This window comes from Cyprinodon tularosa, unplaced genomic scaffold, assembly GCF_016077235.1.
Source record: "Cyprinodon tularosa strain WSP-4 unplaced genomic scaffold, ASM1607723v1 ctg94, whole genome shotgun sequence".
NCBI lineage: Eukaryota > Metazoa > Chordata > Actinopteri > Cyprinodontiformes > Cyprinodontidae > Cyprinodon > Cyprinodon tularosa.
Genome location: NW_024039718.1, coordinates 2277924 through 2391368, shown reverse-complemented (window position 1 = coordinate 2391368; position 113445 = coordinate 2277924). Strand labels below are relative to the sequence as shown.

The 113445-nt window shown below is 40.5% G+C and overlaps 1 protein-coding gene across 7 annotated transcripts; it reads right to left on the bottom strand.

Annotated features, from left to right (window-relative positions):
* Window positions 1-35796: 35796 nt before the first annotated feature.
* LOC119776527 (probable E3 ubiquitin-protein ligase HERC1) lies at window positions 35797-111117 on the bottom strand. 7 transcript variants are annotated; one of them, XM_038274961.1, is made up of 80 exons: window positions 111010-111117; window positions 104235-105243; window positions 101050-101145; window positions 100768-100950; window positions 98314-98526; window positions 97848-97946; window positions 97650-97746; window positions 97432-97575; window positions 91953-92080; window positions 91262-91406; window positions 91012-91183; window positions 90740-90874; window positions 80880-81045; window positions 80360-80485; window positions 77899-78123; window positions 77516-77668; window positions 76160-76292; window positions 75845-76048; window positions 75523-75750; window positions 74229-74402; window positions 73992-74106; window positions 72263-72380; window positions 71970-72165; window positions 71538-71838; window positions 71405-71453; window positions 71269-71314; window positions 70029-70279; window positions 69567-69764; window positions 69347-69467; window positions 67529-67769; window positions 67280-67443; window positions 67019-67168; window positions 66837-66934; window positions 66630-66725; window positions 65821-65988; window positions 65485-65724; window positions 65311-65394; window positions 64771-64999; window positions 63515-63809; window positions 62446-63218; window positions 61529-61742; window positions 61343-61389; window positions 59241-59324; window positions 58792-58978; window positions 57507-57634; window positions 56689-56888; window positions 56294-56553; window positions 56160-56221; window positions 55871-56065; window positions 55428-55593; window positions 55099-55348; window positions 54683-54899; window positions 54328-54599; window positions 54012-54139; window positions 53607-53734; window positions 51819-52046; window positions 51057-51184; window positions 48670-48869; window positions 48424-48538; window positions 48120-48251; window positions 47874-47972; window positions 47208-47381; window positions 46834-47118; window positions 46687-46752; window positions 46465-46590; window positions 46243-46381; window positions 45948-46129; window positions 43932-44087; window positions 43716-43838; window positions 43448-43550; window positions 42695-42864; window positions 42458-42596; window positions 42210-42379; window positions 39563-39732; window positions 39204-39369; window positions 39041-39117; window positions 38704-38956; window positions 38449-38601; window positions 36420-36725; window positions 35797-36323 (listed from the first exon to the last, which is right to left on the bottom strand). In XM_038274961.1, exons 2-80 carry the CDS (start codon window positions 105210-105212, stop codon window positions 36138-36140), a joined length of 14316 nt encoding a protein of 4771 aa, XP_038130889.1. In that variant the 5' UTR covers window positions 105213-105243; window positions 111010-111117; the 3' UTR covers window positions 35797-36137. The 7 variants fall into 7 exon arrangements, with proteins under 7 accessions (XP_038130889.1, XP_038130883.1, XP_038130884.1 ...); XM_038274955.1 differs by lacking the exon at window positions 61343-61389 and adding an exon at window positions 60738-60907; XM_038274956.1 differs by lacking the exon at window positions 61343-61389 and adding an exon at window positions 60738-60907 and having other exon boundaries at window positions 55428-55590.
* Between the last annotated feature and the right edge of the window lie 2328 nt (window positions 111118-113445).

Sequence of the window (113445 nt, the reverse complement as noted above, 5' to 3'; positions counted from 1 at the left end):
TGTCCTGTGGCTCTCTGGATGCCCTAACAAACACAAACACAGAGAATCAATGAAAATCATGTTACTTAAAGGAATCAGATCCAAAACGTAGCCCTGTGACTGTCCTCTCTCCAACACTGAAACAGTTCATAATCAAAAGCAAGCTATCTCAAATCACTGAAACATAAGGAAAAAAGAGGGAAATTTAATGTTTAATCAACAAAGGATATTCTTCAAAGCCTAAATCTTAAAGGTCAGTTAAACATTAAAGCATCCTGATTGGATGGATATGGCAAGGAGGTTCTTATCACACTTTGTGAAGGACAGAGGACACAATAAATGTAATGGTTAAGATAGCTGCCTTAGTTCAGGACAGTGCACCATTACCTGATTATTTAGATTAGATGGTAATTATTTTACAAATTTATGTGGACACAATTGCAACTCTGTAAGCATTTGCACATCTGCAGACATTGGTAATAATTAAAAAGTTCAGTTTCATGTGTGGTTCTTTTAAAAGGGCTGTCAATAAGTACATTCTAATCTGTTTTTGTGAAACACTATTACATTGATTGAGTGGAGAAATAGTCACTTCCCTGTTTTTGCATCAGATTTCTGTTCTTGCTCTGAAAAACAGGTAGGGGAAAAGCCAGGTACGTAAGATAACCATAATAAAACATGAGGCTACATATCAAGAACTTCCTCTGACATTGGGACTAGACAGTTGGGAGGCAAGTTTAATAATCTCTCCACTTTCCTTTTGTCTATGTGGCTCTGCAGTCTCATATAAAAGTAAGTTGTTGATATACACGCTTTGTTGTACTAAAAATAGATATACACACTACTTTAGGACTTGTGCATGAATGCATTCAAATGAGCATGTTGAATTCACAAAACTAAAATGAAACAGAGTGATTTAGAAGGGAGCTTCTTTAAAATAATGCAAACATTTAAAAGATTACAAATAAGAAATTGAGAAGTGACATGCACATGTTTTCATTGCTTTTTACTCGTCTTCGCCAAAATAAATCAGTAATCACTAATCGGGGAGGCGAGAAGGACCCTAGAGGCCATTGCCATCTCGGGAAGGGTTAAGTACGCTGCAAAGATTGACAGCTCAGGTGGGAGAATCTGTTGACAAGACAGCTACCAGCTGGTCCCTCCACAAATCTGGCCTTTGCAGAAAAGTGGGAAGAGTGAGGCAATCTTTAAATGAATGCCACAGAAAATAATGCTAACAGGATTTGACATAACTATAGCTAAAGTGTAACTTTCATTCCTGGGGATGAGTAGATTCAAGGGAAATTGTGTTTCAGAACCAGGTTAACTTTTCCAAGCTCCAGGAGCTGCCCCCGCATGGGCCTACACTGCGACACAGCCCCAAATCCCCCAATAGATTAATCTGTGATTACCACATCACATTAAGTGAAAACCTCACCAAAAGGGATCCCATGATGCCAGTTTGTAGTGGCAGAGAACAGCCGTGTATGTGGTTGTGACCTGCACCCTGACCGGTCGGTGTAACAGGGGGGGCATGTCGGGGACTTTGAGTCAGCACTGTAGGGGGCAGAAATAAAAATGCTAAATTTGAGTATCAAGGCCGAAGCCACCAGCAGCATTCACAGCATTCTTAGCCACTTCTTGACACAGAGCGCTCTGCATGGATGAGAAAAAATTGCAGCAGTTTCTAACTCCAAATGATTCCCTCTGTGGTAGGCCTCGCCAGCATGGCCACTGAATCTATTGCAATTACTATATTAAAACGTTTGACCAATCTGGCTGTATGATCTGGTTGAATTCTCTGTAAAGTGTCTTGAGATGACATGTTTTGTGAATTGAAGCTATATACAAAAATAAAACAAAATTGAATTGAACTATGAAGGCTGTTTGCGGTGTGGTTGACGAAGGACCCTTCTGCTTATTTATTTAGTGTCAGACCCAGTGCCTTTATGTGTACAAGGATCCTGGACAGCACGCCTTCCAGCATGACTGCATGCAGATGAGTACTGATACAGGGGGGACCTTCAAACCCTGGCCAACATACAGTGGCTACAGCCACCTTCATGCAAATGGTAAAAACACAACTTCTAAGAGACCAAACACAGCTCCCCAGGTGTTATTTGTTGACATAATATTTAGGTCAGCTTTGTCATGTACGTGAGTTTAACACTAGAATCTCAACCAGGGTGCAGCGCAAGGAGACTTGTCCACTTTGTTTAATGCAAATGGCAGGAGGAAGGAACAAAAGAGAAACAATATTAGACAAAGAAATTTATCAGATTTGCATAGCTGGCTTCTGTCTTTTGGGACTGAAAATATATTTAGTTTTCATCTTAACATGATAAATGGACATTTCTCCTTATTTTATTTTAAGTAATAGACAAGCAGTAACAATCCTTTGTGCACATTTGGTGTATGCTGATATATATCTGCTTGATGGTTATCACTTTTATGGTAAATCATCTTTTATGTTGACAGAAAGACAATGAAACTAGAGACCTCTGCACTAAAATGTTCTCTGAAGTGAAGCATTTAAACCCTAGTAAATTCACAAGAAACTGTTGGACACACTGATATATTTTCCAGTTGTATTACAGTTTGTGCCCAGCCCTCTGCTTCTTCTTCCTTTTTCACTTTGTTTAGTCCTTTTATCTAATGGGCCTGTTTTAAACACATCATTAACCCTGAATAGACTTAAAGAGTTGATAACGAGCTTATAGTACCACTTAAGGATGATCTTTAATTCTGAAGTTGGTTAGCTGTATCTCTCAAAGAAACCAGAGATTTGTTAAAACTGCATTACAAAAAAGCCTTAACGATGGGGGCCATAAACAGTAAATGATACTGAAAAAAAGGTTCTCTTTTTTCTACTCTCAAGTTGGAGAGAAGCCATTTTATTCAATACACCTTTTAATGCTGTATTCGACTGCTTTTTCTTTACATTTAAATTTTTTGAATATTTTATAATTGCTCTTTATAAATGAATTTGTTTTCTCTGTTTTCACAGAGATGTGTCACCAAACAGCCCTACCTAACAAAAACCTGACTCTGTCTTTCTGCACAATATTTGACATATCTCATATAATCCATCAGTGTCAGGTTTCTGTTTCTGTTATGTTTTTCTTTTGAGTATTCAGTCTTACTTTACTCCTGGTTTTCTAGTGTTTAGTTTTCTTTTCTCCATGTTTTATAGTCCTAGTTATTTATTTATCATTTTGTTGTTATTTCCAGTCTTCCAGGTTTCTATTTGTTGCTCTCTGCTGCCCTCTTATGTTCTCCTTCTTCCCTAGCTCTTTCCCTCTCTTGTTCTTTGCACACCTGCTCCCAGTTTCCTCATTAGCCCCCTCTTTGTCTCAGTCTCCTTTAAAAAGCCCTCTCTCTTCAGTTCCCCTTTGCTGGGTCCTCGTCAAACACCATCTAACTTGCTCCAACTCCTTCTCTCTGTGCCTTCCTCGTTATGATTGTGATTCCCCTGATGTCTCCATGGTTTCTGGTACACTTAGACTAGTTTTCATGTTTTTAATTTTTTTTTATTTTTTTATTTTTGGACTTCTGGTTTCATGTTTGTTTGGACTTTGTTTTCCTTTTGCATTTTTGGATAACCAGCCTCTGTTTTCTGTTAAGTCATTATTAAATCCACAAGAGATTCACCTCTGCTTCCCTGCCTCTGCTTTTGGGTCAACTAACCATAGCCAAATCGTGACAATCAGATGCTGGAAAATCCTATCTGAAACCTTAAAGTTGACAAATGCAATTTCCCAGAGGCCACAGGCCTGCTAAGATCCAATCAGACTGTACAACCAGTTGTTTATACAGTAGAGGGAATTTCTAATGAAAATATAAGTTCTGCAGTTATATAAATCCTTCACTAAACAGTTACAAACCCTTAGGGACAGCTGGGTAATAGAAAATCTGGTCTGTTGCTGCTTATATTTGCAATGTATAAAAATAGAAGAAACAAACTATTATTTTAAAAAATAGAATGAAAAGCTTACAGTAGTTACAGTAGAAGGACTATGGGAGGAAAACAGAGGAACAACTGGCACAAAACAACGTCAGAGATATGTGGAGGGGTCTAAAGAACATGTCCGGCTTTGGGCAGAGGAACACCACAAGCAGGGCTGCAGACAGTGACACAAAGTTTGCAAACAAGTTAAACAAGTTTTTCACACGTTTTGACCCCCCTCACACCAGCACCTTCCCTGTTCTCAACTCTCAGCATGTCTCCAACCCCCACGCCACAAGAGACCTACCCTCCCCCTCATCACCATGCTCACCATGTCCTGCCTTATTCCCCCCTCACAGTCACTTCGATGCAGGTGAGAAGCAACCCAGTCTCATGGGAAAATGTACCCCCACTGAAGAGACTGAAACAGAGGAAAGCCTCTGGACCGGACTGGATTCTCCCAAGGCTGCTGAGGAACTGTGCTGATGAGATCTGCAAGGTCCCAAGCTACATCTACAACCTGAGTGATACCGGATTCAAGTACAGTATGCCAAGGAACTGGTCCACTTACACCAGTCACCCGGAATCTCCCACCTGATGAGGACCATGAAGTGCCTCATCCTAGCCCACCTACGTACTGTGGTGAGCCCCACCCTGGAACTGCTGCAGTATGCATTCCGACCTGACATCGGAGTGTAGGATGCCATCATCTACCTGCTGGAGCGGGTGCTCACCAACATCCAGACCACCAAGATTTCAATTAGAGTCATGTTCTTTGACGTTCGCTTTCAACACCTTCAGACCAGAGCTGCATAGGGGGAAGCTGGAGGATGCTGGAAGTGTACAGACATCTTGCTCCCTGGACCATCTACCTTATCAAACACCCTCAGTATACTCGGCTACATGGCAGTCAGTCAGAGGAGGCAGTCTGCTGTACAGGTGCCCCGTTCTGTCTCCGTTCCTCTTCACCCTTTACAGCTCAGACTTCACCTACAACACGGGCAGCAGCCATTTACATAAGTTCTCTGATGACTTGGCCAATGTAGGCTGCATTTCTGAGGGGAATGAGCTGGAGTATCGATTGGTCATTATAAATTTTGTGGACTGTTATGAGAAGAACCACCTGTGTCTTAACACTAGTAAGCATCCGCCTGTGCCATTAAGCAGCACGACTGTTGAGTTAGAATAGCATTAATAATGAATGATTGCCTTCAATGATTTTATAATAGAAATGTGTATTAATTGCTATTTATTAATTGCTAAAATGAGTTTGGTTTAAGGCAGCCACTCTTTATTGGTTGCAAGCAGTAACTGTAGGTGTGAATCTTTTCTTTTTCAAGAACCACCTGTGTCTTAAACACGTGCAAGAGCATGCACAAGCCCATTTCTCCTAATGCACGCTCTGTTTACAAGTTCTAAAAGCCTACTTTCTGAAAGAAGATTTGCAATTTTTCCATTATGTCAGACTCACCACCGGTAAGTAAAAATGGGGACGAGCATGTAGGATGATATTACGTAAACATATCAGCAGAATGATTGACAATTGGGAGGACCACTTATTTTGAAGATCCATCCGGAAAAAGAACATCCTCCACCATACCTTTAACAAAAGACGGATAAGTCAAAAAATGGCAACCTACTCCCTGCACCTTTGCAAGTTAAATGTGTTCAGATTTTTACAACCCCTATGATTAAAATGATCAAAGTCACAGAGCAGTAAGCTTAAAAGTCAGAAAGATAAGCATGTATTAACCCATATAAGTTATCTCAAAATGTTCAGCTCGATTTGCAAAATACCGAGACAAATCTGAGATCAACAAACTAAGCAAGAAAGAATGACAACTGCATTTGGACACATACAGGTGCTGGTCATAAAATTAGAATATCATGAAAAAGTAGATTGATTTCAGTAATTCCATTTAAAAAGTGAAACTTGTATATTATATTCATACATTACATTCAAACTCATATATTTCAGATGTTTATTTTGTTTAATTTTGATGATTACAAATGACAACAAATGAAAATCTCAAATTCATCATATCAGAAAATTAGAATATTACTGAAGACCAATAAAAACAAAGGATTTATAGAAATGTTGGCCAACTGAAAAGTATGAACATGAAAAGTATGAGCATGTACAGCACTCAGTATTTAGTTGGGCCTCCTTTGGCCTGTATTACTGCAGCAATGCGGCGTGGCATGGAGTCGATCAGTCTGTGGCACTGCTCAGGTGTTATGATAGCCCAGGTTGCTCTAATAGTGGCTTTTAGCTCTTCTGAATTGTTGGGTCTGGTGTATTGCATCTTCTTCTTCACAATACCCCATAGATTTTCTATGGGGTTAAGGTCAGGAGAGTTTGCTGGCCAATTAAGAACAGGGATACCATGGTCCTTCAACCAGGTACTGGTAGCTTTGGCACTGTGTGCAGGTGCCAAGTCCTGTTGGAAAATGAAATCTGCATCTCCAAAAAGTTGGTCAGCTGCAGGAAGCATGAAGTGCTCTAAAACTTCCTGGTATGTGGCTGCGTTGACCCTGGACCTCAGAAAACACAATGGACCAACACCAGCAGATGACATGGCACCCCAAACCATCACTGACTGTGGAAACTTTACACTGGACTTCAAGCAACGTGGATGAAGTGCCTCTCTTCTTTTCCTCCAGACTCTGGGACTTTGATTTCCAAAGGAAATGCAAAATTTACTTTCATCAGAGAACATGACTTTGGACCACTCAGCAGCAGTCCAGTCCTGTTTCTCTTTAGCCCAGGCAAGACGCTTCTGACGCTGTCTGTGGTTCAAGAGTGGCTTGACACAAGGAATGCGACAGCAGAAACCCATGTCTTTCATACGTCTGTGTGTGGTGGTTCTTGAAGCACTCACTCCAGCTGCAGTCCACTCTTTGTGAATCTCCCCCACATTTTTGAATGGGTTTTGTTTCACAATCCTCTCCAGGGTGCGGTTATCTCTCTTGCTTGTACACTTTTTTCGACCACATCTTTTCCTTCCCTTCGCCTCTCTATTAATGTGCTTGGACACTGAGCTCTGTGAACAGCCAGCCTCTTTAGCGATGACCTTTTGTGTCTTGCCCTCCTTGTGCAAGGTGTCGATGGTCGTCTTTTGGACAACTGTCAAGTCAGCAGTCTTCCCCATGATTGTGTAGCCTATAGAACTAGACTGAAAGACCATTTAAAGGCTTTTGCAGGTGGTTTGAGTTAATTAGCTGATTAGAGTGTGGCACCAGGGGCCATCAATTTTGAACCTTTTCACAATATTCTAATTTTCTGATATGATGAATTTGAGATTTTCATTTGTTGTCATTTGTAATCATCAAAATTAAACAAAATAAACATCTGAAATATATGAGTTTGTATGTAATGTATGAATATAATATACAAGTTTCACTTTTTAAATGGAATTACTGAAATCAATCTACTTTTTCATGATATTCTAATTTTATGACCAGCACCTGTAATCATTATGTCACATAATGTTGATTTTTAATACACATCTCAAGACTTTTTAATATACACCTGCAAAAATGAACATCACACTAATGACTTTTGCTACATTTGTATGTTCTGTACAAAATTGATTGACTGACTGTATTAATCTCACAGTGGAGAAATGTACTTGTTACATCAGCTCAAATAGTCAAAAAGAAGATACCAAAGGAAGTAAAAGGTGCATGGGATATATACAGTACATGTATACGGTGCGTCCACATATGACAGGGTTTTCCTTTTTTTAATAGCAGGATTATTATATATATATATATATATATATATATATATATATATATATATATATATATATATATATATATAGATGGATATTTATATTTATATATATAGTTATTTCGCCAGGTGTCAAATATAGAGAAACAAGTTATTTCACAGGGTATCAAATAGTAATTGCTCATTATACATCGCATAAGTTATTGCTGTAGTGTCTCACTGTAGAGTCTTGTTGCAGCAAGGATGAATCATCTACGGTAGCCCTACTTTTTACAAACAGGGTGTAAAAATCTTTCACAAAAGGAGCTGTTCAGCTCCTCTACAGTCTGCTGCAGAGGGTAGAAGGTAAAGAGTGCAGCCTAGGAGGGAAGTGGCCTTTGTTATTAGTTTGTTAAGTCTCTGCACTGCCAAGTGCGCAGCAGACAACAGCGTAGAGGAGGCTGCTACCACCGCAGAGTCATAGAAGGTTTTAAGCGGGGGCCTGCTCACTCCAAAGGATCTCAGCCTCCTTAGGAGGTGGAGGTGGCTGACCAAGGTATTTGAAACTCTCCACAGTTTTTATGTCCTGCCCCTGGAAGTTCACAGCCTTAATAGGCTTTCCCTCTCAGGAGCGGGTACAATTCAGTTTAATGCAGTTTATTTATGTATCGCCAATTCACAACACATGTTATCTCAAGGCATTTTACAGATACAATTCAACCAGATCATACACTCAAACTGATTCAAAGTTTTCTATCTAAGGAAAACCGAGTGATTGAATCGAATCATTGACTTGAAGGCAATCCGTCACCCAAAGCAAGCTTGTTGCGATGGAGGTGAGGAAAAAAAACCCTTTTAACAGGAAGAAACCTCCAGCAGAACCTGGCTCAGTGTGAGCGGCCATCTACTGAGGCTGACTGGGGTTCAAGGAGACAGAAGCAGACATACAGAAATAAGTAGAGATTCAAAAGGACCCTGTGAACAAGCTGCACAGGTGGCCCTGTCTAGGAAATAAACAGCCAGGCAGACAACCTCTGAGCAAGCCCCCACATCATAGGATGAAAAGAGCGCATCCAGTTAGTCACAGTTGCAGAAATACGACTACACTGAAAAATAGGCTGAGCTTAAACATCTATAAACAAAAGGGTTGATGGCAGCAGCACAGCTGATATTTCTCTTCAGGATGGTGTCACAGCCAAACAGCAACAGACCAGATGAATCTACTATGAGAAAAAGCAGAGAGAGCATAATGTTAGAGATTGAACAAACAAATTCTGCAGAGAATAGAGATAGAATGAAGCAGAATGATGTAAAAGGGTTCACTATGTCCACCAGCAGTCTAAGCCTATAGCAGCATAACTATAGAGATAGCACTTGATAATTTGAGCCACTCTAACAATAAGCTTTGTCAAAAAGGAAAGTTTTAAGCTTACTCTTAAAAGAACTGATCCTTTTTGATTGTTGTTATTGTTCCATTTGGTTCCTGCTCAATAAAAAAGAGAAATAATAAAACGACACACCAATATTTTAAAGCAGATTTATTATGTTACTTAGGACGATGTTTGTGTCTTCCATTTCTATTATGTGAGCAAATTATTGTATTCCTTTTCCTGAAAGTCAGTGTCTCTGCTGGTTTCCCCATAGTTTATGAGCCAGGTAATGATACTGTGTTCATCTGTATAATTAACTCCTCAGTCATAGATGATTTCACACATGGTGCTGCATCTAATTAGCATTAAAACTTCTGTGATTTCTCAGCTGAGCTTTTAATGCTTGTCTATTTCTTTATGCAAAAGATAATCCCAGATCCTATGACTTGACAAGAAATTGCTTTCAAGTCCCAATTAGATATAAGATTATTTTTGTTGCTTTAACTCACAAAATGACTCCTTAGTTTGTTTGTTTTTTAAATAGTTGCACTGATTTGGGCAAGATGGTTTGATATTATAGGCTTTTCTATGTAGAGTTTACTGTAGGTGTATGTGTTCATGTCACTTGTCTCTCCATGATAGACTTGTGATGAACTGGCACCTGTCAAGGATGCATCTGACCTTTTTCTTGGTGATAGACAAGTTTCGGACTCTGTGATCTGAAAAGAACCTAGAAATAATGTAAACATTTCAGAGAAGCACTTCCATTAATAGAATGAGAATGAAAAATAAAAAAAAAAGCATTCTTTACAGGTGTGTTTCTTAATGGTGTAGACATTTCATCTCATATAAAGAACTAATATTATTCTGGGAATTTGAAGCTTGAATATATTTTTGTACCAGACCTTTACATAGACAGTAAAGAAATCAACACATTTTTCATTCACAGTCTGACAACAAATCAAGAAAAAATTCCTTCAGGACAGCTAGACTTGTCAAAACACTTTCTGTTTTCTAAATGCCAAAATGTTTTTAACCTTTATTTTGCCAGGAGGGTCTCCTTCAGATTGAAATCTCTTTTAGAGTTTTCTGATAAAGACAGCGGCAGAACAAACAAGTTTCAAACAAACATCCAAACAAACAAGATGTTTAAAATATGAAAATAAATAAATAAATAAAGAATGATTATAGGAACCACATTTTGATATTTTTTTCAACTCAAACATTTGCCTATATTTCCTTGAATATACTTACTGAACCATTGACCCATTCATTTTAACAGAACTGGTATAATTTGAAGCTTCACTCAGGCACCTGTTCATCTCTAAAAATTTAAAAGGAAAGAGTTTTCCAATGGCTGGTACAAATGATTGATTTTGCTCTTCATGCAATCAAATTAAATCCCTGAAAAAAATGTGACCATTTGGTAGACTGATCTGTACCTTAGGATAATTTTCCTTGCTCATGTATTTTAACTTGTCCTCACTATTTATCCATTTCTATTTTATAATGTGCACCAGTTCCTCCTGCGGAAAACTCTCTATAAATCTTTCTGCCACCACTGTTCACAGTTGGAAGGGGAATTTTAGTTTTTCAACCTTCCTTCTTTTTTTTTTTTAATGTTTCAATTATCCAAATAACAATTCAGTTTTAGTTTAACCAGACAACAGGGTATATAAATTAAGGCCTTCTTGCCTGATCCTACAAGCAAATAACCTGCTTCTGTCTTGAAATATTTTCCAACTTCAACAGAATCATGCCATTTTTCAGCTCATCCAGATGGAATTGCATGAAGCTTTAAACTTCAAAGCTTAGTTCAATTTAAAAATTGGTTAATTTCTTGAAGCTTCATGTGCACCCTGTCCCCCTTCTGGTTGAAAATTTCAGGACAGCTAGCTGTGTTTGTTAAGAAAGACATTTTTATTATGTCGTTTTGTCTGTAGAGCACATTTTCAAAGACCGACTCAAATCAGACATTTGGCTTTGACTTTTCCTGGCTTTTACATTTCAGTCTAAGTTCATTTGTAAATGTCATGAACAAGCCTCCTCAATGATCTAACTCATTCATTTCACATTAAAGCACTCAGACAGTATGTCTCATCGACACCTGCGTTCTTTTGTTGCATTTCCCTGTACTCAGTCCTCCCTTCTATTATTAGGATATGATCTCATCTCAGCAACATTTTCACTCAAGTGTAAATGTTCAAATATGTCTCTATTAGTCGACGTAGTAAAAGTTTCAGTTAGGCATCAGAACTATGAGGACATCACTTCATGATCATGCTCCCCAACATGTCATAGAGGGATGAGTGCATTTCTGCACCATTGACCACCATCAGTAGGTGGGGTGAGGGTTTTGACATCAAAACCCATGGGGTGTACTGGGCTGGGAGTACAGGGAGACAAAATGTAGCACACAAATGGCTGAGACCACCTATTCTTTTTAAGGAATGCCTGATATATTAGACAGAGTCTTTGACAGATTATTATAATTGAAGCAGCACGACTGTTAAGTTAGAAGAACATTAATAATTAATGATTGCCTTCAATGATTTTATAGTAAAAATATGTATTAATTGCTATTTTGAAACATTTACACAGCTGGTAAATTATTGATTAAAACAGCCAAACTGCTTCTGAAAATTAGCTTGATTCCCAATAATGTTGTGCTGATGCCACTCGATACCTGGCTGTGCAGTATTGGCCGATACCAATACCTTACTGGTACCATCTGTTTAAAATTGATGAGTGTGTGTATATATGAAGAAGTGCATACTACTTGGAAGTAAAATAATTGCCATCATGGCTTTGTCAAGCTGCTGCCTCCCTTTGTAAAGCAGAAAAAAAGACAAATACAAAGTGAAACCAGTGGCAGTAAGTTTTTTTTTTTTTTTTTGCCTACCTGGAGTGGGAGACAATAGCTGAATAAACTTTTGGCTCTCAAAATGGTATTGCTGCCCTATTTGTTGGTACTCGCCGATACCACCATTTTAGTGGTTGATCGGGGCCCCGCCAGATACTGGAGTGGCTACAGCAGATTCCAGGTAAAACATCAGAGGTCTCTGTCCAGAAGAGTGCAGTCCTAGGAACTGCTAAGATACTGCGCAGAACCCTCAAACTCCCAGGCCTCTGGTAGAGGACCCGAACTTGAGGATGACACATACTACCCCACGAGGGGTGAGAAAATAGGTTTATATACATATATATATATATATATATATATATATATATATATATATATATATATATATATATATATATATATATATATATATATATATATATATATATATTTGGGGATTTTTCAGCAGTCTAATGACGTATTCATATTTTTTTTTATACATTTTCCTGCATAAATATTTGCTGAACAGTAAAAGGTTGCTGTCAATGCAGACATCTTTCTGGCTTTTTTGAAACTGCATCGAAATGTAGACTATTTCAGTTTGACAGCTCACTAACCTTCAACAAGGTCTTCAATATTTACACCAACATTTCTAAATGCATTTTTTGTCCAGCTTGCTGGAAAATCAGAAAACTTTACAAAATATGTTCACCCTGAGCTAACTAACCTCAAATAAAAAAAAATGCTGATATAACAACAAACTCTTTTATTGGAACGTTTATGATCTCTCTTCAAAGCTTCCCGCAGCGGTGAAGACAAAGCAGCTAGTCCATGTTTACAGCACTGGATGCTTTATGGAAATTGCTTTAATCTGTTCATTGGTAAAAACGAATTGCTATTTTGATAATTAATCTGCCTGGCTTTGGAGGGGGGAGTCAAGGCCCAAAATCACTGATAATGAGGTCCTGTTATGTGAAGGGACAGGCCTGTGCAGATGGCTGATTTACTGTGATGTTTTCTAAGGTCATGCTGAATGATTGGGCCAAAACTTGTGACTTAATGAATTGAAAAGAATGACTGCAGTGCAGTTTAGAAATATATTAAGTAAGAATTAAGCTTTTAAACAATCACATCTCCCTTTTATCTACTGTGTCTTCCACAGACACATTTTTTTTATACATTTCCCATAAATCCATTTAATTTAGAAACATTTTGTGAATATGTGATTTAACTTTTGAAAAATGCTGCAAGACCTGAAAGCAAATAGGCCCATGGTAGACCTACACAAGTTGCAGATATCCACAGCTCATGTGGATAAATACGGAGAAGCTAATAACGATCCTTTCTAAATGTATTGTTTAAAGAAATAATAATGTTGCATTATGTTGCATAATGTTTGTCCTCAGACACAGCAAAAGTGTTAAAGATGGTTCTCTTATCAGATAAAACCAGAATTAGATGATAAACATTGCAGACAGCTCTAATGCTATGCTTTAGCAGTTCAGTCTATTTGAAGATTAATGTTTATAAATACACAATATCTCTGTAAAAAAGATCCTGTTAGAGTCAGTAAAAACGTAGGACTGTGGTTGAATTTAATCTCCAGTATGCTAACTAGTCTGAAGACGCAGCCATAACTACACGGGGATGGTTACGGTAACATAGGAGTTTCCATTTGATAGAATACCACAAGGAAAGGCATTTAGATATGATAATATGTGGTAGTGAAGTCCCTGTCTCACCATGACGATCTAGCCCGCGTATGCCTGACGTCCTAGAATCTCATAAAACACTGGCTTACGCTGGACTTTCTATGTGTTTTTTCAATTTTGGGCGTATACATAGAGTATTCATAACGAGTGTATGTCCAACGACGGCCGAACTTATGCATAAAAGAGCAGCATAATGCCCATGAAATGTCACAAGCCAGTGTCCTAAGGGGCCAGTGCGCCTGGAGGCATCCGGCCTGAATAAAAGGATGTATTTGTTTGCGGCATTAACCTAGCTGCTGTTTCCTGGCCGCCAAAAAAAAAAAGGAATAAATAGATTTTAAAAAAAGAAAAAGCAAGAAAGAAGGTTTGCAGACACAGCAGATTTAGTGTCATTTCTAGGAAGTTTGTTGATCATGGGCGTTGGCATGAACGCAGGGAGGATCCTTCAGACTCACCTTTTCGCTCACCCTATGATGGGGATGAAGTCTGGAAGAGTATAGATGCTTTTCCTCCTGTGAACACCCTTTTATACCAAAACGCTGCCAATAGGCCATTTCACAGTAGCTATAAGTTAGGAACACATTCAGTGGTGGTCTGGAACCCTTCAGATAAGTTGATATGCATTGGAGATAAGTTCATGATAAGTTATGCACAAGTTATTCATAGGTTTTGGATCAGTTAGACGCCATGACTTATGAGTAACTCACACTTAACGTATGTCAACGATCAAATACTGTAATTTACATGTAACTCATGCCCTATGTATTAGTATATGCTTGCATACGGAGGGAAATTTTGAGCATGTTCAGATTTTCTTGATGTACTTGCCGTATGTCAACATGTGCCAGTGTATTTTAGCATGCTTCAGTGTGCTCATAACTTATCTAACGTATGCCAGTGTTTTTGCCAGGTTTTTCGTATGTCAGGCATACACTGTCTAAATCGTCAAGGTGTAATTGATACTCGGTGGATATGGAGAGTATTGACTCATGCAGGCCAGATACAAATACGCTCCAAACATTCTAGTTTTTCATTGTATGAAACTTAAAAAAATTTGATTTTGTGATTGTCAGAGAAAAGCCTATTTTGTTTGCTTAGGTGTATAATGATCCTAAGATTCCTTCTTTTCACTCAGTCAGCCTTTGCACTTAGTGGAGGTCCACAATCTTATTTCAAGAAGTCACGCATAGCATGTGAAGATCCTTGGCTCTGCAGCTAAAACACAATTCACAGAACACAATCAATTTACAGACTACAGCTCCAGTTGACGCAAACTGTCTCTGTCCATTAGAGTCAGTGTGTGCAGCTTCCAGACACTGACTGATGTTATAATGGTGATGGGGCTTTCAAGAAAATGAACTTCATAAACTGATGGATTGCTCTTAACTTTTTTTTTCTAATTAAGGGTGCTGCTACTAAATATAGAAGAAAGGTCTTTTGAAACAAAGAGGGAAACCATACTTCTTATAAATTGAAATGGCATTATGTTCCCTTTAGGTTCTGCCATACTTTCTTGGTAGAATCTATAGTTTATCCTTTCAAAAAGCTTTGACTAAAAGTAATGAAGAGAACTCACTTTGCAATCACCACACTGTCCTGCAAAGTTCAACAAAACAGCAGGGGAAGAAAATAACAGCTGGAAGGCACATATGACTGAGCGTCCGCCACAGGGAGTGAGCTATCATGACTGATAAGCCCATACATCGTCCTAATTGATGGTACTATTCCAGGCAGACCTATCATTTTGACACAAACTCCCATGCACACATTGGCATAAACTGAATGCATGAATAAACATAATTTGCACAAAAAATAAAAACACAGAAACACTTTTCTGAAATGAATTATACATCGGCTGTATCTGCTCACTGCATTTTGTATTCCTTTATCTGTTATTTCTTACACAACTATGGAGGGTGCCTGTCATGCTATTTTGTTTGACCTCATCATCGTCCTAAAAAACACAGGCTCATGTAACACATGGTGAACATCTGGTCCAGCTAACAGTCCATCCTCTCCATTTCTGCCCGGACCTTTTCCCCGGAAGGTCAGTTGCGTACCATTTGCCTTATTTCATCTGGTTATGCAACAAAGCTTTTATAATTTTGCCTTTTTTTTTTGGCACAAAAACATTTTTCCTATAAACAAATTCAAGGAGATTCTAGATGTTTCTGAGAAGAAGACCATTTGTACAGTGTATTTATTTATTTATATATTGAGTGTATTATATTGATATTTGAGGTAAACTTCTTAATGTGATATTCAACTAACAAAAGGAGGGCACAGTGCCGAGTATGCTCCTTGAACGTTTTCGTAGTTTGTCTTGTAACAATATTAAATGTTTTTCAGGGATTTTAGGATACATATCAATGATGCTTTATAATTGAATAATGGGTGACAGAGGATGCATAATTTTTTTAAGTTTTTGACAAATAATCTGAAAATTCAACCATACAATGATGCATTTTCATATATTCCTTTCAAAGCCACCGTAAGGAGTAGCTTCTGTTAGCTTTATTAATCTAGAAACTGTTTTTTAGCCCAATCTTTGAAAGTATCTCAAGCTTTTCCTTTGCAGCCTTTGTCAATGTTCCACAAGAATCTCCCTTCATTCAGCTCAATCCATCTTCCCATTATCCGAGCATGCTAATGACAAGGCGTGTTTTTGTAGCTTAGGTAGTGTTACAGTGTGCAACTGAAATAAAAGCAGCAGGTACACAGAAAAGAAAAAAAAAGCAAGAATCATGCAAAATCATTAAACCCTAAGATAAGATAATAGAAAAAGAAAAAAAAAACGACTAACTGCAGGGAAATAGGAGGCTAAGACATAATGAGCTTTGGCTGATTTATAGCTGCTTTCCTTAGGTTGAGTTGGACAGAAAGAGTAGAGAGACAAAATCTACCTTACCTTTAAATACAGTACTTATCCATTACCAACTGAAATATCCAAGGAGTCCAGATGCTTTTTTTTTTTTTTTTTTTTTTTACAGTGTCTGGCAATGTCGCAATAAGAATAATTGTGTTGATGCCAAAAGAGCCCAACAGATTTTACTTTCACAAGTGGAGCAGTATGGCAATTGCCATATTGTTCCACTTGTTTCAAATGCATATAAATTGCTTTAATATAATTATGCAGAGAGTTTTATAGATTATATGGACACTGCAATGTAAATAGAATACAAGAGAATACAATCTAAATAGAATACAAGAGAAAAACAGAAAAAAAGGAGAAAAGATGAAAGAAAGAGGAGAGTGAAAGGAGAAAAGATGACAAAACATTTTCAGTCTGCTTCATCACCTGCAACGAGATGTAAAAAGAACAGCACAACCAACAGACATAGTACGAGAAATAAAGTAACACCTAGATACTATCGCTGAGGTAGTATTATTTAATCTGACATGTACTCTGTGTTACCTGAAGATAAGAGATAAGAGTAACAGATGCTATAAAAGAGAATCACCATTTGTCTATCTGGAGATAATTAATTGTGATTTGCAATGTGAAGGTTTTCCATGAATGTCATGTCCAAACAGAAAGGCTTCTTCCACAAAAAGACTTTTTAAAGCACTAGTTGCCTTTATTTTTAAAAGTAGACAGAAAAAAATCATGTGAGCATGACTAAGGTCTTGACTCTGGCCACAGCCTAACCCCACCACCACCCTACCCCCCAAACTCTACCATACTAGCCAGATTTGTGGCATACACACCAAAATTCTGCTTTTAATTGATCATCCCACCGTGGTGGATTTCCAGCAGTGCCATACTTTTTCCTTTGTTGTTTTACATGATAAACTGAGCAGAACACTATGAGATGTTCTGCACTTTATATCATAGTTTATAACCTGACCTAGATTTTAACTTCTCCACAGCTTTATCCCTGAACTATCTTCTGTGTTCCTAGTTATCATAATGGTGTTTTCCAACTTGTGCCTCATATAATCCTCTGAGGCTTTCTCAGAAAAATTATTTCTCTCCATAGATCAATTTTCACACAGGTGGGCTAAAGACAAATTCACAATACAATTTTCAGAAATTGGTTTATTGAAAAATTTTAATCCTTTATTATTTTCCCCCATTTCAAAACTCTTTTCCAGTCTGTTGATTCAGTTATAATACATTACAGTTTGAGAGGAGATTGATTTTTAAGAAGAATAAATACTGTGCATCATATTTTTTGTAACAATTTATTTGAAAAAAAAATTGTAAATCCCTTTATTGTCTCTTTATTGGGGAAATTCACTCTGCATGTAACCCATCGCTTTGTGGAGCAGTGGGCTGCCATTGTGTGGCGCCCCGGAGCAGTGTGGGATTAAGGGTCTTTGCTCAGGAACTGAGAGCGGAGGCTGTGTGGATCAAACTTGGTACTTGCAACCTTCTCAGAGCACAAGCGCACTGCTCTAGTCAACACTCCTCTATTATTTCTATCAGATAACTTTTCCTACTTAAAGGATGAACAGAGGTTAAAAAACTATAACCATAACATGAAATCATCATCTTAGTGATAACAAGGTTGAATGTCAAGGTCACGCTTTCTATTTTTAGTGATTGAGAGAAGGCCCTTTGTACACCATCAGGCCTTTAGAAGGTCAGCTTGAGGCTAAGATCTTTATAAAGCACAGGGCACAGTTCCTTATCCGATCAAAGATTTATATTCATTAGTGAGGTGTCCTTCTTTGTGAGAGATTGTCTCCTAGCGGGAGAGTAAAAATAACACCGTATGAAGTACATACAATATCCAGAACATTTGAACAAAAGATAATTAATTAACTGAATATTTACATCATCAAACCAGTTGACACCCTAAATATCTTTCCCAACCACAGCAGAATGCAAATATCAGAGACTGTGCCAACTTTCTTTCCGGCCAGAACCAACACAATAATAAATGAAGTTGGTTGGCTTACCACACACCCCTATAAGGTGAAAACTGTAAAATACCAGTTCACTCTAAAATACTGAAAAAAAACCTAAATCCTAAGAATACATTTAAGAACTAAACTTCAAAACAGATTGGAAGCGAATGTGACATGGAGAGCTTAGAGAGCCACTAAAAAAAGAAAACCGGCATTTTAAAATTAACATTTAATTCAGGCTATTTGAAATCCTATTCAAAAGGGCTTTTCAAATTGCACAGTTTAAATTGAATAATTCAAGAGGAATTGTAAATTGCATTTATTAACCTGTTATTATATATATTAATAATTTAATATTTAAAAACACCATTCATAAATCTCATTATAAATACCTTTCCTAATCACATATTCAAGAAAGGTTATTCCTTATTCCATTTTTTAATCCACCCATTTTCTTCCACTTATTCCTCTGAGAGGCAAGGTAGCTTTAACCTATCAGTCATGTTTTTAGACTGGGGGAGGAAGCCGGAGTACCCAGAGAAGAGCCACACATGCACATGGAGAAAATGCAAACTGCATGCAGAAAGTCCCCCTGGCCGGGAATCGTGCTCAGGAACCAGAAGGGTCACAGAAAAGGGAAATGGAGAGGGGAGAGTAAAAAGAAAATGCAATTTCAAAAAGGTTTTGGAAATGGATGTTGAAAAAGAAAAAGGAATTGGAACAAGGGATTATCTTTTCAAATATGTGACAAGGAAAGGTTATTATATATCAGAATTAAATATATATCAAAATTATACATTTTAATTAGAAATAGGATATGAAATTACATTTTGAAAATTCACCATTTAATAATTAAATGATAATTTATGATAATTCCTCTTTAATAATTCAATTTAAAATGTGCAATTAGAACATTCTTTTCAAAAAGGATTTCAAATTACATGATTTAAAATATCGTTATTAAATATTTATCTGAAAACCTATTCCCAGTCTTGAAATATAAAACTGTAAATTCCATTGTTTTTCTATTTGTCTATGAAGTATTTTTAGTTTCACCACATAAAAAACAATTCTTCTGTTGCTAACTGCCTCCTTGTATGTAAATTTGTTTTCTTTTCTTTTTTTTCCCCTAAGCCGTGGGTAGGCTGGAATCATTTCCACTTCTCCTGGAAAGCTACAAAGAATCTTTTGAGATCCTCAGCTTCACTAATGAACGTTTGCCAGCCAGGTACATCAACAAGTACACCGAGTACATCTGACACTCGTCTGTAAACCTAGAAGATTGCCGACTGTGCTGTGAGGGGTGAGATTTGATCACAGACACGACAAGCTCAAAGAAAAGACAATCCGTTTGAGCTGAGACTAAATCTGTGGGATAATGATTCAACCACTGACCAACAAATGCTGACATATTTTAAAGCTTACTGTGCTTATTTATTTCTTTGCACATTGGAAAGGTGCGCTTGTCCTTCTTTAATGTACTTCATTTTTCGGGACAGAGACAAGAACATCAGAACCATTTGACAATATATTTCTGCTAGGAGTGGATATTCTTGTACTTTCTAAGACTTTTAAGAATGTAATAAATTACATTTGTTGTCATATATCAGTTTTGAGTGTAGGAGAAAGAGAATAAATCCTGCAGTTTGTTTGTGTACGTTTTATTCTCGTATTTGAACTATCAAAAGCATCTATTTGATAGTTTAACAAATGTCCATAAATAATGAAAAACAATTATTTAGTGTGATTAGCCTATAGAGTGCTTGATGGCTGATTGGGTGCATATTGAAATTCTAATTTGTGTTTCATACTGTTTGTTGGTCGGGACTATATGTGCAACACCCCAGGTGTCTGGTTCATGTACTGTAGGTATCAGGCTCACTATGTTATTTTCAGCCACAGGAAGCTAAACTAGGTCTCTTTTTCCTGTATCATCATCTCTCTGTTTCAGTGTTTATGGTGGAGATTTATGAGGTTATGTTTTCCGAGAAAATATATGTTTGAGGTCCTCAAAGGTAACGCGAGATAATACAGTAAGACACATTGAGGTACCGACCGGAATATTTAAAAAATAAATAGTACGGCTTCAGTTATTTTAATCATTATCATATTTAAACTGGATTCTTTTTCTCTCTCTGTTTTTGTGTTTTTCAGATTTTTTTATCAACTTAGCATCAGCAAAAACCTCTGAAATAAAATGCAAATTTTTAAACATTGTGTCTCTTTTTGATCAGTCATCGTGGTCAATCCTAAATAATAACAAACTGGGCAGATGGTATAAAACAGATTTTCATGTTTGCTGGAACCACACAAAATGTTTTCTTACTTTCAGCCTCATTAGAAATAAAAAAGGACAAAGAGAGAATGAGGTATAAGAGCAAAATAAATTCCTATCCATATAAAAGATCTTTAGAGCCACATGTCTTTAAATCATTTTTTTCTGTTTTAAACACATCTTGATCTAAAACTCTGAAACCTGGAACCCTAGATTTGAGTAAATAACATCCCATGTTGAGAGAAAGAGACAAAACACATTGATGGAAATACTGCTGCAAAGATAGCTCTAATGGAGTCAGACGATCAAGTTGTCAAAAAGTTTGGAAGAAAACTTATAACATTTTTTTTTGTTTTGTTTTTATCAACATAAATTAACTGTTGATATCCCAATTTTGGTAAATGCATTCAATAAGTGATTCTCTCCAAATGTTCCTTTGCATAGTTTCCTAATCGCAAGAAGCAGTGGCAACTTTTTTGTTTTTGTTTTTAAGAAGTAATTGTGAATTAAAATTTTGCATTAATATTGAAAAACACGTCTGAAATTAATGGATGTAGAATTACACAAAATTATGAAAGAAAACCAATTATGCATTGTATGGAATTGTAGGTTGTATGATGTTCACTAAAGAGGCACTGAGTTTCATTGCTGTTTTTAAAAATCACACAAGTGACTGAATCACATTCAAGCCTTGAGATTTACTTTTGTCCTTTGTAACGTGTTTCATGCACTAAATCTTTAAGTGTTCCAGACAAAGCATCATTCTTTTGAACCATTTCAATTGTGTACTTAGGTGTTTGTGAATTTTCTTGATATATGTTTCTTGGACTTAAAATTAAACAATTTTTTCTTCCAGTTCCATTTCCAGTGTGTTTATTTTCACTTTATATTGGTAATATCAAATATTGTCATCTGCACACTAAGAGAAAACTAAATTACAAGCAGGATACCGTCCAGGAAAGCAACTTAACCAAGACTGGAACAAAGTTTCCACCAAGGGTTCAGTCTGCTTTGTGAAAGCAGCTTTACTCAGTGAATTATTAATTTTTTTTTAAACTCTACCTATCTAACATTTTTTTAGAACTCAATCTAAAAGAATTTGAAAATTTTAGTGCAAGATCGAAAGTAAGATTTACTCAAAACAGTTGGAATTATTGTAAACGACCAATATTACAAATGATTTACATAAAAAAAAAAAAAAGCTGCTAATGTATTACAGTCAGGTGTAAAGCACTCAGTAGCAAGACTCACAGAAGTTGAGCCAAACTGAATCAAATGTCAAAGCAATGAACAAGTTGATGAATTAAACAGGTTCACCTGATAGTGACTGAAGTGTTAAAGCGATTGCTCCAGTCAATCCAGGGAGCTTGCTCCTCCTCCTCAGACACTGTGGTATTATTTATCAGAACAGTCTAGTTTGCACCTTTGTCCTCTGTAAGCAACACCTCAGGTTTTAAAAACATTTAAAATAATGATTAAACTAACCCAAACGTGCTATCATGGCAGCCCTGTCCACTCAATCTAAGGCAGATAAACTTTTCCAGAAATTAAGAATATAGTTAGAGCACCACTTTAGGCATTTTAAATGTATTAGATTGCCAGTAATTTTCACAAAAACTGATCAGTAGAATTTAAGGAAAAACAACTCAATAAACTATTTAAGGAACAGAAACTTCTTGGTAGAATTACCTAACGGAGCATATACCTTCCTGAAACTTATCAGGCTCTTCTTGCAACTTTCCTGGAACCGACTGTGGAGATTTTGAGAAATGACCAGATACCTTTCAGAAACATTGTAATGGAACTTAACAAGGTATTTTTTTGCGAAATTTGCCTAAATCTACCAATACCAGCAATCCATTCAATTGATCAGATACTTTACAGAACTTATAAGGTTCCATGTAATGCCAATATGTCAATATGTAGAGCTTTTAAGTTTAGATATTTGTAGTTTTACAGCAGATGTGCATCTAGACTAAACAGCTAGTTTTTTTTTGTTTTTTTTCTCAGCTTGGACTGGCCTGGCCAGTCACACTGATTGGCCAGTCTATGCTTAGATATCTTGGATATATTGAATACAATTCTTTCCAATTTCTGCCTTATATCTGCTCTGTTCAAAATTAGGAAATATGCAGGCTGCATTTAATGAATAAATACAACAGATTTTTTAAAGATATACAACTTTTCCCATATTGATATGATTTCATCCTTTAATTTTCTTTTATTGTGTATAATTAGAACTTAATTGAAATGCAAGCTAATTGAACCTGAAACTGAAAGACTGAATTGGAATGAAATGTATTAGTTTTATCTGAAACCAGTATAAACTGTATTTAGTTTTATATAATCTGATTTGAGCTAGACCTGTTATTCCAGCGAAGTGCCTTGAAATTATATATTGTATATTTGGATTTGGTGCAAGATAATAAATCAATATTGTAAATTAGGGACAACTTTGCCACAGTTTTCAGCATTTCAAATGACTAAACATTTATTATGTATACATTAGGGGCTTGCAAATTGAGAAAAAAACAACACAAAAAAAGCAAAAGTTGAAAAATTTGACAGATCAGGTTGCTGTACATTATATGAAAACTCTCTGTGCCAAACTGAAAGTCTTACTTTAGGAATTTGACTTAGTTTATATTAATAGTTTAAAAGATGAAAAACAATAATATTGATATTTCTGAATGACCAATATGACCATAAATGCAAAATGTATAAAAAAAATTCAAATATTACAAGTCAATTGCAGTCTATTTTTTTTTATAAAACTTGAACAAATTGATACCAATATTAGCAAAACATTTTACTGAGTTTTGCAAAAAGTTTTAAGTACTTTTCTAAAACTCAAAAACTTTTAAAACACTAATCAAAAGTCTTCAATGCAGTCCTGTTTGCTGACTGGCACACATCAATGCAGCCATCAGTCCCTTTGGCAAGAAGTCAACAACACCTACATGACATCACTGCCTGAAACAGGAGTCTTAAGTGTCTCTAGTTCACACAGGTCAAACATTGGCTGTCCTGTCCTGTAATCAGAGACTGGGAAGATGCCAACAAGTCAGTTTGGTCAAACGATCCCGTCACAGCGAAGGCACACAACGCATCACTATTCACTGATCCGCAGCCAGGTGCCCTTGTTTTTACAGCAGCACTCATCCATTCAGCACTGAGATGAAATGAGCTCCTCTGATTGTGGAGGGGAAAGGGAGGCAGCAGAGGAAGCTTGTGTGCTTGAGGAGGGGATCAGGTGACCAGTCACATTTCTGTTTAGTCTTAATGAGGTCACACCCTCCTTTGACTAATTGAAACCTCTGGAAGGACTGACTTGAGATGTTATGATATAAACAACAAAACATTTTCAATGGAAAGCACAATGGTTTCTAGATGTCAGGTTGTTATTTTATTTGTTACTGCTTGATATAATCTTTGTTTTTTTTTTCTTTTCCTGCAAAATGATTTTTAAGAAATGTTTTTGCATACTTTTATACAGTATACTTTTAAAGTGTGCATAGACTTTTCAACATATTTCAACATGCTTAAACCAGTCCTTACTTTTCTGACAGACACTGAAAATAAATAGTGCTTTGGTTGTAAAAAGGAACAAACTGTCATAAAACAACTTTGTTTCAAGACTTTGAAACGGCAGAGACACATTGATGTGAAAATATATTTATAAACAAAACCATTTAAAATATAAATAAAGCCTACCATTAAAAATATCGACTTAATTGAACTTAATTACTATTTCATCTAAACAGATAACAAAAGTGTTATATTTTTTTTTTATAATTGTACTATATTAGTCCTGTTGGTATATAATTTACGCGCCTGGGGATGAAATAAACTCTTTACTAAACACTATGCAAAGGTTAAGTATTTTACTGGTACAAAAGTTAAAATTATAATTGTACATTTAGACATAATGAGTTTTTATAGAGTGCAAAAAAATGCATATGAAATCAAGTTTTCCATTTTTCTCAATTTAAGAAAAGCAGAATTCGTATAACCTCTGAATAAAGTCCAGAAAAAGAAACCGTTATCCATCATAATTCAGTTCAAAGTGAAAACAAATAAAAAAACCTAAGTAAAATAGGTGGGAGAACACCTTTCTGCTACTGATTTGATTTTTCAGCAATATGAAGAACAAAATGTTCATGAGAACCATGAAGTCTGAAACCACAAAATTGCATGAATCAGTCCAGCTGAGCTTTGTGCTGGTCTGCATGTGGAGTAATTTGACCACATGCTGTTGAACATCCAGCATGTTGTCATCCATTTGTCCCAATCAAATGAGCTGAGTGAAGGAAGCAGAGACAGAGATTAGCTGACAGTGATATGCATCATCAGCTGTATGCTGTTTGCGTGTAAATGATGATGCCTGCTCGTTCTCAGTGCTCTCCTATAACACCTGTAACAAACACACTGCCCTCGTGTGGGATTAAAACATTACCATAGCTAGATTGCCTAACAAGAAAATTGTTTTAAAACTCAAGCAAAATTAAGTCCTGATTTGAGCTCTTTCTTTTTAAAATATTCTACAGTTTGAATTCTATATAGATATTTGTTCACTAGATATTTTCTGTGCTGTGTTTCCCCCCTAAGTAAATACCATTTGTTTAGCAGATAAAGACCCCAGATGGAAAATAAGAGCTTCTTTCCTGCAAAATACCTGCAAGTCCAGATAATCCCTTTTTGGCAAAGAGATCCGAATCAGATTAAAAACATTGTTCCGGCATGTAATTCCATTCCCAGATATTGTTGCTTTTGGCTGCATTTGTTTGCACTGATCTAAATGATGTTTACTGTAAGTATGTGCATCTGTCTTTGCATGTTTTTACCGGAATTCCAGCTACATTATGTCTACAAGCAGGATAATTACAACCAAAACAAAGTTAACACCTGCTTCACATCCTGTATATTCAAAGCAAGTCCCAGGAAGCTGCACCAGGTATTTGAAACAAATTCCCAACATGTTTTTTTTTCTGCCATGGCCTTCCCTGAGTTGTGTACCTGTTCCGTTGATAGATGGATGTTATATTTATACCAGGCAAGCGAGGCTCCTTATGAAAAAGCCTCCACCCTCCCCTCTCAGCTGCAAGGCTGCTGACGGCAAGCTGAATTCTGCCTTACTGGCCACACAGCTCACAGTGGAACAGATGGGTAATAAGGTCACAGCAGACGTCTCACCAGCGCAGACAAATTGCAGACACACCAGCTGTGCTGACTCAGGACAACATTAAACTCAGGGGAATTCAATTAAGTTCTTTTTTGGATGAATAAAAAAAATGGGGAAGTTGTTGCTCTCCGCTTTATTTCCCTCTCATCTGGAAACGTCCTAATGGAAACACTGTACAACAAAAATGGCTTCACAGGTCATTAATTACCATCTTTAAAGCAGTAGCACAAAATATTTCCACTGTGCTATTTTCATTTGGTTGGTTCTTTAAGAAGACCAGCTTAACATTACCTTCCAAGCATACAGGCTGATCTGCAAAGACATACGGTGAGGAAAGTAAGTATTTGGACACCATGCCATTTTGCAAGTTCTCCCACTTAGAAATCATGGAGGGGTCTGAAATTGTCATCGTAGGTGTCCACTGTGAGAGACATGATCTAAAAAAAAAAAGAAAATCCAGAAACCACATTGCATGATTTTTAAGCTATTCATTTCTATGATACAGCTGAAAATAAGTATTTGAACACATGAGAAAATCAATGTTAATATTTGGTACAGTAGCCTTTGTTTGCAATTAAAGATGTCAAACATTTCCTGTACTTTTCAGCACGTTTGCACACACTGCAGGAGGGATTTTGCCCACTTCTCCACACAGACTCTAAATCAATCAGTTCTCTGGGCTGTCACTGAGAAACCTTATTGGGTTTAGGTCTGGCTAGGCCACACCAGAACCTTGCTATGCTTCTTCCAGAGCCACTCCTTGGTTATCCTGGCTGTTTGCTTCGGGTCATTGTCACGTTGGAAGACCCAGCCTCATCCCTTCTTCAATGCTCTAACGAGGTAAGGAGGTTATTCCCAAGAATCTTGCTATACATTGCTCCGGTCATCCTCTCCTTCATACAGTGCAGTCGCCCTGTCCAATGTGCAGAAAAACTCCTCCAAAACATGATGTTTCCACTACCATGCTTTACAGTACAGATCATTCTCTTCCTTAAAGCACGGTTAGTGGAATTATGACCAAAAAGTTCTTACAAGTTTTACTATAAAGCAAAACCCTCTTAATTATATTTCACTTTTGTAATGATGATTTTAAATAAATATGAGTTTAAATCTCTCATGGAAATAAAGGATGCAGGTTTAATTGTATTTAAGTTAATGTTACCAGGCCTAATTGGATACAACTTTCATGAAAGCTTTCATCAAGTTGATGCTCATTGAGTCTTAACCCTAAACATGAACATTTTCAGGATTCTACAGGATATCTTCAGTGTATGTGGTAAATACTAGGGTCTTACAGAAAATGTATTAAATTCAGTTGTGGGATTCAACTATTCATTCCAGTTAAATAAACGGAGATCGATGGATTTCACTCAGTCGGCATTTTGTTTCATCTTAGAAAAGAGAAAACAAGACATCATACAACCCTTATGGGTATTCTGCCCTGTTCCGACTAGCCAAAGTTTGTCTCTGCCTAATTAACCCTGCAGAAAAGCTTTGAAGGTCTCCACAGCTCTCTACCCTAAGCAAAAAACAGACTGTTATGAGAAAGAGTCTAAATGTTTTTAGAACTATTTCATATTATGGCCAAACACTCCCTAATTGGGATAAACAGCCCCCTCTCTTAGACATGTTGCGGCCTTGGAGCTCTGAGAATGAATAGAATGACTAATAAGACTCAGCACTCATAAATCTGTGTGTATATATATATATATATATATATATATATATATATATATATATATATATATATACCTAGAGGAATATATGTAAAAGGGAATTATTAGGTTGTATTTCCCACCACAACACCCAGTATGTCACAGATAGGGATACTTGCATATTTAATAGTTACACACATGGACACATTACTGAGTCCATGTGTGTACAAAGTATTCTGAAATTCCTGTGACTTTATTGTACTTGGGTTTGCAGTGTCTTGCAAAAAAATTGACAGTGCCTGAACCTTTTCATGTTTTGGTCCCATTATAAACTCCAGACTTTGACCAGGTCATTCCAATACATGATATGCTTTAATGGAAACCTTATTTCAGATTTATTCAACATGAAGAATTCTCATTTTAGAACAGCTATAAGCTCATTTCTGGTCTTTTTTGCTCATATAATTGTTTGTTCTGCCTCCCAGGCAGTTGAGTTTTAGGCATTTTAGCGCCCCCCTGTTTGGTAATGTGGTCAAATGTGGTATTGCAGTAGCACATGTTCCTGTCAGTTAATGGAGACCTCAGCAGATTATGGAGCTGTCTTTTCATCTGTCACCATCTGTTTGCTTTGAGCCATAGAAAGCATCGTCTGTAAGTAATATGTATCATTTACATGGATATCTTTTAGTTTTAATATATATTGATGGAAATTTTCATGTTGCTAGATTAATATCTAGGTATTCATTCATCACCATCGTTCCGCATAGGATATGCTCATTATATCATACATCCAGGATTTTTAAGATACCTGTACTGTATTTGCTACTATAGTTCATGTCATTTTGGTTTAATATTCATGCATTAGTGTTTGTATTAGAAATTCATTCGACCTTATTTCTGTATTATTTCAGTTTTACACCTTGTCTGACAACAAGAGTCTGCAGTAAACTTGGAGCTTGAGACGCTACATCCTGACTCTCGCGTTATCATTCAGGGAGTTTGGCTGGCTGTCTAATTTTGGTTATGCACACCATTAGGAGGGCAGTACAGTAAAAAGACGAGTGAGCAGCCGTTCAACGCCAACTACAGTGACAGATCAAGACAGACGGAAAAACACACATCATGGCAACAAGTAAGGATTATGACAACATCTCTCATGTCAGCAGCAGATCCAGCGTGCGCTCAAACGCATCTTCAGCCAGTGCAGCAGCCAAGGCCCGTACAAAGGCGGAAGCAGCACATGTACGCGCATCATTTGCAGAGAAGGAAGCTAAATTAAAAGTTGAATTAGCCGAGAGAGAGGCGAAGGCAGCTTTTGAAAAAGCAAAACTTGACGCTGAACTGGAGACTTTGGCCCACCAGCGAGAAGCGGCTGCTGCTAGCAGGCAGGCGGACATCTTGGAGGCCGCTGAAGAACAGGTTAGAGTTTCAGATAATGCCCATGGCAGTGCAAGGTCATTAAAGACAGAGGTCGAGGAGCGCACAACTGCATATGTAACAGAGCAGAATCAGTTACATGTATCGTCACACCACGATGATCCTGCACCTCCGGCCAGTCATGCTAATGAAACCTTAGTCTCATGGGGTACTCCAACCGGATCTCCTGCAGTGGACCCCTCTCCTTATAATGCTGCTATCTCACACGAGCCTCCCAATGAGAAACCCTCTATGCCACCCCTTCCTGCTAGAAGGACAGATCGAAATGAAAGTGAGTTACGGTCTAAACCACAGCAACATATGGCCCATTCAGCTCAAGCCTACACCCCTCTTCGCCATACTCGCCACAACATAACCCGTTCAGCCGGATTCTACTCATCTCATCCACTTACTGGCCGCAATATAACCCCTTCAGCTCAACAATATACCTATCCTCACCATACTTACCACAAGATGAACCCTACAGCTCAACCCTACATCCCTCATCAACAAAGCAACCCCGCTGATCAGCACAATGGACCTGGAATGACAGACTTTGTTAAGTATTTGGCACGTCGCGAGCTAGTGACTACCGGTCTCACCCAGTTTGATGATCGCCCTGAGAGTTTTAGGGCGTGGCAATCGTCCTTTGACAACGCTATCAGAGGTCTCTGCCTTTCAGCCAGCGAAGAATTGGACCTCTTGACTAAATGGCTGGGCAAGGAGTCATCCCGCCACGTCCGCACAATTCGTCAGGTGCACGTCAACGATCCAGATGTAGCACTGAGCAATGTGTGGAGAAGGCTGATAAAGTTATATGCAGCGCCTGAGGTACTGGAAAAAGCACTTTTTAAGAAACTGGACGAATTCCCTAAGATTGCCAGCAAGGACCACTTCAGACTAAGGGAGCTCGGAGACCTCCTTATGGAGTTCCTATCGGCAAAAAACGACGGATACCTACCTGGGTTGGCCTTCCTGGATACCTCTCGGGGCATCAGCCCTATAGTAGAGAAACTTCCACATGCCCTACAGGAGAAATGGATAACACGAGGCTCTAGGTTCAAAGATGAATACGACGGGTGCTTTCCCCCATTCTCCTTCTTTGCGGAATTTGTCTACTATGAAGCAGAAATCAGGAATGACCCAAGCTTTGCTATTCCCAACAGTAGCAATCTTCCTGTGAAAGATAAGACAGGCTATCGGAGTGGAAAAGTGCCGGTATCAGTTCACAAAACCGATGTTGCTGCAGAGACTGAGTCTGACGTCCCCTCAAAGCAGGCTGAGAAGCCTGGCACAAACTGTCCAATCCATCATAAGCCGCACCCACTGAAGAAATGCCGTGGATTCAGAAGTAAGACACTTGAAGAAAGGAAGTTGTTCCTCCGCGAAAATGGGATATGCTACAGATGCTGCGCATCCACTTCCCATCTAGCCAAAGACTGTAAAGTCCCCCTCAAATGCAGTGAGTGTGAAAGTGACCGCCATATTGCAGCCATGCACCCTGGTCCAGTACCCGAGACACCCAAGGTTCAAGCTTCTACAGCAGAGAAAAAAGAAGGAGAAGAACTTGGGTGTGTACCTACAGTCATGTCACACTGCACTGAGATTTGCAGTGAAGGAAAACCACCAATGTCCTGTTCGAAGATATGCTTGGTCCGAGTATTTCCTAAGGGGCAGCGCGACAAGGCCATCAACATGTATGCCATACATGACGACCAGAGCAACCGCTCCTTAGTAAGGCCCGAATTCTTCGACCTATTCAATGTCAAAAGCAACTCCTCTCTTTATTCACTGAAAACATGCGCTGGCATCATGGAAATGTCTGGCCGGAAGGCAGAAGGCTTCGAGATAGAGTCTGTGAATGGGGGAGTTACACTCACTTTGCCGCCACTCATAGAATGCGACCCACCAATAGGTCAGAAATTCCGACCCCAAAGGTGGCTCTGTTCCATCCCCACCTAAAGTCCGTGGCAAAGCACATCCCTGAGCTTGATCCAAACGCACAAATCCTTCTCTTGCTAGGGAGAGACATCATAAGAGCACACAAGGTGCGCCAGCAGATAAATGGACCCCATGATTCCCCCTTCGCTCAGAGGCTGGATTTAGGCTGGACGGTGGTTGGGGAAGTGTGCCTTGGACACGCCCATAAGCCCAGGGTGAGCGCCTTCAAGACCCACGTCTTGGAGAAGGGACGTCCCTCCTTCTTGTCACCTTGCAATAACTTCATTGATCTGAAAGAGAAGATGTGCCACGGCGGGGAGCAACCAAGCAGTCTCATCAACACCCCCCAGTCCAGTCTAGAAAGAGTTACTGAGCATCGCTTGGGTCAGAACCTGTTTCAAACAACAGAAAATGACAATAAGGTTGCTCAATCCATCGAAGACATTGCATTTCTAAAGATCATGGACTCTGAGGTGTACAGAGATGACAAGAACAACTGGGTCGCCCCATTACCCTTCAAGGTCCCACGAAGGAGGCTCCCAAACAATCGAAAGCAGGCACTCAATCGTCTTTCCTCACTTTGTCAGACCCTGAACAGGAAACCTGTGATGAAACAACAGTTCCTCGACTTCATGAGAAAGGTGTTTGAGGACGATCATGCCGAACCAGCCCCTTCCCTGATGCAGGACGAGGAGTGCTGGTACCTCCCAACATTTGGAGTTTATCACCCTCGGAAGCCTGGTCAAATTCGAGTGGTTTTCGACTCCAGTGCTCAGGAACGTGGTGTCTCCCTCAACAACGTGCTGTTGACAGGCCCAGACCTTAACAACAGCCTGCTGGGAGTCCTAATCCGTTTCAGAAAGGAGAAAGTGGCAATCATGGCGGACATCCAGAAAATGTTTCACTGCTTTCTGGTCAGAGAGGACCACCGCAACTTTTTGAGGTTCTTGTGGTTCAGGGATAATGACCCGACGAAAGACATAATCGAGTACCGGATGAAGGTGCACGTTTTCGGCAATAGCCCTTCACCCTCCATTGCCATCTATGGGCTGAGGCTTGCTGCCAAAGAAGGGGAACGTGAACATGGCGCAGACACACGAAGGTTCATAGAGAGACACTTCTACGTCGACGACGGGCTCATGTCCTTGCCCAGTGACACAGAGGCCATCAGCCTCCTCAAGCGGACGCAAGCATCTCTTGCTGAGTCAAACCTTCGACTCCACAAAATCGTCTCCAACAGCCCAGCTGTGATGAAGGCCTTCCCACCAGAGGATCATGCTGTAGGTATACAGGATCTAGACCTGAGTGAGGAGAGCACGGTTTTACAACGAAGTCTTGGGTTGTGCTGGGAGATAGCTAGTGATGCATTTACCTTCCAAGTAACTGTGGGTGACAAGCCGTTCACCCGGCGTGGTGTCCTGTCCACCATCAACAGTGTCTTTGATCCACTTGGTCTAGCCTCTCCGGTCACAGTGCAAGGAAGGGTTCTACTTCGGGAACTTACCTGTGACACTTCTGATTGGGATGCTCCACTCCCAGAGGAGAAACGAAGTGAATGGGTAACCTGGCGAGACTCACTCCTAGAGCTGAAGGAGCTGCACATCCCTCGTACCTACACATCAGATTCCCTTACTAAGGCACGACGACTGGAACTATGTGTGTTTTCTGACGCCTCCACCAAGGCTATTGGAGCTGTTGCTTACCTAAGAGCCATTGATGAAGATGGGAAAAGCAATGTCGGCTTCGTCCTAGGGAAAGCCAAATTAGCCCCTCAGTGTAAGCCTACCATCCCTCGCCTTGAACTTTGTGGCGCTGTGCTAGCAGTAGAAATGGCAGAGCTCATCCTTGAGGAAATAGATCTCAAGATGGATGCAGTCAAGTTTTACTGTGATAGCAAAGTGGTCTTGGGGTACATACATAACGAGGTGAAGCGATTTTACGTGTATGTACACAACAGAGTGCAACGGATACGCCAGTCGACCAAGCCAGAGCAGTGGCTCTATGTACCAACAGAGCACAATCCAGCTGATCACGCATCCAGGGCTGTCTCTGCATCAAACCTTGCAAGAACTACATGGTTCAGCAGACCAGCTTTCCTTCAAAGACCGTATGATGGTCTACAGGAGAAGTCCGAGTCCTTCGAACTCATTAGACCCGAACTTGATGTTGATGTGCGACCCGAAGTATCAAGCTTCCAAACACAGGTCCAAGTACAATCTCTCACAACAGATAGGTTCAAGCGCTTTTCTACTTGGGACTCACTAGTGAGAGCTGTCACCTTGCTCATCCACATAGTCCAGTGTCACAAGTCTAAGGACGACGCAAAGGGATGTAAAGGCTGGCATTGGTGCAAACAACCACGCACACCTGATGAGCGTTCACAAGCCATGAACGTCATCATACAGGCCGTCCAAAGAGAAGCTTTCCCAGCTGAGTTCTCTGCTCTGATAAATGGTGAGGCTCTACCAAGCAGCAGCCCACTCTGTAGGCTCACTCCAGTAGTAGAAAAAGGCCTCATGAGAATAGGAGGAAGGCTCACACATGCACCATTGAAACACACTGAAAAGAACCCCCTAGTTCTACCTAAGCGAAACCATGTTTCTTCCCTGTTAGTGTCCTACCACCACAAGCAGGTGAAACATCAGGGGCGCCATTTCACTGAAGGTGCCATAAGGTCTTCAGGCCTGTGGATCATTGGATGCAAACGGCTCGTCAGCTCCATCATACATGGGTGTGTCACCTGTCGGAAGCTACGAGGCAAGATGGAAGAGCAAACCATGGCAGCTCTGCCCCCTGAGCGTCTCAGTACATCTCCACCCTTCAGTTACGTTGGGCTGGACGTTTTTGGGCCATGGAAAGTCACTGCAAGGCGTACTAGAGGCGGGCAAGCCGAAAGTAAACGTTGGGCGATATTGTTTACCTGCATGAGCACTAGAGCTGTGCACATAGAGATAGTCGAGTCCATGGATACCTCTAGTTGCATCAATGCCCTGAGGCGACTCTTTGCAATCCGTGGACCTGCAAAGCAATTAAGGTCTGATTGTGGGACGAATTTCATTGCTGCTAGCAAGGAACTCGGACTGTCAAAACAGCAACAAGGGTCAAGTATCCAGAGATACCTGAGTGACCAAGGTTGCTCTTGGGAGTTCAATCCCCCATACTCATCGCATATGGGAGGCTCTTGGGAGAGGTTGATTGGAGTAGCCCGACGGATCTTCGACTCCATACTGCTACAGGAGCATGTCCATCTCTCCCATGAGGTCCTATGCACTTTCATGTGTGAAGTGTCCGCGATGATTAATGCGAGACCCCTTACTCCAGTGTCTACCGACCCAGATGCACCTTTTCTGTTGACTCCCGCAATGCTGCTCACACAAAAGGGTGCTGTGCCTCCTCCACCTGGGGACTTCTCAGATAAGGACCTCCACCAGAGCCAGTGGAGACAGGTGCAAGCTCTTGCGAGCACATTCTGGACCCGATGGAGACGGGAGTACCTCCCTACACTACAGAGCCGTCGCAAGTGGGTTGGGGCACACCGCAACCTGCAACAAGGCGATATAGTCCTGTTAAAAGACAGCCAAGCTGCAAGAAACGATTGGCCGCTGGCACTGGTGACCGCGACTCACCCAAGCCAGGATGGAAAGGTGCGGAAGGTTGAAGTGAAGACTACAGCGCAAGGGGTTCCAAAGACATTTCTGAGACCAGTCTCAGCTGTTGTTCTTCTTGTTCCCAAAGAGGACTAAGTTGATATTTAGATAGTTTAATAGTTAAGTGACATTACAGATGCCAGGCGGGGAGTGTTCTGCCTCCCAGGCAGTTGAGTTTTAGGCATTTTAGCGCCCCCCTGTTTGGTAATGTGGTCAAATGTGGTATTGCAGTAGCACATGTTCCTGTCAGTTAATGGAGACCTCAGCAGATTATGGAGCTGTCTTTTCATCTGTCACCATCTGTTTGCTTTGAGCCATAGAAAGCATCGTCTGTAAGTAATATGTATCATTTACATGGATATCTTTTAGTTTTAATATATATTGATGGAAATTTTCATGTTGCTAGATTAATATCTAGGTATTCATTCATCACCATCGTTCCGCATAGGATATGCTCATTATATCATACATCCAGGATTTTTAAGATACCTGTACTGTATTTGCTACTATAGTTCATGTCATTTTGGTTTAATATTCATGCATTAGTGTTTGTATTAGAAATTCATTCGACCTTATTTCTGTATTATTTCAGTTTTACACCTTGTCTGACAACAAGAGTCTGCAGTAAACTTGGAGCTTGAGACGCTACATCCTGACTCTCGCGTTATCATTCAGGGAGTTTGGCTGGCTGTCTAATTTTGGTTATGCACACCATTAGGAGGGCAGTACATTGTTAATGTATCCTTAGGGAACATGCTGTATAAATGCAGCTGCATATTTATTTTTTTCACTAATGTTAGATCGCTCTAATACCCGAGAAAAAAGGTATTTAAGTTCATTTATGATATATAAAGATCACCTTTTATTCAGCTTCATCCACCTTTTCCTCATCTCTGATGGGATAACCTGTGCCTACATATAAAAGCAGCTCCACAGCATGATCCTGCCTGCACCATGTTTCGCAGATGAAGTTGTGTGTTCAGGGAAAATGTATTAGTAGTTTTGTTCCACATATAGTGTTGTGCGTAGTGGTAGTGACCATGCTGACCTGTATTATGCTTAAATCCCTCTAAATGAAGTGCAACTGAAGGACCATAACATAATATTCCGGTATTTCTTTCAAAAAGATGATAAAATATATAAAAAGTCCATACTGTAGGATACTTTTACCTGGCTCTGTATAATAAAGGAGACAAATCAACACAAAAACAAAGCTACAATAAATGTTCCAGATGTATTGAAATAATAAATTACAAAATAGGCCTTATTTAATCACTCTTTATTTCAACAAATAATAAGGACTGCAGTCATTGTGATAAATCATTACATTATAACATACTCCCAAACAGGCACATTATACATACTTCTCTTATTGTGGCTAAGTTGCCTATAATAAAAGTCTGACTTTTTCCTGCAGTAGCACTGCTATAATTATAACACAACTTTGCACAGTTAGAAAATTCAAAACAATAATTTATCTTCTTAAATAAACTAACATATAAATAGTACGCTACCATAAAGGTTTGGCAAATAAAAGTCTGTGTTCAGTGCATAATGTGCATGGCAATTTAGAAGATACATTCATGACCCCATGGTGGTCAGTTTACTCCTCCGTGTCTGAGCTCTCTACTGGCTCTGTGTTGTGGGTCAGCATGTAATTGTCCATATCGATGGAAGTGCAGTTGTGGATCGAGTAGCGCAGACGCTCAGTGAGGATGGCCTGGCTAGTATAAGGGGGCAGGCGGAGCAGGAAGAAGCAAGTCTGAGCAGTAGGGAGTCCATTTATGGGCTGAAGGTGAAGAGATGAGGAAAAAACAAACAAATGTTGAAGATCATTGTTGCAAATTTTGTTTCGGATAAACAAGTCCTCAGAATGATGCCTTACCCTGTCGACTTTTATGATTTGGAACTTCTGTGAGATGTCGGCTGGGTTAGAGGGCAGCCTGGATCTGCCGGAAACAAACCGCAGGAAAAGCACCCGCTCCTCATTGGTGAACTCCTCCAAGCTCTCCCAGAACCAGCGGATCAGCTGGTGGTTCTCTGTGATGTCCCGGTAGCGCACAAGCTTCTTTAGCATCTCAACAGATACCTCTGGCAGGCCACATACCAGCTGTTCAAGCTGCTGCGCTGTCAGCAACGACAGGAGGGGGACTGGGATGATGGTGGCCATGCCCTCTCTGACAGCATCCACCTGGTCAGGGAAGAACAAGCTCAGTTTTGAGTTTTCTGAAGACAAGACAACAACATGGGGTTGTTTAGTGAGTGCTAAGACAAACAGGTGGACAGTTAGGGGCGGCTACAACATAATTCATGGTATCTTACAACAGGTCTGGCAACATGAGGATATGGATCCAAACATTTTCTCAAAATATATTAAATTAATTTTCTTACATCTAAAGGAGTTGGTTTATTTGCTTAAAGCGAAAATAATTACATGTTTGGTTGATTAAAATAAAGTAGGACTGAAACAGTCGGATTATTGTGATTAATCGATTATCAAAATAATTCCTTTGATTATCGATCGTTAACTAGACTATAGAAACTTTATAACATGCCTTTAGCTGAAAGAGCAACCCACTTAGAGAAATAATTATACCAAAATTGTAAATTGTAATTGCAGCCCTAAAATAAAGGTTGCCCTACCCAACAAAATCAGGGCTAACGTGCTTTCAGCTGCTACTCAGACGATATTTAACAAACAGCAAATGTTTTCTGGCAGGAATCTCCAAGCTAAGCAGGTTTAGTCAGATGTCCAGGTTCTCAGGGAAAAAAATAGCTTCAGATTCTGGCTGGATCACTAGTGGCACCAATTTGATAACTTATTTAGCCTTTTGGCGTAAACATGCCTGGATAATGGTCTTAAACGATCTGGTGACAGATGGCAACCCTCACTTCTTACTACAATGATTGCTATGGTGTAGTCATTTTTATAGACAAACTGACCTTGTTTTATGTTTTAATTATTACAATAAACGTGTCCGACAGCTTCTTATAATAGTTACACAAATAAATGAAAAAAAAGTCCAAGATATCAACTTGATATTAGCTCTGCAGGATGATTAAAACTAAGGTATCCATTTAGCAGATTTTAAGGTTTTTAGAGATCTTTTAACTTTACCTTAAGGCTTCTTTTGTCTGGTATTAATATTTATGTTTTGAAGGGGCTCAAGCTGAAAGGTTAAGGAGGGGACAAAAAAATTTGGGTTATGGCAGGGAGGCCTTTAAAACTCAGAGACATGGAACTCATCACCACAAATAGAATATAATCAGCAAAAAATTTCCAATAGCCTAATCAGCCTTTATAAAAGAGATTTCATTTCTACTGATTATTGAGAGTTTATAAATTCCTTTACATGTTATCTTATAATTAAATATAATTATAAGTCGGGATCTGTGGGGTATGCTGCTTGGGGTCTGGGCTGGTGTATGCCCGGCTGTAATAAGTATTTTAATTCATACAACTTAAATGTTCAAGAACTTTTGAGAGATGATTTTCTCATTTCTTATTAAAGAAAAAAAAGTATTAAATTAAAATGATTTTAAATCTGTCTTGGGTTTTCCTCTACATGTTTAATGTGGTTTTACATTAGACACAGACTATAAAGAAAACGTATGCTTCTCCATTTTTCTGCTGTTTTAATTTACCCAGTATCCGGTAAAATCTAGACTGCTTTGTGTAAGATAACATTTCTATAAAGTGCTCAGTTGGTAAATTTATTGATTGTTTTGCAAGTTCAAGGACTATTTATTTTATTTAAATTGTGAACAATCTTCCAATCAATTCCAGGGGTTTTAAAAGATAGCAATGATAGTAGTTCCTTGGGAAAGATATAAAACTGTATTTGAGGTGTTTTCACATACTGACCCCAAACTATCTCAAAACCAAACTGAAACTGAAACATAGACCTCCGAACCTGTGAATCCATTTCATGCAGTCTGTAGTCCAGAGCTCTCTCTACATATTCGGTGCGGTTGGAAAATGTCAGGGAGATGCTCTGACCTCGAGGGACCACCGGTACCAGTCTTCCATCTGCACTGTGGGCCATGAATGAATCCAGAGGGATCATCTGTGGTGGGAGGTATGATACAGAAAAAGGAAAACAGATGATGAACTCTTCTTACTAAGAATAATCCCTGAAAGCATTTGATTTTTTTTCCTGGCTTCTCACCACATGGAAATTATCTGCGGTGATTCCACTGTTTTCCAAGTGAAGGATGCCTTGGAGGGTTCGATAGGTGAGGAGGTCGACCTCCTCCAGGTCAGCTTCTGCCAGCGGCATACAACAAAGCTGCTTCCACACCCATGGGGCCAGATGCAAGTCCAGAGGCTTCTTGGTTCGTATGGCTACAGCCATGAGGATACCCAAGAAGCGGAACTGTACCATGTGATCCTCAGAATGAGCCCCGGGGTTTAGCAAGAACCTAAAAGCATTTGGAGCCATTACCAATGGTGGCATTGTTGCAGACAATCAGATATTCTGCTTTACTAACAAAAACAATGTGCACCTGTCAGTGTTGCATCCAACATCTGCAAAGCTGTTGGGAGTGTGGATCAGGAGATCCACTGCACCAGACTGCAGCTCCTAGTACAAAAACATTAAGTTGGGTCATTTTAAGGCAGGTTTAATTTTGTCCGTGATGTTTCCCGACTTGTGTAACAAACACCTACCAGGCACATCTCAGTAATGGTGTCATCAAACACTCCGCCGGCATCGTCGGCTCCCTCTCCAACCAGCTTCACCTTCCAAGCTCGGGACGGCAGCCGCAGCTCCATAGGGTTGAGGTTCACAACCTGCTTTGCGATCTGCACAAAAATGGGCTTGCTTGAACGCCCTCTGTGGGAGAGAAAGAGAATGGGTTTGCAAGAAAACAAATAAATAAAACAATCAACATTCTAAATAAAAGCCCTAAGGCTCCTGGTTGGTCAGCTGAAAACCAAGCATTAGGGCAGCCAAGCACCTGTATTATCGCCAAACCCGGAAGAGCTTCCGGTTTAGCCACAGGACTGTATAACACAGTAAGTCTCACCTTGTAGAAATCCGTTTCACTGTGATTTGTGGCCCATATGTTTTGCCCTGGGTCATCGTCCGGCCGATTGAGCGCACAAGAGGCAGAGTGTTGACCTTGGGTGAAAGCAGACCTCTGAGCTCACCCCTGATGATGGCCGTTGCCCCTGAAGTATAGCGTGAAGGGGAGATCTGGACAAGAGAAAGGCACAGCATGTAAAATAAGACAGACAACTGCAGATCTGAGAGGATATATGAAATGAAACATGAGGGTGTAGACAAATATGTTAAAGTGGTGAAGATGGTTACGAATTAATTCATTTTTCAGTGCAATAGCAAGATTTTTGATTAAAAAATAACTTTTTTTCTTATTTAGTCAGAGTATGTTTTTAACAACTGTATTACAGCTGCTGGTTTCCCTAATAATTATGCTGAAATAAATATATTAAAACTATTCATTAACTTACTGACCGCAGATCATTGTGATTACAGTAGATTTACTCAACTTTCTGATTGCATAAAAGCTGTCAAACAGCTTCTTTTCTCTTAGCCATTTTTAAAAATGAACATCCAATGCAACCAAAAAAAGACATGTTTTTTATCTGCATAGGCAAGACGATACTTATAAAAGGATTCACCTCAACTTGCTGTTTTTACAGCATGAAGGAAAAATGTAAAGCTAAATTTGCAGCAAGATTGGAAAAGTAAATGACTTCTACTTCATGCAGAAAATATAATTTTTAAAGGTCTGCAGCAAAGAGGGACAACTGGATGACACCAATGGCCTGATCTAGTAAGATCTCTAAATTACATCTGCAACCCTTCAAAACTGCTTAATAGGTGTGATTTCATTTATTTTTTACCACCTACTTCATTGAGCAGTGACCAACTCTGAGCATGCATTGTGACTCGTCCACTGTATTTAAATCTCACACAAGCTTTCTCAACTCCGTTTTATTAACTGTGTTCTATGGATGTAGATCTCCACCATTAAGGTAGTTTCGATATACACATTTGGATATACTACTATGATACGTTATAACTGCGATGCACTAAACCCCACTTTGTTGATACAATGCAATTAAAATCACTCCTGTTCACGATTCAATGTGATTCAAACATAACCTGATGTACATTAACTCTACCTGTGCATTTGCATCTAATGCATGTGTGTCGGACCACTGAAGTGAATCGGTGAATCTCCTCATCTCTACTGTGTTCCCACTCCACCCCTTTTCTGCATGTGCTCAGCGCAGAGACAAAGCTGAGTGAACATATAAAGATAAAATTGAAAACAGAGAAACTATGAGCGAGAAATAGTCAAAGAAGGCCTATGTGCCATTTCATCTGGGTTTATATCCAAACATTTCCGCTATAGATGCTGTGTGTTTATGCATTGGGTGTCTTTGGTTGCTTTCATACATCTAAATGCTGAAAAGGAAGAGAAGGAGGATAGCAAGACCACAGCTGGTTGAGTAGATATCATCAGAGTTGAGTATGTGCCCGACAGGTATTATATGATTTGAACCCAATGCATCAGTGTCCCTGTGCATTGACTGATAACTGCACACACAAGTTGTTGGCACAAAAAATCCACTACAGTGTTGCAGAGAAGCTACTAATATCCCATGCATGATTGATTAACGGTTTATCCAATTAGTAGATTAGCTTTGCTCGTACCGTCGGTTCGCATGTGTTTTTATTAATGTCAAACATAAGTAAACAAACATGTACTGTAGGGTCATTACACACCATCTAGATGCAAACAGGTCCTTTATGAACAATTTCAGAGAAAGAAGAAAAATCGTTGTTTGAAATGATGTGATTTAGAGTTTGTTAAACTTTTATTGGTCTCCTAACTAAAACCCTGAGCTTTAGCTGCGATGGACTTGCGCCTCCTGACTCTCGCCAGGAGATAGCTGGAGATAGGCACCAGCACCCTTTGTGACTCTGCTTGGGATAAGCATGACAGCAAATGGAACATTTAAAACACCAAAATGGTTACTCAAACATAAAATAAACCATTTGCTTTACTGCTTAAATCCTATAAAAAGCCACAAATCTACAAACACAAGAAATGATCGTAAAACCTTGGGATATCTAGAGTTATTGTGCAATGTGAAATTTTTCTGAAAACTCAAATCCAGTGAAACATTAGAAAGATGATGAAACACTGTGCTTCAGGTAAAAGGAAATTTCACAAAGCGGTAAAGCCGAGCATACACTGCGTGATATTTTCAATCATTGCACACAGCTACAATTCAAACTATAAGCCAAAACCGCAGGATTTAAAAGTTCACAGCTCACAATGCATGTTCTCACAATCTTATGACGGCCGACTGAATTTCAGACATGTTTGATTTTCTCCTGACCTTACGACTCCTGATCGGAAAGTGGTCATGAGAGGCTGATTGCCCCTTAATACACCCTGTATATTACACGACGCAAAAAATTCTTGCATGACTAGAAAATCAGCCCAAAAAAGGCAATAAAATCATACAGTGTATGGCCTGCTTAACAGGTTTGCAAATGTTTTTTATTACAAGGCTGTATTTCAATTTTTTTTGCAATTTTAAGTGCTAAATGATGCTCACACTAAAGGAATAGCTAACTTTTTTTTACATATACATGCCTCCTTTTGAGAAGTACATTTAAAATATTTAATGTACCTGGTTCTTGGTGTCTAGATTGAGCAGCCTCCAGGACTTGTACATGAGATCAGAGAAGTGGTATAGAACCCTGAGGCGCATGCTGAGGACATCGGGGCTGCAGTCCTTCAGAGTGTTGTACTGTGGAGGGACAGACTGGGGAAGACCTAGCTGCACGTGTCCAGAGCCACCTGCCAGTGAAAATAACACATGGGGCTTCCAGTTCTTTCACTTTTGATGGTTCATAAAGCGACACAGTCAGACTATACCTGAGTTTTTCATAAAGACAGAAGGAGTTGTCCAAGCCGCACTGTGGCATCGGCCAGCAGAGATCTGCTTGATGCGTTTACCCTGTAGAGCAGTTATGAGTGCTGGCTCCTTAACTTGATTGGAGTGTCCAAGACCAAGCTGGTAATAAAACAAATTAAAATGGAATGTTTTCTGAAAAGTCCTATAGTAAAATTCCTTGCTGTCTTAGTGGTTCTGTAACAGAACATGGCGGGTACCTGTCCTTCACTATTACAGCCCCATGCATACACGTCTCCAGTGGAGGCCAGAGCCAGAACATGTTCACAGCCCACAGCAATGTCATCAATAAAGAGCCCCTCCAGGGACGGCACCACCTGCGGCGTGGATTTATTTTTCAGCATGTTGTCGGGAAGACCAATCAAACGCTCTGAGGGATCAAGAGAAAATGGAAAAAATAAAAACATTGTTTTTACTGAACATATGTAAATTCTTTTAGGATAGTAAAATGGCTGCACAAAAATAAAGATATCATGATTTTAGCTATAGCTGCAGAATGAGAACAGTGATTTAAATTCCACGCAAAAGTATTAGCATCCATTCAACTGGTTTTAACAACTGCAATATTCACTGCACTGGGAAGTTATAAGAGTGCAAGAAAAAAGTAGCAGCAAGGGGGAAATAAATGTATTGATGTGAAAAATATGGCCTGTATTTGTATTTAGCAACCTTTACTCTATTACCTCCAAATGAAGTCTATGAAAACAAATAAGTACCATACGTTCCACCTTTGCATATTTTACAGCCAAAACATCAGCCTCCTCTGTGGCAAACATAAACAATAAGGAGGAGGGAAAACACCTGAAAGAGTCAGGGATTAATTATAAACAGTATCCTAAGCTTCGATCATCTGATGGAGCCGTGCTCAGTCCACCATCCAATAATGGAAATGGCCCAAATAAGAACCCACCAGCCTACGAAATAATATAACTGACTCCAACAGTAAGATGTACCTTGTCCGAATGTGTAGACATGTCCATCACTGCTTAGTGCCACAGAGAACTGAGTTCCACAGCAGACTTTCTTAATTCCCTTGTTGCACAATTGCTCCACTTTCTAAACAGAAATAAAAAGACATCATTTCAACCCTGGCCATATTAATAAGAAGCATAAAACATGAAGCTTTAAAACCTTCTACTACGTCTAATTTCTTTTCAGAAAAACAATAAACTTGGCTTAAATGCTTCCTGCAGGTTATATGGTTTGATGGCATTAACATACCTGAGGGTAGTATTTTGCTGTGGAGGAACCTGTTCCAAGTTTGCCATAATCCCCATCGCCAAAGGCCCACACAACAGTTCCATCCAAAGACACCACTAAGGTGTGGTTAAGACCACACGACACCTGAGAAATTCAGACGAACTTTTTATTTTTTTTGTTCTCCTTTGTAATGACATCAAAGCAATAATTCCATTTTAAGCATTTTTGAATCCTTACCTGTCCTACATGATAGCCCTCAAGCGCAGCGACCCTTTCAGGTAGCATCTTATTGGATGTGGACCTTAGACCCAGACGCCCAGATTCCCCACTGCCAAAGGTGAAGAGTTTCCCATCTGCTGTGACCACAGCGGAGTGCCTGAAGCCACAAGCAAGCTGGCCAAACAAAGCAAAACATTTTCAAAGCTGACTAATACCACAAACTCTGTTCTATTCTGTAAAGAAGGGTGTAAAACACTGATTCAAACACAGTCAAACTTCCAGAATATTTTAACCTGTTCCTAAATAGTGTATTTTTGCAGGTTTCAAACTTTAAACATATTATAAAAAATTAGGTAAGGCAAGGCAAGGCAGAGCAAATGTATTTGTATAGCACAATTCAGTACAAAGACAATGCAAAGTGCTTTACAGAATCAAAGCAAGTAGGAAAAAATAAATAAAATGAAAGATGCAGAAACAAAAAAGAATATCAAAAACAGTTGGACTAAAGAAAATAAAAAAGTTGAACTAATGATGTTTTGGTTGAACTGTTTAACTAGAACAGTCGAAGGCAATCCTAAACAAATGTGTTTTTAGTCTTGATTTAAAGGAACTCAGGCTTTCAGCACTTTTACAGTTTTCTGGAAGTTTGTTTGTTAGTCCTTTAATCCTGGAAATGTTCTTTAGGTGATCGAACACCGACCTTGTAATTGTCTTTAAATGCTTTTGGAGGTTCAGGTAAGAATCCAGCACTACACCTAGATTTCAGGCCTGATCAGTTGTTACTAGCTGAAGCGACTAAATCTGTGTGCTAAGTTTAGATCTCTCCTTTATTTTTCCAAAGGTTATTACTTCAGTTTTGTTTTTATTCAGTTGAAGAAAATTACGGCACATCCAGGCATTGATTTCTTCTAAGCATTTCCTCAGGTAAGCTACATTTTGTATCCAAGTGCAAATAAAACCGAAAATTTCTACCCAAACTAAAGAACAACCAATTATAACTGCAGATGAAATAACTGGGATGAAAAGAAAAATCAAATGACAAAAAAAAAAAAAAAAAGCACTGGATTGTTTCATGAGTTGGATTTTCTTTTCTTTTTTTTCATCAGTTCCTGATGAAATGCTAAAAATCAGTCAGTGGAGAAAAAAAAATACTTTTATAAAACGGAGATGCGTTCTGAATTTTGCATCAATGCATTGCTGCTTTTGGAAAGTTGGGTCAATTACTGTAAGATCAATAAGATGTAGAGGGCAAAACCTATTTTTTGATATACCGCTATGTGGATCTGGACAAGTCTGAATCTCCTTAGTGATGTCTAAACCTGCCTGAATATCTTGATATGTATCGATAAACTAACTGGGAATACAAAATGAGAAACTGTGAAGCATTTACAGTAAGTGGGGCATCTGGACAGTTCACACTGACTGCATGGCAGAGGCTCAAAAAGATTAGCTGAGCAGGAACCAATTAAAGCTGCACTAAACATCCATGCAGTCATCAGTTAAAATGAAATATTATAAAATCACAACAAATCTAAAAAACATAATATGTGATCCCAACTGCAGTGGAAAGAAAAACCTTCCATATACTGACACACAGTTGTTGGGGCTGTTTAGTGACACGTTTAAAGATCTCTACATTTAGTATCTTTTATTATCTAAAAACAAAATCCAGTGTTTAACTTATATATATATATATATATATATATATATATATATACACCCCCCCCCCCCCCCAAAAAAAAAAAAAAATATATATATATATATATATATATATATATATATATATATTTGGCTATAAAACCCTTACTGCATTTAACCAAAGCCCTGAGAAATAAAATATCTTTCTCCAAATATAAAAACATTTTTGTATTAAAAGGCTCCTTTCATGTTACATTTAGTGCAACTTTAAAAATAAATAAATAATATATAAAAAATTTAATTCGACAACTCAAGTTTGGTTGTAGGAATGAGCTGTAGCAAAACATAATTCAAATTCAACAATAAATGACAGCTCAGAGCACCAGTAGTGTTTACCTGGATGACCTCCTCCCCCTGCAGAGCCTCGATCTGTTTGGGTCTCCTTTGCCTCTCACTGTTGCCATGGCCCAGTTTTCCAAAATCTCCATCTCCCCAACTGAACACCTCCCCGGTTTCAGTCAGGGCCATCGAGTGTCCATCTGAGCCACAGGAGGTCACCAGCTGGGTCACAACATACCCTGTATAAAGAAACACCAGTCAGGTCCTGTTTAATATGAACTAAATACTTCCAGCACTGGTACGCAGGAAAATACTGAAGCAGGTTAAGAGCGAGTTAAGGTAAATGTCGTACCTTGAAATGCAGAGATAATAGTGGGAACATAGAGATCGTCAGAATTCCCCTGGCCAAGGCGACCGTATTGTCCTTCACCGACAGCGAGGACAGACCCATTGGTCTGGACCAGAAAAGTGCAATTTTGCCCACAAACAACCTGATAACACAGAAATAAGACAGATACATGAGTAAACAGCAGTAAATAGAAACAGAGGCGATAACCTGAGGGACAGGGGATACCTGCTGCGTCTGCAACAGGGAGGGAGCTACTGTAGGCATGGTGAGGTTGGTTCCCATTCCTGCTAACTGGCCGTAGCGTCCGTTACCCCAGAGGTACACCTCTGTCTTTCCTCCTTCCTGCCAATCCTGAATAACATAGAATGTCAGGTGGAAATAATTTGGTGTTTATTGTCTAAAAACCTTTTTTTAAGGTAAGTAAAAAAAAAGGAGAGAAAAGAAAACCTCAGGTCTGCTGGTGGCCCACGACATCAGCTGTTCATCCATCTTGAAGCTCCACATGCTGTTGTCCTATAGGTCATAAAACAGGATATCAGCAATGGACAGTTAATGAAAGAAAAAAAACATAACACCACCAAAATCATAACTCACCAAAGCCTTGGTGGTATTTATGTCCTGGACATCTAGAAGACCAGAAACAACAAAGGATTCAGGGAAGGCAGTTCCACTAGCGATGGCCTCTGCACTCTGGACAGTGGTGGCATACGTGAGCAGCCAGCTCCACTCCGAAAGGCAGGACGGAACATCAGCATAGGTGTGATGTGGAGGCCGTGGATACGAGCACAGATGTTTTTCTAAGGACAAACCAACAGCCAGGGAGGCCAGGTTCTGCAGGAAGGCACTGTGGACAAGTTGATCTCCAGCTGCCACGTGACTCTGCATTAACAAGATGCACTAAAGCTTAGCTCAACGGTTACATACTGGAGAATAATCATAAATCCACTTAAAAAAATTTCAGTAATGACCCTTTCATAGCTGTACTGCTCCTTCAGCAACAGTGGCAGCCTCTCGAGGAAGACGGCCAAACATGGCGCCCGATTCAGGCCCAAGATGTTCTGGCTTCTCAAGACCATTCGACAGGATGCCAGCACGTGGTTCTCACTGATCCAGTTGGGGGTGCAGCAGATCAACAAAACATCCTAGAAATGCAATGAGGGCCAGTTAAACAAATCTAGTGCCTTCCCGATACAATTGCTAATTTTGAAGTTTGACACATTTTTCACATTAAAAATCACAAAACTTAACGAGTTTAATGACAAAGCAGATTTTGTTATTTGGAACTAGAAGACTAAATAACAAAGACCATACATTGTTTCTACCTCTAATAAGATTCATAAACATGAGATCTGTGGACAGTTAGTCAGAGTTGACAAATGACACTATTATCTGTTAAATAAAGAAAAGAGCTAGAAGAAAACCTCTTTTAAGCTACAAGAGGATTTCACATCACATTGGACATAGAAAGGTAGAACATAATAAGAAACAACAGAATTTAGTAATCATTTGATAACACAAAAGATTCAACATTAGGGTCTGTGGTTATAGCACAACACAATGTTAAACTTGAATGAGTTAAAGCACTATGACAGAAGCAAGTAAGACTAATTTCTGCAGATATGAAAAAAAGATACCTTGGATCTCCCAAAGCAAGCAGCTACACCCAAGTTTGGTATCCATGTAGTGCTGACGACAGAGCCGAGCCCTGTAACAGTCTGTAACACTGAACCATCCTGGAAGAGACAGAACAATACAGGTTTTAAGAGCAGGTATATTTGTATTTCCACAGAGGACAAAGTTTCACATTGCTGATTAATGTTTGCGATTTGTAAAGCTTGGTTTTATTTTAAGGAATCACAGCTGCTGCAGAACTCATTTACCTGCAGAGACCAGATGTTTAGCAACCCCCCTATCCCTCCAGAAACCAATGCCAGGCCACTGGAACAAAATGAAAGGGACTTCACCGCTGTGATGTGCCCCTTCAGTACAAAAATACACTTTGCACTATCTTGCTGTAAATAGAAAAGCAAAAATAAAATGACTGAGTGTATTATCAAAAGTCATTTGAGCAGCTTTCACTTCTAGTCTGATAGCAGATAAGTTAGAAATCATTGCAGCAACAATGGATGAGATTTATAGCATAAAAACATGCAGGAAAATGTCCCTCAGAGGACCCAAACTGACCTTCACCTCGAAGCTTTTATCCTGGCTCGGTGGGCTGTTCAATATGTTTGGCAAAGATACAGTTGTACCTCCTTGCGGTAGAGTCCAAACATAAACCAACCCGTTCTGACAACCTCTATAAACATGTGAAAAGAAATAACCAAATATTTTATCTATATTCCATGTAGGCAAATTTTTACCATCTCTTTTTTGCTAAAGAGGAAATATGTATTTTCATAAAAAATGCTAAGTATCAAATCAACTCACACAGCCATCATGAGTCTTGGGCTGGGCGCTCTGCCAGCGAGTGGGCACCACTCTGCGGTGTTAACAATGCTGGTGTGATAAAGAGAGTGCAGGGTCACCCAGGTTCCCCCAGAGCGTCCTAGTACCTTCACCACCTCTGACCTCCCCAAAGACAGGAGCAGGTGTCCAGTGGGGTCCCATTTGAGGTAGCTGACAGTATCCTAAAAGGACAGAGATGGAGAGGAGAACTGGAATGTAAAAAGCAAAGAATTTAAAGAAAATCAACAGATTTTGGGCTGATAAAAATAAAGTGAGGAAAATAAGTATTTGAAAAACCTGCTATTTTCCCAGTTCTCCAACTTAAAAATCATAAGAAGTCTGAAATCTTCATCTGTGAGAGACATAATCGTTTCCTGTAGTTTTCCTGTACTTTTTCATCGAGTTTGCACACTGCAGGAGGGATTTTGGATCAGATGAGTCAGGTTTCTGGGCTGTCGCTGAGAAACAGAGTTTGAGCTCCCTTTAAAGATTTTCTATGTGGTTTAGGAGCATGTCTTCCAACATAACATTGTTATGTTGGAAGACCCAGCATCGACCCATCTTCAATTGAGGGAAGGAGGTTGTTCCCAAAAATCTGGCAATATATGGCCCTGGTTATCCTGTCCTTAATACAGTGCAGTCACCCTGTCCCAAGTGCAGATAAACACCCCCAAAGCATGACGCTACCACCCCCATGCTTCACAGTAGGGATGGTTTTGTTGGGATGGTACTCATCATTGTTCTTTCTCCAAACATGGTTAGTGGAATTATGACTGAAAAGTTCTATTTTGGTAGCAGAGTAAACGAGCCCCAAAATCATTTTTGCCTGCGAGTGGTCTAGCCTCGATCAATACCCCAGGCCCTAGAACTGCAGGGATGTGTTTTGAATTTCTGGATGCAAAGCGGGCGGGGTTTGGAGGGCATGACAAAGCTGCGCAACACTGGAGAAAGCACAACAAGGAAGATGGCAACAACTATTGAACAGTTGGAAGGATTAGACTGGGGGTTTTCATTGAAACGTGAGCAGGAAGAGGCTCTACGCTCATTCTTTTTTAAGAAGGATGTATTCACTGTTTCATCGACAGGCTGTTCATTTACACTTCGCCACCAGCTTTCTGTCGCGCTTTCTACGTCACAGTCAGTTGCGCTCATTGGTCAGAGCGTTGGCCAGGAGGCAAAGACATGGTTTGAAAAACAACTGGTTGTTCTCGTCAACAATCTTCCGATATCTCATTTATCTAAATTACACAATTAATCTCACATTTAGTCTGGTTTAACAGGCTACTATTTTGGTCTCATCTGACCACATATCTTTCCCCCATCACTCTTCTGGATTATCCAAATGGTCATTGGCTAACTTAAGATGGGCCTTGACATACGCTGGTTTAAGCAGGGGAAAGTTCGGTGCCACGCATGATTTCAAACGATGAGGTCTTGGTGTATTACCAAACGTAACCTAGGAAACGGTGGTCCCAGCTCTTTTCAGGTCATTGACCAGCTCCTCCCGTCTAGTTCTGGGCTAATTTCTCACCTTCCTTAGGATCATTGAGACCAGACCAGGTGAGATCTTGCATGGAGCCCCAGTTGGACGGTTTGGCGTATTCAAGTTTCTAATGAAATCTTTGCTCCAGCAGTGGAACTTTTTTCACTTAGCAGTTTGGAAATTTCCCCATAGCCCTTTCCAGCCATGCGGAGGTGTAAAAAATTGTCTCTAGTGTCTTTGGACAGCTCTTTGGTCTTGGCCATGTTAGTAGTTGGATTCTTACTGATTGTATGGGGTGGACAGGTTTCTTTATGTAATTAAAGACCTCAAACAGGTGCATCTAATTTAGGATAATAAATGGCATGCAGGTGGACATTTTGAAGGCAGACTAACAGGTCTTTGAAGGTCAGAGTTCTAGGTGATAGACAGGTGTTCAAATACTTACTTGCAGCTTTATCAAACAAATAACTACTTAAAAAATTTTATCTTTTTTAGATTATGTCTCTCACAGTGGATATGCACCAATGAGAGGGAGAACTTGGAAAATAGCAGGGTGTTTCCTCACTGTATATCACAGAGCAGAGTTGACTGGGGAGGAAAAGTTACTAGTGTAACACTTTGAAATTTGTTATATCTTCTACAGATAAAATAAAATGACACCATCTAAACCAGCTCCCTTAGAATTTAGACTTGTGTTTTACTGGTCCATCTCAGAGCAAATTGCCAGTTGATCTAATCTTTCCATGGAGAAACCTCCCAATCTTTACATTTTTTGCCAAGTATATAACATATGCTATGTAACTGAAAGTATTCAGACACATATCAAGTACAAATACTTTTTTTCTATTAACCTACATTTAAAATGTATGTACAGTGTATGACTAACCTGGAAGAGAGACAAAACAACAGGCTGTGTGTTCTCATAGCTCTCTGTTGTGCCCAGCAGGATCTTCCCGCTGGGATAGCCCACAGCAAAAGGCTTGTCTTCAGAGTGCCAGGCCACACAGTTAGGGGCTGTATGAAATAAAAAAACAACACATTAGGTGGAAAATTTTGAGACATAGCAGAAAAACTAAAAAGATATTTATGTTCTTAAGGGGCGCGGGGAAATCAAAGTCTTAATTTAACAATAAAATGTGTCAGCAGGTGAAACAGACTAAATAGTTTCTCTTTTATAATTCATGTAAATCTTTTGACACAGGTCAGAGAAGAATATCGTAGATAAGAGAGTGTTTCGCGGAAACTGGATTTTGCAAATGTTCAGACATCGAGGCATTTATTTTTTATTTTTTATTATTTATTGCAGGTAACCGAAAGAGAAAGAAACGAGAAGGTTGGATGTTTTACAGAATTCTTTCTGTTTCATCCTTTTAAACTTTCAACCTCTTCATGCTGGGGAATATCCACAATATTTAAGTTTCCAGTTGTTTAAAAACCTCAGTTAAAATCGGAATCATCTTAGTACCGCCTCTATAAGATGCTAAAGATTGTTAAAATTACCAAATAATTTTATTTTTGCTTGAAAATGAAGTAAACTTATGTGAAAAGCCATTTGTATTCACAATATAGAACAAAGAAAATATAATCTCATCTTTAAGCCTGTTTTTCTGATTGTGTTTTTAATCTGTGCACACAGCCTTCCCCTCACCTTCTTGTCTGTGGCAGTGAGTCAGATCAGTTCTCTTCACCAGCAGATCCTGATCTTGCATAGTGACTTGCAGCCAACAGAGGGAGCCATCCAGCCGTCCCACCAGCAGGCTCTCAGTAGGCCTGTTCTTGCAGGCTGCAGACTGATCCAGCAACCACAGATTGAAGCTCTGAGCCCAGCAAAGAGCTGTGACCCGAGAGCTCTGATCCTCTACATGGCAGAGAGATCCTGGAATGTGAGAGAATTCAGCATCAAAATTATATTTTTTATATATATTCCACTGGTTTCTGATATGATCTTTTTTTGCAACATTCAATTATTTCAGTGCAAAGTAATTACCGAAATTTAATTCAAATCCATTAAAATAGGAGATTTAGGTCCATTATGTTACTGTGCATTAGGTGTTAATATTTTGATGATATATTGAACATATTTGATATGGTAAAGGGGCCTCAATCAGAAAAAAGGTGGACTTGAGGTTCATTCCTGCTCTTAAAGCTACAGTGTGTAATTTTCAGCGACATCTAACGTCCAGACTGCAGACCGCAGCAACATGAACATCTCCCCCCCACCGCTTCTCCCCCCCAACAGTACGGCGAGCGTTACGGGACAAAATGTCTTCCACGACGTCCGCATCACCTACCTTCTCAAGTGATGAGGTTTGTTTACATAGATAATTTTACAGATAGTATTTCATTAGTCTGTGTGTTCAGTACCGTCTCAGTTCATCCCTCTCAACTTGCCTTAGTTACTTTCGAGCGTAATGGGCGATCTCGCAATCGCTAGTTTGTTGGCTCTGCGCTGCCGTAGCGCAAAGATGTCTGCCTCCATGGCTGCTAGACCCGCTCCTATGTAATTATAAATAACGAATTCTAAGGCAACGCAAATATTAAGGTTAAGAGGCTGAGCTCGTAGATGATAATAAATAACATAGTTATGTATAATATATTACATTTCTAACTGTATATCCCTGTAATTATTACACACTGTACACTGCAAAAACAATCCAGAAATAAGTAAAAAATGGCTTAAATTAAGTATATTTAGCCTTAATTTGAGCTGGTAAATAAGATGATTTGCCAATGGAATGAGTATTTTCACTCTTAAAATAAGATAGTTAGATAATATTTACTTGAAATAAGACGATAAAATAGTTTTTTCTTATTTTAAAAGGAAATTGTCTTGTTCCATTGGCAAAGTGTCTTACTTACCTCCTCAAATCAAGGAAAAAGACACTTATTTTAAGAAAAAATAACTTATTGAGATTTATATTTTTTGCAGTGTAGCTTTAAACAGAGATGTTGAATTATCTAAGCTCCTTGTCCAATGGTAGAATGAAAACTAGATGGGCAGAGTGATTGAAGCTTTGTCTGTTGTGGTGAATAGAGGGCAGAGCAAAAAAGGAAAGCTCCATCTGTCCATGCTCTGACTCTCATCTATGGTTGCAACATGACCAAAAGGAAAAGACCCAGGACAGAACGTCCTCTGCAGGATGGCTGTACTCAGCCTCAGAGATGGGAGAATGTTGCTAGTGAAAGGGATGTCTGGGCTTCCCTTCGAGGTACAAAGGGCCCACAAACTGATCCCAGATAAGGAAGAGTGACTGGATGGATGGATGGAAGGAAAGGTGGGTCAATTGTAAAAATACAAAAAAATCTTAGCCTGTGTGTAATTTTAAGTGCAAATTATGCTTAACAACAACTATTAAACAATCATATAATCATTGTACAGGTTATAGCAGTTTACAAAGTTATAATAATTTCCAAACTATGACCGCAAGTAACACACCTCTGATGTTCATGATGTTGATGTATTTGTTCTCGGGAGCAGCCAGAAAGTTTCCGCCAGTACTCCAAAACACAGGAGGCATATTTTGACATCTACCAGCTCGCTCAGAGCCTGATCGGTCTGTCTTACTGTAAAATATCCAAAAAGCAACAATACTAATGTGAAACAAAATGACATATAAATAAAAAATCCTGAAAACAGGCCTGAAGGCCTAGAATTGAGAAAATCTGATCAGAGTTTTTAAGATGCTACAGAAATCCTATTTCTTTGGTTGCTTCTGGTAAATAATGTTAGGATATATTCTTTACTTTTTCAAGTATAAATTGAAAACAGTCAAGTCAAATTAAAATAACTCTAAATGTGGACATGATAGTAACAAAAACAGTTGAAGAAAGTAGATAAAACCTGACAATGCAGGAGAAGGTAGTCTGTAACTCCACGGTGCTCTGGCTGATTTTCCACAACTGGACCACCTTGTCCTGAGAGCATGTAGCAAGCAAACCCTGGTCACTGCTCCAGGAACAACAAGCCACCTTTAAAGAACGAAAGAAAAGGAAAAATTTTCAAATAAAGCCCTAAAATGTATCACAGGAAAAAATACTGGTATGAATATAGATAGAAGTAGTATTTCTTGTACTAAACAACAAGTAGTAGTAATTCTAGAACTTGTTTACAACAGCAACAAGCCCTGAATCTTTTCTGTCAAGTTCATATAGCTCACCTTGTTGTAATGCCCCTCAAGTCTCTTAAGGGGACACTTGCGCAGATCACCAGCAAGGTCGCTGTATGTTTGGGGCCGATTGGGACTTTCTTTCACTGCAGCTGCCAAGGCCTTGACCAGCTGCTGTGCTGCCCATTGTCGATGTTTGCTGCTGGGTCGTGCAGAAAGGACGCATGCTGCCAAAGCGTTGGCTAGCTCCAGAGCTCCCATCCTGCCACTTAGGTGAGGTGAAGGAGGCAAAGGTGAGGAAGCCACCCCTTGGTTACCTTCATCTAGGTCAAATGGACACATTTGGAAATGATGAATAATACCGTCATTTATTACCAATGTAATGCAGTCATTAGGTAGAACTTACCAATATTTTCATGTTCAGTTTTTTCAAAGCTGCAAGCGTGAAAGTTCTTGTCCGTGAGCAGGGACACCAGATGTTGTGTGACCAGGAAGGTTGCAGGCGTTTGGTCGCTGGGGTCCTTCTGTTGCATGGCTGCCGGAGTAGATGTTGTTAAAGTTGTTCTCTGCTGTGATTCAGTGATGGCTCCAACATTTAGCCCAGTAGCTGCAGCCATCAGGTCCTGAGGGTAGTATTGTCAGAGTAATAAATGTGTTGGTTTCACACTTTCTCTGCAGATTGCAAACATTTATTCAAAAAAAAAAAGGACACAAATGTCCATTGAAATATAGTTTAAGAACTGCATTTCAGACTCTTGGTGATAAACTGCGACACTATAAGAAGATGAAGATGTGTCTCTGTATCGACCAAAGCAAACTAACCTGAGTGCATATCTCTACCAGCTGCCTGTAAGCAGCAGGGCTGTGTGAGATCACGTTCCCAATGGCTGATGTGAGAAAGCTGAAGCAGGTAGTCTTGTGGCGTTCGGTCAACAGGCCCCGCACTCCTGGAGGATGGTCCACCCAGGTATGCGATCGGCCCCCGGCAGCTAATGTCATTAGACGCACCAGAATCCGGATGTCTGCCAGCCCCAAGGACTCCAGCCCATTGGACTGGCTGCACACAGATGCACTAAAAGGCCAGACAGAAATCAACAGTCAAACTACATGTTATATACACAGTAATGAAATACTGCTGTGCTAATATTTACCTAGAAGCAGTCTGGGAAAGCGCTCTCATCACCATGCTGTAAGCCAGGAGGATCTGAGCAGTGGATGTGACTCTTCGTAACGCTTTTAGTCGATCATGGGAGTCCCTCAAAGATACAGCCTGCTGCCCGAGGCTCAGAGACGTCTTCTGGTCAAGAGTCACAGCTCCTAAGAGACAAAAGCCGACATAAAGGCCATCATACGAGTTTTTATAGTTTTCTCATGCTAACAATGACAAACAAAAACTAGTGCAAAACAGCAATGTAGTGTGAAGTCTGGATGAGGCCAGGATTTTTGATGAGTAATATCAACTCTGATGTGATGATAACTAAACCGTTCCAGTATAACACTGGAACTGTGTTTTTAATGTTTTTGATGTTTTGCTTTTTGGTTATGAAGTTACATTTGTGTGCAACCCTTTATAAAAAATTACATTCAATAATACCTTTAGAGCCCCCCTTGGTGTGAGAGGATGAGCTGTAAACTAGAGCGCCAAGCGGATCTGGTTCGGTAAAGACGATTGGATCAGGGACAAGCTTTTTCTCAGTCAGCCCCAGTGGCCTCAGCAGGAGCCCAAAATCCTCCAACCCTGTCAGTTTCCCCTGGCCGTCCTCAGCTTGGTGGCTCATTTCCCACTCATCTGAGCAAATAGAACAATCTTATTCAGTTTATTTCACAAATATTAGTGCAAAGGTTACTTTATTAATGTGCATTCTTCTTTAGATGGAATTAACCTTCTTTACCATCTGAAGTGTTATCCATTTGGCCAATCAAATCTGATGTCAGACCTTTGATCCTGCAGCAGAATCATGATTTTAAAATCTGAAATAATGTCTTCTACTTTTTACTCACCAACCACCTTCTGTACCTTTCATATTTTGAGTTTGGATCACTGCCGTTAGCAGCCAGATATTTGTCTCTGCAGGAGCTGCAGAGGAGGTAGAAGGGGAAGTTGGAGCCACACTCCCCTTTGAACCAGACATCCACGTAAGCTCCAGTGCTGTCGTAGCCTTTGCGGGCAGCACTTTGTCCACAGCCTGGGTGTCGACGTTTTATGTGATTGTTAAACTGCAGCGTGAAAGTGTTGCAAAGCTCACATTTCACCATCTGACTGTGCTCTTCTCCAGCCTATTAGAAAGACAGCATAAGGACTCAGTATTTCCAGTACTTTAAAAACTCATGCAATCTAAGAATTTTAAATGCAGCCTTTATGTTAATGGATTTCATAATTTATAATGACTGACAGTAATAAGTTCATATCACCTCTACAATCTGCAGAGTGTCTCTCTCTAAACTAAAGAATGAGTGGGTGAGAAGGTCCTCGTAGGCCTCTTCATGGTACGGGTCATCCATGTAACTCAGCTCTGACTCCTCCTCAGCAGAGAAGGGATGGAATTCCACATGTTCTGGCCAATCACCCACTGCTGTATGGAGTTGTGGCAGAGGGCTGGGCGACGGCAAGTCTGTAAACATGATCATTTGAAATTAAAATGCAGGCTTTTCTTATGTTGTATGTAAATGCATGACCTCTATCCATTACTCCTTTCCCCACTGGCTGAAAAACCTGATTAAACCCAGGAACAATTGGCTTTTAGTGGCAGTAGGAACAGCTCACTGATGCGTGTCAAACCCAGGTCATGCTGTGGGAACACCAATTTGACCTGCTAAATTACGTGACTGCACTGAACGCAAAGTAAGGACGTCAACACAGCGCGCCAGCCACATCTGATCAACCAAGCCGAAACAACTCTTTTAAACGATAAACATGGAGCAGTACTGGTGAGAGGGATTTGGATTGGATAAAAGAGCAAAACAATAAAGCACACTTGCTACGTCCTGGCTTCCTTACATGTTTCTCTCCATTTTTTACTTTCCTAATTTCTGTTGCACTGGTGATATCATCAGTGCTAACCAAGCGTGATGGTGTCACCAGACACACAGCAGAGGGGGAACAGAGTATGCAGCCTACCAGCAATGGAAAGGGAGCAAAAAGCCTTTTTTTAGCGGGTCGACCCATGTTTGAAAAACACGTGTCAACCCAGGATTTTCAGTGTGAAAGAGGACTAAGATGCAACTTTAACCTGGCCTTCGGAAAGAGGTCCTCTGAGTGGGTCCTGAGCGGCGGCGCCGTGCAGGAGGAGGTCTGTTCCTAGTGAGGTGGACATCCAAGAAGTTCTCCCTCTCTATCCAGTCAAGTCCTGGTAATAAACTGTAAACAAAAAGACCAACTTATCATTGTTTATACAGAGGGTAAACATTACAGTACCGTAAGTAGATCAGCTGCTGCCCGATTCTATGGTAGGCGCTGGTGTTTTTATTTATTTTTTTTTTACTTTTTCTCTGTTTCATCCAGAAAATCTAATCACTAACATCACTAAGAAAACCAATTAAGCCCACCTCTACCTGCCGAAGGCTTGAATAGCTAAAGAAGCTATTTTCTGCTTTGTGCACATAATGACACATCCAAACACTTGGGACTCTCAGATTTTGCACAGGACTTTTGTCCTCAGACAATGATTAAGTATCAGAAACAAGAATGTGATGTCAAAAAGTAACTCCAGTAATTCTATATTTTAATTCTCATTTTATTTCCTCTACATTTCAAACCAAAACAAATCAAAACTCAGTCCTTGCAGTTTAATGTGGGTGTCCTATTTTCAAGAGAACAAGGCACGGCCACAGCAACCAATGCATCTGGGACCTAAATATTAAAATTGTTTTAGAAATATTAGACTACTTAATATAAGTACTTTTACTTAAAACTAACTATATTTTTTTTTCTGTTGTACTTTTTACAGATTATATACAACTCATTATTTCTCGACTTTTCTCCCCCAATTTCGAACACAAGTAGGTGCCAATGCCAATGCTCTCATTAACTGTAACTGCAAAAAAAAACTAGAAAAGCACTCAGAGGGTGCAGACCTCCACCAAGCAGCACATTTGGCCATTTTGGTTAAAAAAATAAAATAATAATAAAAAAAAGTCCTTAAAATCCAGACATAAGTTTTCAATTAATCCATCAAACAAACCAACAACGCCCCCTTTTCGTAGTGTTTAAAATACCTCCTGTCTTTTTGAGTACTGCCACCATCTGATTTGGAGGGGCTACTTGTTCCACCAAATATCCCTACCTCACAATGTTAGAGAAATCTTTCAGAAATGACTGTATCCAGCTTCTGATCTGGGTCATTTTCACGGCATGGGGCTTACCTCTGGGAATAAGTTAATTGGAATCCATTCATAACTATTTTACTTATTCTAAAAAAGGACAGACAAAGCAGCACAAAATGGAAACGTAACTTTCTTGGCCGAGGTAAAAATGTCAAAACCTGCTAATTCTGACTACATTCTCTAATTTCTTACCTTTCACTTGTTTGGTTAGTGGGCCTTTCAGGGCATTGCACCGTCTCTGGTCCATCAGGCGACGGAGTTTCTGCTGCTCCCTCTAGTCTAGGTGCCTCAGCTGCCTGGAGGTCGTCAGTCAGGGGGTGCTCTAGCATCCAACTCGCCAGGACTTCAATAGTTTGAGAATCCAAGTCACCTGCTACATCTTGGATACAAAGAGTTTAAATAAAGAGATGAATGAAGAAGAGTCCTGTTACCACCATGGCAAAATGTGATAAATCTGTGCAGGAAAAATTTGCGTGTGGTGCAAATAAGTGGTAATCATGGCTGGAGGGGGTGTAAAGGAGCTAAAATAGATGGTCTATCTAACTATCATTGGAATATATCAACACATAATGACCACAAAATGTAAAACTCAAAGCACATGGAGCAAAAAACTGGCAACGAATACACTACAAAAGCAGTACCTGCTGCCTCCATGGCCCAGTAGATATGCCTCATAGTGAATCCCATTTCTAGCAAACGACTGGTGACAAACATTTGTGTCCGCTCTGGTGGTTTAGGAGAAAATGGAAAAAAAAAAAGGTACACAAAAAGCAAGAAACAAACCAAGCCCACAGCTCCAATTTAAAATGTACACCATTTCTAAATTTAGTTGGAAATAAATTGCAATATTCTAATTTGCACATAACCACTCATTTACACCTATGTGCAACAATTCACAAATAGGAAGACTATTTCCTATGCCTTTCACGTTAGATTTTTATTTGATAAATCAAACTAAAACTCATGTTTTTTGCTGATTCTTCACCACTTTATGGGTAAATTTTACTACATTTTAGAGACAACGGCTGAAGACAAGTAACAACTCAGATCTAGGGGGCAAATATAACCCAGCTAATCTCAGGGTGATGGTAGGAAGTACCAGCACAGTCAGTAGCCATCCACTCAGGCAACTGAACTCATCTTTGAAAGTTGAGAGTTTTTAAGTATGAAAATTCATTATTTCAGGAAGGATTTTTCATTTAGTAGCATGTGTGTAGAATTTACTTGAAGTGGATTATTTGGCTCAAGAATTTCATATTGTGGAAAGAAGAGACTGGTTTTAACAGTGTGAAAGATGATGTCTTTGCAATAATGTTTTTAGAAATTTCCTTGGTTTGAACTAGAACAGATGTTACCTGAATAGTCTCAGGTTTTTATGTTGTCTTTTTTTGTGTAGTATATGTATTTTTTCCAAGCCAGCCAAAGAGTGCTTCTAAATCCCTAGAGTGATAGTCTGTTAGGTCTCAGGGTTACAGCTCTAAGATAACGTTTTTTTTTTTTGACTAACTGCTGTGTAAAATATTTAAGCTTCAGACTTTTTTATCACTACATTTCTCTTATGCATTTTAAATGGATGCCCCAATTCCTTGATGACGTTATGTTATCACTTTTTTAGAACTTTTGCCTGCATCCTTTTGCCTCTTGTTCTTGTTCCCCCCATCCCCACCCCCCATCTATCCGCAATAACAATAACTTTTATGAGCCGCATATCTCAGAATTATAAAAATAAAAAGTCATAAAAGTGATAATATATGCCTGTTAAGATTTGAAGCAGAGAGGTTTTCAGTTTCTTCTTGAAATATTTCAAGAGTGACCACAGCATAACTGACGATGACCATAATATGCCATTCCAGCATGTTGGTGTATGCATGCTTTTATGTGTCAATAGCAAGACAAAACACATGCTGTTTTGAGCGGCAGCTTTACTGTGATCAGTGATTTAACATTAAAGACCATGCAACACAACATTTTTCATCAATCCATACTGATCTGCTTTATACCTCATTACACATAAGAACAGATGTCAAGCTGATTCTACATCCACAAATGTGCATCGATGATAGTTTTTTCAGCTATACTGAGTTTCTTTTGTTTGTGACATTGTCCCCAAACCCTCTAATCGCTGGACTTGTTCTTACCCAGGCTGCTTCTGGCCTGTGTGCTGCAGGGGCCAGGCTCCATGAAGCTGGTCTGCTGCTCTGTGAAGGCATCACACGCAGCAGCGCTCGCAAAGCTGAAGCACGGGGACAGCAAGGGAGGGGCGCTATCCAGGCCCGTAAGTGTAGGGAACCGAGTTAGCAACACATGCCTAGAGGAGGTGAAGATATAGTATATACAGTAATAACAAAGACGCAGCTCTAAATTCTCACTGAAGTCAAAATTGTATCTACTGTCTCATTTTAAAGGCTCAAAGGATGAACTAATAAAATAAGGTTTCAGTCTAAATAATGAATATTTCAGTCAAACCTTATTTTGACTGCAGCAGGACTTAATACAGCATAGATAATATTATGATTGATCTTATGCTTCAACTTTTTCCTGTCAAAATGATCAAACCTCCTTCCTGGAGTCCCTTTTAACATACTGAGTCAGCGCTGAAACAATTTTTCTTAAGAAAAACACTCACACATTTATTTCAGGTCAGCTGGTTGGGTTAGAAGGACAAGCAGGTACAGCTGCAGCCTTGGTTAAAGAGAGCAGGTACAGCCTCTTTGCTTTTATGTAACATCACAACCTAACTCACCTTCTCCCCGGACCTCAGAACAGCAGCTGCTGCCAAGAGATTCAGGTCTGCAGTGATCAGTAAGAATGGAAACCCTAAACATGGCCTTGTTTTCTCACATTTTACTGAAAAATCACATTTTTTTTAATTTCTCGTGTGAATATTAAACCAAATCTGATTTGTATTTATATCCTAACCTATACTCACTGAAGGAGGCTGATGGGAAGGAAAGGGTTGAAATTTTCAACTCCATCCATCTGCAGGTTTGCTTGCAAAGAGGATGCCAAGTCATTACTTGAAGATGAGGCAGAGACTCTGTTTGATTGGCTGAAGATGGCAGTGCCTTCTGAACCCGCGCTGTACAACGACACTGAGCTGGAGGACTTGGAAACGGACTGAGAAGACGCATGGCGCCCTGACTCTGCAAAAGAAGGAGGGAGGGAGTTTTGGTTACTTTGAGAGAAAGTCTTAATTCAGATCTAGCCACAAATGTCTGGTTGTCATTATGGAGACTTTATGGCCCCCAAGACGCCATTATTTGATGCAGTTCTCTGTTAAAAGTCTTTAGGGACATTTTAGAATCATATACAATTTTCTTTACTTTCTGTGGGGAAAGATAAACAAAAAGGGATCCTTGATTGGTGAAGGTTCCGTTATTCTAAACTTCTCTCTAATTGCAATAACTTTAGATATTTAGGGGTAAGTAGCTACCTTATTTTTGTAAACATTTTCTAATTTGAGAAGATCAACACATCGGCATAAATAAGACATTTTATTTTGTGTTAGCCATATTAGTACTCCAAATCGTTTCCATACATTGTTAATATATTCTTCTGTTAAATGTATATTATAGAAAATTTCCCCCCATGAAAATAATTATTTCTTAACAATACATGTTTTTTTCCTCTACTGCTTTAAATTAAATAAGTTTTTTCTTTAATTTTTTTTTCCGTTTTTTTAAATACCGGTAGTAGTATAAGCTATTGAGAGCAATGATACTAAAAACATTTTTTTGTTTGTTTTATGAGCCCCTCAGAGCACTCGACTGGAAAACTAAAGTCTAAAAATAAAAATAAACCAGTAAATCAATGAAAATGTTTTCCTGGTAACATGGATTTGGATACCTTTGCGTTCCTTGTCGTCCTGCGGTCTGCTCAGGGCTCCTTTGTATAACATGACTTGAGCCCTCTCCAAATCAGCAAGAGATACAGTCTGCTTGATAGGACAGGGCCTCACTGCCCACTTTACCATGCTCTGAACCACATACTGCAGTACCGATCTCAGCTCAGCATGTTCATCCCATTGTTTGCTCTTAGCCTGGTCAGGGATGGGGCTGTGCAGAGGAATCACAGGGGAATTTGGAGGATCATGCTTGGACACAAGCAGTAAATCTGAAAGCTTCTCGCAAGTAAAAAACACTGTCAGGCATTTTAAGCCTCCAATAAGAAGATAAGAGACCCTGACTGTCCTCATTTCCAGTGCAAACATATCCATTTTTAAAGTCTGAGATGTCTGAGCAGGTTGCGATAAGCAGGACAACTCCTCAGAGTCAGCTGTCTTTGAAGATGGGTTTAAAGACGGAAAAGAGTCTGTTTCAACCTTCTGTTCCTTTAACTTTTTACTTTCGCTTTCAGGAAGCCATGTTCCACCGTCGGAAAAATCTTCTTCCAGGCGGCACCGTTTCTGTTCCTCCTTTGGGATTTCCTCAAAGTATTTCCCTCTGGGAGTCTGGCACACCCCCTGCCAACCCTCTTCCTCCAGCAGCCTCATCAAGTATATTAAATCCAACAAAACCGCCGGCTTGAGTCCTCCGAGGCGCGAGACATCACAGCAGGATTCGTCACACGGCTCCAGTGAGATGATCGGAGTGTCGCTGGGTGACCAAGAATTCATGGAGCTTAGTTATTAGGAAGGATTGGAAGAAGCCACAGATACATCATGGAGTGACACCAGGACACGAATTCAACGAGGATTAATGATGAAGGAATGAGGGGAAGGAAACAAGAAGAAAGTAAAATTAGGGTTGAAATGATTAGGTAAAATGTTATAGAAATAACAGATAGAATGAAAAACACTAAGAAATTAATCAGAGTAATGATGCCAAAGAGGGAAGATGGGAGAAAAAAAAACTTATTGGTGAGAATAATTATTCGAAAAAAAACTTTATTATGAGCCAGAAGACTGTAGTGATACCTGATAGAGAGATCCGCTTCCTCCCACTGAAGCTTAGCCAGGGAACTTCCTTTTTTCAAGACCCCAAGCATAATGGCCCTGCGACCGCTTGGCTTGTGCATGCACTGGCCCCCAGCACGGAGGCCGCCGTCGACCCCTCCAATCACAGCCAGAGCTGGCCACACTTCATTGCAAAGAGCAGTCAGCTTGGAGTCTGACAGGGTCTGACGATGGGCAGCGAACTTCCCACTGTTTTCACCAGACATGTCTTTGTCTTCTTTAACGTCTTCCATCTGTGTGTGGGGGGGACTAAGGCCTGTGGAGACAAAAAAAAAAAAAAAGAATACCCTAGATCAGTTAAAAAAATAACTTATTTGAGCTTAGATTTAAAGGGAAAGTAGAAATTATTACTGATTTTTAAACAGCAGGTCATTATGATGTTCTATATCTACATTAAGTTTTGGATCCAAACATCTGTCAATAGTTTCCCTCTCTGTTTGAAATAAGTGACCGATCAGCAACCGGGAATTGTCAAGAGACTTCACTGACGTTAGCGTTTGACATAAATGTATTTTATTTTAATAAATGGAAGTAGGACAATTGGCTTTTCTCACAATATTCAGTTTGAATTTTTTATGCAAATCTTTTTCTTATACCTTCTAGAAGGTACAGTTTTCTACGATTCTGTGCAGGTGGTTTGCTCTGCAAGCTGTGTTAAAAAAATCAGCAGTTTGTTTAAAAACAGTCTAAACAGCCAGAGTTACACGTCGAGTCAGATTTTATATTATGAGGGGCTGATAATAAAGTTTACAGTAGCTTTATTAGCCCAGTTAACCCAGTGTTGGTCCAGTATATTAACACTCCCTTCAAGATACTATTTGTCACTCTAAGGAAACCATTTGAACCATTATTAGACCAAACACTATTGGCCTCAGATTTCAAACTTTTCTATGGAGTAAAAAAAAATTTAAAATCAACTGACCAACATTTAAAAAAATAAACAAAACCAGCATTTCCAAGTTTAATTTCAGCACACAACCTCAGGCCAATGGAACCAAAAGTTTTGTTATTTTCATCTTTAAATGAGTAACGCTTAGGTTACCTGAATAACTGCTTGAACCGTAAAGGGAACAATTACAAAATAGACATAACTTTTTCAAAGTGCCTGAAATTAGTCGCTTCATCCCTTTAAAAGTCTTGCTTCCACATTTGTGAGTAAAAAAAATGTTTTCTTACAGATAAAGTCTAAATAAAGCAGAGTAAATGATGTTTCTAACCTAAGCTTTTAAAGCTTCTAGAGTCTTCTTCTCTCAGGATACCACCAATGAGCTCCAAGTGGGAGTGAATGTGCTGGTTAATGTGGGGCAACCATTGATCGGACTGGTGGAGCCGACGTAGTAGCTGCACTGTTGACTCCAGCAGCACGGTGGTCTGAGGGCTGCAGAGAGGCTCCCCAGGCAGAAGATTACTGGGCATGCCTCTCATTTGTAGGTCACGTAGAGCCACCTGTGATCAACACAGAAACAGTTTGTTTACAGTTAGCCTTCATAGTTTGGAACAAAATATATTTTTCTTTCCCTTCAAGGAAGCCCGTCAGTTTATCACGTTTAATTCCGGCTTTTTAAAAGTTACATTTTTCATTATTATTATCTCATTAACCTAAAAGTAGTTTAGTTTGAACTAAAGGGGTCATCCTTAGGTAAAAGTTTGCATGTTTAGACAGAGTTATTCGCAGAGCTCTAAAAAGGAAAAAGCATCAAGCATCACTTACTGCACTGCAGTAAGCTTTAAAAATTAGCACCTAGTATATTAAATACCTTCTCTCCAGGATTACTGCTGTAGAATAAAACACAAGGATACAGTTCAGAGGCAACTACGCCCTCAAATGCCAGCTTTGGCTCCTGCAAAAAGAATATCAAAATAAAGCAATGGTTAAGAAAATAGTAAAAGCAATCAGTCAAAAGCAAGTTATGAGAAAAGACTGTTCAAACCTTATCATTTTTGGCAAAAGATATTGTATGGGCTTCCATGTCCAGGATGCAGGTGATGGTGTCACCCTGGCTAAAGGAGGGAAGCGTACGGACCAGCTCTCCGCCATGGTACAGATTGCCACTGTAAGCCCGGTACAACCACATGTCAGTGGTGGTATGGTGGTTGTGATCTCTGACTGGCCAGCGGGAAACACCGATACATGTACCCTCGTTTCCTCTGTTCTCTTTAGTAATGTAAAACTGGAAGAGGTAGAAAGGAGGAAACAGGTGGATCAATATTTGTTCACTGATCAGTTAAAAATGTCTGTTCTGACTGGGATTTTTTTTCCTCATCACCTTCCAAATAAAACATCCTGAGGTAATGCCAGTGGTTGCCAATCCGTAACCTTTTCCAACTGCGCCATGGGACAGGATGTTACCACTCTCCAAGGAACAACAGACTATCTTGTCTGGGTCGAAGGAAAAATCCCCAATGGGGATACATTCATCAAAATAGCCAGGAGTCTGTAGAAGGATGAGTTAGAAACAAAGTTAAGACAAACTGCAACAAAGGATGAAAATGGCAGTAAAATGGAGAGTGGGGGCAACACCTTCTGAGCTATAAAATAACAAATCTTATCATTTAGAATGTCTTACAAATCAAGCCCACTGCTTTACAGGTATCAAATAAGTAATATGAGCAAATAAGCATATTTGGTTCTATTCTGCAGTGTCATCACAAAACCAAGTCCTTGAATAAAAAAAAAAAAAAAAAAAATGCAGCTCAAAAAGTTACTAAACACTAAACTGAATGCATTCATAACGTCTGTTGAGTTCTATAAATAACTAAACAATGAGAAAAAAAGACAATTTTGACGGACTGACAACCACTAAAGTTTTTTCTGTTTTTAGAAAAGTACACAGTGATATTTTAAGGGCAAACTATAACCAAATGAGCTGTATATGTCAAAATAAAAATAAATACATTAAAAAAAATTATATATATATATATATCTCTATATATATATATATCTCTATATCTATATATCTCTCTCTCTCTCTCTATATATATATATATATATATATATATATATATATATATATATATATATATATATATATATATATATATATATATATATATATATATATATATATACACATACCCCTGTCTCTTTTTCAGTTTTCTCTTCAAAGTTTCGCTCTGGATAAGGTTCCTCCCACATATAAACAGACAGAAGCTGGAAGAGTTGTTCTACAATCTGAAAGACAAGATGGGGATAATCAGTCCACATCCAATAAACATGCATCATATTATGGTAGTTCAGCTAATCTTTCTGGGTTTTGTTTTTTGTTTTTTTTATCATGCGTACCTGTTGAATCTGAACTGGCTCAGAGCAAGCAGGTAAAAGTCTTTCTAAAACATGGAAGGCCAAGAGCTTGGTGCGGAGGTTCTGGAAGCATGGAGATCCTGAATAGAAAATGAGTAATGATGTGATGCTCTGCAATAGATATTCATTCAGGCAACTGTTCTTACTGTCTTTAAAGGTCCTACCGGAAGAGCACTTTGGTGAAATAATGGCCATCAGTGGTTCCATCCACTTAACAAAGGTAGAAAGTCTTTTCATCACTCTCAATGACAACACCCGTCGCAGAAAAACCAGCAAATCCGCAAGCTGAGATTCAGTCACCTTACTGCTTTTGACTAAAAAACAAACAAGGAAACATGCTCTAATGAAGATTTATATTTAAGACACATGTGAGACAAAATCATATCAACCATACAATTCTGTTTATCAGTTTTAATTTGTCAAACCAAGTTTTGTGCTGCTGTTGTTGGTGTCTGGAGCGGCTCCCGCAGCTGCTAATCTCTCTGCTATCTGTTGTTGGTGGAGATTCTGCAGGATGTTTGAAAGCTGCTCACACATCACCTCCATTAGAGCGTGAGATACATCCAAAGGCAACAATTCTTCACAAGAGCTTTAAATAATGAAAGAAGGTATATAAAAAGTCAGATGAAAACCAGTAACCCCTTCAAGAAGGGATTGGGAACACACAGGCTCACCTTGCAGCTACAGTCAGTATCTGAAGCAAGCGGGCACAAGCCAGTTTGACTGCCCCACTGAGGAGCATCGGTCTTGAGGTAGAAGCAGCCAACCAGCCCTGGTTCATCAGTGCACAGCTGTTGTTGGTCAATGTAGAGAGGATATCCAGGATGCCACATTTGATAACCAGCACCAGATCAGCAGGCTGGTAGCAGAAATTCAAAGCAAACATGGTAGCTAGGAGGAGATGCTGGGAGGACCCTGAGGCAGACGGGAGATAAAAATAAGAGACTTCACTTCGTTTTCCTAGAAAAAAAAACATAACAAATCAAAGCCACCCTTATGCTAAATTTGCAGTAATAAGAGTAAATGCTTGCTTTTGATGCATCTACATTATAGTTAAGCTCTGATAAGGACTTTGTTTGGTAAATAAAACCAAACTTTGGTTACCAAGAAATGAAAACAAAGACTATGTTACTCCTGAACCACAGATATATTCCATTTTGTTTTGTTTTTTGTTTTACAAAGGATGGTAGATACATATAGGAGTCAATTCATCCTCACTTCTCGCTATCTGTGACTCACGCAAACATGTGCTTTTTGTTTTCTTATTAACAATCACAACTTTGAGTCTCACGTAGACATGTTGCAATCATAGTAAAGGGATTAAATACTGACTTATGTGCCAGAAAGCTGAATATAAACAGTAAAGGTACAAAACCGCAGAGGCAAACTGAAAACATAACATGTAAGGTAATTTTTTGAGGAAGAAAGGTTTATGAGTAGAACAATCTAGCACTAAGCGAACATACTGTGATAAAGTGACACGAACAGTTAAAAACCAGAAGCAGTATTTCTATCAGTAAACCGGAACTAACCTTTTCTTTAGGGTGGTAATCTTTTTTCAGTCATAGTTTATGAATAATATATGCACCACAAAAGTTTCTTAAGTTTAAAGTACCTTTTAAGCAGATGTAAACATAATTGATGCGAAACTCACATTTCTATTTTGAAAACATAATTTTGAGGCAAAATCCTCATTGGTTTTTCATTGGTTTTGTTAAGTCTTTCAACAATTTTTCAACAAAATATTTTCAACAAATATTTTAGTTTTAAAAATAAAAGGCTCAATGCAGTTTATTGTTATTTCACTTCAATAGGTATTTGCATAGTTTTAGCCTCTTCTTAGCTAATAAATACAGTAGGTTATAAACATATCAGTTAATCTGTTAAATATTTATAGATCATTCATAAGTGTTTACTATGTATTATTTAAGGGAGAGCAAGAGCTAAGCTGATTGGTTTATTGCCAAATAATGAACCTAATCAATACTTGTATTGAATAATTCAGACTGGGTTCCTACCTTGCAATATAATAAGCATTTATAAACCAATTTTTTAGCGTGTTTAATATATTGAATACATAAAAACACTCATGAAAGAGTTATAAGATTATCAATATAATTATAAAATATTATTACCATCCAAGGGGAGCTTTAATGTAAAGCGCTGCATAGCATTGTAACAGGAAAAAGCATTTGATTTTATTTTCTGGCGGTTTCTGTGTCAGTTAACACATGACTTTATATGGTCAAGTCAAGTCAGGGGACTTCAAAGCACTTACACTACATTTGGTCACACTTGCACATATAAGACTGGAGAAGAATGCAGAAAAAGATAACTTTTGTTCTTCACATCTCTATTTTTTGGTTCTTTCCATCTAAAATATTTAATTTATCCTTATTGTTTCTTTAAAGTATCCCTGACATTGTTATAATAATTTTAATTATTACTAAGAGTACTAATATAATATTCTGATGAAACATAAAACTCAATACCTGGATGGTCCTTTTCCAGCTTGACTCTTACTTGGAGGACATGCACCACTTGCTGGTAAAAGGTATGGGCTCCAGATTTTAGTGCTCTCTTTGTATCCAAAGATGCTGCATTAGTTCCACACTGGATTCGCATAAAATGGGAGCTTTGGTTAAATATTGTCATTCAAGCAAATGTGCTCAACATAAACACCATTTTTGATGGTAGGATTACCCACTGTACCATGTAATGCTGGGTCTCATAACTGGCTCCTGAGTGAGATCCTATGTTTTGGGTTCCCAAGGCAAAACATCCACACAGAAACTGGAGCTGCACAGACTGCAGCAAAGCAGGAAAGTGTGGGGACGCTGAGGATCGAGTGTTTTTCTCTTCCATTTTAGACAGGAAGGCTGACATTTGACACAAGGCCTCCAAGCGCATCTGATCAGAAAGACGGAGGTAGGAGTTAAGTTATGAACTAAACAGCAAACATGCCCACCTTGGCATGTGGGGAAAAAAAGGTATTATTTCATGGGACTGAGCAGGTTTGTGAAAGCATGGTTGGTATTTTACTGCATGCAAATTCAGTGGCCCCATGCAAACAGGCTGGCTGCCAAGAAGCAACACACAGAAATTTGATTGTTTCCTTAAAAGCAGTTACTGGGACATATTCTCACAAAGAAGAGAAAAAAAATTGGAAGCTACCTCAGCCCGCTGTTGCTGGTGCATTATGGCTAAAGTGATGGATTTTGGATCTGCCTGTCCAAAGCTCTGTAATCCAGACAGGGCTGGTGATGAAGGTAGCAAGGCCAAGCCTCCACAGGTGAACTGAAACACCTGGTTGAGAATAGGCAAAGTGTTGTTGTCGGAGCGGGACATGGAGCCAAAGGGGCTGATGCACTGGCGTAAACGATCCCATGCTCCTTTCATTATCCCCAAGGAACACAGAGGTAAACCTGAAGCGGACAGAACAAAGCAGAGGACCCGGCTTTTAAGCACAGATACATTTTAAAGAGGTATGAAATTAAGCTGTTCCAGAACCTTCATGTTAGCAGTTTAATCCATCTAAAATGTTTTTATATATGTCAAAAATCTTTGTCCTTGTGAAAGCCTAAACTATTGTGCAAGTTTTGAACAGCTAGTCGTTTATTTGCATACATTTCTTTATTTTTCAGGTAGTCCTTAGAATTCAATTCTCCAGTCAGTTTGTGCAAAACAGCAATAACACTGGCAAACAAAAAACAAGCTCATCATTTTGTTATGAATGGATGTTCCTTAGTTGTTTCTTGAGTATCCTAAAATAATTACTTTCTTCAGCTTACGTCAGAGGGTAAGAAAAGAGACACGATAAAGGTCTCCAACAAGACAGCGATCCGGAACAAATACAACAATCAAAAATCTTAAGGGAAATGTATGGAAAACCATTAGGATTCGGCTCCAGGGCAGGAAACCAAATTCACTGTAAAATTTCTGATAAGAAGATTCAACCAAAATTAGTCCAGGACTTAACGGAAGAGTACAGCTGTTATCATAACTCTCAAAGGGACATGTAATCGGATATAAGCAGAGTTTAATTTTTCACTATACGTAATTTAAGGTCTCTGTAGATAAAAAAAAATAACAAAACAATAAAAAGTTACATCCAAACTGGTGACCTGTACTGGTTTTTATGTATCACAATTCCCAACCTGGGTAAAAAAAAAAATAAAAAAAAAAATCCTAAATAATAATAAGACAATAAATACAAAAAACTACCACTAAACCCCATTAATCCCATTCCCAGATGAGCAAATTAATATTTTTGACCAACATTATAGGAAGTAGTGTCAAGAAGTCCCGTGAAAAATGTCTAAACATTTTTGTGCGTTTATGTTAAAACAAGCATCAAATGCTTCAGTTCATATGGACTCACATTGCAGTTCAGTTTTAAACTTTCAGCACTCACCCATTTTATTCGACGAACATCCAGCTGAGTTTTTGGATAGGTCGAACTAAATCAGATGGAATAGCAGATAACAAAAACAATGAGACAAACAGATCAGAAGACTGAATTTGAACCTTTTCTGCACCTGACAGCTTACTTGTTTTCTTCCGGTAAGAGCTACTGTAAAAGCCTCTGATGATAACCGCCTTAAAGAGAGGGGTGATCAGATGATTAATAAGAAGAAATATATTAAAAAGAACCAAACAGAAGTAACGTGGGTTTAACTGTACCTTGTAATGACGTTCACAGCTTGATTATCTTCCACTTCACTGGGTTCAACCCAGGCAGGCCGGACTCCCAGCAGAAGGAAGAGGCATTGGGATATCACAAGCTGACAGGCAGCAGGAAACGACAGACCTTGATCTGATTCAGTAGCAGTTTCCCCTTGTAGTTTAAGATCCGGCTGTCTCTCTGGGCTGACGGGGCTGTCCATGCTGCCTGGGAGGGTGGAGGTGCCAAATGACTCATAGACCGTCACATTCTGCTGCACCTGCATGGCTTCCCTGGTGGCCATGAAGGATTCCAGGACTTCTGCATGGGTTAAACATAATCAGGACTAAGGTGTGTTATGATCACTATCAAATATATCAACACAGGAATGGTTTTCACTGTAGAAATGAAAAGCAATCTGTTGTTAATACACAGAATGAATAAGTCCTGACCTGACAGGTACATACGGCTGCTGTTAAATCTGTCGTCCTCAGTCATTTCTTCTTGGTTGTGGTTTGCTGTTGGAGTTGGGGGCACCTGCACCTCCCTGTGACAGAAACTTACTGACTGCTGCTCTTGTTCTTTACCTGCTTGCTCCATAGACATGCAGGCCTCTTGAATGTTAATACCAGGACTTTGTGGAGAATTCTGCACAAAACAAGAAACATGTAATCTTTTTTTTTAAAGATTTAAAAGATTTGATACCAGTTTATATTGTGAGGTGGTGAATTTTCAGTAATGTTACCTGTTTGGACATGTCTTGCCTGGGAGACATTTTTGGAGCATTTTTAAGGGCCAAAAGAGAGTTTCTGAGTTTAAAAACTGTTTCATAGACTTCTAATAGCATCCCAGATGGTTCTTGTCTGTTTCAAAAGGAGATCATAAACAGAGAAGTAAACAATACTTCACACAACATTTATAAACCATGAATAACAATGATCTCCTGATCTAGTCCGAAGTATCAGGCTTTAGTCCTCAACAAGACAGTTTTAAATGACGCAGATTAGAGTCCCTGACTAAAGGCCATTCACCATCTCTAGTTACCGTGTTCCTGCTGTGATTTCATAAAAACAAGTGACTTTTGCAAACATTACAAGGACGTTCAAAGTGAAAGAGATTGACTTTGACTGTAGATTGTCACCAATCATTCGAGTGAGCTGCTACTGTACTCAGATATCCACAGAGCTCTTGTAGGGGGAGAAAAAGCTATAAACAAAAGAGCTGAAAACACCTGTTCAAATTTTTTGACTTTCTTAAAAAAATGCCATTAGTTTATAAACAGAAAAAAATGTATTTTTTTAATCATTCCCTACTAATTAAGGTATAGTGGAAGATGTTCTTTTTCCACGTAAGTTATCAAAATAAGTGACCCTCCTACTGTAATTGTCAGTCATTCTGGTGACATGTTTACATAAGGCCGTCCTACGTGCTCATCCCCATTTTCACTTATCGGTGGTGAAATTGACATAGTGGAAAAATTGCAAATCGTCTTTTGGAAAGTAAAATTGTATGAGCGATGACTTTTGAAGTGTGCATGAGGAGAAATGGGTTTGTGCATGCTCCTTACACATTTAATAGGCGTTTCCTCATAGGAGTGGCCACGGGGTTGTGCGTGTGCATTTTTTTAAGTAGAGGAGGTGGATCTTTTCAAAAAAATTGCAAAAAATCTTCCACTATACCTTTATGAGCCAAAAAAATCAATGATTACCATAGAACTCCAAGATTAGCCTCAAATTAACATAGCCTCAGTGGTGTACACATAGCAATGTCTACGTTTAGATAGATTTATTTTTCTGGTTTTTCTTTTAGGTAATTTTAAAGCAAAAACGCCTGAATCACAAAAGTAGGTCGTTGCAAAATGAAAAAGGCATTTCAGAGCCTTATTAGCCAAGGTTAAATAGTCTTTTCTTACATAGTTAAAAAAGGAGAAAAGTCTCAATGCTCTGTTTTAAATGCCCTTGGTTTGTTGTGCTAATATGATATAAATCTAATAATGATACTATAAAAGGATTATAATTTATGATAATGAGAGAAAAAGATGATTCCATTCCATTGAATATTTTGTTCCTAATTTGCACCAATTTTCTGTGGCTCCCATAGAACACTTGTGCAGCCCCACTGCCACTAAACCACTACCCTAGAATATTTGCCTTCAGAGCTAAAAGATGTTGAGGTGCAAAGTGACCTACAATCCTACATTTAAAGAAGTGAATGATGCCTTTTAAACACCTTTACATTATCCAAATAGATATAGTTTCGGTTAAACTGCTTGACCCAAATAAATGACTTAATTAAGAGATTGAGGAAAAAATAAACAAATACAAACATAAACTAATGAATGGTTTAGACTGAGACTCAGCAAATGCTTGAAACCAAAAATCCTAATTGGAACATCATCAATATCATTCAGTGCATAAAAATTTTGTCTAATAATAACTTCTATGTATGTGCACATGTGCACCTATTTTACTCGCCTGTCATTCCAGCAAGCCTCATTCTGCAGCCCAGTGTGTTTAAGGAGAGCAGCAAGACTGCAACGGGAGACGATTGGCAGCAGGTAATCCTCTGAAGAACCTCCATTCTCCCATTCTGCTTTCATAGAAAACATTTTAGTTGATATAAAGTCACAAAGTAAAGCAATTAAAATCCTGGTTATATTACTTAAACCTACAAACGCATTACTAGCTTTATATCCATAAAAAAAAAGTCACCTTTGGTAAGAGCATACTCTTCCATTTTCCACCACAAAACACCTGCAAGTCCCCTGTTGGAGCCCAGAGCCAACTCCAGTAAAGTCCTGGTTTCCTCAGTTAGGCTTAGCTCTGTCTGTTGGGCATCACTGTTCCCCAGGAGCACCACCTCAGTCAGCCAAGCCATGGTAGAGTCTACAGGAGACCATATTACTTAGCCCATAAATGAAAACAACACATCACTTTAGCATTTACAGTAGGGATGCACGATATAATCGGCCCCCTATCGGTGTCGGCCTGTATCGGCCTTAAAACTGAATATCGGACATCGGCCACCCCACCGATATTTAACCCGGTATTTGATCAGCTTCTGAGTTTCCAAAGTCTAAAATAAATAAAAATAAAACACTACTTCTTCTTCTTCCTTAAAAACGTCTTTTTTACAGACTTAAAAACTTCTAAAGACGAAGGAAAAAATATTGATACATTAAAATATCACAATATCTTCATATGCTGATATTTTGCCATTTAAAAACACCATATTAATCTCTTTTACTAATGAAATATTGCTATATGTCATCGTTATGCTACGAAATCCCCCGAAAATTCACAAAATTTTGCCATATTTTTATATGTTGATATATTGAAGCGGTATCGATCTATTTTACTAACAAAATCTCACAAGAATTTGCAAAATATCACGAGAGTTTGTAACAGAACGATGAAATTTCACGAGATTTTGAAAGTAAAATAGATCGATACCACGTTTTTAAAAATCAATTTGATATCAGCATATGAAAATATATTTGAGTATATTATTTTTCAAAGTGTCAGAAATGGATAACAAAACTGCTATTTTCAATGACTACTTATTTTTGTCCAGCTTTAACATCGGCATCGGTATCGTTTATCGGCTACATGAGTTTTAAAATATCGGCATATCGGATATCGGCCAAAATCCCAATATCGTGCATCCCTAATTTACAGCCATCTTTCTCTGTGGTAATAACATTTTATGGGCATTTGCAACATTCAATGATATCATTTGATTATGTAAGTGGTACATAATAAATATATATATTTCTTTTTTCTCAGAGGTAACACCACTATTACCAGCACTCATCAATTTCTGTAACTGATTTTATTTTTTAAAGCTTAAATGTTTTTTTTTTTTTTTTTTTTGCTTTTCATACATGTATATATATATATATATATATATATATATATATATATATATATATATATATATACATATACATGTTTATCTCAGGTGGCGTGTTTGAAGAACTGAAGGATAATCTCTATATCTTCCTACCAAGCTGTTCGAAGTCCATCTCCAGACCGTTCCTGAGGAGGATGTTCGATAACCATGTCTCTGACAGCTTCTCGTGGAGTGAGGGGGGCGGGCCTTGCAGCAAACCGCCAAGGCAGCGTCCAACTGCCAACGCAACAGACCGCTCCAGGTCCAGTATCCAAACCCATCCATATTCCTCCTCCTGCTGCTGATGCTCCTTTCCGAGGTTTGGGCTTTCTTCACTTTTATCTATAAGATAACACCTCTTAATAATAAACTAAATATATACAGAAACATTCAAAAAACATACACTCGAAAAAAAATTAGAATTAATTTAACTGACCAGAAGACATTTTCTCAACCTCTACTTCCAGCTCTTGCTCCTCCAGCAGGAACGTTTCAGGCAACAGACTGTTTAGATCATTGAGGTGCTCCAACAATGACAGCAGGTGGTTCAGAAGAGGCTGAACTGTGTCCAGCGGCAGCAGCAGCAAGGAGTACATCACCTGGCACAGCAAGCTCCCCGCAGCAGAGTCGTACAACACAGCTGGGACCAAATGGAAGACAAAGGAAGAAGATTCAAGTTATTATAACACTGAATCTACAGTGTAAAGAAATTGGATTTCATTACCGAGGTGAGTAAAACAAATTTTCTTACTGTGCAGCTTTTTAATTATTTGTTTATCATTGGCGCTCTTTTTCAGCAGCTTAGTGGACCTCTTGAAAGTCTCGGCAGCGCAGGGAAGCAACAGGAAAAGGTGCTCACGAAGCAGAGTTGCACTGCCATCATCCTACAGAGGAGCAGAAGAAAAAGGCATCATTACACTAAATACAGCATTAAAATACTCAAGAAAATAAATATGAAGTGAATTTGCATTTAAAAAGGAGCATTTCTAAATACTTATTGTGGTATTTGAGCACTGCTAATTTTAAATCCAAATAACTTGGGCAACATGTTATTAATTTCAGCCATTAAACACAAACTTGATCCACATCTTTTCAGGGAGGAAAGATGAAGTTTGAACACGTTTAAAAAACAAGGACTGTTTTGAATATTGTGGACTACTAATATTTGATAGTAATGTAAGGACGTTGCATTTTGACAACTATTTACAAGCCTTTGTTAGAATTCCTGCTGGATATTTGTGGACAATTCTTAGTTGGTCTAAATGTTTTCAGTCTTGACACAAATATTAAATAGGGTTTAGGTATATGGGTAGCATTTTGTAATAATATTTTCATATAGAGTAATAATCCTGTGCAGCAAAGGGTAGGTATTACATATTCTTCCCACTGCTTTTAAACAAAGACTTTTCTTTTTTTAGTGGTGTCTTTCTCCTTTTGTTTCTCCAAAGTTTTTAATTTATGTTTTATTTTCAAGAAAAAAATGTTTGGTGAAATCCTTTGGGAAAGTTTAATTTGTTCATAATAGAATTATGTCATTTTTTGTGGTGTGATTGTCCTGCGGTAGCATCCAGTTTGAACAGTTTTAAACACCACGTGGTAGGAATGATAAGGGAAGTCAATTTGCTCTAAATTCTTTCAGTTTTGCTCAGACAAACACCAGATGAAAGTGTCCAAAAGAACACTAGCTACATGCATAAAAATTTTACAATTAGATTGAAAAAACAAAAGAAAATATGTTACATCATACAGTACATGGACAAAATCAGAATAATAGAGCCCATCAATTTAAAAATATTTAATGGAAAAACTCTAACTGCATCACATTGATGCAGGATGTCAACATGCACTTAAGACAGCATTCCTCATTTGATCCTTTCAAGCATTTACCTGCATGCCGATCAGACAAAACCAAAATCAGCAAAAACCAAACACCTATAGTCGGATTACAATATCAATCTAATCCTGCAGAATCCGATCAAAACATCCCAACTGACATGTTTACAGGGCACCTATTTATTCAGCTTACTTATGTCCATGTAAATGTAGGCAATGATCCCAAACACAAACATTGCTTTTTGTGGTTTAACTGTTTGCTTCAGTTTCTCACCTCCGGACTTGATTGAATGTAGCAGTGAGCCAGCAGGTGTTTGTGAAGTCCTGACAGCAGCTGGTGGAACTGAGAAGGAGGATCAGTTTGTCCCTCCACACCACTGCAAAGCTGTTTATCACTATTTTTCTCCAGTTCTCCAAACTGTTGCTCCTTCATGGACACACATAGGCAGACCAACAGTGTCACATTAATCTATTTACTTTACATTATTTACAAATAAGCTGTCTTAATAAATAGAAACATATTCTAACTTTTAGGGCTTGTTTAATGTGATTATTTGGGTAGATTTATTTTCAGGTATATGCAAATTCACATGTTAATCTACTTTAATATCAGCTCTATATTGCAGCTCTGCAAGCATGTGGTCCTTCTATCCATACCGTATAAAAGCCGATGCTGAGAAGAAGTGTTCTGAGCAGGATCTCTGCTAAGTGCAGCGGGTTGTAGGCATCTACTGAGCTGGAGGAGGAGGGTGGTCGAGCCGATGCCCCGGAGGTTAGCGGAGGCCCGAGGCCTGTCACCTCACCAAAATTGCTATAACCTAGCAGAGAGGCTATGTGGCTTTGATCCTGAAGGCTGCTGAGGACCATGTCTAGCTGCAGGCGCTTTGAAAGGACACAGAAAGATGAGTAGAGGAGTAAAAATTTCAGTTGCATGGTTTCATACCATTCTTTCTTTCACACATGCAGCCAAGCAACACTCTAAATTAGCGGTTGGAGTCACTGTATCAGGCCATCTATCTAGCTCTGACACTTCTCTGAGAATTACTAAACAAAGTGAAGAATTTATCACATTAAAACACAAACATCAACATATATTATTAGAATTATTATTCAGCCCCCTTGAACTTTTACAGTACCACATTTTAGACTTCAAACATAAAGATATAAAATTGTAATTTTTTTGTAAAGGATCAACAACAATTGGGACACAATCATGAAGTGGATCAAAATTTATTGGATATTTTAAACTTTTTTAACAAGTGAAAAACTGAAGAATGGGGTGTGTAAAATGAATCGGGCCCCTTTACATTCAGTGCAGCAAATTCTTAGCCTGGGTGCCATACCAAACTTAGTCCCGCCCACAAGGTTTGAGGTCGGGAAGTTCGGTCTGGCATTGCTCCATAGTAGCGCGATTATGATCGCCCACCCACTGGCGATCCAATCAAATTGTCAGGGCGGGCTTTATACGATGATGGACAGATGATCAACAGTAACGTAATCAACCATGTGACCAAAGCGCGCTTGGGTGACAACAACAATGGCTGCCGCCGGAGAGTTTAGGTGAGTAGATTCTGCTATTAGGTCTGTTCTAGAAGATTTCGACAGCAAATTAATTTTAAAAGAGGAACAGATCAAGGCTCATCTTCTTATTCTAGGCGTGAAACTGCACGCTTTGATTTTTGTTGACAACAACTATGCATCGCTTAACATACGTCACGCACTCCGTTGCTCTTATTGGTTGTAGGTCTATCCAATTGAGTGCAGAGGCATTTTTTTCAAAACACGCCCCATAATCACAGCTCTATGGAGCAGTATCAGACTCATATTCTGACTAGAATTGAGTAGGACTACGTCAGGCTAGTAAATTCTCTCCAGAAGGTCAGTGAGGATCTCTGAATGATCCAGTGTTGACATAAATGACTGATGTGTGGAAAAAAAGTGTAAAATTGATGTGTGGAAACAAGTCTCCATATAAATGCTCTGTGATCATCTCAGAGGTCTGTTTAAAGTACAGAGAACATCATGAACAAGAAGGAAGACACCAGGCAGGTCCAAGATACTGTTGTGGAGAATTTTAAGTTTTTTGAATACAAAAACAAGGAAATACTGATTAGAGATGCAGCCAAGAGGCCCACAAACAATCTGGATAAACTGCAGAGATCTACATATGAGGTGCGAGACTGTCCATAGGACAATAATCAGTCATATACTGCACAAAGCTGGCCTATATGGAGGAAAGACGCGCATGTGGAAGAAGGTGCTCTAGTCAGAGGAAAACAAAATCTAACTTTTTGGCAATAATGTAAAACAATATCCTTGGTGTAAAAGAAACTCATCTCATCACCCAGAACACATCATCCCCACTGTCAAACATGGTGATGGTTGCATCATAGTTTGGGCCTTTTCTTCAGCAGGGACAGGGGAGATGGTTAAAAGTGATGGGAGGATGCATGGAGCCAAAAACAGGAATATTCTGTAAGAAAACCTGTTGGATTCTGCAAAAGACGTGAGACTGGAATAGAGATTTATTTTCCAACAAGACTATGATCCAAAACATAAAGCAACATCTACAATTGAATGTTCACAAATAAACATATCCAGGTCTTAGAAAGGCCAAGTCCAGACCTGAATACAACCAATTTGTGGAAAGACTGGAAAACTGCTGTTCAAACACACTCTCCATCATACCTTGCTGAGCTCCTGCTGTTTTGCAGGAAGAAAGGGCAAAAATTTCACTCTTCCAATGTGCAAAACTGACAAACACACCCTGTGCAACCTGCAGCTGCAAAAGGTGGTGCTACAAAGTATTTATAAAGAGGGCTGAATAATTTTGCACACCCATTACTTTTTTTTAACTAGTTAAAATAGTTTAAACTGTCCAATAAATTTCGTTCCACTTCATGATTGTGTCCCAATTGTTGTTGGTACTTCGCATAATTTAAATGTAAAAACAAATAAAAGTTAAATGGCTTTTAAAACTTGTTAACATATAAAACCCGGTGGCCTTCATAGGAAATTAACACTGTTTTCTTTGAAACCTTAAATAAGATAAACATAACTTAAAAAATGAGGTGTAATTCCTTAAAAGCAGCGCTGGTAAGTGATCCAAGCTACATACCTGGCCTTTGGAGAGAACATTTAAACTTTGGGGGCCTTGGGGAAGGAGTGAGAGGAGAAGTTCAGTTCGTTCCCTGAGAGGAGGCAGCAGCAGGGAGGCCCCGATAGACAGTGTGTTTAAAACTGCCTGTGGAGAACAAGAAATATCAGCGAAAAAAATACCTAATATTTAGTCATAATAGTAATATAAAAATGAAATATCAATTATTGTCATTATTACATGCAAGTGGTTGATTAGAAACACAAAAAACAGTACCGGTAAATGTAAATATGCTGTAAGGAACTTTTCAGACTATTTTATCATATTCTTGTCTAGTATGAGATGTCCTCACTCAGTTAGTGAACTTTTTTTTTTATCTTTTTCAGGTATCAGAATAGGGGGGTTTAAGCGTCCAAATATGTCATTGATATGCAGGTTGTGAATCTATGACACTTTAAAAATAATAAGCAATCAAAGATTACAACAGAGGTCCTTGGTTTTTATTTAGTAGGATTTTAGAAAAAGAATGCTATTAATTTACCTGCTGTATAGAGTCTGGTATGTTGGTGTCTATGAGCCTGAACAATAGATTTCTCAAAGGCCTCCCCTGAGCACCTAGAACCATGGCTCCAGTGCCGCCTGCATGGGCCAAGGACAAGTGGATGGACAGCAGCTTCATGCACAGCAGAAGGAAATGATGGTGGTCCCTGAGGAAGAGATAGAGAGAGGAATACAGCCAGGAAATCAACATTCCTTTGTGATGGGTGGGAGAAATTGTAATTATTGACAAAAATTTATGAATTTCAGGGTTCCAACGGAATATCTATTTTTAAGTTTTGTGTAGTTCAAAATTCAAATTTCATTTGAATTTTCAATTTCATTTGAATTTACATTGGATAAAATGAAAATTACAAAATTTACATTTACATTTTAATTTTTTTTTATGATTTTAATTTACATTTGAAAAAAAAGCTTATACAAGAGAAATCAGGAAAAACTAAAATTGGATTCTAAGGCAGCAATAAAGTACCGGTACAAGGGAGATTTCACATCACTCCTTTAGGCATTATTTAGGAACTTTCTTCAATTCAATTCAAGTTCACAAATTATTTCTTAATCCCAGAGGGAAATTAAAAAATTGTTTAACCATATTTATTTAGAAATTCCCACAATTTAGATTTTTCAAACCCAGAATAGATAATTTTAGGGGTGTCTGGATAAAGCGTTCTATTTCATCCCTACTGACCGCCAGAGGCGGTGCTTCAAGCACTGAATGATCATTCATGCGCATGCGCAGGTCGAGTATTAATGACAACAAAGTCAGCTGTGACCTGCCGGGGACCCACGTGACTCTATATAGTCACGTGGCACCCGGCAATCAATCCCTTTTGTTCTTCTCGCGCGCAGGTGTGTTGAGGACAGGAGTGTGGTCGTGTGAAGCTGCTTGCTTCTGTGTATACCACTAGTTTCCTGGCTGCTTGTTGCTGGTAGCCCCGTGACCGGGTTTGGTCGGAGCTGCGGGTAAGTCTCGCCCTCCAGGGGCTGCACAAGCTGCTTTCACCTTACCAGATCTGCGGTGACTGGTAAGTTTTCGTTCTTTTCTCAGCAGTGGTTTACTGTTCGCTTTGATTTGCCACGTTAATTTTGTGGCTCTTTTGACTCACGGTAGCGTTTCTGCTCGCGCTGAGTTGTTTTCAGTTTGTTTGCCTAAGCCCACCAGTAGCGTTTCTACTCGCGTTGGGTTCTTCTATAGTTTGTTTATCTACACTCACCAGTGGCGTTTCTGCTCGCGCTGAGTTGTTTTCAGTTTGTTTGCCTAAGCCCACCAGTAGCGTTTCTACTCGCGTTGGGTTCTTCTATAGTTTGTTTATCTACACTCACCAGTGGCGTTTCTGCTCGCGCTGAGTTGTTTTCAGTTTGTTTGCCTAAGCCCACCAGTAGCGTTTCTGCTCGCGTTGGGTTCTTCTATAGTTTGTTTATCTACACTCACCAGTGGCGTTTCTGCTCGCGCTGAGTTGTTTTCAGTTTATTTGCCTGAGCCCACCAGTAGCGTTTCCGCTCGAGTTGGGTTCTTCTTTGGTTTGTTTGCCTAAACTCACCAGTGGCGTCTCTGCTCGTGCTGAGTTCATCTTTAGTCAATAATCGAGTCGCCAGTAGCTTTCCTGCTCGTGTTGACTTGTCCTTGGTAGCGGGCTGATCACGCCTTTCAGCAGTATGATGCTGGATAGTTTATGTTGCTCGACCTGTCTGGCTCCACTTCAGCCCGATGACGGGCATGACTTGTGTCCCTCCTGCCTCGGTGTGGAACATCTCCGGGAGGCGCTGTCAGATGACGCTTGCCCCATCGGCGTCGCCAGACCCCATTTACTGGGGCACGTGCCCCAGTATAAATGAGCAGTGCCCCAGTATAAACCTCATGAATATTTGCAACAGTGATACATTTTTTTAATGCATCAATTTAGATAATTCCAACGGGAGGAGTCGTATATTTCTACTCAAATGCGCAGCAAGTGTGTTGGTAACTCCAAATTGAGGATGTAATAGCGCCCCCACGTCGGCGCATGTCACTGCATGAACTGCAGGTAAACTAACGCGCTGCTCTCAGCTGAGTTGGATGGGACATTGTGCGGTCACGACGCATTTTTAGTTCTGGTAACGTTTCTTACCCGTCAATTTTATTATTTTCCCAGTGAAACCACATGATTTATTTATAGGCTACTAACTGAAAATTACTGCATTGGTTTGTAGATTGACATCAGGAAATTCCTCACACGAAGCAGAGACAGGGAAGCAGTAAAACAAGATGAGAGAGAGGGAGGTAAGGTCCCGTGATGAATTAGTGATTTAAGCTAAGCAGTTACATTAGGGACGTTATAAGCAATATGATAGATATTTACATAATTCTAAATTTACGTTTTTTAATGTTTGCTGTAGAGAATGAGAATGAAGGTGCTGGAGTAGAAAAGGGAGGAGGAGGCGAGAATGACAGGCAAGAGACAGGTGAAGGACAGGAGAGACAGGTGAGACAGGTGAGAGACAGGAGAGACAGGACCATGAAGGTGATGAGGGAGCAACAACCAGCGTCCACAAACAAGAAGGAGATATTAGTGACTTAGGGGGAAACATGATGGTCCTAAACAAGTGAAGTTGTCCCACTATCCCCAGGACAAATTTGGAGTTAAAAAAACTTTCATTTAATTCAAAATGGTTTGAAAGCTTTGAATGGTTGAAAAAGAAATCCTTGTTATCAAGGATATGCAGTGTGTTTTCAACTTGCTTGATAACACCATGTTCCCCACACTAACGCAGGTCACCCAGATCTCCTCACAATCCCAGTCAACAGCTGTAGTTGTGAAAGGTCATTCAGTGTGTTGAGAAGGCTCCACACTTGGCTGAGGTGCACAATGGGACAAGACAGGCTCCAACATCTTGCTATTTTATCAGTTGAAAAGGAAGAACTTTCTAAGCTGAGTCAAAGTCTAGTGATTGACTGCTTTGCAAAAATGAAAAATAGGAGGTACACTTTAATGCTCAAAAAATAAAGAAAAACTTAGTTCAGGTTGAGTTAACATTTCCCCTGAACTAAAACTCTGAAACCTAGGAATTAATGATTACTTCAGATTGTGTATAAGGAAACTTTTTATTTTTAGTTGGTGATGTCTTATTTTTTATAGCTGCAATGTTGAAATTGTTTATGTTTGTTAAAATAAATATGCTCTTACACTCATTATTATCTCAACTGGTAATTTTGGTAGGAATTTATCAGGGTGGGGCAGTGTGCTTGTCTGTATTTGTGTATGAAGGAGGGGCATATGCAGTAGGGGGCCAGTGCCCCAGTAAAGCTTTGTGCCTAGCAACGCCCCTGGCTTGCCCCAACTGTCGCGTCATGCCCCGGTCGGTCAGACTGGATCGGTTGGCTGCACTGGAGCAGCCTACCGACTGGGCGGGCGCTTCGCCGCGTGCTCGTTTGCCGATGGAGAAAGCGGTGTGCAAACGTTCTACTGGGGCTGCACCTTCGGTACCGACAAAGCGTGCTAGACGGACCGATGCAGGGAGGTTGTCCACGAAAGTGGATCATCTCACTGCTGAGCTGGCCCAAATGAAAGCCCTCCTCCAGTCCTTTCAGACTGCTGGTGATCGTGGCACGGCTCTCCCTACCGAGCAGGATGAAACGTCAGTCAATGACGACGATGCTGTTTCCGTGGCGGCCTCTGGCACCCATTTCTGTGAGGACCTTCCGGAGCTGGGCTCCGGGGCCTCTGGGTCGGACTCCATTGCCTCTCAGGAGGATACGGGGAGTCTGTGACATCCGCTATTCGAACGGCTCTTGCCCGTTTACAAATTAGTGTTCCTCAGGCCCAGCCTGCGGCCTCCAGCGCCTTCTTTAGGCGCAGTAGGTCAGAGACTGCCTTTGTGGTTCCTCCCTCGGCGGAGTATGTGCGGGAACTGCATGCTTGCTGGTCAGACACCAAGGCGTTTTCACGTCTGACGACGGATGGCAGGGTCCTGGCAGCTATGCAGGAGGCACCCAAGGTTGGCTTGGGGCAGATGCCAGCGGTGGAACCGGGCATTGCCTCTCTTATAATCCCGCCTGATGAGGCCTTGCGGCCCAATGCCCGTTGTCCGCGTCCTCAGTGCCGTATTACCGACGACCTTCTCTGCAAAGCCTATGACTCTGGGGCCCGCATGGGCCGGATTGGGAACTCTCTCTCCCATCTTATGCTGGCCCTGTCTTCCTCCTAGGTATCGGTTCCGCTGGATCATGCCACGCAAGGCCTGGTTGATGCATCTCTGCAGGCCTTTGCTCTTATGACGAGGGAACTTGGACGCACACTCTCCACACTGGTTCATGCTCGCCGCCAGGTCTGGTTGGCGCAGTCACCACTAACTGAGCCTTGTAAGAGGACCCTCCGGGCCCTGCCTGTGGTCCCGGGGGAGCTTTTTGGTTCTGCGGCACTGGACGCATTGGACCGTACGGCTCAGGCCTCTAGAACGAGGCAACAGCTGGCAGGGCTTCACAGACGTGATCGCCAGCCAGTAAGCACCTGGGCAGCTGCGGGTCCTTCACGGAGGTCCTTAGTGCCTTCTCCTTCTCCCACTGAGCCCCAGGGTCTGTTACCAGGTCAGAGATCGGTCCAGAGACCTGCTCTAGATCGGAGGAACAGAGCTCGAGACCAGGCTGGAACAAGGTCCTTTCATCCCTTTCCGGCCGCGCAGTCTGGCCGGCGCCCTCCCGGGCCTTCGAAGGGCCGGGGGACCCGCAGATGATGCCTTAGGGCCGGCGGTCGGTTATTTTTCCCCGGAACAGCTCAGCTTCTGGGCTGCCCACACCCCGGACTTGTGGGTGTTGTCCACCCTGTCCCGGGGGTACCGTCTTCAATTCCGCCGCCGGCCACCTATCCCTGGCCGGGTCAGGATGACTGTGATCCACGACCCGGTGAAGGCACAGGCACTGAACCAAGAAATCTGCACCTTGCTGGCCAAGGGTGCTATAGTGCCTGTGGACCCCCTGCTGGATCCAGGGGGCTTTTATTCCACGTATTTTCTGGTTCCGAAGAAGACCGGGGGCCTGCGTCCAGTCTTGGACCTCAGGGGCCTGAATGTGTACTTGAAGGCCATGCCCTTTCATATGCTGACCACCAGGGAAGTGTTGCAGGCGATTTCCCCGGGCGATTGGTTCACTTCCATAGATCTCAGGGATGCTTATTTTCACTTTCCGATCGCTCCGCCCCATTGGCGGTTTCTTCGTTTTGCTTTTCAAGGGAGACATTTCCAGTTCAGGGTCCTCCCGTTCGGACTTTCACTGTCCCCCAGGGTGTTCACCCGATGTGTTGCAGCGGCTCTCTCTCCTCTGCAGGCACAGGGATTGAGGATCCTCCCATATCTGGACGACTGGCTCATTTGTGCCGCGACGTGGGACCAGGCGGTTCGAGATACTCGGTTAGTGCTCCATCATGTGGGATGCTTGGGCTTGCAGGTGAACATGGAGAAAAGCAGTCTGACTCCCTCACAGGAGACTGTTTTCCTGGGCATTGCCATGGATTCCATCTCAATGACTGCTTGCCCGTCACCCCAGCGGGTGGACAGTATATTGAGCGTGCTCCCGGAATTCAGGCGCGGCATGGCGCTGCCTCTTGTGCGGTATCTTCGACTCTTGGGCATGCTTACAGCTGCGTCCGCCGTAGTGCCCTTGGGGCTGCTGTCATTGCGGCCCCTCCAGATGTGGTTGAACAGCTTGAATCTGGATCCCACACGGAACACTCATCGTCTCCAAAGACTTCGGGTGGGGCCTCAGTGTCTTCAGTCTCTGTCCCAATGGAGGGTGAGGTTGTTTATGACCACAGGGGTCCCGCTCGGTTCCCTCCCGTGTCGTCGGGAAGTTGTGTTTACAGATGCATCCTCCACGGGCTGGGGTGCAACCTGGCGGGGTCAAATGGCACAGGGGACATGGTCCCAGCGGCAGGGCAGGGAACACATCAATGTCCTGGAGTTACAGGCTGTACTTCTGGCTCTTCAGAGCTTTCTTCCAGGCTTGCGGGGGAAGCACGTGCTGGTGAGGTCAGACAACACCACAGTGGTCTTTCACATCAACCACCAGGGGGGAACGAGGTCAAGGAAACTGTTGTGCTTGACTCGACGGCTTCTGACCTGGGCAGCTCCACGCATAGCCAGCCTCAGAGCAGCCTACATCCCAGGGCCGGAGAACGTGCCAGCAGATTTTCTATCCCGTCAGAAGCCGCTTCCAGGGGAGTGGAAGCTTCACCAAGAGGTGGTGGAGTGCATCTGGAAGGTCTTTGGCAGGGCGGACGTGGACCTCTTTGCCTCAAGGGACGCATTTCATTGTCCCCTTTGGTTCTCGTTGGACAACAGCAGCCCTCTGGGCCACGATGCTCTGGCACACGACTGGCCCCGGACCCTCCTTTATGCCTTTCCGCCATTCAGCCTACTTTTTCAGACTCTCCTCAGGGTACGTCAGGAGGGGCACAGGGTCCTGCTGGTGGCCCCCTACTGGCCAGCGAGGACTTGGTTTCCTCTACTGTGCGAGCTCAGCTCCGGCTCGCCAATGCGTCTCCCCTCCAGGAGAGATCTTCTTTCCCAGATGGGGGGTCAGATCTTGCACCCCGAACCGGACCGGCTCCAGCTCTGGATTTGGCCCCTGCAAGGCCGGGGTCCACCTTCTCAAGATACACTGGGTCCATAGGGCATACAATGGCTAATGCATGGGCGCCGTCCACGCGAGCTGTCTATGCTAACAAGTGGACGGTCTTTGCCACCTGGTGCCGTGATAGAGGGCAGGACCCGGTTCAGTGTTCAGTTTCTGACATACTGACCTTCCTGCAGGCATTGCTGGATCAAGGACGGTCTCCATCTACCTTAAAGGTGTATGTGGCTGCCATTTCCTGTTGGCATGTTGGGCTGAATGGTTGTTCTGTGGGCCGAGACAAGGATGTTGTACTGTTTTTAAGAGGTGCTCGGCGTTTGCACCCACCCAACCACCCTGTGGCACCGGCGTGGGACCTTTCTCTTGTGCTTGAGGCTCTTCGGTCCCTCCCATTTGAGCCCCTGGCGTCGGCGGACCTCAAATGGCTCTCACTGAAGACTGCGTTCCTTTTAGCTATGGTTTCCGCAAAACGTGTAGGGGAGTTACAGGCTCTCTCGATAGCCGAACCCTGCTGCCGGTGGAATCCTGATGGCTCAGGCGTTACACTGTGGGCTGACGTAGCGTTTATTCCTAAGGTATCACTGCCAGCAGGCAGCACCCAGCCTCTCCATCTTGCCCGGTTTGACTCCGGAAGTCCCTCTGAACCACTGTGTCCTGTTCGTGCCCTTGAGACATACATCAATGCCACGGCATCCTTCCGAAAGACAAATAGCCTTTTTGTTTGCTACGCTGGCTCACGGAAGGGTCAGGCACTTTCTAAGCAGCGACTTGCACACTGGGTTGTGGATTTGATCTCCAAGGCTTATGCCTTGCAGGACCGGCCACTGCCGGCGGGAGTGAAATGCCACTCTACAAGGGGCATGTCGACATCGTTTGCTGCTATGACTGGGGTGCCATTGGATGTTATATGCCGTGCGGCCTCCTGGAAATCACCTAGTACCTTTACTCGGTTCTACAGGGTGAATGTGGCTGCGCCCCATCTGCTTCAGGGAATCCTCGAGCAGCATGCCTCTACATCACATTAGGTGGGTGGTGTAGTCGTTGTTCCTTGAATGTTGCTGATTCCTCGTGACCTTGTTGATATGAGTCATCCAGTGCTTGAAGCACCGCCTCTGGCGGTCAGTAGGGATGAAATAGAACGAAAGTTACTACCGTAACTACGGTTCTATGAATCCCGGATGACCGCCAGAGTGCTTGGTCCCTCGGAATCTCTGCTTTCACGAGAAGATTGAAGGATTGATTGCCGGGTGCCACGTGACTCTATATAGTCACGTGGCACCGGCAGGTCACAGCTGACTTTGTTGTCATTAATACTCGACCTGCGCATGCGCATGAATGATCATTCAGTGCTTGAAGCACCGCCTCTGGCGGTCATCCGGGATTCATAGAACCGTAGTTACGGTAGTAACTTTCGTTTTCATTTCTGATATGAGTCTGATATTGCAGCTTTGAGAATTGATCGATACGGATATTGACCCAATACACTATTAGCACAAACCACACATGCTTTTATTACTTATTTTTTAATGTATAGTATTAGAAAAGGTATGTCTAAAAGGGAAGAAAAGTTAACAACAATAGGTGTGAGACACAGTGTAAAAAAACTCCCTTTGTCTATCAAGATTTTACTTCTTCCAGCTCACAAGAGGTTCTTCTTTAAATTCTTTAATTTCTTCCAAAAGGAATCCCTAAATCGTATCCAAAGAAAAAATGTCAATGCATTTTGATTATTTTTGGATAAAGAGCCAGATGAAAAGGCACATAGATCTTTGAATATTTCTCTCTCATTGTTCTCGTTTTTATATTTTTACCGGTAAATATTATGTAAATGCTTCCTTTAAATATTTCTACATTTTATTTAGCTTATTCATTCAATTTAAGTCTGGATTGTCATGGCATTACAGGGTAGTCATATAGGTTCTCTCTGTATTTTTTTATATCAAAACCCAGTGACTTTAAATCTGCTTTGAACCCTGAGCAGCAGTAACCGAGGGGTAAATTGAAGAAATAAAGCCAAAATTGCCAAAGTAGAAAAAAGAATCTTTTTGTTCTTTGCTATTTTGGAGCAATGATGATTTTTTTTTTTATCTGTGTGTAATGCATAATTCATAGTAGATCAGTAAGTGTTTGCTTTTGACAGGAAACGTATGTCTAAAACTATTCCTTTATTGTACATTTTGTTAGCTTGTCTGCTATATTAACCAACATGATGTGTTGAGCTAGATCTGCTATTTTCACAGCTTTTGTATAAAGTAAGGCATTAATTCATAAAAAAGTTTATTTTAATCCTATAAATCAAAGTTTTTTGCCCAACAGCAATGATGAACTGCCAGCAGCATTCTACATCCAGCAATTGTAGTATCTAGGCAAGAGCTGTCAGTCTGTTAAAGAATCTGGTTGTTTGTCCGAAATTGTAAAGGCTAACTTATTTTGCAACATTAAACTAGACTAAAACCTTTTTAAGTTTCAATCGAGTAAAACAGAGTAAAACTATCACATATCATAATGACTAAAATGTGACTAATGTTAGTTTTCGTCCTGAAGACTAAGACTGTTTCTCAGATGGCTGTAAAAAAAACAACACTGGTGAGAACAGATGACCCATGCTCTATTAACCAATGGGTTAAAGAAACCTTAAACAGAGGGAGAGTTTTTAGTAGATTGCCAATAATTAAAGATTTTAAATGCCGGACGACATAATCCGATATTAGTTTTTGGCTGATATTTGATATTAATATCAGATCGGGACAACCCTGGATAATTTAACTGAAATTTTAAAGCACAGTTGTGAGATGTGAAAATGTTTTGTTTGTAAAAAAAAAAAAAAAAAAGGGTCTACAGGTCTTAACAAAATAAGTGTATATTTATTTACAGCTTCTATTGTTAACAATTATCTGGTCAATTGAATAAGACCAGAGTAGTTATTTAACAAATTTAGGAAAAAGAGCATTTATTGGTAGAAGTCTTAAAGTCTTTATTTTTTTAAAACGCTGTTCTTTGTCCACACAAATCAGCAATACAGAGTTGAAACTCATCTTTTTTTCTATACATATATATATATATATATATATATATATATATATATATATATATATATATATATATATATATATATATTAAATTTAAAAACTTAGGCAGACTTGGAAAATATAAAATGATACATGGAACATTTGCATGCTTTTCTAGACTGCATAACAATCCTGGATTAGAAGCTTAGAACCAACATGTTCATTTCATACCTCTTAGATAAAAACGGAGCAGGGGGTGTTTCGTTACCGATGCCATCACAATACGTTTCTAGGAAGTTGCGTAAGTAGGTGAAAGTGCTCTCTTCCAGGTCGACACAAAAGGGTCTGTGCCATGCCACTAGTTGCCTGGAAAAAGAAATAAAATGATTAAGAAAACCCTGGGAAAGATGCATACATACGAGAAGAATCCATAGAGCCCACATTCCACAAAATGAAGTAAGTATTTCAGAAAATAGAGGCAGATCCTTAAAATGAGCGTTTACCTATCGGTTGGAACTGCAGTCCATGCAAGACTGTGAGACGTCCCAGCGGTTATTTGCTGAATCGAAATCCCCTCTAAGCCGAGCACCTTTCTGGGTTTGGTTATGGGTGTAGAAGTGTGGCCTTGCCCACACTGGCCCATCGTGTTGTTTCCCCAGGCGTACACTTCATTCTCTGAGAAAAGGAAAACATGTTTCTTTATTATCCAAAAATCTTTTAGCAGGAAGGAGATAACTGGTAAAGATGTCTCACCATGAGACAAAGCCAGACAGTGACTGTCCCCACACGAGATGTCAATAATCTTGGTGATGCTCAGGTCTTCTATGAACCTGGGCCTTAATGAGGTGGTTTCAGAAGAGCCACATCCTAAACATGAGCCACAGCCCCAAGCAAACACCTAAAGGAGAAGTTAACAATAATACATACTTTTATTTTTATCATGGAAAAAAGGATATTTGTAGACAACAGTGCTTAAACTTATTTTTCAGGAGGTGATCTTTGCTTATTATATTACAATTTGAAATTGGATCCAAAATAAGTTCACATTCTTCTTCTAACAGATGTGGGGAAAGTAGATGCTAAGGTAAAAGGGAAATTGGTGTAATTTATAGATTATTTGGTTGGACAAAAGCTCGGGATAATTAAGGAAAATGCCTGCTTGTTTCATTGTTTTAAAAATATTTAAATGTAGAAATTTAGAAAAAAGCTGTGATGCCATGAATAAACAAGGGATGTAAGTGAGCTAACAGCAGACTTGATTAATCGTGACATGAGATGAACAGGGTCCATAAAAAAAAATACCTTAAAGGATTGCATTAAAGAAATGTTATTACATCTCAATCACTCATGTTTTACAATAGATTTTAATGAAACAGTCTTAACACTGCAGATTACTAAACCTCCTGATCCTGTCAATAGACCGATGGAAGCTGTGGAATCTTACTTGTCCAGCAGAAGTGAGGGCCAGAGATGACTGGCTGCCTGCACACACCTTCCTGATGATAAATCCATGAAGGCCCTCAATAACCTTTGGGCGATACACACGATTTGTGTCTCCATGACCTAGTTTACCTGCAAAGATGAGTCATACTTTACGTTTTCATAGCTCCTCAAAACTTTCCACCATGGAATTTTTTCACCATCACCCCATCCGATGTGTATAGCATGTATGGGCGCTAAGCACGCTCAGGCATCGCTGGCGGACCCTCAGGGATGCCAGCACTGCGCGTCGATGCCGGAAAGGATCCTGGAGAGGCGGCTTAGGGTGGCTGTCGCTAACAGCCAGGACCCTTGCTTCTCCTCACCTGCAGCCGTTGCGGCGGCGGGTGAAAACCATCCGCCGCTAGCCTCTAAGAGCTGGGCGGACGTGATGGAAGAGGAGTACCCGTCCATGCCTCCTCTGTTTGAGGGCCTTATGGACAGTGGGAAACTCGAGGCAGACATCGACGAAACGGAGGGTGACGCTAACTCCGACCTCCTGGAACTGGAGGACATGGAGGAGGAGGAGGAGGACTCGACCTTCCCGGGTCATCACTCCAGGCCTCCAAGCGGGGCAGAAGTCAGCTCCCCGGGGGATAGTGATCTGTATGATGTGTGCAGACGGGCGGCTTTAAAGCTGAACATCCCCTGGCCTGCAGCGCAGGATTCAGAAGGAGCAGAACGGGACCTGTACGACGGTAAAAGGCTTCCACCAGCTTTACCACCAGCAAAGCAACTTTTACCAGCCGTTCCCGCTTGCATGAGAGAAATGAGCCATTTCTGGTCCAGCCCATTTAAGAGTAAGCTTCCCACCAAGGGCTTCTCTAAGCTGGAGATACAGGGCATGGGTGAGCTGGGGCTGGCCGAACCCCCAGCTGTAGAGCCTTCAGTGGCTTACCACCTCCACCCTAACCGCAGATCGGTTTCAGCATCCTCAAACATCTCGCTCCCAGGTAAAATGGACCGCCTCACAGCCTCCATTTACCAAAGGATGTACAGATATGCGGGTCAGTCAGTGTGCTCACTTAACGCGGTTACACTGCTGTCTGCGTACCAAGGTGAAATCTTGGAGGAGATGGGGCGTCAACTGGACTCGGGGACACCTAACCCCAGTCTATGGGATGAGATCTGTGTGGTGAACGATCTCATCTTGCGCTCCTCTAGAGGTGCTGTTCAAGGTTGTGGTCGGGTCATGGGTCTGGCTGTCTCAGGGGAAAGAGGCCTATGGTTAAACCTGTCAGGCCTGAGTGATTCCCAGAAGGCCGAGATCATGGATGCGCCCTATGACCCGACAAAAGGTCTATTTGGCCCCTCCTTGGAGAAGATGAGGGAGACGAGTAACCTCAGAAAACAGGAGGGAGAGGCTTTTAACCTTTGTTTGCCTCGTAAGCCCAGCCAAACCCCCCCACAGGGACCCAGACCTGGGTTTGCGGCTGCTGCAGTGAGAGTACGGCAAGGTGGAGCCAAGCCTTCAAGGAGACCTGCCACACAATCCACCCAGCAAAGCAAAGCGGAGAACCCAAGACCATGGGGGAAGCACTCTTTTGCAGCGGCCGCTGCAAAAAATCGTCCATCCCACCCTGGGGAGAGCAAGAAAAAGCGGGCAACCTAACCCCACTTTTAACCATCTCCCCTCTGAAGAGAAGGTTTCCAGGCACCAGGGCAAACTTCTCTGTCCAGGATTCAGATGCTCCTGTAGTTCCCAGTTCACCAGGAGGCATGTTAAATTCTCCCTCTCACGTTCAGAGAGAAGACATTTTGGGGTGGAGGACATAGTGTCACAAAACACTCCACAGCACGTTATCAGTGTCACCAAGCACTCAGCTGTGCCCCATGTTACAAAGTGTTGTTCAGGGGGAATTAGAGAAAATAAATACAGCTTTTCTGCAGCCAGGCATGTTGCCAAGGGCAGAAAGCCCCCCACAAAAAAGAAAAAAATTAACACAAATGGCTCTCTGCCACTCCCCTCTGCGCCCAGCAGAGGGACCTCGCGCTCTTTACAACAGAGCCGAGCGCAGCAGTGCAGAGGGGATGACGTCACTCAGCAGCGACGCTTCTCCTCTCTCTGCTCGGGCAGATCAGTGGCGCGCATGCGCTGTCTCTCCATGGGTTTTGCATACAATCTCCAAGGGTTACAGACTGCAGTTTGCCACGAGACCTCCGAGATTCAACGGAGTGCTCTCCTCGGTTGCCACCGGGGATTGAGCTCACGTCCTGAAAGACGAAATAGCATCCCTGTTAGAGAAAAAAGCGATCAGAGTTGTACCGGACGAGGAGGTTCGTCAGGGCTTCTACTCGCGCTATTTTCTCATTCCAAAGAAAGACGGCGTATCACTACGCCCCATTCTGGATCTGCGTGTGTTAAACAGACACTTACGCAGATATACATTCAGGATGCTCACACACAAAGCACTGTGCCGTTCCATCCGTCCGGGGGATTGGTTTGTAACCATCGACCTCGCGGACGCCTATTTTCACATCTCCATTTACCCCCCACACAGAAAGTTTCTCAGGTTCGCTTATCAGAGCGCAGCCTACGAGTTTCAGACCATCCCGTTCGGGCTGTCATTAGCCCCGAGGGTGTTCAGCAAGTGTGTGGAAGCGGCGCTGTCCCCTCTGAGGACGCGCGGGATCAGAATATTTTCGTACATAGACGATTATCTAATCTGCTCTCGGCCAAGCGAGCAGGCAGTCAGCGACTCCCTGGCAGTGATCAACCACCTCATCAACCTCGGGTTCAGGATAAATCAAGCCAAAAGTCGCCTGACTCCCGTGCAATGCACGGAGTATTTGGGTCTCAAAATAAACTCCCTCTCTTATCGTGTCACACTATCAGAGGGGAGAATCCTGTCATTCACCCAGTGCATGACGCGTTTTCAGTTGGGAAACGTCGTTACATTCAGACTGTGCCTGCGGCTCCTCGGTCTTATGGCATCCGTGATTTCAGTGGTCCATCTGGGGCTTCTGATGATGAGGGACTTTCAGCGGTGGGTCGCCTCGCTGCGACTCTGTCCCCGCCGTCATCTGTGCCGCAGAGTAAAAGTGACACAGACATGCGTGGCGGCTCTTCAGCCCTGGAGAGACCCGACGGTTCTCACGTCGGGCGTCCCGCTGGGGACCGTAGCATACAGGGTTACCATGACAACCGATGCTTCCCTGACAGGTTGGGGCGCAACTATGATGGGCAGAGCGGTGAATGGCATATGGTCGCCGAGAATGAGGCGGCTTCACATCAACATGCTGGAACTGCACGCAGTGTTCCTAGCTCTGAAGCACTTCATGCCATATGTGATGGGTCGCCACGTCTTGGTAAAGACCGACAACTCCACTGTGGTGGCTTATATCAACCGTCAGGGCGGCACCAGGTCCCTGCAGTTACACAGACTGGCCAGGGACATAATTATGTGGAGCAGCACCAGAGTTCTGTCGCTCAGAGCAACGCACGTAGCGGGAATTCTGAACAGAGGGGCCGATCTTTTATCCAGAGGGAACCCTCTCTATGGGGAATGGAAGCTGCATCCACAGGTGGTGGAGCAGATCTGGCAGAGATACGGACGGGCTGCCGTAGATCTCTTCGCCTCATGGGAAAACACTCATTGCCCGCTGTTTTTCTCCCTGTCAGACCCAGACGCTCCACTGGGTATGGACGCGCTGGCGCACCCATGGCCAGACGCGTTGCTTTATGCTTTCCCTCCTCTCAGCCTGATATCCCCAACTCTAGTCAGAGTGAGGGAACAGGGGCTGTCTTTGATTCTGGTGGCTCCCTGGTGGCCATCGAAGCCCTGGGTGGCAGAGATAATCCAAGTCCTGTCAGCCGAACCATGGCCCCTCCCCGTTCGAAGGGACCTGCTGTCTCAGGCTCAAGGGGAGATTTATCATCCACACCCAGATCACCTGGCTCTCTGGGCCTGGCCCGTGAAAGGTGGAATTTAAATGCAACAGGCCTCCCCCCAGAGGTGATCGACACCATACAGAATGCTAGGGCTTCTTCTACTCGCTATCTTTACAGTGGTAAATGGCGAGTGTTTGAGGAATGGTGTGAGGAAAAACAGACCGTTCCTTTTCAGTGTTCAGTGGGGGACGTGCTCTGCTTTCTGCAGAGCTTGTTGGAGAAGGGTAAGGCTTTTTCAACAATTAAGGTTTATTTAGCCGCAATCTCTGCTTGTCATGTAGGGTTTGGTGATAAACCTGTGGGGAAGCACCCCTTAGTGTGTCGTTTTATGAGAGGGGCCCGACGTAAGTTACCAGTTTCTAAACCTCTGGTGCCATTATGGGATCTCTCTCTGGTGTTGGATGCCCTCTGTCATCACCCATTTGAACCTTTGGAGGGTGTTGGCTTAAAGTTCCTTTCATTGAAAACTGCCCTGCTCTTAGCGTTGGCTACGGCTAAGAGGGTGAGTGAGTTGCATGCACTTTCCGTTAGTCCGGCCTGTTTACAGTGGGCACCCGGGCTCTCTAAGGTGTGCTTGAGACCCAACCCGGCTTTTGTGCCGAAGGTGTTGGATTCAGCATATAGGTGTTCGATGGTGGAATTGCTGGCATTCCATCCACCCCCTTTCTCTTCAGCAGATGAGCAGAAGCTTCATTGCTTATGTCCAGTGAGAGCTTTAAGAGCTTATGTGGACAGGACAGCCTGTTTTAGAAGAGCTGACCCTCTGTTTGTATCCTGGGCTACTGCTCATAAGGGCAAACCTGTCTCCCGCCAAAGATTAGCACACTGGGTTGTGGAGGCTATATCTCTGGCATATAGGTGCGCAGGATCAGAGCCCCCTAAAGGGGTGAGGGCCCATTCTACCAGAAGCATGGCCACCTCTTGGGCTTTGTTCCGTGGTGTGTCAGTTCAGGACATCTGTGCTGCAGCCAGTTGGGCTACGCCGCACACATTTGTGTGGTTTTACAGGCTGGATGTGGCCCGGCCATCGCTAGCACACTCAGTGCTTGGAGTAGGGATGTTAGGGTCCAACTGAGACCTGGGTTGTGATTCCTATCATATATGGCTTCGGGATCATCATGCAATCCGGGAGTGGGCCATATCTCCCATAGTGAAACACCGAGCGAAGTTAGAAAAAGAACGTTGGGTTACTTAACGTAATCCCTGGTTCTTTGATAACAGAGTGAGGTGTTTCACCAACACATCCCTTCTTGCATGGGCATGGAAAGAAACCTGCCTAGAATGAGTTGAGGCGGGTAGGTTGGCCGTGATCTAGCTGGTGGGTGGAGCCACGGACACGGCTCAACCTGTCTGTCTCAGACAGACGTGATGTCATTGGAGCTTCCGTAGTTGGTCACGCCAAGGCGATTCCCATAGTGAAACACCTCACTCTGTTATCAAAGAACCAGGGATTACATTAAGTAACCCAACGTTTCTTATCTATTTATTCATATATATAAAAACTGTTCTTTAAGATGTTTTTAACTAAAATATTTATAAGGTGACAACTTACCATTATCTCCACCACCAAAGGACCACACTGTGCGTCCATCTTGTGCAACAGCAATGGTATGGGAGCTGCCACAGGTTACCTGCCCGACTCCACTGATATCCTTCACCAGTGTCGGAATGTTTCGACTCTGGCTGTCGCTGTGACCTAAATGCAATAAACTAGCTCAGAAAATAATTCTTTTGAAACTCTAGAACTTGAGATAAAACATGCAAGTTTACCGAGTCTGCCAAAGTCCCCCTCTCCCCACGTATAAAGCTCCCCATCATTAGTAACGGCAGCGCTGTGTCTGTAGCCCGCAGACACGCATACGACAACCTGTTAAATGAGTGGTTTTTAAAAAAAAATTTTTTAAACAGTTTAAATATAAAATCTCCACCCTGCTTTCTTATACATGAGACACTTCTCTGATGACTTACTTTCCCCGACAGCGGCCCTTGGATGATTTTGGGGTGTTTCTGTGTAGCGCTGTTGCCATGACCCAGTTTTCCATATTCACCATCACCCCAGCTGAACACCTGAAAGAAATAATGAGTTTTTTGTGGGGTTTTAAAAAAAAATAAAAACTGGCTCATTATTTTGACAGTAGGCTGACAGGAAAGGGGGTATGAGAGAGGGGGAAAGACATGCAACAAAAGACCACAGGTCAGATTTGAACCTGTGTCGTGGGGACACAAGCCTCCGTATACGGGTCATGCATGCTAACTGCTGCACCGGAGCACCCCCAATATTGAGCCTTAAATCCAATCTAGTTAATAAAATCCACACATGAAAAGGAGAGCTAACAATCGTTAAGTAAAAACCCTTATAAATGTGGAACAGCGCTTATCATTCAAAAGAAACTCGCAAATTAAATATGCAGGTTATTCAAGGGAAGTGTTCTACCTCTCCCTCGACAGTGATGGCCAGGGTGTGTCCATCGGAGCCCTTGGAGGAGGACACTTTCTTCATGTTCCTGTGTGGCTCCAGGACTAGCTTTTTGGGCATAGACTGATTGTTGGAATCACCCAGACCGAGGCGACCATAGCTGCCTTTCCCACAGGCTTTTACTGAGCCATCTGCAGACACTGAGAAGGTGCAGTACTGGCCTGCTTCAATCTGAAAGAAACCCAGAGTGCATAACGGAGGTCCTCAGACTTTAATTCAGACATCAAAAACTTGAGCAACCAGGACATACAAAATATGTGAAGTATTGTTACAAAAATATTAACTTATTAGGCATTAGAGGTTTTGTACAACAAAGTGTTAAAATAGCAAAACATATTATAAAAAAAAAAAAAAATACAATTATTTATTTAAACTTATAAAACAAGGAAATAAAAAATAAAGAACATACAGAAGACATGTCAGCAATTATTCAGTATATCTACATTAACAAATAAATAATAAAATGTATTGATCAATAAAATCTGTCCTTACAAGTCGAGTTTTGTTTTTTCTGTTTTTAATTAAAATAATTAGTGGTTCTAATAAAATGCATGTTTTTTTTTTCCGATCAAAGAAGATGCACTTTACATGTATTGAATTTCTTTGACCGCTCTTTAGGAATTTAACCCCCCCAACTCTGCTATTCATGGAGCAGTGAGATGAGGCGGTCCAGGCCTCGTTTCTACAACAGAAGGATGGGATGAAGGATGTCCTGTAGCTGTCTCTCTTGCAGATGATCTGAAGAAGCTTCTGAGTGAAGACTGTTATTCTTTAAAAGTCTTTGGAAAAGGAATACTCAGGGTTGTTCATAATGCCCTTCATTTTATGATTTTTTTTGTGTGAATTCATCTCTAGAGGTTTCAGTGGAGTTCTAAGAACAAAGCCTGCTTTCTTTATTAGCTTGTTATGGGTTGTTTGCTGTAAAGGTGCCCGTCTAACAGATGATGGAGGAAGAAATAATGCTCTCCGCAACATATCTATAGAAGATATGTAGCATCTTACTGCAAAGAGTAAAGGAGCTAAGTTTCCTTAGGAAGTACAGTCTGCTCTGTCCCTTTGGTTAGACACCTTCACAGTTGTGTCTCCAATCTAGTCTGTCGCCCAGGTGTTTATACTCTTCAACCAGCTCCACTTCTTCTCCCACGTCTTGTTCCTGTTCCTTCTGAAATGTGAAATAATCTTTCTTGTTCTGCTAAAATTCATGATCGGCTGATTGTTTCCCTACCATGATCACAAAGCAGCTCATCAGCTCCCTGTACTCAGCTTCTTGTCCATTTTTGAGGCACCAAACAGTTGCAGAGTTATCAGGGTATTTCTGTGGATTACAGGACTCCAACTTTTACTGGAAGTCACCATTTCTTCCAACTCTAGTAAAGGGAATGAAAGGGAGAGTGCTGTCATATGCTGCTAACTACTTGTTTAGACACTTGACTCTTCAGTTTCACAAACTGTGATCTGTTTGTCAGGTAGTCTGTGCTTCATTCCTGTCTAAATGACAGAGGGTTTGGTGAAGAGGGTGGCATCTTCAACTCCATGAAAAGCAAACTGCAGGGGATCCTGATAGCTGCTTGTTTGCTTGCTCAGGTGGACCAATAGAAGTCTCTTTAGAATTGTGGTGATGTGGGATGTCACGGCAACAGGTCTATGGTTATTGAGGACTGGGAACCTGCAGTCCCTCAGGCCAACTCTGACTCATGCCATTTTGGAGAGGGTGAGGAGAAGAATTGGAGCCAGATATAGTTCTCTCAGACGTTCAATATCCCTTTATATAAAACATTAATCATATTTAATGTCATTATAAGCATCCAATGTTGCAGTGTAAATATTTTTTTATGTTTTAATAATTAATTAGAGCTGTTAAACATTCTGGTATTTCTGGCAATCGACTCTCAGCAGCACCGATTCCCCCACAGGTGTTACACATAATAAGCAATTAATTAACTCTTTGCCTGCAGCAACTTTTAGGAGCCAAATCATTCTGTGAAGATATCCATAAAGCTGATATATCCCTGCAAGCATAGAACACAATACTGTCTGCTGCCTTGGATGTCTTTGTGTTTAATATTATCAGTCCATGCATCAGCATCTGTTATCCTTTTATTTGTAACCCCATGATTATAGCTACAAGACAAATTTATCTCAATCTCCACCTCACTCACAAACCCATCCCTTTTTGCCATGGTTAAACTGGGCTCTTTTTCACCCTCCTCCTTGTGGTTGCCATTAATAACCTTTGGGTGAATGGTACTGCTTCAGTTCAGGACAAAAAAACAACAACTTTTCTAGTCTTGTGACATCCTTCTTATACGAGAAGGGATGGTAGAGCGCTTATATATCTGATGTAAATATAAATGCGAGCTATAAAGTAACAGTAATAATGCCACTGATAGCCAAACATTTGGTCAAACCTACCATCTGAGCATCACTAAAACCCTGCGTCAGTTTTGGCAGGAGGATTTTCTCCAGCGTTCCCTCTGCCAGCTGATGGCTGCTGTTGCTTCCCCAGACGTAAACCATCACTGCATCGCTCTCAGTACCAGGGGCGGCCACGTCCATGCTGCAGGAGCACAGGCAGCTCGATGCCAGGTTACATATCTGTGAAAGTGGAATGAGCAAAAATGATTTGATATATTTAAAGGAAATGTCTTGACCTTGTGATTATACAAAAATACAGGCGACTATGCTGTGTTTTACCTCATCAAACAAACAGAGAGCAGCCTGGGAGAGTCGACAAAGTCCATCTCCGTCCTTTGTTAGCACCTGAGTGTTGGCGGGATCCCCACGGAAACCCTTAAAAAAACAAATTAACTTTTCCAGATTAAGGTGCTTTCATTTAAAATAATGGCTTTAGTAAATGAACAGTAGGTCAAATTCGACTGCGTTTTTATCTAAGTTGTTTGATGGATTTTAATGATGAAAATAAAAAAATAATAATCAAAAAGTTGATCATGCTGAGACAACTCCTAAATAGAGTAGATTATAATATAGAAAATAAGTGCTGGCAACTACTGTTTCTGGTCATCATTTGCACAGAACTATTGCAAAGCTGATTAGGATGATTCAGTATGAATAACTCTAGGCGACAGAGAGACTGGCTTAGTGTTAATCCTTATTTGCACTCTAATACATTGCTCCAAACTTCCAAGTGAGATTCCTAGTTTATGTAGTCAGTGTTGGGAAAGTTCTCTTTCTACGTGAACTAGTTCAAAGTTCAGTTCACACATTTTAAAATGAACTAGTTCAGTTCATAGTTCATAATTCAAAACCAAAAAATTAACTAGTTCATAGTTCTTTTTTTTTTTTCATATATTGCTCAATTACATCATAGCCTACTGTAGAACCACAGACAGCAATTATTTTATCAGTTGTAACTCTGAAACTGTGCGTCAGATTTCATCTTCATATCCAGTTTTGAATCCTTATCCAACCAGGGTTTACATTAGCATTGAGGGGACAGCATTTCCCCATTGTTGCTTTAACGCTTTGTTGCTGTCCATTCACTTCACACTAGTAGCAGCTGCAGCTTTCACCCCTACAGTATATTCTCAAAAACATCAGGAAAAATGTGCTGCTTGAATGGTCTTTTTTATGAGTAATTATTAAAAGAAAAATAGGAAAGTAGTCTTTAAGGTGCAAATGTTTTTTTTTATTTTAATAATTTTTTCCATTTGAAATTCCATTTCAATACATACTAAAAAGGAATCCTGGAAAATTATACCAGGCAGGTTTAATAAACAAGTTACATGGATAGTAAAACCCTCAAGAACAGGGGTCTTCTATGTTTTCCAGACCAAGGACCCCCAAACTGATGGTGAGATGGAGCGGGGACCCCCTAACTCTATATATTGTATGAAATTGTGTCCTATAGTCACTCTATTACAGATGGAGTAATGTAAAGAAATTAATTTCTCCCTGGGATTATTAAAGTTTTTCTGATTCTGATTCCTGGTTGTTGTGAAGGAAACGGTGCCCAGCTTGAAAGAGCTCCTGTGTGTCGCTGAATGTGAGCATTGATGACTGAAAGACATCTTCTGCCTCCATTTATCTGTTTACTACAGTGTGTTGATTTCATGTTAATGAGTATTTAAAGACATTTCAATTAGTGGGGGGAAAAAATGCAGGGGGGGAATATAAAAATATCAACTAACCATGCAGACCCTCATGCAGTACCTCCGTAGACCCTCTAGGGGTCGCGGATCCCCTGTTGAAGACCTCCGCTCAAGAAGATTTTACTAACACAAACTGAGGGACCAGGCTGAGGTAGGAATTTAAGGTTACTGAAGTGCGGATTTTTTTACTGAAAGCCGGCGGGCAAACTTGTTGCCATCATCCTCACCGACCACCTGGTCATAAATCTGTTTTAAGTCGCCTCCATGCTGCTGTTGCTTCCACGCTGCATTTTGTTTTGATGACGCACGCGGCTGTAGGCTACGACGCTGGTAGCTGGTGTTGCCAGATTGGGTGTTTTTCCCGCTACATATTAAGGCCTGTTTACGGTGTGATTTAGCCGGGGTTTCGCCTGGAGGGCTTTATAGAAATCTGGCAACCTATTGAACGGAGTTGAACTGTGAGAGCGTGCCGTTCACAGACACCAGAATGAACGAGTTCACAATAACGTTCATCAGGCAATAATGCAGTACGTTCAGTTCACGTTCGCCCAAAATATGAACGAGTTCATGAACTTTCGTTCAATGAACGCGTTCAGGCACAACACTGTATGTAGTGTTCTGCTGGCTGCTGGCAGAACCACTGAGTAAACACTACTTAGATCCTAAAGAAGCAAATACTTTCAGCGTTTTAACATGGATTACACAATAGGGCAATTGTTAATTACCCTTTAGTATTTTGTCATTAGAAAAGGTGAGAGTTTGTCTTGTAAATCATTGGGGGAGATTTGTTTGTGAATAAGCTAGTCTATAAAATTTTAGAGAATGTTGAAATTCAAGCTTCTAGCTCATTCCAACTATTTGCAAGCTGGCCGAGGCAAAGAAAGCAGAGCTAAACATGATTGGAGCTGGACTATAATTTCATCTTCATGCAATATCTCAATAGCAAAGGACTGATTGAAAGCAATATTACCATATTTATATTTCAAATGCCATGCATGCTAATTCTGTGAGTACTATTTGGTATCTTTTATAGACTTTCCCTGCCCTAGATGCATACATCTGCTTTTAGTGGCTGGGAGGATAAAGCTTGGTAGGCACAATGAAATAAAGGAAAAGAAATTGTCAGGAAAAGATAGATTATCAAAGAATCTATCACAGCATTCCTCAATAGATTTGAAATGACATACAATAAAACATTATATTTGAACTATTCCTGAAGCAACTATCCTCTTATGTTTATCATTGGACTCTACACTAGGTCTTTCACTGCAACACAGATGTTAAAATGACAGTCATTTGCAAAATTAAATCTTCAAAGTGCTGCATGTTACTGCTTTACATTCTGATCTCGACCTTCTTCCTCTTAAAGTCACAACATGCATATTAAATGGGCACAGAAAACACGGTCAGGATAGAGGAAAACCTTTTGCTGCAAATTCATTATAAGGTTAACCTCAAAATAGGAAAACTTAGCTGTAATTAGTTGAATGTAAGCAAACTTTCTGCTGTGGAAACATTGCTTTATTAAAAACATCAAATATATTATAACAGCGATATCTACAATTAGCTGAGGTACTATAATAAATCCTCCAGTCTCTATTGCACCAAAAACATATTGGAAAACATATAGTCAAATGCACAAAGGTTCAGTTTACAAGACAATCAAAAACAATTTTCCTTTATTGCTAAAAGATCAGAGATTGTTTAAGCTGATCCAAATTTTAATTGTAACAAAGTAATTTTTTTTTTTGTTTAGACCAAGTGACTTACCGAGCATTGCCTCATTTGTAGAAGAGTTTGCTGAATAAAGTCAAAGCCCATGCCAGGTGACTGCTGAAAGCTCTGTGAGGAGGAGGAGGAGGAAGACGGGACTGAGGTGGAGGAGGGCATGGATGCTGCCAAAGCTACCTCCACCCACTCCAGTAGAAATTTCAAAGAGCCCCTCTGTATGGCCAGGCCAAGCAGGAGCTCTAGTGCCAGCCTACGGCCAGTTGGGTCAGCACCACTGCTCCCACTGCTCACCGAGGTCTTCTTCAGAAAGTCAGCTACCTGTCCAAGGCAGTCCAAACCCACAGATGGGATTTTACTCTCATTAGCCAGAGAGAGAGGTGGCAGAGAAGCCAGGACAGCGGATGCTGTGGAAAGTACGTCATTGCAAAGCACCGACTCTGGGTGCACAGAGGCTGCGTACCTCCAGTTCTGCTGCAGTAAAGAAAAGAGCAGACTCAGACCCGTCCTTACACCCATTTCTATCAGAACATCTGTACCCGACTTGATTTTGGAACCCCCTCCTGGCAGGCGAAGTTCTGAGGCCAGCTCAATCTGCCCACTTTCTGCGCCGCTGTCCGTGGACTGAGAGGGCAGCTGAAGGCGAAACTTATCATGATACTTGCTGTGAAGAGCGTAGTAAATCCTCTGCAGAACAACCAGTCTTTGGTGGAGGCCCAGAGTGTAGGCGGTTTGCGTCAGCATGCGGTGAGCCAGCCATCGCTGGCTGTGAAGCAAAGCTGACAGGTACTCTTCCTTCTCAGCCGATGTGCTGGATTCACACTCAAAGTCAGGTAGCCTTGGGCCGGCTAGTTCTTGAACAGGCTGCGCCAAAGTCACCACCTCCTTGTTTTGAAGGAGTTTGTTGTAGAGCACGGCTGCCTCATGCCTCCTGGATGTCAGCGTGCTGTCCTCTGCAGCCCAGGAACTATTGAAATGCTCCTGCCACTTCAGCAACACGTGGGTTTGACAAGGCACCATCTTTGTACATTATCTACAAAGTATTTCACTCCTGAAAAAACAAAAGTAGTAGAAGCATTAAGAGGCATGCAATTTTGCATATAACCTTATCTTATACTGTCATCAGTTCAACCTTTTATGCAAAGATCCCACCTTATGATTTGCTTCCCTCCTAATTAAACACAGTGTGAAGGTGTAGGGCTTGTCTTTGGTGCTGGCACCTTTCCACAAAAAGGTCTACATCAAGGTTAATGCTACAAGCCCAGCGGGTATCCCTGAAATAGGTCAGCCTTCCCACACTAATGAGGAGACTTACTCCCTGAGGGTAATTAAGTGACGATGCAACGGAAGAAAAAGTGTCAAGACATTTTTTACCATAACATTGTGCATCACAGAGTTCATAGCCTAAGCCTGAAGTTAACACAAACACTTTTAAATTAGTTAAAAATATTTTTTTCCCAGGTTAGTATGTATATTAATTGTCATTATTTATGAGGTGATGTGGTTAAAAATTTTAACATCATAGGGCAGCAAGAAAGGTTTTTGATTTATATTAAGCCATAGCATTTTGTCACAGAGCCTACTTTATAAATAGGCAACTAAAATGATTGAGCAATCTTGTTATTCGAGTGATGGTGGTGGTGGGGGGTTTAATCTATTTCCACAATGTTAAGTAACAATCACACCTTCTGGCCTTTAAAGCTCACGCTGTCTCACTTTCACTTCACCTCATTTATTTTACATAAGAGTGTCATATTTACTATGTACTGTGAGATCAATCTGAGATCAATTATTATTATAATTTATATTATTATTATTATCATTATTATACAGTGAGGAAAATAGGTATTTGAACACCCTGCTATTTTGGAAGTTCTTCCATTTGGAAATCATGGAGGGGTCTAAAATTGTCATCGTAGGTGCATGCTGACTGTGAGAGACATAATCTAAAAAAAAAAAAAATCCAGAAATCACAATGTATGATTTTTTGATAATTATTTTTATAATACAGCTGCAATTATTTTTTGAATGCTTGAAAAAAAATCAATCAGCAGTCTTTGTTTGCAATTAAAGAGGCCAAATGTTTCCTGTAGTTTTTCACCAGGTTTGCACACACTACAGTAGGGATTTTGGCCCACTTCTCCGCACAGATCTTCTCTAGATCCCTCAGTTTTCTTGGCTGTCGCTGAGAAACACAGAGTCTGAGTTCTCTCCAAAGATTCTCTATTGGGTTTAGGTCTGGACACTGGCTAGGCCATGCCAGAACCTTGATATGCTTCTTCCAGAGCCACTCCTTGATTATCCTGGCTGTGTGCTTCGGGTCATTGTTATGTTGGAAGACCCAGCCTCGTCCCATTTTCAATGCTCTTACTGAGGGAAGGAGCTTGTCCCCAAAATTTGGCAATATATTGCCCCGGTTATCCTCTCCTTAATACAGTGCAGTCGCCCTGTCCCATGTGCAGAAAAACACCCCCAAAGCATCATGCTTCCACCCCCATGCTTTAAAGTAGGGATGGTGTTCTTGGGATGGTACTCATCATGCTTCTTCCACCAAACACGGAATTATGACCAAAAAAGTTCTATTTCAGTCTCTTCTGACTACATAACTTTCCCTTTTCAGCCTTGTTGAAGTGTAAAATTTTGTCTCTAGTGTCTTTGGACAGCTCTTTGATCTTGGCCATGTTAGTAGTTGGATTCTTACTGATTGTATGGGGTGGACAGGTGTCTTTATGCAGCTAATGACCTCAAACAGATGCATCTAATTTAGGATAATAAGGGGAGTGGAGGTGGACATTCAGAAGGCAGCCTAACAGGTCTTTGAGGGTCAGAATTCTTTAGACAGGTGTTTAAATACCATTTTTTTTTTTTTCAGCTGTATCATACATATAAATAGTTTGAAGATCATAAATTGTGATTTCTGGATTTTTTTCACTCACAGTGGACATGCACCTATGATGACAATTTCAGATCCCTCCATGATTTCTAAGACGGAGAACTTTTAAAATACAAGTGTATTCAAATACTTTTTTTACTCACTATAGTATTCAGGCAATAGGGCAGAAAAAATTTTAAAAAATTGAATCATAATATAATTAAATTCAATTTGATTGAAATGACACTTTTCAGAAAATAAATAATAAAGGTTAAAGGAGAAGTTCGGTTTTTTACACTTTAAGCCCATTTTCTGTAGTGTCCAGGATGAAATCGAATGATCGACACCAAAAGTTTGACAATTGGTCCTGTCTCTGCTTTTTGGCTCATTTAGAATCACCCCCTGGCTGCTTCAGAATGGCTTGCATAGAGCATGTCCGATAATGTCCTTAAAACAACCTTAAACGTTCTTTTTTTTAAATATGCTACTCACCGTGTCGTCAGCGCTGTTCAATGACGTTCCAAAAAAAGTTTTGTGAAGAAAAAACATTCCTGTAGTGTTTTATTTAGCATTTTGTAAATCCCATTGAGTTCTGTAGGAATAGTCAATATTCCGCTGCCACCGGAAACGGAAATGGGGCCTGTTTACACAGTTGTAGTCTTTTCGCTTCACTCTGTGTACTCCGACGTCGAGAATCAAGAATCCACCTTTCGTTTCCATTTTCAGAGTTTTGTAAAGTGTTTAACAGAGACGTTAGCACCTCGACGTCAAAGAAATCTTCCCTTTCTTTGATTGTTGCATATTTTTTTATATAAAACATTTAGCTTTAAAGTTATAGCGGAAAAATTTGTTTTTCTGTTCACTGACTGACTACAATGACATCTGGTTACAATTCCCTTTTTTAGGATTTTCATGTATTGGATGTTTGCTTTATTTTTAATGATTTTTATAAGTTAAATAAAAAAATGTCATGTGCTCAGCTTCATCCCCCTATTCGTAGAGAACATTTTTCCTGTTTGTTCTGAAGAAAAGCAACCATAATGCTGCCATCTCTATGTTTAATCATTTACAGTCTCAGTTTTCCACCAACTGACCCATTTCCTGTATTGTCAAACCTTTGAAGCTGCTCTCGTCTTACTAATGCAGCTTCTTTTACTGCACGTATGCTGTGTTATCACTGAAAATGGGACCTCATATGGTGCTGTTCAAATAATGGCTTTCTTCTTGCTTCTGTCCCATGAAGACAATGGAATGCACAACTAATCATTGTCCTTTTAGCTTGTTTTCCACCCGAGTTGTGGATCTCTGCAGCTCCTCATGAGTTTGCTGTGGGCCTCTTGGCTGCCACTTTTATTAGTGTTCTTTTTGCCTAGGCTATCCGTTTAGGTGGCTCACCTCGTCTTTTTAACAGGTCTGCCATGCCAAATTTCAAATAATGGATTAAAGAATGAGACGTCAAATTGGGGTATTGATTTCCAACCTCAGTTTAGTCTATCCTTTGGTTTCTATCAAGTTTTGTACTAGTGAGCAAAAACTAAACTAACAAACTAAACTGGCATGCTTTCTTTATGCATTCAGTATCTCAAATAACAGATTTTTTTTTTTTTTTTTTTTTTTTTGTGAATGTAATTTAACATTATTCCTTATGTATTTATCTATTGTCTTATAATGACATTTTTATAGCAGTGCTTTATGTGTGAATGCAATGTGACACATAGTTTGGACTATGTGGCAGCCAGAGTCTTTACCCAAATCAAATTTCCTTTGGGACAATAAAGTTAATCTAATCTTATCATAGTGTATGCCTAAAAAAGCCCTGAATCCTTAATGGAACAGCAATATTACTGAGACTAAATCACACACAAAGAGGGATGTTTAGAGTAAAAAATGTTTAACACAACTTTATTGACATGAATAATTTAGCCAGTAATGTAGTCGTGTTAAGTCACTATAGTAACTTGTAAATAAAATGGTTTTGGCTACCTTAAAGTGTTAAACCCAATTGAATTCATATGGAACATCATATGGAAGAGGATGCTGACAGTTTGTGCTGCTGTTCCCAACACAACCATCTGGGTGTCGGTTAGAAACCAGCTCCATCTCCCTTTTATCTCCTCTTTTTCTGTTTTTCCTTTCCTGTTCTGCTTACATTGCAGTGTCCATATAATCTGTAATAATCCCTGCATCAATTATAATAAAGCAATTTATATGCATAAATCAAGCGAAACACTATGGCGTTAGCCGTACTGCTCCACTTGTGAAAGCAAAATCTGTTGGGCTCTCTTTTTGGCATCAAGACAATTATTCTTATTGCCACATTGACAGACAGGACACTGTACTAAAAAAAAAAAAAAAGAAACCAGCTTCACATATTATGAAATCACTCATCCATTGTGTATAAGGGTTCGGATTGCAGGGTCACCAAACAGGATTACCAGGTTATCACAGGAAATCCCATAATAAACAAGACGCACTCTCCATAAACCACAAATTAATGGAGAAACACAGGAAAAAAAACCTCTGGTAAGGGGATTTAAACCTCACACGTTTTCTCTGAAACTGTTCCACCCATAGGAGCAGAGGCGTAGCCAGAACATTTTTATAAGGGTGGCCAGGCAATAACCAATGTACACTGAGGGGTGGGTGAAAGTGGATAGGCGCCAGAACCTCAGGGTCAAGCCAAATATATATATTTTTTGAGTTTTTACAGCACTAGTGGCTCGTTTTTTCAACAGTAGGCTGACAGGAAAGGGGAGGTGAGAGAGGGGAAGGACATGCGGCAAAGGACCACAGGCTGGACTAGAACCCGGGTCGCCCACAACGACGACTAAGGCCTCCGTATATGGGTCATGCGCGCTAACCACTGCACGCACGGTCAAGCCAAAGTTAAGACTAACTATAGTTTCCTACAGCCTTTGCTAACAAATAGACGCATATATTTAAAAATCCATGCTTCCTAGATTAAAGGTATGGTGGATAAAATTCTTTCAGGTTTGAGTTGTGGGGCGAACATCTTTTCCTACTTACCTACTTTTATCAACAATTATTCTGCATAAAATTGATATTTACATGTACTAATATCTACATCAACTGATTATTTAATATGTTTTTATTAAAACAGTTATTCATCTATGATTTTACTGAAAACTCCTAGATGACTTGCAGAAACACATTTTCTCTTTACCCCATTATAACACAAAATGTAGTTCTGGAAAGAGCATGAATTCTGTATTTATCATCTATATATTGATGGGTATAATTAATCACAGTGTTTTTGTTGTCAAGCAATTTTGAATATATAAAAAAAATAGAAAGTGATTTAATTTAAATTAAAAAGAATATTCCACTTGAGAATAAAAATGGTAGGGGTGGCCACAGTGGGTGGGGGGGGGGGTGATTGAGTAAGGGTGGCCATGGCCTCCCCCGGCCCCCCATCTAGCTCCGCCTCTGCATAGGAGTAGTAATGATGATAATTTAATTAATCATAGGAGGGGAAAAGGACAGCTCCATGAGAAAAGTTGATCACAGGGCCAAAGATGGGCATTAACGAACAGCCTGGAGGATAATTTCATTATTCAAACATAACGACATTATCCAGCGTTCCTGGTTCCACACTTTCCCCCTCAGGTTTCAGGTTTTGACATCTGTTTTGTTGGCTTGTTGCCCGGCGGCTGCAGCGACACTAACCCTGCTGCTTAGAGGGCTGCTTTGGACAGCGGACACCTCCGCGTCATTCAGCCGGTGGAACATCTGCGGTGACAGCTGAGCTAACGCCGCCTGGCTGCTGCAGCTAGTCCGTTTAAAGCGACCCAGCAATCCGCCCCCTCCCCTCCGCTTGTTTTCTGACAGCTTCCCTGCAGAAACACCTCACCGTGGAAGGTGGCTTCAGTAATGTTTAACCTAGCTGTGGTGGGTTTAAAGGAGGGCCACAGGCGCGTCTGTTACCTTGCTTTGCGGTACCCGTCCCGTCCCAGTGAGGTCTCCCTTGGACGCAAATATCAGGTCAGCCTTCTCCTGTTTCCCCTGCTTCTTCTGCAGAGCATTACTGACTGATGCAAAGGGGAGGAGGGCTGCCACTGTAGCGCCGCAGCGCGTTTCGGAGTGATGATCTCCAATAAAAACAAACCAAAGCCTGCAGGACAATGTCCAGAATCCGTGTATCATTCGTTCTTTCTATTTTCAATTGCCAATCAAAAAACAAAAAATCAAAAATTGACTGGTTATTTTGTTTTTTGTTTTTTATCGTTAAACCAAAAACGAAAAAAGGATTGGTTTTTCATATTTCAATTCTAAGCTCAGATCAAGAATACGAAATGGAAAAACGGACAGCAACGCAGAATTTGATTTTAATATTTAATCGGTACAGTTTACATGACCCGGAAGTTTGGTGGAGCGTTAGCTAAAAAAACAATTGGCTTACTCCCACCACGTTCGATCAAACTGCACCAGATAAGGCAGTCGGACCTATCAGCCATGGACAGTTACGTTTTATTTCGAGGATCCAAGCGTGTGACTCTTGAGGAGGACATGACAACGGAGAAAATTTGCAGGATTTTCCAGGTATAACTTTTTTCTTGAAACTTTTCTGTGCACTGTACTTTTAACTAGCAACAACAAACAGCTTCTCGATCAACATAGTGTGTGGTTCTAGCGTCGCCATGGTAGCTACTTCATTACCCCAACTGCTGCACAAAGAGCTATTTCCGGGTCACGTAAACTGTACTGATTAAATATTAAAAACAAATTCTGCGTTGCTGTCCGTTTTTCCATTTCGTATTCTTGATCTGAGCTTAGAATTGATATATGAAAAACAAATCCTTTTTTCGTTTTTGGTTTAACCATAAAAAACAAATAACAAAATAACCAGTCAATTTTTTATTTTTTGATTGGCAATTGAAAATAGAAAGAACGAATGATACACGGATTGTCCAGTTATGAGACAACTGTTGAAGTCTATTATCATCCAACATTCAATTATGTCGAATCTCTGAATTCTGACTTTTTTCTCTGAATTCTGACTTTAATCTCTGAATTTTGATTTTCTTCTCAGATTTCTGACTTTAATCTCAGAATTCTGACTTTTTTTTTTCTTAATTCTGACAATCTGACAACCAACAAACATTAAGCTGTAGCCATGTCTGTTTTAGAGATTAGCTCTCTTGTTTTAATCTCCTTCTGAAATATGAAATAGCATCACCGGGGACCCCTTAGGCATGCAAAAAGTCACAATTTTTCACCAAAGTGTTACTCAAAGTGTTACTGTTCCTCCCAAACAACTCACATTTTTTGTCAGTGAAGCAGAGTGCTCCCACATCTCTTCCTTCATGGTGCCCATCTACATTAAGATCTAGAAATCTGAGATTAAAGTCAGAATTCTGAGATTAAGTCAGAATTCTGACTTTGTTCTTTTTTAAACTGAAATAAAATTTTAAAATCAGTAAACGTCTTTCAGGCCAGAAGCTATTTTTTTTTTTACAGGAGCTACAGACTTTCTCAGACTCCTCCCATTGCAACCTTTGGTTATAATAGTTATTGAACTATTCTCAAGAAATAAGGTCTCCCTGTGTAAAAAAAGAAAAAATAAGATGCAAGAAATCAGACTCTAAGGTTGCAAAAACAGAACAAGTAAAAAAGTATAAAATGGTCAGAAGTCAATGCAAGATCTAACACGTCAAGAAAGGGTAAATCAAAGAGTTGGTTCACTTATTAAAGTGTATAATTGGAAGCTATACCCTACCTTTTTGTCCTAGATTTTGATGAGTCGATCACCTGAATGGTTGTTGGGCTATAATTTATCTATTAATATGTTAAGGAAAATCCACCATGAAAGTAAATCCTTTTCTTTTAAAAATAGTATATGCATATTTAAGCAACATTAGGCACATAAGTATATAGATTTAGTGTTATACAAAAACGTTTAGTGAGTAAATAAGTAAGCAAGTAATGTTTATTTATATAGCACCTTTCACAGACATAGAGGTCACAAAGTGCTTCACAAAATTACAATACAGATAAAAATACACGTACATTTACAGTCACAAAAGACATGGTCATAAAACAACCCTTAATCTTCTAGAATTAAAATGCTTTATTACATGAATAGGTTTTTAGTTTGTTCTTAAAAACATCAGCAGAATCAGGTAAGAGCAAGGATAAGAAAGGAGTTATTCTCCCCTGGTCCTGTAACGACTAGGGTCTGGTTCCGAGACCTCAGCCTCTGAGAGAAGGTATAGGGACACAACAATTCTGTAATGTATGAGGAAGCCCGACAGTAAAAGGCTCTGAAGATCAGCAGCAGGTCAGTCATAAGAAGGTGTTTTATTCTTAGTGCTTCATCGGACCAAGAGAGAAAGGCTTCTATAGGGATACCCTTAGTTACAT

What these genes read in the sequence shown, in the direction of transcription:
- LOC119776527 (XM_038274955.1), bottom strand. Translation starts at nt 105,212, where the DNA reads ATGGTGCCTTGTCAAACCCACGTGTTGCTGAAGTGGCAGGAGCATTTC. An exon ending in GGACGACAAGGAACGCAAAG is followed by an intron (nt 61,743 to 62,445) that starts GTATCCAAATCC and finishes CTTCTTTTGCAG; the next exon opens with AGTCAGGGCGCCATGCGTCT. An exon ending in AAATCATAAAAGTCGACAGG is followed by an intron (nt 36,324 to 36,419) that starts GTAAGGCATCAT and finishes CTTCACCTTCAG; the next exon opens with CCCATAAATGGACTCCCTAC.